Source organism: Trematomus bernacchii, unplaced genomic scaffold, assembly GCF_902827165.1.
Source record: "Trematomus bernacchii unplaced genomic scaffold, fTreBer1.1, whole genome shotgun sequence".
In the NCBI taxonomy this organism is placed as follows: Eukaryota; Metazoa; Chordata; class Actinopteri; order Perciformes; family Nototheniidae; genus Trematomus; species Trematomus bernacchii.
The window spans coordinates 3,975,565-4,119,743 of NW_022987910.1; the positions used below are offsets into that span (position 1 = coordinate 3,975,565).

The 144,179-nt window shown below is 39.1% G+C and overlaps 5 protein-coding genes across 7 annotated transcripts in view; 3 read left to right on the top strand and 2 right to left on the bottom strand.

Annotated features, from left to right (window-relative positions):
- The first annotated feature begins 765 nt into the window (after positions 1-765).
- On the top strand, positions 766-8,283 carry LOC117470490. The gene is made up of 18 exons (XM_034115284.1): positions 766-923; positions 1,034-1,183; positions 1,295-1,421; positions 1,518-1,729; positions 1,827-1,989; positions 2,171-2,259; positions 2,871-3,031; positions 3,155-3,269; positions 3,760-3,956; positions 4,036-4,090; positions 4,160-4,288; positions 4,391-4,723; positions 4,880-4,977; positions 5,063-5,169; positions 5,259-5,338; positions 6,719-6,747; positions 6,843-6,974; positions 7,401-8,283. The coding sequence occupies exons 1-18, from the start codon at positions 797-799 to the stop codon at positions 7,845-7,847; spliced, it is 2,751 nt and encodes a 916-aa protein (XP_033971175.1). The 5' UTR covers positions 766-796; the 3' UTR covers positions 7,848-8,283.
- A 4,278-nt stretch (positions 8,284-12,561) lies between these two features.
- On the top strand, positions 12,562-22,678 carry scn3b (sodium channel, voltage-gated, type III, beta). 2 transcript variants are annotated; one of them, XM_034115285.1, is made up of 6 exons: positions 12,562-13,249; positions 14,880-15,058; positions 15,176-15,404; positions 18,254-18,392; positions 21,201-21,284; positions 21,823-22,678. In XM_034115285.1, exons 1-5 carry the CDS (start codon positions 13,195-13,197, stop codon positions 21,262-21,264), a joined length of 666 nt encoding a protein of 221 aa, XP_033971176.1. In that variant the 5' UTR covers positions 12,562-13,194; the 3' UTR covers positions 21,265-21,284; positions 21,823-22,678. The 2 variants fall into 2 exon arrangements, with proteins under 2 accessions (XP_033971176.1, XP_033971177.1); XM_034115286.1 differs by lacking the exon at positions 21,201-21,284.
- Positions 22,679-47,590: 24,912 nt separating this feature from the next.
- Positions 47,591-86,213, top strand: drd2a (dopamine receptor D2a). Its single transcript, XM_034115148.1, has 8 exons — positions 47,591-47,932; positions 66,732-67,042; positions 71,177-71,286; positions 80,070-80,206; positions 82,283-82,491; positions 83,491-83,577; positions 83,890-84,277; positions 84,750-86,213. The coding sequence occupies exons 2-8, from the start codon at positions 66,764-66,766 to the stop codon at positions 84,944-84,946; spliced, it is 1,407 nt and encodes a 468-aa protein (XP_033971039.1). The 5' UTR covers positions 47,591-47,932; positions 66,732-66,763; the 3' UTR covers positions 84,947-86,213.
- An 11,461-nt stretch (positions 86,214-97,674) lies between these two features.
- On the bottom strand, positions 97,675-106,643 carry ankk1 (ankyrin repeat and kinase domain containing 1). Of its 2 annotated transcripts, XM_034115269.1 has the most exons (9): positions 106,276-106,643; positions 105,753-106,035; positions 105,480-105,631; positions 105,125-105,174; positions 103,867-104,022; positions 102,686-102,810; positions 100,611-100,644; positions 99,884-100,115; positions 97,675-99,585 (listed from the first exon to the last, which is right to left on the bottom strand). In XM_034115269.1, the coding sequence occupies exons 1-9, from the start codon at positions 106,458-106,460 to the stop codon at positions 98,553-98,555; spliced, it is 2,250 nt and encodes a 749-aa protein (XP_033971160.1). In that variant the 5' UTR covers positions 106,461-106,643; the 3' UTR covers positions 97,675-98,552. The 2 variants fall into 2 exon arrangements, with proteins under 2 accessions (XP_033971160.1, XP_033971161.1); XM_034115270.1 differs by lacking the exon at positions 103,867-104,022.
- A 22,224-nt stretch (positions 106,644-128,867) lies between these two features.
- ttc12 (tetratricopeptide repeat domain 12) overlaps positions 128,868-144,179 on the bottom strand; it is a 16,441-nt gene continuing 1,129 nt past the window's right edge. Inside the window, exons 3-21 of the mRNA XM_034114986.1 lie at positions 143,569-143,590; positions 142,296-142,373; positions 142,061-142,182; positions 141,706-141,765; positions 140,979-141,050; positions 140,535-140,595; positions 139,735-139,923; positions 137,232-137,301; positions 135,851-135,939; positions 135,301-135,469; positions 134,688-134,780; positions 133,288-133,351; positions 133,024-133,158; positions 132,739-132,831; positions 132,395-132,463; positions 131,180-131,281; positions 130,827-130,926; positions 130,403-130,631; positions 128,868-129,405 (exon numbers count right to left, since the gene is read on the bottom strand). Of these exons, the coding sequence (XP_033970877.1) occupies positions 129,336-129,405; positions 130,403-130,631; positions 130,827-130,926; positions 131,180-131,281; positions 132,395-132,463; positions 132,739-132,831; positions 133,024-133,158; positions 133,288-133,351; positions 134,688-134,780; positions 135,301-135,469; positions 135,851-135,939; positions 137,232-137,301; positions 139,735-139,923; positions 140,535-140,595; positions 140,979-141,050; positions 141,706-141,765; positions 142,061-142,182; positions 142,296-142,373; positions 143,569-143,590 (1,887 nt within the window). The 3' untranslated portion in view covers positions 128,868-129,335. The remainder of the gene's footprint in view (positions 129,406-130,402; positions 130,632-130,826; positions 130,927-131,179; positions 131,282-132,394; positions 132,464-132,738; positions 132,832-133,023; positions 133,159-133,287; positions 133,352-134,687; positions 134,781-135,300; positions 135,470-135,850; positions 135,940-137,231; positions 137,302-139,734; positions 139,924-140,534; positions 140,596-140,978; positions 141,051-141,705; positions 141,766-142,060; positions 142,183-142,295; positions 142,374-143,568; positions 143,591-144,179) is intronic.

A 144,179-nucleotide genomic window follows, 5' to 3' on the forward strand; every position in this document is an offset into this window, starting at 1 on the left:
TCCCCAAACTCTTTTTTCATTTTCATTTCAATCTTTATTTCGAACAGATTAAAAAATAAACAAATACAAAATAACAAATGTGAAAAACAGAATACCGTATTGTTAAAATACAGTATTTATCCACATTCATGATAATATTTATATATTCAACAAAAAAAGTCTTCATATTAATAATAATAATTAAAAAAAATCATATGTGTCCGAAAGGGAGTAGGAAGAAGCAAATGCTTATTAATTCCCACCCCTTACTTGATCAATGATTGTCCTTTAAATCATTATGCAAGTTATTCCTATTTACATTTACATTTATACATACATATACAATAATTTCTCATCTTCAATCATCTCTCTTCATTCTCATAGTTTTCCAAAAAAGTGTTTCTGTACATCCTTTTAAACTGAATTATGCTTGTGCTTTGTTTAAACTCCTGCTCCAATCTCTTTATCTGTGCAATATCATAACAAAAGTATTTCTCTCTAGTACAGGACATTTAACTACACTTATATACACACCACACCATTTTGTTTTAGATGTAACAACCATTTTACTATCATTTACATGTTTAACAATGAAAAAAACACTTTTAAATATGAATATTCCCAATTATTTAAAACAGACATCAAAGCATACAATAAAAAGAGCCACTTACTCCACTTTCTAGACTAGATTTAATAATCAGAAATATGGAGAAAGTGTCACAGTTGTAATGTTAATGGGACCCAGTGTATTTCCTGTTGCACTGTATGTCACATAAGCTGAAAGATTAAGCTTGTTTTTGTTTACTTCCAGACTGTAATGAATGTTTTAGGACCAGATTTCCACGCAACCAATATTGGTAAAATCCATTTGGTCCAGTTCGACCCTGAAGGCGTGTTTGGTTGGATTCCTACACAAAGAGAGCTCATCAATCAGTTCCTGTCGGGTGACTGCTCTTAACTTGTCATGATGATTTCATGTTATTGTTCCGATGTATAGGAAAAAGTTGAAAACGCAACTTTAGTGTCTAAACCCTGAGCATGTACCTTTACTCAGAACCAATAGAAGTCCTAAGTACAAGACCCAGACAAAGGAGGGAGACAAAAGATGATTATGATGCTGTCGTCTTTCCTCGTATCCCCAACCCCATCGCCTGTCTGTCCTCTGGTGACATGCTCATATTCCACCTCACCATCAACCACACTGGTACAGCATATTTTATTTTCCTTCATTTTGTTTTCATTATGACAGTTTGATTTATTATAGTTCTAAACATGGTAATCTTGCTCTCACTGTCACTGTCTTTATTACCCCAAGACCGCCGTCACAGCCACTTCCCAGTATATCAGAAAGACCACTTATTTAACAGTAACCCCAGCTGGGACTTTGGTGCCTTCAGGCGTCTACAGATTCTCATGAAGCAGACAAACTTCAACTCTACAAGGTAGTGTGAAGCGTGAAGTATAGATTATTTGAGTTCCCATTTTGTGACATCTCCCCCCTTTATCTAAAACATCTCCTTTTCCCCTCCTTTTATCAGGTTTGCCCATGTGTTTTTGGAAACAGGGAAGTATGTGTTTGTTGACAGCGCTGTGCCAGAGTGGAGTTTGGTGGTGGTGGTCAGTGAGGAGGGGACAGAGTGTGACCCCCGGGCCTCCGTCTTCCAGCCCATGACCCCGGCACAGCTGGTCAAGCACGGGATTGTAAAACAGCACAGACTCAACCTTCTACCTGACTGGGGAGTGATAACAGGTGTGTATCATACTGTTCCCTTATAATGTCTATTTATACATGTGCATGGTTGTAACAAGCTATTTTATTCTGCCACAATGCTAATACCTGTGTGTAGGGATCCTGAGTCTGCTGCTGGTTGTAGTTGTGGTTTTGACCACCACAGTTTTAGTTCTGCGACCTGGAAAAGCAAAACTTGTCTCCCAGTGGAGGGCTAAGCCGAAGTGGCGCAGCCTTGGGGAGCCCTTCAGTCCGGTGGATTGTGTTTGCAGTGGAGACAGGTTGGTTGGCTTTAAATCAATACTGATGGTTTGTTTTAGCCATGTGTCAGGAGACTGGTGTTGGGTATATATATACTGTAACTATCCATGTACTCTCTCTTTTTTTTCATGTCAACTTAGTTATGTCAATTATGTAAAATGCTGTCAAATATAAATATGTGGCTTTTTATTTGTGTTTCAGCATAGCAGTCCCAAGCCAAGGTGGTTACTTAGGTAGGAGGGGTGTAGGAGAGGGAGCAGAGGCTGAGGAGTCCGCTGTTTCAAAAGGAGGTGAGCTTGTTATACTGCAGTAAAGATTACAAATCAAATATATATTAAGTAATTGGTAAGTTTAGATATTAGTAATAGTAAGTGGTAATACAAATTCTAGTGATCAGTTTTTTTGCTCAGGTGCAGATTGTGGAAAATATTTGCAGAAAGGTCTAGAAATCTATAAGTAGAGTTGGCTTTAATGTTTCTCACTTATTGCTTATTGCATTATTCATGCTGCTTGATAGGGCGTTTACCGTTTAAGCATCTATTGGCCCGAGTCATTATGAAACCATCACGCATGACTAGGTAGCAGTTAACAGCCTATTCCACCATTTGATTGAAGAAAATAATGGCTAATATCCTTCTCTAATTGCTTGTGCTGTTATCTCTGGCTCTGAAGTACTTGTCAACCATCGCATGGAAGCATGCTGCATCCGGACGGTCTGTAAAAGCTACAGACGCTTCTGAATTGTTATTGAGCTCAGTCAAACAAGCTTTTGATTTCATGGTGCAGCAATTCATCAGAATAAGTATCTCATTAGTTCTTTGGGATGGGCTGATCAGACTTTCCCCCATATTTCAGCCCATTTCTAACTTGCATATTATTGACATCTACTCTTCCGATTTAGGAAGTGTGTCAGGGTTCTTCGATTTGGAGGAGTTAAATGTGAAGACTCTGTACGACAAACTAGAGGATCAGAACCTGCACATAGCCTCACAGCTGGCCCGGCACCGCAAAGACACACAGGAGTTTTATAGAAACATTTGTCAACAGACTGAAACACTCAAGGTGAGTTTTTTTTTATAGCAAAGGCATAAATTACTAAATTCAACACTTGTCCGTTAGATATGTTATATTTAGGACTTTTGGTTTTCTCAGGTTTCAGATTTCGTTTTACATTTTGTCTTTCAGAATGTCTTTGACAATATGGATCATAAAAAACTGAATCTTCTTAAGGAGCTTATAGTCCACAATGCAATGAGGGATAAACCATCTAACAGCATGGCAGGAGAGAGGGATACACAAGGTAAAGCTGAATGATGGTCATATCAGATTTCATCAAAGAATACTTTTTTCAAGAGCAATGGGCAGAACAAAAACAATTAAAGGACTGGATTGGCATTTGGGGAAGTACACTTAATTTCTTTCATGTCCAAAGTTAGAGGAGAAGATTTTATACCACCTACACTATCTGAGAAAAATATAAATATATGTCATGGTGCAGTGATTACTGAAACAGGGATAGCACTCAAATACATACTGTAAAAGAGGGAGAAATGTTGTCAGAGTCCAAAGAATGCATAGGGAATAGGAAACAGTGGGTGGTTGGGTTATGCAGATGAGGACGTCGGTGGAGAAGTCAGGCTGAGGGAATGAAGGAAGTGGAAGCAAGTGTGTGTGGGTGTGAAAGTTAGAAGATGGGGAAAGGAGGCATAAGACATCTGGTTAAAGGCAAATGTTAATTCATATTTTCTCTACTATTTTGTGCATGGGACTAAACATCCTGATCACTTCAGCTGAAGCATCTGTAGCGTTACTGGGAGCTGTTCTCAGGTCAGTGGAAGCCCTCTTATGCAGGCTCACAGGAGAAGCTTGGCAGAACCAGGAGTTGCCTGCTCCTCCATACTGTCATACTAGTGCTCATGATGCCAGGGAGTGTGAGCCGCAAGCTGGATACACACAGCCTGGTGACACCAACATGTGTTATACACAGGTAAGGTGGTGTTTTGTTTGATATTCCTGGATATGCTATAAAGTGGATCATAATATCAATGATCATATTACTTCAACAGTTTTCTTCAATGAATATGACCAAAGCAGAGCAAGGTAAGGAACAAATATGCAAAGGTGTGTTGAATTTCCAAGAGAACCATGATGTTATGTCCTCCAAATCTCATGATTCTGTCCTCTGCACAGCTCCTTGTCTAAGTGACCATGACCTGTCCAAGCTTGTCAGCATATCTCCTCTATTCAAGACCCTGCAGGAGATACAACAGTCTTTACAGAACCTTACAACAACTGGCTCGGATCAGCATCTTCATAATGGTACAAAATAAGCATCGAAGAAAAATGTAACTTTTAATGAATTACTCAACAAATTACAAATGCCTAATGAAGCATTTTTTCATATATTTGTATCCGCTACAGAGCATTGTGTCGTTGATGCCCAGAACCACGACAGGCCACTAGTCCCGACTGCCCTGGACAACCTCTCCCATCAACACTCGGCCGTGTTCCTGTTTGGTTGCCAGGTGATGCAGTTGCTCGCAGACTGCCCCCTGTTTCCCTCCGTGCTCCTGCTACTGGCCAAGTCGATCCCTGTTTCCTCATCTTCCTCTAATGAGGCTTTACTGGCGCATTGTTCAGGGGACTTTTATTTTGATGCAACCAATCAAATCCTTTATCTGTCAGAGGCAAAGCTTCAGCATGTGGGACATTTCATCGCTACTATTCTGCAGTCTATGGCCTACATAGCATCAGGTAATAAGATCGTTATTGAAGAGAGACTTGAGACCCAGTCATTGTTTGGCAACAGCCATGTAATACAGTTCAACAGCTTTGGCAATCATCTTTGAAATCACAAAGTATGTAAGCCTCTTTGGAAACAATATATGTATTTATTGTCTGTACAACTAGGATCCAAACCTCAGGGCTTTATGAAAGCTCTCCATGAGGCAATTTCAGCTGTAAGCCTTCAGCTGTTCAACATTTCTTTCAAATGGAACACAGCAGAAGTAAGTATGAGCTTTTAAGGTCTCACACATCATTCTCTTACTGCATGGGTTAGGGAAGATAACTTTGTATGCTTTCTTTTTACAGTCTGAATTTGATGCTTCAGAGGGGCGGCACGGTGCATTTGTTGAGGAATTTCTTAACATAAGAGTTCCCACTGAAGGGCTGTTCACTGAGCACCTGTTAGCTAGCAGGTTGGTGAGAAACATTCAAAGCCCCCAGCAAAGTGAAGTATTCCATTAGATAAATAATTTAAAAACTTGCTACCTTTGTTCCAATTTAGACTTCAAAAATATAAATATTTCAAGTTAGAGCAGCTCGTCACAAACCTGAAACGGAGTTCAACTGACAGCACGGACACAGGTAAGACCATTGTTGATTTATAGTAAGAACAAAGAAAATACTTTACAATATGCAAAATGATAACATGATCATTTCTCTGACTTAACCATTCACAGGATAGACAAAATATGTATACATAATAAACAAGTACTTTCCTAAACCTTAGCAGTTGTGCAATAACATTACATTTGACATTATGCATCTGTCACTGCAAAGTAAGTATTTTAATATGGCAATGGTACCAGATAGATTCTATGGTTAAATGAGTTAATTTATGCAAGCTTGATATGGCATATAGTCAATATAGCGCCATTTAAAAACCTGATGTCAGGAGAACAAACACATGAACCTTGACCAATATAAAAACCTAGGAAGGTCTGACTAGCAGTCCACTTATTTCTTATGCTTTCACACTGCAGCCATTGATCCATAACAGATTTGTCAGGCTATCTTGTGAAACCCATGAAGTTCCTATATTTTCCAAATGTAATATACTTTTATTCCCCACAAAAAGACACACATACAAACCAATAAAGACTTTTAATTGTGATTTCAAATTAAAGTCAGATGTTTTTCCCTTACTCCCCAGTCACAATATCTAGGCATCATTAAACCGTTAATGGCAGTTCTGTGGCGGAAAAGAGGGAAGCAGATTTTTACCTCCTTCGTCAACTTAAGAGAAATGTCCAATATCCCAATATACTGTACACACAGTTCAGGACTTCAATGACAGCATGCCAATCAGCAATGAAGTTGTTCAAGCATTAAGGGGTTGTGTTGCTAGGTACACAATAATCATATATTATTGGAGGATTTACTTATTGTGGGGGAAACTTCTGTGTAGCAATGCATTGGGAGTCACCGACTCAGGAAGGAGACACGGTGAGAGTTGGAGCTTTTGATGTCAAACACTGATGGGTTTATTCAGAGTATCGGCCGGAGGATTCACATCACAAGTCAAAGAGTCAGAGGTTCTGACTCCACGGTAGAGTTGCCACGTCAATTCTGAAGAGCCTCTCTCTATGCTAGACCTTTTAACTGGTTCACAGAGAGTAATCAACATCTCTGAAGGAGTAGACTAAACAGCTGGGAACACTGAACCACTTGCGTCCGACACTTATGGCCTCAAAGATTTCACACCTTCGAGTCCACAAACACCGATACAGAAGTGCCTCAGCGTTCTCACAACAATTACCATTCGTGCCAGACAAGTTGACCGGTCACAAACTGGTAACAACAACACATATGGCACCAATGCCTTTCCTTAAAGGAGATAACAGACGTCAGAGTAGATCATAAAACGTCACAGAGCAAAAGGTTAGATATCTAGAAGTATTATTCCTTAACACTTATTGTGTCTCTTAATTTTTCAGAATCTAAAGTCTTGTTTGATTTCTGTAGGTTTACCACCAAAAGGGACACCAATGCAGGTATCAATCAATTAGAAATCATAATCTTAATTTAGGGTATAGTCACTATCCTCATACCCCCCCGTGTTATGTCATCATCTCCTCCTCCTCCACAGATGTCCTGCATAGAGGAAGAAATTGACCGCATGACTGAGTCTTTTCTGCAGCTGAGTGTGCAGCAACAGAAGAGAGCTCAAATGAGCTCATGGCTGAAGGAGAGAGAGAGGAGTGCTGACAACCATTCTGCGGTAATTTGCCGAATATTTCATATTTTATTACATAATCCAAATAATTGATCGGGTTGGTAATTTGTGCTGGGAATATTTTAGAAAGTATCTTTTATAATTGAATTGCCTACAAATGTCAACATGCTCAAATGAACCCTGATGCTTATTTTATTTTCTCACTTCTCTATATTTTATAGCATTTCATAAATATGAATGATATATTACATTAAAACCTTTAGTGGATTTCAATCATTCAAGCATCATGCTGATATTCATGTGCTCCCATTCAGCCCTGACTAAAGGGGGACATGTGTGAATCACTATTAATAAATTCAATGCCTGCATATTTGCATTTTTGTGTTATTTCTTGACACAGTGTATGGATTCCCTTATAGATTTTTACCACACGCCATCTATAATGCATTCTCTAATAATGTCCTTATGCAGAACGCAACACCAACCAGCATGCCAAGCCTGAGTCGTAGTGGAACAATCCTGCTGGAACTGAAGAGGCGCTATGTATCACAGCGCCTCAATGAGCTCCAAATCACATTAGGCCAGATCAGACAGAGCCAGCAGCATGACAGCAAGTCAAAAGACGTGACAAGAAGCAGCTCACAAACAGACAGCATCACCACTCAGCAGGGGAACGGGGATCTTTACCCTGGCATAGAAGGATGCAGTCCTGCTGGCGGCCAGCGGAAGGATAGTATTCCAGCTAGCGAGGATCACAGCCAACAAAAGAAAAGAGCAGAGGTCTTGATAACTCTAAACTGGAGAGTCATATTTCCGACCAGCAGACCATCGACTCTGTTCAAAGACACAACCCTGACACATTACTGGACTGCCAGATGCTGGAGAGTCAAGATCAGCTGCATCTTAATGAAAGCATGAGATAAACAGTCGGATCACACAAGACAACACAACGGGACAAACAGATATTGATGACATGTGGGAGCCCAATGATCAGTAACTGGATCTGAATGTAAATCAATCCTGAGAAATGTGTTTCTCTTGCTTTTGTGTGCCTTGTTGTTGTTCTTTAAATAGCTTTACTATCTATGTACAGTTTGATATTCTGTCTTGTTTGTTGAAGGATGACTTCAAAGTGACCTCCACTCTGAACAACTATTCTGTTGTGTTCTTTTTAATTATCTGTGATCCAGAACAGAAATAATTTCTGGCAACAAGCGGTGTGACACAATCTGTCATCTTGTCCAAACAGTTTCTCAGGCAGGATGTAATACCGGCCCTTCCGACAGGCTCTGTTCATTACCATATTATAATTAAGACGATAAACTTCAGCTTAATAAACACAAGGTGACACTTATGCTTCTGTGTTGGTTCTTGTTCACAACAACCTCCCCCTGAAGACCCACATGTCCTCATGAATATTTAATATTTAACTCAAACAATTTTGTTATCTTTTCGCTGTTTCGCACACATATAGGTCCTCTGACCTTTCTTCCCGAAGCAGTCGGGTTCAACATTTAATTCAATAGCAGATACTAGACATACAATCTTGTAAGAGAAGTCTTTGCTGCACGAATGCTGACTTCTTCTGCTTTGGTGGTTTATCTGACACACTAAGTTCTGGGTCTTATAATAGAAAGTAAGTATTCCTAAACAGGGCCATGAGCCAACTCAGAAGGTCAGAGGGAACAAGTCTTCACTTACTATCAGTGTTATCTCAGAGCTCTTTGCCAAGTCCCTGGGGTTGAATCTGGCAGTGCCCTGTAGCTGTGTGTGTGTGTGTATGAGGGGTGTGGTTCAGTGGCTGCCTGAGAATATCTGCCTTATCAATTAGATTAGCTGCTATGTGCCGCTGACGTGGCCTGTGTGTGTGTGTCTGCCTCACAGCAGCACATGCCATCATAAAACTCCAAGCTGAGATTCTCCGGAGCCGTGTGTGCATCTTTGTGTGGGAACATGCAGTGGTACAACATTATGCTTGCTCTAGTTGTTTAGATCAACACAAATGCTATTTTTAGGAAGGCTGCCTTTGTGTGATGTTTGTGTGATATGTATACGCATATAAAGTATATGAATTGCAGACAAAATATCTGACAAGAAGTATTCCTCTGATAATAAATAGTTGTATACAAATAGAAGCTGCTTAGGTGAGGGGAAGTGGTTTGTCAAAATCACAGCAGGCTATATGCTTGCATGCATCTGTTCGTTGCTATTTTGTCGTGGGAGAACAGAACAATGTTTACCTGTTTTTCCCGTCTTTCTTTTTTGTTTTGTAACATATCATTTTTATCATTGTATATACGTGTGAAAATCACCACACATGGTTTGCAAGCAATTCATATCATTTATTATAGCAACACCCATTGCTAGATGTACATCTGCAAATGGAATCTGTATGAACACCAGTGATGATGGATGTTTAGATAGCATTAAGAGGTTTTTTTATAGCAAGCTGCAGAAGATTTACATCTCAATTACCAGCATGTTTCATCCATGACTTTCAGCTGTAATCATGGTCTAATCTGAAATCCTTCCAAATCCCTAGAAATCTGCTCTATGCAGTGCATCCTCGAGGAGCACACGCACACACACAGGCATTTGTTTACTGCCTTACAGTATGTGATATGCTGGTAAATGCTGTTGGTTTTGTTTTAGGGGGTAAAGTTTACCCTCAAGTACTCAGAAAGTGCTGTATTCAACACCTGCTGTGAAAGCCCTTACAGCTGAACACACAGCAACACTCGAAGAGTAAAAAAACACATTAATTATTCATCTGTTTCTTTGAAATGCTTTTCTTTTTGTTGAAAGTAAGTCAAACACATTGGATGCCTGTAAGGCTTTGAGGCTTCCTGTTGTTCCTGAGTCTGTGGCTTGTCACTAAGCAGGCCTCCTCTAGTCACCATGGTACTGCATTACTGTTGCTATGGTTTCCTTATCTGCAGGATGTGGTTCAACCAGGCCTACCATATTTAGTCTTTTCCTCCGAGTGCCGGCCTACCGCTGATGCTGACAGAAACACAAGAGTGCACTCAGATGTCTCTTTGCTTTTCTTTTTACATTAAAAGCTGCTCCCTCTAAGCATTACAACTAAAACATGTTTATTTACTCGGTCACAGTTCTCAGAATTGTAAAGCTCCAACACAGCGTGTCCTCATTTTCATGTTGATGTTTTACAGATAGATACAAACTAATTCAAACAGAAATGTGCAGGGTATTTCCCCAACATGTGGTATTTAAAAAAACTAAAAAGCCTGAAATTCACAAACCATTCATTTCTATGCGTCGTGAGAGTAATCCTTTCATAATAACAAAGACAATGACTCCGAGATTAAATATGTGATCACGTGTGATGTAACTGTGAGATTATTGTGGATCGTTCAGGCTTGAGGATGACGTATCAAGGGTTAATCTTGGCATGTTGACAAATAACATTAAACAATGCAGTAATCCAGTTGTTTCGATCAGTGATAAAAAGCAGACCAAAGCCAAAGAAATGGGCAAATATAATTTAAAAAAGCAAACATCATTGTTAAATGTGTTTCTATACATTATAATAATACATTTACACTTGAAATACTGATCAGGACTTTATATTGCCTCAAATTGAAAGGCCAAATATAGGTCCATATCATTATTGACATTTAAGAGGTTTTCTTTGTAAAGAAGCAGTTCTCTCTCTAGTGTTTCATACAGAAGCATATTTATTAAAGATGGTTGAAGATCATTATAGTGTCTATAATAAACTGCAAGTAGATTAATATCGCTTAAAGGGGACCTATCATGCAAAATGCACTTTTGTACGTCTTTTAAACATGAATATGTGTCCCCGGTGTTCCAGGGAACTCACCAAGTGTCAGAAAACACAACCCTCTCTATTTTCCTCCATACCCAAATCTCTAAAAAAGGGGCTGCAACGGATCTGATAAAAACTGATCCAGATTTGAACACTGTCCTGACGTCAGGACGGTGGTGCTACGGCTATTGGGCCAACTCCACCAATCAGGAGGAGACAGCCACGCCATTGCCGTTCGAAAGCGCTGGATACGTTGCAGTACATATGCCAGGCCAGTAGATGGTGCTGTTCTCACAGAATCTGCCCAGAGCTAGTAATTGTCAAATTGAGCAAAATGAGGCATGGCTAAAATGCATGATCTGTTTGGTATTTTGAAAAAGAAAAAGTATAAATATGCCTTATATAGGTATGGTCCTACACTATATTATTCAAATATAGCATGATAGGTCCACTTTAAGATGTTCTGCAGGTCTACAGAACAGGTCTACGAGTACCCCGTAATTTCAATCTGTTGACATTTGTATGGCAGCCTTATCACATCGTTTAGCCTTTACAAGAGAGGCGAATCACTGCAGTTTCAGCAAGACACAAAAAATAGCATATAATTAAACTGTTCGGCAGTCACGTCTCTCCTCTACTGTGTTGGCGTGATGGGCAGGAACATGTATTAACCTTTTTCAAATGAGCTTGTGACTCATTGTAACTACATTTTGTAAAAGTAATACTTTTTTGGAATTAGGTTTATCCTTCAAGAGATTAAAGAAAAAGAAAAGGACATTTTGCTTGAGCTCCATCATGTATCATCGAAGAGTTTGTACCCGAAATATACTCAATGATATAGATTAAATATCATAGAAAAGGTCAGGCCCTTTCAAAGCTAAACTCCCAGATGATACAAGATCATTTGATTAGTGGGTTGTGCACAGTATTTTATCAGCTGCAGTGAGCCAAAGATCTGTCACGGTTGGTCACACAAGACAACAGGGTTTCGGATCCAAGTGCTTACAACGAGCAGCAGGGAGGGTTTATCGATGTATTCCAGATCAAGCCTTCACGCTACAAGAATCAGTAGATTCGATGATGGCAAGTTGGCCAGGAACAAAGATGCTGGGCTGCTACTTGTAGAGCTCTAATCAGAGGTAAAGGGGAGCAGGTTCATAATAAAGTAAAGTTTATTAAGAATAAAAAAGCTTATAAATAAGACGGTACAGAACTATAAGATAAAAATAGTCTACCCTAAAAAAAATGCATACTTACAAAGGGGGACCAATTGACTGAATCTGACTAAATGTGTCTGTGTAATCCAGGGTAGAAATCCTTGCATGTTTTATTCTAATTGACATGTGTGTGTTGATGCATGTAAATGAAAAGTATGTATGCTTTGTATACCTGCAGCCAGACTATTCTGGCTACAATATATGACTTAAATACTTCAATAGAGCTGTAGGCCTAACACTTATATATTAGATATTGCACTTGATTCAGTATGATTAATGATGCTTAGCAAATTCATATTCTGAATTGATTGAAAGAGCTCTGCTATTATCTGCTCAACACGATTATATTACACAGGGCCAAGCGAGTGTCCTGTGTTCTTCTAAAGATTTCATAAAACTAATTTGAATTTGGTTTACATGTTATATAATAAAACCCTGTGTTTGTTTAGCTCCAGCAGTCAAAAGAAAGGCAAATGCAAACAGGCTTGCATAATGAATTGGTTAGGCCATCGCTAATGACAGTAACATGGTCATCATGCACATTGTAGTGTAGGAGGGAGTGACTCACGCATGCGTATCATAGCCTCTGCTCAGCTACCGCTAAGTGACTGCTGAAAAACAAAGGCAGCGAGTCGAGGCTGCGAAATGTCATCAGTCATTTTTAAAAGAGGAAATGGACTTCAAACAATCAATGGTGTGGTTCTTTGAAGGGTGAAATAAGCGAAGTCTTATCACTGCTCTTGCTGTTTCTTTGAAGACTCTCGCAAGTGACTAAATCGGCTTTTGAGGATCCACAGGTTCCTCCTCGTTGCTTGTTTTCTGTTTTTCTTCTGTGTTTCTGGATGGATCTGGACTGAATGACAGCGGCACGGGGACTGTTGTATCGCCAGTAGCCGTCTCGCATCACGGACTTGTTTATTGCACCCAGTGGAGTGAATAATGAAGTTAGTGCTTTCTAGATAGATGATGAATTGCGAGTCAGGGGGTTATATGAAGACTTTATATCGAATGAGCATGTAGGGATTTCAGAGCCATTTTTCAACAACTTTTGTCGTTTTAAATCCTGCCTTTGAACAGACAGTTGGGTTTGGATTTTCCGTCTCGAAGAGGGAAGTTTCCTGCGCGCTCGCCTGCCGAGGAGAGGCGCTGTCCGTGGTCCTGAAGTCATTTCAACAACTCCTGTTATCTTGGCTCGTGTGACGACAACTGAACAGTTAAAGGTGACACTGTCCACCAGCAGCATCAACAAGAGTTTAATATGGTAACTCAAACCAAAGTTCATCTGCACACGTTGGCACTTTTGTTGTTTGTTGGTAAGTATAACTCTCCCCAATGTTCCAATAACTTTTTGAAATGTGACATTGCATGCCCTATTGCATCATATTTTCACTTACACAGATGCGTAGGATAATAATCCTGGGCCTGGTTGATGGTTTGTGAACTCTCCAACTGACCCTGAACTCTAAACCCACTTCCAAAGCAGTCCCACTGCCGCCTGCACAGTGCAACACGTCAGCACACGCGAAGTAAACCGATGCATTTAACACAAGGGTTAACCTTTTTCCCTTGTCTTTTTCCTCTCTCTAGTCTCCTCCCCATCTGTCTTGATGTTTATTTGCCCTCTTTTCATGTGTTTGCGTGAGCCCTCACTGAAAAAAGAGAAAAAAAATATGAGATGGAATCGATGTTGTCACTGTCCGCCCGGGGGGGCTTTAGGTTATATAAGAGCACGGGACCCAGCACGGCATCAGTCACACAACCATGTGGCGAGATCACTCAGATTACTGCTTCACTTCACTTAACAGCAAATGTTTATGTTTATTATCCTCTCAATTATGTCCTTCCCTTTTATCCTCCACTTCCTGCCTCCCTCTAGTTATTATTTCTCATGTAATGCATTTATTCATCAACCATTTATTTCCATTATCCCTGCTTGCACACAACACTGTCCTCCTTCTACACTGCCCAGTGTTCTTCATCCAACACTCCCTCCCTCCATGTACTCCTTCTGCTAGATAATACTAATGGGCAGAGGCCATCATTAGTGCTTACTGGTCTGGATGATCTTGGATTTTCCATCAGTATTGTGACTCAGGTCTCTCCAGTGCTCAGGGAGCTGTATAATTAAATGTGTTGCTTTTTAACGCTTACTGAGTTTTCACAGCTTGCCAAAGGTTGGATTTGTTGTAAGCACAGAGTTCAAGTGCTGATAATCTCAAGAAAGAGGCCAAATCTATACAGTTAGAAATGTGCCTGTCAGTGTGCATGGTTGTATTTTCACAGTCATTAAATTAAGCCAATTTCACTGGCAGTTTGTTATATAACAACATGTTTTAATCCTACCAAGAAGGGACATGGGGACTTATAGCTTTGTCTCTAGCACACTTTGAAATTCTCTTGTATTTACAACATGCCCACTCTGAGGCGGCCAGTTTGGTTTAGTGAGTAATGAAAGCTCAACAGGAAAACTACTTAAATAAGTTGTTTATACTTTTTATTTTCCATTTGTATTTACTGAAAAACTAAACCTTCCTTTTAAAGCTTCCCTCCAGAGACCCATAAACATACACTGACTCGCTTTTCGTAAGGTTTTATCTACAAAAACGTTATGTTAACTTGTTAAAAATGGTGGCATGCATTGCTTTCCCCACACTGATACATCTTTGAATATGTAAATATTTGTTTTATCTCCAGGATTCCAAGTTTATTAGGATGGCTCCTATCTCACATTTAGTTTGAGAACAGATACACTTCTCCCTTCAGCAAACAAGTGTGCAAACATCCTCTAGTGTCAGACACCATAAATACATCTTTCTGCACAGTAAAGCTGAAACATAAAGTAACAATAAGCAAAACAGTTAAGAGGCACTTACATTTTTTGACTGAGCTTTCCTCAGAGTCGCGACTGAGTTTAACATGTGTGATATTTTGATGCTCCATCAGTCCATCTGAGCCAGCCAGTATGTGTCGACATCCCGTCGGAGACTAATGCAGTCCTGGGGAAACCCATGAAGTTGACTTGCATCTACTGTTTAACGAGGGACGAGCTAAAGTCGAAGACATGGGTAAATTGGTACTACAAGCCATATGAAGAAAATGACATCCCTCCTGAGAAGACTCATGTAAGTTGCTGCTACATTATTTTTTATAATGTGATGTAATGTATATGTTTATACTAGTATGTCATATCATTTTCGATGTATTTATTGCATGACTGCTTGTCTTTCCTCTCTCCTAAGATATTCAAGTTTGATATTGACAGTCCAGTAGATTTGGATGGACCATATAAGGGCCGTCTGAGATGGGATGGGACCCAGGACTTGCAAGATCTCTCCATTTCCATCATCAACGTCACCTTTAATGACAGTGGCGTCTTTGAGTGCAACGTAATACGAGAGTTTGTGTTTGACTCCTTCAATCCCTCGGTCTCAATCACCAAGGAAATCAAGCTGACAGTGAAAGCAGAAGGTGCGGCTAACAGTTTCCTACTTTTTCCCACATTCTTCCGCCCTGTTCTGTGCTCAGGTTTAGCCTTATGCTTGTTTGCCATTTCAGTACAACTGAGTGTTCGGTCTAGCTGGGGTTCTGTGTCGAGACATATCAGTTCAGCAGGGTTATTTCAGAGCTGCACGTGATGTTTTTCAGACCTCAGACTTGTGTTTGCCGTTTAGTGATTCTCAGTCAGTGGCATGCCCCCGTGGTGATACTAAAAATACACATTTGTCCCAAGTGATGTACAAGATAAATCTGACACACAAGTTGTGTTTTTTTAAAGTGTTTTCCCCCAATGTACTGCATCACAAATAAGTCTTATTTCAACATTTTAAAATAAAAAATGCAAGATACTTACCAACAGCCTTCAAGTAAATGTATAATTCATATTTGGCCTTAAAATAAACCCAAATCAGAGGAGGTCCAGCAGTGTTTCAGTAGTTGTACTGGGAAATGTGTAATTCATCTGGGTACAAAATATAGATATTTTAACAGATTTTTTTCTCAGAATTTAGATGCATTTCATTAAATTAGTTTTCTTTGCAGATGCAAGACTGTTTTAGTCATTATTTCCCAGCAGTACAGCCTCACCCAGTATACTGTATGCTGGAGAGGTTCGGCTCAAGCGTGTTGATTCCAAATCCCTCCTGGGAGAAACTCAAATGTACTGAGTGTTCTCTTTATGATGTACACGCCCCTCCTTTGAGGTTACATAGTTGTTTTTCTGACTTTTCATTATATATTTACAACTCATTGTTTTCACTAAGTGATGCATTAATGTGAGGCAACTAACAACACCACCTCTCTATACCCTTTGTTGCCGCTGTAGTTAAAAAGGAATAATTGTGTGTCTTGTTTTGTCTGCCTTCATTGATCATGAAAGCTTTCTTCTGTTGTCAGTGAAGGGGTTAATTCAAAGCCAACTACTTTGCTATCTATTATAAGGGGTAATGTATTCTGCTTCCCGAATGCTTGGCTTGCTGAATGTTTCATTTACCACATTGATTAAATATACAATACAACATGTATATTTGGAACTACTTTTCGAAAATGATACCTTCTTGCATGTGGTATATAGTTCACTATCAGAGGCATTGGAATATAGGCCGACTAGTTATCCCAGTGTTTGCTTTAAACTGGAAAAAAAGATGGGTGCAAATTTGATGTGCTTATCCTCTGAAGTGCAACTTTCCAAAATATACTTATATGTGGTCTTTTATACATATCAAAAAGCCTCTCCTTCACATCTCAAACAACTGTAGCACCACATTTCACAAAGCCTTGAGCCAGTGTACTGTACATTAAAGCTTGGGAATCATATTACTCTAATGATGTAGTGGTAGAATGGATTAGCTTACGGAAAACGTATCGGCGCTTTCCCATCTACATTACACTTAAAAGGATTATATTACACTAATAGCCTCTATTTGCAGAGACTGCAGAATCAAATCAGTGAAAGCTGTAAACAGTCAGGTCAGCAGGCTTTCTGGAATTTGGTGCACGCACTGGCATAGTGGTTCACAGTGAAATATAATGATCGAGAAATGAAAGATTTTGAAGGATAGGTTACATTTTTTCAAAGTCATGCTCACATTGTTTTATTGAAACATTGTTTTGGCTTACTGTTTTCATTCCTCTTGCACGTACGGGCCATTTAAAATAATAGTGATCGAAAGAATCCACAGCCTTCTTTTGCAAAAAAACATTTAAAAGTTTATACAAAGTAAGAAAGCTTAAGCCTTCTTCTAAAATTGGTCTTTAATTCCCTCTTATACTATTTTTGCACTACATCTTTGTGGAACCAAAAAACGTATTTAGTACTAAAAAGAGTGTAAAAAAGTGGATTTTTCCCCCCGTCCTCTGCACTGAAAGCACTGTTTCAATGTTTATAAAGCGATATGAGCATTGTTCGAAGACACAATTGAAATAATGTGGACTAATTGAATACAATGTAAAGGAATTTTTTAATAAGTCATACATTTGTTTACATAAAACCAAATGATGAGCTTTAATATGAAATGTGTAATGCACTGAGAACCATTCTGACTTGACATATCAATCGTAGTTCATATGTAAGGGTGCCCTGTGGAGTTTTGACTATCGGCAGCTCTTTGGGGCAATGCCTTTACGAGTGGGTCCCTTTTTTGTTTGTGCACGTGCATAATGATGCTACTGCACCCTGATGTTAGTTTCACGCCATTCTACTGACTGACAGTTGGTGAATCCAATCGTAAGAAATACAGCAACAACAGCAGTAAATAGCTGCTAACAATCAGACAAAGGCGGAAACATCGCATGATTTAAAGCATTTTTATAAATTGGCTCCTCAAAGTTAACAGGGAAACAAACAAAAAACGATCTGGTACAACTTAAGGAAACACACAATGTATTCCGATAAGAAACACACAATGTAAACATACATTTAGTTGTTTACTAGAAAACTCCACAGGGCAGCTTTATCCCCCCCCAGACTCTATTGTCATTGTGGTACAGGTATGGTCATAATGTTCTGTATGCAACATAGATTCTCTTCAAACAGGATGCACCCCAGAAAACCCGACCTTGCTTTGCTTAAAGGTCAGATGCAAAGTAGGAACTTTTGCACGTATTGAGTTGGAATTTGACTGTTATAAATATGGCCTTTTCTTTTATAATTGACAGTGGGGGGCCTGCAGTGTTGCAAATACACAAACAAGCTTAGCACTTTCCCAAACCAGTAAATGCATAATCATCTCCCCTGCTACCTTTAACACAAAGACATTCATAGGAATGATGCGCCCTGTATAATACATCTTACTTTCTCGTATTGTTTGTGCTCCCCACAGCCCTTAGAGACTCCGCAGCGATCTACTCTGAGATCATGATGTATTTGCTGCTTGTTTTCTTGACCTGCTGGCTGCTGGTAGAGATGGTCTACTGTTACAGGAAGATCTCCAAGTCTGATGAGCAGGCACAGGACACAGCGTGAGTCTCACACAGACACAAAAGCATTCAAGGTTCAAGGTTCAAGGCTTTTATTGGTCATACGTACATAGCTACTGTTTAGTTATGACGATGAAAATCTTAGGTCACAGGCTCCTCCAACAGTGCAACACAATAAAACAGAAAAAATACAAAAAGAAAAACAGTAAAAAAGTGAAATAGTGAAATAGGTAAGTGATAGGAATATGATGTATTAGATCAATAATTTCTAAATTGCAGCCAGATGAATTTTATGGATGTTGTTTCAAAATTGGAGGTGTTTAGCAGTCTTATGGCCTGTGGGATGAAACTGTCCCTCAGTCTGGTGGTTTTAGTCCTGATGCTGCGGTACCGCCTGCCAGACGGCAACAGACAGAACAGTTTGTGGCTGGGGTGATGGGGGTCTTTTGTAATCCTGAGGGCTTTCTTCCTGAGCCGCTGGGAGTAAAGATCCTCCATGGATGGCTGCTCCGTCCTGGTGATGTTCTGTGCAGTTTTCACCACCCTCTGTAAAGCCTTACGATTGAGGGCGGTGCAGCTGCCGTACCAGGCCGTGATGCAGCCAGTCAGTAAAGTGTAAGTCGGGGTACCACTGAAAGCAGCTAATTGAAAGACTGCATGTCCTTAAAAGCAAACCTATTGTAAAAATGTCCAGATAAATATCTGTACCAAGTTCTCAATGACGCTCAGCACAGCTAGGCAGTGAGTTCACATGATGTGTCACCAAGACAGTGTGTGACAAATAAGTGTCTGGGTGTTACATAACGTTACGTAATTTATAAAAAATATCTGAATGAGTGATTTGTGAGGCAACTACCAGGCAGAGAGTGTAGAACAGAGGAAAGATACAAGTCAGACAATCAGGAAAATAAATCAGTTTATAACCCTCCTGTACAGTAATCTGACTTGTGTCAGTGTGAATAAGTGTAAGAACTGCTGACTGCTGTTTCTAACAACCTTTTTACATCAGCGGTGGATTTGTAGCTCCATCGGAAAGCCACTTTCTGTGTCACCTTGAATGTACTGAGAAAGACCCGAATGCGCCTGTGAAGTCATCTCCCACTGGACTGCCTTGTGGTTGATGAGGGCAGTCAATCCACGTTGACAACTTTTAAACAGGCAATTTATGTCCCAAACAAAACCAATCAAGGATAACACAGAGCACATGTGCTGACGCAGTTATTATGGTTATATGAGTCCTGCAGTGATTGATTCAATCCCATAATACAGGCGAGGACAAAAAACAACACAATTGAAAACATTTGTGTATAGTCCTTTATTTTACTGCTCCATAATATAATACAACATTTCCAGGAACATTTCCAAAAAACTGATTTTTGGTTAGAATTCTTGAAAGAAAATCGATTATCCTGGAAAGAAAACCTTAATTTATGCATTTATTATTTGTAAAATAATTATTTGAATAATTGAGTAACTGATAAAAAAACAAAAACACGTGTCCACTATTTGATAATTGAATGAAATATAATAATAATTGAAAATATTTAACTTTTTGGTCATCAGTCAAAATAAGTGTTTTCCCCACGGCTCTGTGGTGAGCATGTTTCAGTCATTTTTGACATTTAAAGACAAAGCCAATGATCATTAAAGAAAAACCAATAAATGTATCAATGATAATATCTAAGTTGCAGCACTAGTTAAGACCTGAATCAATGAAACTGAAGAATTAACTGAACCAGCTTTTCTTGTAGATTGGGTCTTACTGCGTTTTTCATTAATGTGTAAGCGGTATGGATTAATTTGTCCCAATATTATGTTAAACAACAGTAGTTTTGTGAATTATTGTAATAATTCCTCAAGCAGCATCAAAAATATATTTGCATTTTGTTTATAAAAACAAGTTTGTATAGAGCAAGTTGAAATGAAGTTAAGCCGAAAAAATAAATGCGAGTTTTTAAATAATAAATAAAAGCCTTGGAAGGTAATCATTTTGTGGCAGATCAAGTCCGTGAGGGGCTGCTGAGTGAATGTATTTTAAAGTATAATTCAGCCCTCAGTATTTATTGATCCGAAAACAGATCAGGATTGAACATTATTTTAAGCATTAAATAAACGAATGTTCGTAAATCTATATCATTCCTCAGTTCCTGCATTGAAAGGGTTAATGGGATGTGTCCGGCTCACAGCTGTTATTGACCTGCATCACAGCACATCCCACAGTGAGAGCTGCAGCACACCCACTCAAAGAGGGTGTTTTGTTGTTGGCCTCTCAGCCGTCCCTGCTTAATGGATACGTACCATAGCTAGACCATTTTTAGGGTTACATTTTGTGATAAATGAGTGACTCAGATCATATAAGTCATGTTACCAAGGGATCTGTCCCTTGGTAACATGACTTATATGATCTGAGTCACTCACAAGATATAAAACGAGGCTCTGTTTGAAATGTGCATGATTTCACTTTTATGAATTGTGCTTCCTCTACACAGTTCTGTTGAATAGGGTGCATATTTGGTGATGGTGTTGTGGTTTTCAACAATATGAAAGTTGCTGTTAATACTAAATGAGGCCGTCAGTCTTCCTGATGCACAACCCGCACAATAGCTCCCACTGCTCACATCACACTGATGGTTTTTATCTTTTACAATTCATTTCCTCTGGGAGTGTACATTGTTATTGCATCATGAATAAGGTACAATATGAATGAACAAAAGCCCAACACTCTCAAAATGAAGGGTCATGTTGTTCCCAGTCAATGCTGTTTAAACCTAAATTCACACTATTATTTTGCATAAGGCCCTACCACCAGGTCTTAGACACTCCTCTGTTTTTCTACCAATTTGCCTGCAGGACAAACTACCTAGCCATTCCCTCTGAGCAGAAAGACAACCCAGGCGCTCCTGTTACCAAATAAAAGCAGTTGTCAATGACACGGTATTTTACATGTGACTCTCTCAACCTGATCCCGATCAGTGAAACCATCCCCCTCTCTTTCAACCCATTGTGTGTGCCTTTAGTCCTCATAACTGTGCCGATCTGTAGTGGAGTCCTGTTGCTTTAACACCCCCTCTTGCTTGTTCCATTCAAAAGGGCTTTCATTTTTGACATTTTTAGAAATGTCACCTGATCACAAGCCCTCCATTCGCATTCAATCTCCATTCAATGTACAGTGTTTCATTTAACAATTCTATATGAGCATGACCATTTCAAATACAGGCAATTCAAACACAGTCCCCTCGGGCGCTGACCTGCATAGTGAAGATAGTAAATTATAGCAATCTAAAGTGTATGGCATTTGCATGTTTATGAAATAGACTGCTGAATTACAATAATCCGGATGGACCTAGTTGTTGATTTGAATTTGATTATGGTGAGTTTCTATACTGTTTATTATTTCAGACAGGACAGGTTATTTAGCATATAAATCATTCTATGTTGAATAAGATTGAACCTGTTCTCTGCTCTTTTCCAGGTATTAATCATGATGGGCTTCGGTGTCATGTGACAGAAAATATATACCACAACCTCATCTTTGCCACTATGAAAGTACGACTTTCTCAGACACAGGAATCCTGCCAGCCGACCGCCCCTGTGTATCGACTGTGTTATGCTAAGAGTGAATAATGTCCAAGTGCTTCATTTGTCTCCTTCTGTTCCACTTTTTTTTGGTTTACCTTCTTGCCAGGTTTCTGAAAATAAGTGCTTTCACAAAAACAGAAGGTTAAGGAACAAAAATGTAAGGGTCCTGCACTTATCATCAAATAAATATCAGCCAGTGCGTAGAATTAGGGAATTGTCTTAGTAGTTAGCCTCTGTGATTTCTAACCTATAACAGAAAAGATCCAGTGAAGAAACTGTCCTACTGGTCGAAAGTTTATAGACCACGCTTAGGTTTTAAGTAGTATTTTGATTGGCCAATATCTTTCTCATGTTTTTTTATGAAAATGGTTTGCATAGCTTTTATACTGTATGGCTGTGCATCTTCCCTGTTTTGCTGAGTACATCAGTGTAATGGAAAAAATGAAAGGCGTTGAATTGACTCTTATTTGAGTTCATTTGAATTAATCAGGAGATCTTTCCTGTAGTTTTCTTCCTCTGAATAGATCTTGTTCAGCACAAGTTATTGCAAGCAATTTCTCTAAAAGCTTTGACTGTTGCTGGTGGTCTACAAATCATTGCTATTGAGACTGAATGTGTGCCTATTTTATAGTACAACACTGAAGAAGTGTTTTAAAATGTTTTTGATTCAATCATACCACGCTGTTCTTTGTCCATTACAGATATGTGTGTATGAGCTGCTATTGAACGATTAAATTCAATGCATTCCACATCCTGTGTTCAATCTCTTATGTTTATTGACAAGTTTGTACTTCTGTTTATGTGCCGATGCCTTTTGAAATTGTAGAACTGGATGAGTCAATTTTGATGTTGAGAAGAAAATGCAGTATTGACTTGCTCTGTATTGTTTGTGACTGCGGTATACTGTTGAAAGGAAAGCGTGGGCTTTAATTAACCACAGTATGGATCACTGTTGTTTAGCTCTCATTAACAGCACAGAAAAGCAGCTAACGAAAAAATACTTTTGATTAGTTTGTACTGAAAGTAAAAGTCAGTATTACTGATCTGAGATCAAGTATTGTATAGCTGAGAGTTATATTCAGTGTGAGCAGAGCAGGTCCTGATAAGCAAAGCCAGAAAGGCTGTAGACGACAAAGAAAGATGACAAAAGGTGAAATCAAGAAGAGATAAAGGGGGAAAAGACTGGCAGTTATCGGGAGATGTGATGTATGTTGCTATTCCATTCCTAGCCGTGACCCACAGCAGTGACAGATATAGCAGCAGCTGTTGTTATAGCAACCCAGGCTTGCCTGTAGCAAGGCAGAATGCCTGGCAGAGATATTTCCCTGTGATAGTTTAGACGCATTCATTTATTCACAGCCATAAAAAAAATGTACAGCTTTATTTCTTACTTTGGACAAAACATAAAGTAGCCACCAGTCCCCCAGCATGCTTTATACACCAGGCTGGATGTCATAGAAATGCCTCCACAAACCCACTGAGGAATGGTATTTTGTCTGACTAGCAAATAAGTAATGTAAAAAGTGCAACCTTTATCCATCCATCAACTTCACATAGATTGGTTATTGATTGTGAGACACATCCCATAAACTCTGCAACAATATGGCATTATTGCTCTGAAGTGCCATTCCGTAACCCTCCCCCTCCTCTCGCTCTCGCTCTCGCTCTCTTTCCTTCCTCTCTCTCTCTATTGTTACAATGTGCCTCCCAGAGGATACAACCCAGTAAAATGGCCCACATTCTACTAATGTAGGTTTCAATTAAGCCACCAGGCCCAACTGCCTCTGTGGTCTGGTAAGCATGTAAAGTAACACCCCTCAAAAGGCTTGGATTAGACATGACTGCAAACACTCTTTATTTAAAGCTTATTTTTCATGGTCATAATTGGCTTATCACATAGTGTCACCAATGACAGAAGGGGATTTAGTAGCTCTATATCCCCCCCCCTGAAACATCTTTTTGCACACACAGCACTTTTTCTGTTTGTTTTTAGTACACGTTGGCCTGTATTCGTGAAGCCTCCAATTTCCCACCTTTTACCTGAGAATGACTTCAAGAGTTGCAGCTATTTCTCATTCTGCTCTCATAAAATATGACATTAAATCATCACTCATGTCATCTTCAGTGCACAGTGCTTGTCCATCTATTAAGGGTCTTTGTCTCCCCCTAGTGTAAAGCATTTCCTGTCATCAAACGTTGACATGAAATCAAAGACAACCATAAATGTCAAGCCCCTGGTCAAGCAAGTCACTCAAACCCAAAATAAAAGCATGCTGTCGTACATTTATTCGATGAGGAGAGCAATTTCTGACTTGCAACAAACTGATGATGCTATTAATTTAAAAAAGAGACTGATATTTATGTTATTGATTCATGGACGCCATCTGTTGGATCGGGGGGTTGATCAGTGACGCTTGGCTGTGTCCAAAGCAGTGATAATGCAATATGCAGTTTGCTGCCAGACGCGGCAGTCACCCAGAAACACAGGTCATCGATTTGTGTTGATCAATACTCACTATATGCTAGAGCTGAGTTCTATCTGTGTGAACATTAAAGAGTTATGATTGATGGGGATATATTGATGAAATACAATAATTGAGTCATTATTATGCTTTGGTTTTGCAGCTATGATACAATAGTATGTAACCCTACCCTCCCCTCCTCTCCACTTCCCTCCTCCCCTCTCCCAGGTCCACTGTGGCATGGCTCTCTAAAGGATTATTCAAAGCATTGTACTAGACCACGCTGAAGATGAGAAGGTGTTTCCAGAGTTATTCCCTTGCCTGCAAATTTCCATTTCCTTTGGTGGCTGAGGACGAATGCAGACATTTCAAACGAGGAACCGAAATTGAATTATTTCTTCCAAGGCAGCTTTTCTGAGATAACCATAGCCACTCATAATTCTCTAATATGTCTCCCACCATTTTGTGCTGAATACTTCTGGACCGTGTCAGGGCTGTTGACTTAGACATTAAAAAGGCACAAGTGTTTATCTTAAAAAAGTCTATAAATATTTTCTCATCCTAAAAAGAATAAAATCCAATGAACAAAGGAAATCCACAAAAAGTAAACATTTAATTGGTTAATTAGTAAACTTCAATTAAACCGCTAGGCCCATCTGCCTCTGGGGTCTGCCATTTTAACTTACATCACACCAACTTGGATTAGCCATGGCAGTAAACAGGCTTATTTTTTACATTCATAATTGGCTTATCACATTTAGTGTCACCACTAGCTAGCTGATTTCGCCTGATTCCAGTCTTTATTCCAAGACAAGTTAATTGCCAGCATTCTTATGCCTTAAAAAGCATCAGAGAGGAATCCCTTCTTTGAAGAGAATACAAATAGACAATGGAAATGAGGCTATACACACATTGAAATGTATTCGCTGCATTAAACTCTATGAGCAGCAGAAAGTGTATTTCTCAAAATGTTAAAGAATTCCTTAAATATATAACTACATTTCCCAACAACTTCTGTAAGGTCATGAAGGGACACGACTCGAGCTTAAGACTGCTCTCTAATAATGAAAATAAATCATCTGATCACGTTTTGATTTCCAGCCCAGTTCGACTGAGGCCAGGCTGTGTTTTTAATTGTCAACAGCACACTATTAATAAGTCAATATTTGATTAGAGATTTACCTTTCCCCTCTGACTCATATATTCTTCAAAGTCAATGCTTATTATGGAACTAGAAACCTGCTGCCACAACACATCCCTCAAGTGTTTGTAGTGTCTTTGTCAGCTATTAAATTGCATCCGAAACAACTTTAAAGAACCTCTAGAGAACATTTCCATTTAAATTGAGCATACTCTGGCAGGGCACAATGTACAGTCCCTTTGAATTATTCCTGAGTGTCTTCGTAATTATATCAACCTTCGTGTTACAGAGCTGTTATCATCACCCTGTGGTGTCATTGGCATAAAGAAGAGCAAAGAGGTACTGTAGGTGTGTTTGATATATTCAAAACATCCCCTGACTACTAAACGAGAATATGTTATCTGGAATATTCATTTACTGTCATGCCATCCATCAAAGCTCCTTTTGAACAGAATTGGTCTATTGGGTATTTCACTTTCTGTCTCCAGCAGTACCTTTTTATTGTGGACATGTCTCACTTAAATACGCTTGCTATTACACACAGATGGGGGATATTTGTTGTGCAATTTCCTCAAACCTGCCATGACCTTTTTATTCTGGTTATTCTTTTCCTCAAATAGACAGAAAGGTTGCTTGTTTATTTGATTTGAATCCGATGCAAACTTACATTCAGCAACAGATGCAGCGAACCTTTTCATGAATATAGAATCAAAAATAATATACAATTGAACATATGGATAGTATTTCGGCTCTCCCGCTGTGCATATGGGATGTTTCCTTCATCTGTTGTGCATTTTTCCCAACAAATGACTGAACTCAAGCCTCTTTCTTTGTCTTTATTTTTACCACTTAGGTCTAACCCTCAGATGGAAACAAAAGAAAGAAAACATATCCAAACCCCCAGCTGTTTATACGCCTAATCAAAACTGAATTCATGAATTAAACAGGACCCCTTTCACAGTATACCTTCACCTTTCCTCTCTCCCATCCATTTCTCCCATCCATCATCCCATCCTCCATTTCATTCACCCGCATTTCAAACAAAGGAGGCATCTTTGATTAGCGAGACAAAGAGGGTGCCTTAAATAAAAACACCATTTACAAGTCAGACTCGGAAGCGAGGCAGTAACTGGGCCCTGTTTTCTAATTTGTGATGAGAGGATGGAGCTGGCCCGTCGCACAATGACGTCGCAGCTCTATTGTTAGTGAAATGAACACCTGGCTGCCAGAGAAGTGTTAAATCATGGCTGTGTGTTCAGCAACACCTGAGGCGCTCGACATAAAATTACACAAAGCAGAACATTACAACGCAGGCTGGCTTGTTTCAAAGGTAACTGTGCCTGAGATATTAATATAATCAATAAACAACTAGTCAATCAATTAGAGCATAACATTAACTGTGTGATGGATTAGAACATAACATTTACTGCTTGTTACTTGTTTTTCTCCAGGGAAAAGAAGCACTGAAAATGTGACATTGCCAAACATTATCCAACAAAAACGTTTTAATTGTGCTGTGTGCTCTAACATTTGGAATAGGAGAATGAAAGTCTTTAAAACATTGCCAGACTTCTTAGCTTGATGTTTAATACCTTTGTGCTGTAGCCAAGCAGCAGTTGGCTGTTGTGCTTCTTGACAGCATTAGTGAGAGACAGCCCCACTATGCCTTGTTTCCTCCAGAAACAGGATTTTAAATGCACTCTCTTCCCCCAAGTACGCTCACATACATGCCTTAGTCTTGGGTAATCATTACGAATCTTAACTTATCAGTATTCCTGGAGAAAGCCCATTAATTAAACTCTTCAATTCCCCCTCACAGCAGCAGTTTCAGGCTGTGCAAGACACAGTATTGATGAGCAAATAACAGTTGCTAATTTTTGCTGCTTCCTCATGTAAGGTGGGAGACCCTTATTTCAACATGAATCTCAGCTCTAGGAAGATACTTAAAGCCCCTTTCCACATTGATCTGGGATCAATTAACACAGGGTACACAGTACATGGGACAAATTGTCCACAGCTATAAGTTCTTTTAAATGGCAGATTATTTTCTGTGAGATTTAGAATAACTCTCTCTATTCACAGCATGGCTCTGTACTTTGATCAAGCCTTCAAGCGTATCTGGCAGAGATGAATGTGAGCATCCTCTGTGACTTAACTTATAATTTGGAGCAGAAACTAATGAACACATAGGATCAATAGCAAAACCACACAGCATGGCCTATTACTGGATCATTCCTTTCCCCTCCACACAGCAGTTGACTTCCAGTGGGAACAGCTGACCTTATCTAAAACGACTTTGTCAAAATCCTGAATACTTAAAAAACTATACTGGGACGTGGCACATAGAAGAGAATTTTAAACCGAAGTTCCAACACCTTTTTGTTACATTGAGATAACATCCTAAAATAAATTCTCACAGGGCTGCAAAGTGAGAATACACTATTTTGGTGTGAGGTGGCAATGGAATTGAGTTTTCTTCATACTTTTGATTTTTGTTTTTTAATGAGGTACGTTCTCTGTTTATTTTGCTGTAGACAAATGGTGCAATCACTGGCTCCTTAGAAGGCTCCCATTGTCTGAGTTAGAAAATGGTTCTTCTGATGGTGTGATCATCAGTGTTATAGTTTATTGCAAAAGAACATGTTGATAGCTGTTTCCCAGTTTTCCCAGTCAGTATTTCCTTGTTTTGTGCCCAGTCAAATCCTGAAAGTAACTGTGTTAATTATAGGCATATTCTGTTGTACAATGAAATGACCAGAATTGTATTTGTCTGTCTACAATTATACCGCCTAAAGTCACAACATGAATGGGCTTAATGCTAAAATGAGCATGTAGAATTGCTTATATGCTACCCTTTATCAGGTAAAATGTTTACCATGTTAACCACCTTAGCCAACATTGTTCTAATTAGCATTATACACAAAATGCAGGTGACCATGAAGGGAATGTCATTCATTTTGATTACAAATGTTATTCAAATGAGGGAAACATTAACAACTGTACCAAATGTCTTTACAATCCATCGCTCAAGACCTCTCCGTCAAAACAAAAGTCAATTACAGCGAGACTAAATGTAGAGATTTAAAGAAAGTAGAACATGCCAGATTCAATATAAAAGACTTTGGGGGGAAAGAGACAACAGACAGCATCATTACCACGGACCCTCCTCACAACAAACAGTTTGCCTTGCAGCACGTTCCAGTCGCACTTTACAGCAGTGTAGATCAAATGTACTTCACCTTAGTACATTTGACCTACCCTGCACCATAAAAATCCCTTAACCAAGTGAATTTGATCTAGGTTGAATTGGATTGGGTTACGTGTTGTGGAACTGTGGAAACCAACAAAGAAAAGGTGTGATTGTGTGCTAGAATAGACCTTGACTGAGCCGAGGCTTTTCCGATAATAGTGGACAAATTGCTTCTCGGCAGCTGTCCAGAACCAATTAACCTGTAGACACTTCAGGCATGAATTTTACACTAAAATTGACTATTTAAATTGATTACATGAAAGTAATGCCTGCATATTTACCCATAAGGCAAACATGAATACATATTTTAAAAAATGTAAATACTAACTGTATAGCCAATTGTGAAATCTGGGATCAGGACTTTCGGTCGGGATAGATGGGATCACATGGAAGCACTTGCTTCTTTTGACTTCAAGTTGTTTTTTTAACAAATAAAGAATATTGCTCATATTGATTCAGCTTGGTGATTAGGAAAATAAAATAGATTTAGCTGATTTTTCACTTGACCCTAGATTGGGAAATATCAGTACAGAAGAGAGAGAGATAAAGAAAGTAGAAGATAGACGAGGCACTTAAATGCGTGTTCAACGTATTACATGTATAGTTGTTTCTTTGGTTACTTACTACATTTTTCTTCAAATAAAACGGGTCCTTGTAAAAGCCTGTCTTGATTAAGGCTGATGGAAACATGCAAGCACACAGACATTTAACACACACACACACACACACACACACACACACACACACACACACACACACACACACACACACACACACACACACACATACACACACACACACACACACAGACACACACACACACAGTCAATTCACTTCCTGAGAAAAAAATGAGTTATGTGGAAGCTTTTCTTGTTTCAACCTGCTCGTTTCATGCATACTGAATATTTTAGTCTGTGTTCTTTTCTCTTTTTACTGGGGGAGCAACAGGATACATTTAAAAAATCCAAGCAAAACTGAAGAAGTAGATGTCACTGATCTTAATGAAATACCTTTCAGGGGCGTCATTTATAAAGCCTTGCGTAGGATTGACGTGGGAAGGTTGCTTATGTAGCAATTTCTTGCTCATCAGGAGTAGGTATTGACACCACAGAATCACTTTCCAATAAAACTGTGTCGGTTCTGTGTGCTTACCACTTGGCATTTCACTCTTATTTATATTCAAAAAGCAAGGTGGGGGGGGTCAATCAAGAGTGTGGCTGCTCTTTAAAATCTCACACAGCCTGCTGTGAGTGTGTACATCTATTTTTCAATTCACACTTGAAACATTTTCACATTTGCTGAACCATTTATTTTCTAAATATGGTGTTTAAATCCGTTTTGAAGATGAACAGCTTCCAGGGAAATGTATCTTCTAATAGTTTGTGCAAATTAATACAAATGCTGAATTGAAAAGCAGGTTCAGTATGGAAATTGTAGGATGCTTGAAATGAGATGGCAAAAATACCAATATGACTATCAGGGTCCAGACAGTATGTAGCCCTGATGTTTTCAGATAAACCTTCAGGAATGGCTGGATTTAAAGCTGGTAAAGCTTGGTGAGAAACCTCTAGGCTTATCGAGGGGGATCTTAATAGATCTGTCTGATTGCTAACAGCTCGGTAGAAACAACTGTGGGGGTTGGTGGTAGCCTCAATGTTGGAAAAGGAAGCAGAGAAGCAGTGCATGGGTTCAAAATCCCTGATGCTTGAGAGGAAATGGGTTGGGAGGGGGTCAGGTGATGCATACCATTCTGCAGTCGCCAAGCAACCAATGTGCCCTTGAGCAAAGCATCTCACATCCAAATCCAGCTGCTTAATTGGACTCATTCATCAGTCAAACTGCAGTTTGGCACAGCAGAAACATTTTCTTCAACCTGCCTCCCCACAGGGAAAAGACATGTCACCTGCAATTGTTGTGCTCTCTATTATTTTTTCCTTTCATCTGCTAAGGATAGATCTCACCCGCACTGTATTTCCCTGATCAGACAACACAATCTACACACCCGTAACTGGGTTGGCACACACTAGACTAAATCCAGCTGTGTTGGCTTATTAGCTCAAAGAGACTTCCTTCAGCTGGTCAATTACAGTGTTAGCTAAATGAAACTTCTGTTGAGGTCAGTGTTTTGGCTTGTAACAAGTGAAGGGTATCAATTGGATATAATAGATCAGAATGTGTCATGAATGACAAACCTGGAGAAAGCTAAATAAAATAACTCAACATGAACTGCTGATTTTGCAAAGCAAGTTTGAAGTAAATAGTTATGTTAGCAGTAAGGTTTTGCTAGCTTAACAGTGTATATTCTTCCAGTTCTCAGGACCCCCTTAAAAACGAGATGGTGCATCTCAAAGGGTTTATCCCAATAAATAACATTTCTATATATATTCTTCCAGTTCATGATCTATTCTGATTCAAATAAAAAACGTGTGCATGTGGGAGTGCTCTCTTCTCCTGTGGTCCACTGTCATGAAACATTTCATAGTGTAAGGTTTCAGCGTTAGTGTCCTGTTAGTTGTTGTATTGTGTTCCTAGTGTTTGTCTAAATCTGTCTTATTTTGGTAATGACTCTACCCTCTCGTTTCAGGTGTCTGCACTTCCTGTCCTTGTGTGTCACCTGTCACACTGGGGGTGTTTCTCAATCGCGAGTAAAGCTGCTGCAGAGCCACTATTTCAAGCATACTACGTCATCGAGTGCCGCCGAAGGACTGTTCCAATCTCCAGCATACTTGGAAATCTACCGAGCCCGGCGTACTTCGTTTGGAGAAATATCGAGGCTGCACATGAGTAGACTCCGCGGTCTTAAAATCCCCACAATGCTTTGCGCACGGACCAATTTCCCCAAATCTGTGGCGGAAGATGTAAGGCGGGGCCTCTCATATGACGCACACCTGCACACTTGCTAGCCTGTTCCACTCTTCGTTTTCCGAATGGCAGGAAGTATTCTTGACTCGCTTCTGAAGCAAGATGCTCGGCAGACATGTGCTACCAAGCAAGCGTACTCGCGATTGAGAAACACCCTGATTGTTGTCCCCGCCCCTGATTGTGTCCACCTGTGCCCCATTACCTAATGTGTGTGTGTATATAAATGGGGCATTCTACCAAATTAGTGCAAAGTGAGGTCCCACAACAAGAAAAACTATTTAACAAAACAATTAAGTATTCAGACATAGATATTTACTAAGAATATGTTATGGTCTATTTAAACATAAGGCATTCAATTAGATAGTGATAAGCTTAATATATACATATTAAAACATAATTTATAGGGTACTTTCTATTGGGAAGTAGCTGTCCCCAACCCTGACATAAATTTCAATTTCTGTAAGTAACACTTAAAACATTTTATTTTATTTTGTTCAATGGTGTATTTAGAATATCTTTATGATTACATTCAAACAGAAGTTGGAATATTTAGATTTATTGTGGGTATCATTTTTTAATAAAAAAACTATACTCAAAAAATCATGTCCCCAGTTTTCATGTCACTACCGAAACACAAGGGGTTTTAGTCCAATGGCTGAGCCTGGTTTTTAGCAACAGCCCTGCATTTTTGACTAGGCAGTGACATTGCATCCCTGTCCCTCATGGCTGAATGGCAAGTAGCTATATCCCATACTTTTGATGTCGGTAGTGACAAAATGGAATGGTAAGCAGGTAAATCCCACCATTTTGAAATAAATGTGTTTTAAAGTCTGAAAATCAGTGTGTTACTTTAACCTTATCATACTATTGTTAGGCATATATTATAGGTCTCTATATATATATAAAAAACATGTCTATTAAGTGTTTTGCTCAAAATACCAAACAGATCACCCATTCTAGCCTCATTCCCCTCTATTTCAGCCCGTTACTAAAGTGCTGATTCTGGGTCAGTAGCTTCAAACATTCACACTTCAACATAAGGCATGTTATGAGTTAAGATTAAGCAATAAGGTTGAGGGAATATGATACAACCTTGAGAACAAAATACTGTGGTTACTACCGAAACAGTGGATGTTTTGTAAAAAATAAAGTATATTGAGTTATCAACTAAAATGATATGATACTGATTGGTTTAATGTATGTTCAATTTCAACAATCATCAACTCTGGAATCAATATGATCAGTATTATGCATTTTACAAAGAAAGTTTGCATTATGATTTTTATGAATTGTATAAATTGAACTTTGAAATTTGATTAAAAATTCACTTATATTAATTTAATTGTGAAAACCCTCAAGAATTATTTGTTAAAATACTATTTAGAGAAGGGAAGGTAAAACAATCTTAACAGGTTAATATAATACTTTTTTAGTACAGTGTATGTACTATGTTTCGGTAGTGACCATTTTTGGTAGAGGAAGAACATTCCAATACAGTCTGAAAATACGATATCAAAATGTACGGTTCTTTTACTAGATATTTATAATTTAGATATGGTACAAAATATATATGGACAAAGTTTTGGGAAAAAAACATACAAAATTTCAAAACATTTCCAACCTGACTTTGGTCCAATTCGGTAGAATGGCCCATTATAGCCCTTCTCTCCCTTTGTCTTGTGTTGGTTCATCTTGTCTCTTCATCGTGTCCATGCCTGTATACCAGAGACCTGTATGTAAAACCTAGTCGAACCTAGAGATTCTATTGAGAGTCCTAGTTGATCCTAGTGATCATTCTTGAACACTTTGTAGTCTTTTCTAATAAAGAACATTACAAAGACAACGGAATCGTGCATCTGAGTTCCTATGAGCCCATCGTGTCACATAGAAGCCTTTAAGCTATAAATGATTCAGATACGCCAGTCTGGGTCAGGACCTTGTTGTTTTTTTTAACATCCCATTACATTTTTTTTTACAGTTTTATCAAAAGTGACTCACAAAAAGTTCATTCAACCATGTGGATGGAATCAGTAGACTGTATCAAATATGGATGTAGTCTCTGTGACTACACCCATAGTTTTTTAAAGGGTAGTTGTGAAGCTCAAAGTTATGGGCTCCAGCCGTTACCATCTTTTCAGTTCCGCCTAAAGTTGTCTTCATATGATAAGGCGCAGAGCATTGCAGAAGTAAGGTCAGTTTTGTTTCAATGGTTACCTCCCCTGTTTGTTTAGGTTGCTTCTGGCTTTGTCCAGTACAGCTGTCATCTCATTGGTTGTGCTTTGAAAGTGGAGGAGATGCAGCAGAGCAGACCTCAAACGACTAACAGCATGTTCACTCAAAGTGAACATGCACCAAATAATGCCTAACTTTATGCCTTAATATAATAAATAATACAAATAGAGACTGAACTGTATTTGCACCATGCAGTTTCATTTTTTGTAAAGTTGGGCTTTTTTTAAATGGGAGTCTAGTGAGAATACCTCCTTTTGGAACTTGTCTCAAGTGGCCAAAAACTGAATTTGTATTACCTTACTGCTCATCCCCGGACGTTGCCACTTGAAACAACACCCATATGCAAGAAGGATGCAAGTAACTTCAACATCAAATATGCTGATCTACTTTTAGCGCTAAATATTTACATCTTATTTAATCTAAAATATAGATTAGCTCCAACAAGCTGTTTAGGACAGAGAGTGAATACACATACTATACAGAGATGCTGTATGAGAAACCAATGTGAGTTTGGAAAATTGCACAGTATAAATATATTCTAGTAGACCTCAACAATGGAATTATGATCAGTAGAAATGGCCATGACATGGGACCTTTAAACCAAACCTATGTAAAGAGTACTGCAGTAAGAGAAAATAAAGCAATTTAGTAGCTCAGCATTTTAAATATATAAGTATTATTTTCAAGAGAGCATCTCAGATCTAAAAGTTAACTTTGCAGTCAAGCACATGCAGTACAGCTCTTTACTGAAACTCCCTCAAAGTCCTTTATAATAATTTCCCCTCGCACAGAGTTTTAAAAATATGTTTGCAGAGAAAACTACAAAGAGAGAGATTTATCACTAACACTTCTTATCTAATTCAGTGTAACTTTATATTTGGCCAGCACCTTGCTGACATCTAAACTCATTAGTTGGAGAACTTGGAGGCATGAGAAGAGAAGCATATAGTCCTAATGAGCATTCATTATGGAAGGTACTTCGATGTATACACTGTCTTACTGTTCAATGTCCTCAATTCTGTTTGTGAATTAGGTCCCTGTTACTCTCTCTCTCTGAATCTGTACCACACATGCTCTGTATATAAAATACTGGATGTTGAAACTGATTATTTCTGCTGCTCAGGTTGGCTGTTGCACTTGATTATATGATCGTACTATATTTTTGCAGCAATATTTATACTTCCACCTTCGGGTCTCCCATATTTGCTTCTTATTCTGATCAGTCACCCAAAAAATCTGTTAACTGGATCTGGATATGCTCACACACACACACACACACACACACACACACACACACACACACACACACACACACACACACACACACCACACACACACACACACACACACACACACACACACACACACACACACACACACACACACACACACACTACATGCACACTCCCCTGTCCACTTCTTGGCTATATGATAAGACATTAATTGATTGTGATGGGTGTGAAGGTCCCACTGAGTGACAGTCAATAACACATTAAATGCAGAGGACTGCTGTCACCAGTCATTTTCAGCAGATGTAGACCTGCATACGCACAGATACAGCTCACTCTCATACATTTATAAACATGGCCACAGACACACATGCACACACATGTGCGGATCAAATGGCAGCATCACAGAGAGTTTGAAAACCAGGCGATGCAACAAACAAAGTCCAAATCCCATTGCGCCCTGCAGGGCTGCGAGGCTGTGGTACTCTGCATGCATACTCCCTTTGGACTGCATCACTAAATATTTCAAAGGCACTGGTTGTCCAAATGTACTTATTTTACCTGCCACAAAAAACACAAAACAAACGTGGTATAATGTTTTGGATCCGCAATGCTTATAAAATCTCTGTGGAGTGTCATGGTGGTTGATTACAACTGAATAAAAAATGCATGTTTAAATCCAAAGTAATTTAAAAAGAAAACTGTATTCCCAGTAGCTCTTGAGACAGCGGGGTACTTCAGATCTTTCCTTTCTGGTGCCATATCATATTATTCATGGATTCCCCCATCCTCCATATGTGGTTCTTTTCATTCCTCCCTTGGCCCCTTGCCCATCCCAGCTTCTTATCTCTCCATTCTCTTCTCCTCCTATCTCTTTGACTCCACTTTCTGCATCGTTCCCCATCTTCTCCTGCCTCACATCGTTCATATGGCAGCGGTAGGGCAGTGATAGTTCAATGCTTTGTACAGCAATCAAACAAGACACTTAGGACTCATTAACACCACGCTCTTGATAGGATACTACTCTGAAATCTCCCAATGGACGTGTTTACTCGATGGTGCAACGTTAAACTTCACAAACAGTATCAGCGTATCTGAGAAGACACACTGTTATAGACTCAATATGAAAAGATAGTGCAGTGCTGTAGAGATGGCACAGAAAGGAACACAGAAGAGTGCAAGGGAGATAAAGACAAGACACAAAAAGACACCAAACAGTGACAGTGGAGGTAGCACATGGTGATGTGAGAGAGGGGAAAGAGAGATCAAAAAAGAAAAGAGAGAGACGTAGAGTGAGAAAGAGATAGACGGTGTGACAGTTTTGAAAATGACAGGCTCCATTGACGAAAACAAGCAGTACATAGGCTGCCTGAGGATGCGTATGTAGAGTCTGAGGAGACAGTGCTTGGGAACACCAACACACCCTCGGCAAGGAGACCATTTGCCTGGTTCAGACTCCTTATGTAAATGCAGATCACAGCATCTCAGTATTTTAGGGTGATGAATAACACACAAAAATGCAGATGAGGAGGGCGATTGCACCGTACATTCTTGCTGCTGAAAGGCGGCAAATTAACGGTCTCAAGCCAGCACATGAACGGGCCGAGGCTGAGAAGATCAACATTGTAATGTAAGCAGGTAAGTCTAAACCAGCATGTGCAGCCATTACCCTATCATGGAAATCAATGTGTGGCCTTTGACACCGACTGTGCATGCTTCAGTTACACTGCCAGTAATGGAGGTGGAATGGGCTGCTGTGTTTTAGACACGGATCATTTGTCCATTTCTCATGTGCTTGTTGTTTGCTGACACATTCACAGAGGTCTGTGCTCCCAGAAATTCTCTCCATTAGTTTTCCTTGAGTAATGCAGAATTATATATATTTTGGTCACAGTGCCTGGCTTTGATAATTGCAGGCATAAATTAAAAACATTTTCTGAAATAACATCCTATTCGAAGCTCGACTGACCTTTACTTCCGAATAAAATATTTAGCTGGAGCGGTGGATCTACTTGTAGCTAATTAAAGAAGGCCATGTGGTCAGGGGGTAAGATCTGACAGTCTGGGACTCTGCCCAGCGGTTAAGGGCAAAGGCTTTTCCTTTGAGCAATAGATGGCAACAAATCCAGTAGATTAAGAGAAGAAATGCTAAAACTTTGTTCTGACTGTTGTGCTTTAGTATCACATATTTAGTGTTGGGCAAGTACCTTCTTTTTACCATATAAAATCTAAAGAATTGATGACTAGTCTTTTTATTAATCAATTAAAAAACGTTTTTAATTACTCAAAAGAAAAATAAACATGTTACTGGCTCTGTGAAAGGGGCTTTTAAATAACCTCAAAGCCTCTACTTACATGTGAAATCTTCTGTGTTTAACATGTGCGGATAGAAAATGAGTCTACATTAAGAGGTTTTTACTAACATCAACAGAAGAACAGTAGAAACTCCCAGCAAATCAAAAAGTCTCAATTTCTACAGTACCTTTCTCTGTATCCACAGCCACGCTGATGTCTGTTCCATCAAGAACCAAGGCAAACCTGTTTTCAGACAGTAATTACTGTTTCAGACGTCTGCTTGAGAGTGCCGTGCCGCATGCCGATTCCCCATGAGAAAAAGGTATTTAATTCAACAAGCGGTAATTGAGACTGCGATTGGCGGTGGTTTTGGTCTTTTGTTTTGGTGTCAAAGCCGATACCACTCATCCAACAAATGAAGTTGGCACACCGTGAAAGCACATCCCTTTGATCTACACTCGAGCATCCATCTCTCAAACTGTATCCAGTCGCTGCCTTCACCAATCTGCGGCCAGCAGGTATAGCAACGAAGCACCGATGGCCCCATTTCTCATTTTGCCATACAATCCTTCAGAAGGAGCACCATATGCTCCCAACAGCGCTTTCTGACATAGATGAATGGTGGTACTCTATCTTTTCTCCTCACAGTGTAGTGGATGGAGTCAGTAGGTGTCCTGGATGAATCCGATTAGTCTTGGGTATTTCCTATCTCTGTCAAGTCTGACCGTTATCTTCCTTCTTCCTCCACCTCTCCACTTGTGATTTTGCACTTTGGTAACTTTATGTTGATCTAAAATAGTCTCTCCCTCTTGACCATACTTGTCTTTCCATCTCTGCTCATTGTTCTTTCTCCTCCTCTCTCCTCTCTCTTACTCAGGAGAGAAACCTCCCCACTTGGGCTAATGATCACATCTGAGACTCACTTCTCTGCACTCACTATCTCCCAATTATAGTCAAGAGTTGGCTTCTTTAAAATAGAGATCCTCATCCTGCTTCTGAGGGTACTTCAACTCCTGCTGCCTTCATTACCAGAGGTTATCTGTTTGTCTGTTCGTCCTCCAGTCTTTCCGCGCCATCAGGCTCTCATCCATCGGTTCGTCTTTTGCTTTCCTTCCTTTATTGTTTTTTGTTTGTTTCTCCTTTTCTTTTATGGACCAAAGTTTTCCCAAAAGTAGAAAAGTTCAAACCTTGGCTTCTTCATTAAGTGATGCCAAGCACAGGAATTGCTCATGCTGAACAGAAGAAAAATTACTACCTTTAAAAATGCTTTTGCTTTTCACCACGTACGGTTTATAATGGAACAGGACTTACTGACAACATTTGATGAAAAACATGGCCACAGCTGGAAACTAAGGAATTTGGAAAAAAGTAACACCCTTTTTTAATTGATGCTTTTTAGTTTAATCATTGTTGTCATGTTTGCTGAAGTGCATCATTCTGTGTAGACTGTTGCAAAAGACTCACCAGCTAATTGTCTTCATCCACTGCAGCTGAAGTAACATTTAACTTGTTCAGAAAGAGGTACAAAATAGTGAATCTGGGCAGTTGCATGCAGCACAGTACTGGGGGCAAAATACGTTCGGATCAAAGATTCAGCCAAAACATTTATGTGATTTATTTTAACAAAATGTAAGGACTGACTGAAACATACAATTGTAAACACATAGATGATAATATTTTGGACAATAAGCTTTCTAACTTTCCCCCCTTGCGCATAAACCTCCAAGAGACCTCAGCAATAGAATGTGAAACACACATCTTCATTGAAGACTAAACTAAATTTCACTTGAGATTTATGGAAACTGAATGCAGAAGCCATGTTTTTGCAGCCTCAGTGATGCAACAAAGCTTAGAGAAAAACAAAAGGGAATTTCGAAAAAATCTCCCCATTTTTAGCTTTTCCTTTCACATGGTATTTTTTCTCTTTTGTCCCACACCCCTGCCTGAAGACCAGGGGGCACACGCTGTGACTCTGTGAGAAACAAAAAGGTTGGCTGTTTCTTATTTCAACAGACAAGGGTAAGTGTTCAAAACAAAGTCTCAGCATAAAGGTTGGACAATAGATGATGTTTTGTTTTGCTTCTTGGGTAGAAGAAGACTCAAGCAACAGCAGAGGAAGTTTAGAGGGTTTAAGTGCTCAAAATGTAGCCCTGTGCACTGTGTTTGATTCAAAACTACGGCTGTCAACATTAACTATACAATCTCAATTAATCTAGAACCCTCAGAGCGTTAAATCCAGCAAATCCTGTAAATCCAGCGCAGATGTTCACGATGAATTGCATTGCACTAAAAGGCAAAGAAAGTCACATAAATTCACATTGTTTTATATACTAACTGAACAAGTAAGAACAGGCAATTCTCTAACATGTTACAGATTTTAACGACATTACCTACATTGTTTAGTTTAGTCAATAGTATGTATGTAAAGTATGATCTTTTAAACCCTATTTTATCCTCATAACAGTGCATGTACTATTTGTTGCAACTAGGAGCATACTTTGAGTGTATTATCTTTACCCTGCCACATATGCTGGTATATATCCCAATTTGACTACATTAGCATGTTTACCTGAAGTTAAATGAATAGTTCGACATTTTTGGAAAGAAACATAATTTCCTTCAGAGTTCGATGAGAGGATCAATGCTCCTCCACATCTGTTCTTTACAGATAAGCGGACACAGTTAGCTGAGCTTGTCATACAGACTGAAAACATTGACCCTTTCCAAAGGTAACAAAATCCACCTTCCAACTCATCTCAAGCTCACTAATTAACATGTTGTATCTTGTATGTCTAATTGTTCAATTATTGAGTCTTGTTGTCACTGTGAGGTTGCCAGGCAACCATCTGAGTTTAAAGGTGTCCTATCATGCTAAATGCACTTTTTTATGTATTTTATACATAAATATGTGTCCCCGGTGTGCCAGGGAACTCACAAAGTGTCAGAAAATAAAACCCTCTCTCTTTTCCTCTGTACCCACATCTCTAAAAATGGGGGTACAACGGAGCTGAACCAGATTTGCGTCCGATATGACGTAATATCGTAAATGTGGGCTAGCTTTACACCTTTTTAATTTTTTTCTTGATTTTATTTTTTATTTTATTAATCTGTGTGAATCTTTGCTGTCCTGTTTTTTCACGCTTACCCTGTTGCTGCTTTGTACAACTGAATTTCCCCACGGGGATTAATAAAGGTCCATCTTATCTTATCTTATCTTATCTTATCTTATCTTATCTTACGCACAGCCCTATCAGAAACGTCGCTATCAGGAACAATGCGTGACGTGTTTTGGACGTAATTTGGTCTTTGTTTACATTAGCAAGCATCACTAACACTCAGAGCTAACCTGTACTGGAGAGAGCATGTGTAAAAAAGCAGGAAATAAAAAAAGGAATTCACCTTGTGGTAAACCCGCAAGAAAAGAAGCATTTAAGCTCCATACTGTTTCTGAAATAATCCTTGAAGTGGTTTTGAACATGATATGGCGTTTAATCACGGCAGCATCTAGCTGCATCTGAGCAGATCAGACAGCCTGCTCTCACAGAACTCACAGTGTGCCTGCGTGCTCAAAAGGGGGCGGGGCCAGCAGAGAATCAGCCATTCTCTAACAGGGCTGAAATAGAGGGATATGGGGGATGTCTAAAATGCAGGATCTGTTTGGTATTTTGAGCAAAACACATCATAGCAGAGGTGGCGCTAGACTTTTTCGCTGCCCGTCATTTTGACGGACAGGATCGTAACATTTCCGTCAAAATCCATTATTACCCGTCGGCCTGTACACAACTCTGCCCGGGGGGTGGGGGAGGGGTGGAGAGAGCATGCTCGTGAATTGTCAACGGGGGGTTATGCATGCCCACTGAACCTCGCGGGAGCGCGCACAGCGTAAAGCAAATATTCACAGACATTTCAATGATTTGTTCGGCAAAGTTAGGTTTGGAAACTATATAATTTCCTTTTGGGCGGGCATGCATAACAACACGGCATAATACCGGAGCCTCGCTGCGGGGAAACTTTGGCGCTGTTCTGAGTTTGTTCTAATCTGTCAAAATGACGGACGGCTTTCAGATTTTTCCGTCATTGTTAAAAAAAAATCGTCATATTCGGTTAACGCGACCTCTGCATCATAGATATGTTTTTTAAATATTTTTTTTATATCTGATACCCATAACATATGCCTAAAAATAGCATGATCGGCGATCTTTAAGTGAAACACATAACCGATGTAAAATCACTTGTTTTTTACACTTCGGCTTTTGAATGTATTGATCAAACCAGATGTGACTTTTTAATTAGTAAACTTTGGAGATACTGGAAGGAGGATTTTGTTACCTTGGGAACGAGCCACGTTAACTGTTTCCAGTCTCTCAAGGCCTTTCAGGCCTACCAGCTGCTGGCTGAGATTTTGTGTTTTACTCATGAGTACGGTATGAATTTAAGAACAATTTGAGAAAGAAAGCAAATAATCATAGTTTTGAAAATACAAACAATTCCTTAAAATGCATTTTTTTTTTTTTTTTTTTTTATTTAACCTTTATTTAACCAGATAAAAACATTGAGATAAAATCTCATAAACACATACACTACCATCATTACTTTTGGAATGTTATTTACATCATGACATGTGCCTGACAGTGGTGTTTTTGTCAACTCTGTTAGTCATAGTCATTTGTTTCAATATATTGCATGTGTTTGTGTATTTATTTAGAATGTGAAAGAATCCACATAACCAACCATGGTTCATCTCCCTGCCTCGCGTTAAGTTGAATGAGCTGACAGAGGTGACAAAGGGATGATAACTAAAAGTCCTGTTACATGATGTGAGACCCAGTATTGGTCTCTGAAGGGCGGAAGGTCTTCAATCTACAGCACAATCTAGCCAGTAAAGTCACATGCAACACTGTGGCTGCCATCAACAACAACATGGCACATCAAGTTGGCTTGTTTATGTTCTGCAGGACTGTAATAGTTTTATTTGTATCTGCTGTTAATCTCGAGAATAGGCTGTCTGCTCTATCTCGAAGTTCAACTATATGATTAAATCTTCCCTTGTATCAGCCAGGATACCGCCATATCTCTCTGGGTGTTCCATCTATGACCCTTTTTTTTTTTTTAGAACAGGGAAACAGATAGTTATATCAAATATGCAACACTTTATTTGAGCAAAAATGTAATAAAAAGCAATCCAACAAAGGGCAAGTACAAAAAAAGAGCGTAAACAAGAATTGATTTTAGATTCAATCAAACTGTAAACAGCTACTTCTCCATTTGGCCTCTGCATTGTGTGTAATCACTCCAACACACCAAAGGAAAAGCTTTTTAAATTTAAATCAGTCTGCAATCATTTCCAAACACAGGGAACGGGATAAATGAAAACTTCTAAAAGAATGAATTGCAGACAAACACTCTTTGTACTCAGCCATGAGCGGCCATAATGCTAACAAGCTTGTTTGAGAATGCACAGGCAGCTCCACAGTGCCCCGTCATACTGTCAACATGCTGCTCGGCTTGGCAGCTCCAGCAATGGGTGACCTTGAGCTTCACAATTCCCAGACTGCTTTCTGTTCTCTCAGTCTTAACTCCTCTCTAGCTCCCGGTTCTCACAAAGCCTCGCATGAGATCCTTTTCATTAAGGAAGTATCTGCGAAGAAACTGGAAATGATAAAATTATACATTTCCGGAACAAATTATGTATCTTACATCTCTTCCTCCTCCTATATTCAGAACATCTTGACCTCACGCTTCGTTCTTCCTCCCCAAAACTGCTGTACTGTACCATCTGATTAAAATGTGACAATTAAAATAGATGGAAGGTTGCCATGAATGCTGTAAATCCTAACTCAACTGTAATGAGCAAAATGCAATCACTCATTGCACAGGAAGATGTACAATTAAACAGGCCTATGAAATAAATATGAATCCTGCAGCTAATTTCTTGTGTGGACATTGGATACCACTTTCCTCTATAACCGCAACAAAAAATGCATAATTACTTTGCCTGAGTGTACAAGCAAAACAAGTATCTGTGAAAGTAATGAAAAAGTTAAGCTTCTCTCGTCTCTCAGGCTCGCAGTGGTTTTCCTTTTAATTAATTTAGATTTTTACTTCCACATTAGCATCACACTTCTTTTTCTCTGACACGATACACATCTTGATTTTTTTGTTACGCAGCTTGCCCTTAATCTCCTGTGCTTTTTCTTGAATAAATCTATGTAATAATAATAATCAATTTGTCATTTATATTCTAATAAATGACCTATCAACATGTTATAGTTTAGTTTAATTGTATTATTCTCTCTTTGCTCTCACTTTGTGATTCTCTTAACCACCCGCAGTATATCTTTTGTTTATGTTTTTCTAGGCCAAGAAGCTTCTACAACTAATGAAGGATTGTGGTAAGTCTTCCAGTTGTAGCAAAGCACTAAAAGCCTACTAAAAGGAACAAGTGAGAAAAGGCAGCAGTTTTACACTATGATGATAATGCTGGTGTCACTTTATATTTATTTTACTGTCAACAAATTCCCATGATAACACCAGAATGACAATTGATTAGACTGCCTTTCAGTGCTTTACAACGTCCCCACGGATCTGTGGCACTTAAATAAAAACCCACTTGTTTTAAATAATGCCAATTGCTCTTCTTTGATGATACGGTAGTGAAACCTGACAATGGTGCTAGATAAAACGTCTGGGGATCTCAGCTTTCATAGCAAATAATTGTTTAGGAATCATGATTGTCTGTATAAAATGTAATGACAATTTGTTTTTCATATTAACAACCTACTTTGGGCCAAAACATGTAAATGTACTGAAGGACTAAGAACTACAATCTTTTTACTGGGAAGAAAAATGTATGGTTTTTTTTCTCCCCCTAATCCATTTAATAGACCGCAAGATAAACTAAATAGGAAATTATGACGTCTGCTCAATTTCTTTTGGCAGTCCATCGACTAGTTATTGAGAGTCTGGCCCAGAGTTGTTAGGTGACTGAGTGGGAAAAATGAAAATGACATCTGAGTCAAGCCACTGGCTAGACATAAAGTACACTTTTCTAAAACCCCTGGGAACTGTAGCATTTTGCACATGTGTTTACTGTATTTCTTTTGTGGACCGATTTTAGTTGGGGAAGAATATATATTCTGTGCAGTAGTCAGTGGGACAGGCTCTATATAAACTACATGACTAATGCGTATGTTACAATACCCAGTGCAATGATGTTGCTCACTGTTTCGTAGTGTTTTTGGACAACAATAGAGCTATTATGGCACAGAGAAATAAGCACTATCAGACCTTGGCTGCACATTCTTTGCTAATAGCATCAATCCATTGTTGGTTTTTACTTATTTTTATGCTTATGTGCTTTCAATAACAAAAAGTTTCGAGTTTTTGCAGACTTGTCTTTTTAAATACTCCACGCTCCCTGGAGGAAAGCTGCTAGTGCATCTCTCATATCTAAAAATCTCTCCCTCGTCTTCATCTCTCTCCCTCTCTCCCTCTCTTCCTCATCACTCCTTAACTCATCTCTGTGGTACCTGTGCTGTCAATGTCGTTGTCCAAACTGGCAGCTGGGCCAAAACTTCAACACAGTACGTCTGGAGCGAGTGCCAGCCAGGGAATGAGCCTCAGTGTTATGAGTGGAGGATGTCAACCTTATAGAGTGCTAACCAGTAATAACATCATCAATTCTTTATAGGGTGAGGTGAACTTTAAAGTGATGATGCCTGGTGCATAACATATAATTCACTTTCAGGATTAGTCAATGTTAGGCACAGGCTGTGTGTGCTGTGTGTGAGTGTAAGAGGGAGCGAGAACCCTTTATGTCACAGTCGTGTCCTCCTTCTTGCCAGGTTTGTGCCTTCCCCGGCTTACCTCAAGTCGGCATCCGCTCACCAGTGGAGGCTCTGTGTCTGGGCCAGGCTGAGAGAGGAGCGTATGTGTCTAGAATCTAATCTGTCTCTACAAGTACTGCTCGACATAAGGATGAAAAAGAATTCCATCGCTGAAGTGAATTTACCCTCTGACATTCAGATTATACGCAATATTGTGGATCTCTCCTTGGTGGATTTCAACAGTTATTGGCATGACACAAGGGTGAAGCCTTAGTGTGAAATAGCATGAACTGAACACCATCATCTAAGTTGCTGTGATTTATTTAGCATGCTGCCAAGATGCACTCATCAACTGAAGTTGATAGAGGCCATATCAGGCAGCACCAGGCTGCAATGTTGCCTTATGGCAGTCAGCAGTTATATGTGTTTGTGCCTCCCACAACAAGCCCAGGGACGGTGCAAGTTTGTATGTGTACTGTATCAGCGTATGAATCCTAGTGTGTATATGTTCATCTGCGAATCAGAAGTCTAAACTGTGATATTGCTATCTGCTTGAGAGCAGATGTCACCACAAGAGCACAGAATTGAGGAAATCCATCCTTTGCAAAGCTTCACACAGGAATATGCCACAGTCAGGTAGTATCACTAGTGTCTAATATTTCATTAATTGTGAGGATTTTGGGGGGTTGTAATTTATCTTTTTGCTATCTATGATGCCTGTGGCTGTCTTAATTAATCATGCTATAATTACTTTGTTTCCTTTCTCAAAATGCCTTTGGTTTTGATTGTTTGCAGTAAATGAAGACAATATATTCAAACACAATGAATCTGTACCTGAGTTAATACACTTAACAGTTCTGCCAGTGGTTCTACATCAATGTTTCATCACTCAGCAATGGTTTTCTTACATTTGCTATACAATTTATGATCACATTTGTGTTTCAATCAAAATTCTGTAAAATTGATATACAGTTGAAAGGTATGGTATGCAAATCTCACTAAGAGGCACTGACCGTGATTGCCCACTTTTGTCTTCCTGTAATGAACAAGGTTCTCTATTGATCTTTGTGTGTTGTTTTAACATATATTAGCTTGGTTGTGCTTTAACATAAATCCTTGTTTAAGTCTCACCTGAATGAGAAAGAACGGTGAGGTGAAATCACTTCAATTTTCAAATGTTTATTAAAGTTAGCACACAGGTCAAGTATAACTCTAATGATATTTGGAATAAGAAACATCACTACAGTATAAATACACGGCTTTCAGATGCAGACAAAACTAACAACATTTGACACAGAGAGAAATCCCAAGCTTCAACATGTGAGAAATGTGTGCTGTTATTGAAAATGCTCTTGTGCTACTTCTGACATACTACATACATAAACAATTCTGCATCATATGTTCTTGTATCTGTTCTCAAACACCTGGGCTGTAGTGTGGAGAGCAATCATATTGACACTCAGATTACCTTTTTGATCGGGAACAAAGTCAAGAGTGTGTCCTGACACAAGAGTATTGCATTTAAAATCAAACTCTTCTCCACTTGTACGGTATAGAGTATGTGCAGAGACTGAGGACTGAGAATATTGTTCCGATTGGCACCTACAGTACCTTTATTCTATTTTAAACAATTAGTTAATTGCATTTAAAAATGACCACATGTAAACTAAATACAAAACCCAAGCAGAGTTCTGGGTACTGAGAGGCCAGTTATTAAATAATGACAAGGGTTTTTAAATGATTACTGGTATACGAGTATATCATATTATTATTATTAATAATTAATAATTATAATGATGATTATTATTATTATTATTATTATTATCATCATCATTATAATATGTATTATTCTTATAACGAGAGAGAGAGAGAGAGAGAGAGAGAGAGAGGAGAGAGAGAGAGAGAGAGAGAGAGAGAGAGAGAGAGAGAGAGAGAGAGAGAGAGAGAGAGAGAGAGATGTGTTAATATGTGTATATGGGTACAAATGTAGTGTTATTCCCACTCCATTGGCATTTTCCACGTCATGCACGTCATGCACTAAGTTTATCACGATTCACCGCCTAAAATGAATGTGTACTAAATTAGTAGCAAACTATTTATTTCTCAAATCTCGTCCACTCTCGTCCACCAGTGGATGGAATCCTTTGGATCCAGCTTGTGGCGTAAATTGGCACGCAGTACTGAAAATGTCAGGCAAACATAAGGTGACAAGGTCTGCCCCCAATGACGGTGACCGTAAAGGAAATATACGTCCCTTCCAGGGTTTAAACAGATGTAACCCCGCCTTTATTTTCCACAGTCTCTGCGTCTTCGCCTTCCTCAGTCAGTACCGAAGGTAACTCCGTGCGTAAAGCTCCTGGACATCATACGGACACCGTACAGTTTCAGCGTGCTTCTCTCGAGATCGAGAGGGAAGAAACGCTTTCCTCGAGGTTTTTGCCAAATAACCGGGAAACAGTTAAAGATTTAAAGCAGTTTTATGTATTTATGTTTTGTATGCATCCTATGTTTAGGCTCTCATCGCCAGTGTAGTTGTCCCCCAACAGCCTGTACTAATGCCTCGGACCCAAACCGCCGCACCGATTCGTTTCAATTTCAAAGAGTAAACCATGTGTAAAGCAAATGACGGATACAGTAGGAGCTAACTGGGGTGCGCTTGGATTTAACCCGTAAAAACAAAGATTCAGTCAAACTTATGGCGTGAAGGTAAGACACATTTGTTTCCCTGTGTAATGCGCCAAACTTGCAAAAATAAGATTTTCTTGCTTGGATCTGTGAATATATGTGAAGCATTTTCTATCCAGCAGGGTTCGGTGGTCCAGTCAAACCTATACCTACTGAGACATATGGGGTGATATAAAGTGATTTATTGGGTGTGATTCCCTAAAATATTAACTTTCAAGATGAATTTGCTGTTGTGAGACTACTTTAAGATTAATCCAAACTCGAAATATTTGTCTATTTGCAAATTAACACTTTAAGACCGTTTCTGTGAATGAGCGAGTGTGAGCGCGTAAGCACATCAACAGTGTTTGTGTCACACAGACGCATTATCGTGAAGATTTATTTGTATAGCAGGTATGTTGTTGTCAGTATTGATCCGGGTTGGTCTCCGGTGTAAAACAACTGAAAGCAAACATTTGCTCTCCGCCGTATTAGGAGCCCAGCAAAAGTGCTCTAAGTGAGTTGTCATTTAATTATTGAGATGTGACAATGTGATTGTGTCAAGCTCTCCGTCCTTTCCAACCCACGGAGCTGATTTGAGATCTTTTTGTGCCTTCCAGTTTGTAATTAGTGCTAGGTTCTCCAGGGGCAGCGCGTCCTCGACACAGGGCTCGGTGCAGGGCAGGTGTGTGCTGTTCTGGCTGAACAACCCGTCATGTATCCTATCAACCCTCGCTGAGCAGCTTTCACAAGTTAACAGGCAATATAAATTAGGTGAACAGACCAGTTTATCTGCAGCTGTCTGAAACCTGTGGGCTAACAACCTATCAGTCATACTGTCACAGAGTTGATAGTGGCCTTTAAGTAATTTATGTATTTAATTGCATGTATAAAACATGTAGCATGATGGTGTTGCATTGTTTTATTTTTGTTGAAATATGCTTAGTTTGCCATTTCCCAAACAGATGGAAGAGAATGGTGATAATGATGATGCAGATATTGATATTCAGTCGGTAACTGAAGTCAACATTTGAAAAAAGGAAAAATGTGATTGGGAACAAGATAGCTCATGTCAAACTGTTTTGGCATGTGGTCACCAACTAAGGTATGGTCCTTTGGATAGCTCAATTCTGTTAACCGAATTTGTGCTGTCACCAAAAAGGACCACCAGTGGACAGGGACAGTTGGGTTTGTTAGCTCACAATTAACAATTGGAATGGTTTCTTAAAGGAGAAATGTGAAATGCTTGCTCCAAGTGTTTGCATCTTTCAAATACCAAGGGAACTCCTGAGACTGAATGTAGTGTCAATTTGCTGTCTGTCCAGTGACAGTTTTCCAGACGCATTGTTCATTCATATGGATTATACGTCTTCCTGACTCTGATGTGTCACACCTTGTGAAGTAAACAGCAACGAAAGGGCAGCCTGATGCAGTGCTTGTCAAGTCCAGCTGTTTAAGCCAGACAGCTACATTGAATCAAATCTCCTGATTGCCTCCAGACAACTATTCATTTAAAAAACTGATATTTATCTCGCCATGATTTACATGGATTAGTATCAGGAAAAGACAACACCCATTAGGACTTTGCTATAGCTTTACGTTGTGAGAGATAAGCCTACGTGAGTATATTTACATCATGGTGGTACACAGATTTAAAGCCAAATCACTTGATGCAGCTGGTCAGTCAATAGTGATATTTCAATTCAGCACACTGCTCCCAAGAGAGATGACATGTATTCAACAAAAACAACACCGTGCTTCAGCCTGGGCCCGTGATTACATTTAATTACAAACCTGTTTGTTTACAGGCTTTTATCGCCCAAATTTGATCAAGTCTCTGAAAATCAAAACCTCATTTAATAAACAGATACTCACAAAAAAAGCCATTCTCCATATGTGCTACAGGGGTCAAGCCATTAGAATAAAGTAACAAATAGCTTCAAATTGAAGCATTAGTTTATGTTTACAAGATGCTACAAAAAGCTCTGCAATGTCAAACGTAACATATTTTTAGTTTAATAATAAAGTCCTCTATGCCATGATACAAGTTAATTGGCATCTTGCATACTTTGATGCTTTATGATTTGAGATGATTATATGTGGTGCTTTCAGAAATGTCAGGGTCCACTAAACCCCGGAAAGCCCTGCTCTTACAGCAGTCTCAGAGTTTTAAAAGCAGTAGATGTTAACCGTAATTATGTCAATGTAAGCTGAAGAGGAATACAAAAAACTAAGAGGGAACATTGTTTGGACCATGATAAACAAAAAAAGGCTAAGAAATGGTGGACAAGAGAGCTTTGGTGACCTTTTTGTTCGGTTTGTCTAGAACATAAGTGAGTTAACATGAAATATAAATAGTTTACATTTACATTTACATTTACACTAAAACTCAAAATGACCTCAAAATAACAACCAGTGTAACCGCACAGCAGACTCCTCAGACTAGCGGCGGTTTCACAATAATCTGGCATAATGCACACGTAGCACCAAAACACCAGTGCATCTCCTCCTGTATTTTGATGTGGCTCAGCAGCCCCATTGTGTTTTGACCAGTTAATCATTTAATTGTATTGGATCTATGTGAATGTATCTGACTGGCCTACATTCTCTTCTCTCCTGAAACCCATTCCCCAGCATGTCAAATACGTCCACACTCTAGGGACTGGCAACATCACTGAAAGGATGGAGGAGTCAATTAGGTCCTAAAGCCAACAAGAAATCCATCAGGATCTGATAATGCTCCATGTTACAGTTATATTCTCAAAGTTATGGTGGCAGGTTGGTCTGTGTGTGCATTAATGATGCGTCCATGATATCAACACATTACTACAGATTGTGTATATAAACAGTATGTTGCATTGTGTTTGAGTTACGATTGTAACCTAAATGAGGGGTTTGTATTATGTTGCCATAAGTGTGCTCTCTTTGTGTGTGTGTTTCATAGAAAATTCTCTCTCTCACAGCACTGTATTATTTGCCTTTATGGTGCAGTTACACTTGACAATAACTAACACCTTAACAAATGCATCATCACATTTATAATTAGATTGCCGTAAAAAGCAGACAAAAATAAGTTTTACACACATAACGCTCTGCTGGAGAGAACCGCTCCATCACACATTTTTAATTAGAAAAATAGCCCATTTGTCTTGTTCTTTTGAGGCAAGAGCAACAGTTAGTTAAATATGTGAGTGATCAGTAAGAACAGTGAACCTTTCCATGGCTCTCTATCTCACTGATCCCCTGTTGAGCTAGACACACACAATATATATGCACTGAGAGGTGTGAAAGTGCTTTAGCTACAGTAAGGCTGCATTGTCAGAGGATATCAATTGGACATTTCTTCATTAGTTATGGCTCCTGTAGAGCTTGATATAACATCAAAGGTAAAATGTTTGAAATAACTATGTGCAGCAATTGTAAGGGTGTCTATTAGAGGAGAGGGGAAGCAATGAGGATTATTAGCAAAAGTAGAAAGAAGGAACAGCTTGTCCCTAGAGAAAGGAAATGTCCTCCCAATTATTTCAATATAGAGTGTGTTTGGTCTGAATACGCTGAAATTGGAATGTGTGGTCCATTTAAGAGTTTCTCCCTGTGGACTTTAATTTAGTGGCACTAAGACCAGATCATTTGAACTCCACCAGATGGTGCCTGAAACACTAAGACCACCGTGGTGTACAAAGAAAACATATTTACACAGCTCACTCAAACACTCTGAAAATCAGTCTTTAAAAGGACAAACATTAAAAAGGTGAAAGTGAGATGGAGTGGGGTGATGTGTAAGATACAAGCTAGCCGTGACACGAATCACGTATCACTTTGAACTATATTTTTCAAGCTCTTGTGTCAAGTGCCAAATGAAAGCTGGGTTTTACTAAACAGCCCCTCAGTGGCAGCTTCCTTGACATTTTCCTCAAGAGTCTTGGAGTGTTTTGTTGGGTGAACAAAGCAAGCATAGATTCTCCTGTCTGTATGACCTTTTGGTCGTAGCTTTGATAAATTATTGTCCAATACAAGACTTTCCGAGGAACTGCTAATCTCTGAAAATAGCAAAGCCTACAGGCACCCCATATTTGGAAAAACTGACAGTAAGGTTTTTCAAAAGATGAATGGGTCATACTTAATAGGTGATAAGTCATTTCCGATTTAATATGTTGACTGTTTTTATAATACTGTGCTCACAGTGTATAGGATACATATAATTGAAGTATACAGCATCTTATCTTTCTCAGAAGGAGGCGCACTGGCAGTATAAGGGACTCTCTCATTTAAATGTTAGGGCCACCAATTGAATGTTGTGATAAACCAATCAAACCTTTTTATTTACACGTTGTATACATGAGTGTAAGTGAGCAGGATAGTTCTTAAAGGTGTCAGACAACAGCAGGTTTGACTCAAACATTGCTCTATAAACTTTGTACTTCTTAATGTAACAAAATCAATATATAGATATAAATGTGCTTAAGGGTTTTATATTAAAATAATTGAGTCTGATAGCTTGTTGGCTCATTGTCAACAATACATCCAGATGTTTGAGTCAGCATGGGATTGATATTAAATCAGTATCAACAGTTTCTAGTGTGGGCCGTTTGGAAGGGACGTTTGCCTAGCTCCCTGTATTGCTGCTTGGAGTGTTGTGTGGGGGGGTGCCTGTTAGGATTGCGTGCCTGTTCGGGACGGCCGGTTGCTTGACTCCTAAAAGTATGTGTTGAACGTTGAAATTTGAACAGCTTGAACACTGCTCGTCTTTCGGTTCCAAGCATTACCTGCCATGTGTGAAGTCCATTGAAAGGAGGAGATACATACACACACACAGACAGACAGACAGACAGACAGACAGACAGACAGACAGACAGACAGACAGACAGACAGACAGACAGACATTTCTTGCTTCATAGTTAGGTAGATTACAATTTTCAATACCAATCATTTGAGCATTTTAGTGAAAGCTTCCACTTACAGTAATAGACCCTACACAACCACCACTTCTTACTGCTTTTTTACTGGGAGCAGTGATTGAATACATTCTTTTATATTCCATCATCTCTTAAATCACCAATGTAATATTTTTTTTTTTCCAATTGTAGATAGATTTCCCGTCTTGACCACCTCTCAGCGATCACAGAGCAGCTTGAAAGCAAATGAGAAAAAACGAATTCCTTTCAATTGCCTGGTAAAAGTGACAACCACAAGATACCATTGCGGTTTATTTTGTCACTACCAATCCATCAGGCCTTGTGACCTTTTTCCAGGCTTACTTGTTGCATCCTATCCTACTGTGGTCCGTTTCTTTATGGTTGCAGAACTGGTGGAAGCAGCTCAAAATCAGATTTGAAAGTTTAGTAATATGTGTCAAATCTCTTGTGTCAATAATACATTTTCACCAGTCTCATTCGCTTGTAGCATGCTATAACAGGCCCCTTCATCTGCATGTTCAAATAGTGATACCGATGCAGAAACTGATGAGGGCTTTTCTATTTTCACGAAAGGAGGAGATTTGTTTACATGAAGTAAATGATCAGTGCAATTTAGGTGTGTCGTTATTACAGGCAGCCACTAATAACCCCTCTATCAATATGTTTGGGTCATACTGTTCCTCTTCCGATTAATGTTCCCTTGCATGGCCATTAATTAAAGTAAATGGCTCTGCTTCACATTTTTAAGCTGACAACGGTTTTATTAAAGGTCAAAATTATGCAACATTTTCACCTGGCAACGGATAATATCCCATTTCACAGTGGGTGATAACAATGCTGTTATGTAGCCTCAAACTGAGAATGAGAAAAAACCGACTGTATCTCTGTGCCAAACACAGAGGGAGGAGGGAGAAATACAAAAAGACACATGTTGGCACGGTTTCACATTGATCTGCTAATCACAAGTGCAAAGAATCTGCCTGCTTCAGTGCATCTTTGTTCACTCCACAGCCAACAGCACCTTCCAGGATAGTGTGGGGATATGCAGGATTATGGACTGCCTGAGATGACTGCAATAAGCTCAGACAAGCATCGAACATGAAACACCCAGTTTTATTAACCTCACCTTTTATCTTTACTATAAACAGCACCGTTGTTGCAGACGGGTACAGTGGGGCTCACAGAAGCACTTGATTTACTCGGGGCTTACAAGCCTCTGTCGAGGGAAGCTGTGTATGGATGTCTGTGTACACCTGCATGCGTTCCTACATGTTCGTTGGCCTGTAATGGAAAAGCAGCTAGGTGTATGTGTGTTATTTTTGTATGTGTGTGTACATACACGTATGTGTGTGCATGTGTGGGTGTCTCACAAGAGACAACACCGGTTGTTAGGTTAGAGCTTCCCTACGACCTAATGAGGACAATGGAGGCTTGTTACCAACCTACCTCTCCTCTCTTTCCAGTGGGCGGATGCTCTACCATTTTTACCCTTATGGCATGATTTAAGAAGGTAATGGCTGGAATTGCCACTACAATAACCTTTATGTCGTACTGTATCAATAACATTGATGTATAGGTGGAATTTGTGCCCAGAGGGATTTGGTCTCAGTGCCTTTTATTTAGCCCTTTATATCTTCCTTCCTTTCTCTCAATGTGACTTGTAACTTCCTGTATGGTTCCTCATATTAGATTAGTTTTCTCCTCTTTCTGACAGGATCTCCATAGTAAAAAGTCCCTTGTCAGAGTTAAAATGTCTGCTCTGAATGCCATTTTCAGTGATACAGGTTATTGCATATGTGTCAAGTGCCGTAGCTCAGCATCCTGAAAGAAGAAACTGCTGTCTCTTCTTCTTTTCCCCCCTCTTCTTTAAGCAGATGCACACTGCCTGAAAAATAGAATTGATTTATCATCTTTACAAACACTGTCTTTGAAACTGTAACTCTTCAACTACTATAGCTGTTTGATGAAAATATCGGTGTACCACTAAGGGCACAACAGTGAGGCTGCAAGAGTGCCTTTTTATGTTTCATATAGAAAGGAAAAATACTTATTCAGTATATGTCTTTTGAATCATTCACCATCTTATCAATTTTGTATTGCCCCATCTCAAAAGGGTGCCAAACAAAACTGATTGAAAGTGTACGTAAGAAGGATTTTACCAGAAAATATTTCGTAATGGTAAGTGCAGAGAAAAAGGAGGGATAATTGGAACTCCAGGATAATGACACTGTAATTGCTACTCTGAATGAGCAGGTTTATTTTCAGCACACTTAAAGACAGCTTCCACCTACACAGCAAGCCTGTAGAAAGAGGCTTGGAAATTGTTAGGAGTTGCCTATTCACTCAAACAGTAACAAAAGCTATTTTACGAGAAAGGGAATTCACAAGATAGCCATTGACTTATTCAGCATCGATGATTCTGACCCCCTTCTAAGAGGGGATGTGGTAGATAGAAAACGAATTAGGTTGAAGGCTATCGCAGGGTGGAATCAAACACTTTGACAGTATTGACCAAGAGGTATCAGCTTGAGGTTTTACTTCCCCTTTACTGGGATTTGTAAAGGATTAAATGATGCATGTGGACAGGGTTGGCAAAATCTAAATGTCCTATCTGTACCATTAGAACTGGATGTCCGTTTAACCGTGTCACACAAACAAATCTATAAGAATTCAGGTATACATAACTGGCAAGAATTTAGAAATTAAAAGAGAACATTAGCGACGCCATATTATCCACACAAATTATATTTATTAATAGATTATTTGGTTCCAGTTGGAATAATTTATCTTCAATTGCCCTTAAAACAGGTGTTAAATGAAAATGTCTCGCATTCCAAACCCAGAAAACATTGTTAACGGAGCATTTCAAACAATGCCCAATTATGCAAAAAGACACGGAAAAAAGAGAGCAAAAAAACCAAGGCAGGAAGTGAAATTTGTAGTGTGGTATTCAAGGCACTTGTGTGTGTGTGTGTGTGTGTGTGTGTGTGTGTGTGTGTGTGTGTGTGTGTGTGTGTGTGTGTGTGTGTGTGGTGTGTGTGTGTGTGTGTGTGTGTGTGTGTGTGTGTGTGGGTGTGTGTGTGTGTGGTGTGTGTGTGTGTGGTGTGTGTGTGTGTGTGTGTGTGTGTGTGTGTGTGTGTGTGTGTGTGTGTGTGTGTGTGTGTGTGTGTGTGTGTGTGTGTGTGTGTGTGTGTGTGTGTGTGTGTGTGTGTGTGTGTGTGTGTGTGTGTGTGTGGTGTGTGTGTGTGTGTGTGTGTGTGTGTGTGTGTGTGTGTGTGTGTGTGTGTGTGTGTGTGTGTGAATCATATTTCAGGGCTCTAGAATAGCAGTGACTCAACACAACCAAATTGTTGATTAAATGGGGCTTATTGTAAGATTAACAGTGCGGTTTACTGTCAGGTTTAATAAACTGATGACTGAATCGCTGCTGATTGGAGGAGATTAGCACTCAACAGCAATGAGGAACAGGTTTATTCGTTTTTCACAGACTGATGCCAGTTCAGAGACCTTCAACATTTTATAGGAGATTCAATTATAATTTCAAAACAGTTGCTCTGTACGAAGCAGCCTAATGTTGCTTACCATGAATAATGCTAGAAGTACTATTATTTTAGGGTACAATAATATAGACAACAATGGGTGTATTTATGGGGGAATTAAAAAGGCATTATGGTTGGATTTTTATAAGAAACTGTCATGACCATTTTGCTCCCCAATGATATCATAATTGTACCTTCTTATTATTTTATAATTGCCCCATTATTACAAAAATAATTACACCATAATGTGTTGGCTGCAATCTCCAACAATAACATGGTATAAAGTAAACTATGAAACACACTAGAACCAACATCACTCATATATTCATACTGTTAAAGATAAAATAAGTTATAATCTTATAATATAAAAATAGAAACATTAATATCTATGTTTACAAATGAAAACATTTAATCTCTTTATTTATTCAAACCTGCCTCTGCTTTTGTCAATCTTTTTGTAAATAACATTTGCTATTTCGTCTTGGAATGTAATTGTACACTTTATCTGATGAAAGAGAGAAAAAAGACATATCCTACATTGCATCTGTGTAACAAGAACAAAGCAAACACCCTCACTTGTGCTTTTTATCTGTTTTTTCGGGCAGTTGAAGCCGGGGTCCTCGCCTGTCTGCAGAGAAAAGCCTTGTCACTACTGTGGAAATCCAGGATAGCCAGATAATGCCTCCTGCTTTCATAGATCAGTGATGGGGTCACATGGGAATAAGAGGATGCGGTTGGATGTGAGACTGAGGGATTGTGGGTAGAATGTGAGGTTATTTAAGGATTGTATCCAAGACAGGTCAACTGTTCACAATTAAGAGGTCACTTGGTAGGCTCAAGCACTATACAACCTGTTTAATGATGATGGAAACACTGTAGCTGCTGCTCGTAATCCAGCTGTTTGCAATAAAACCTTCACGTTAATACTGTAGAATAATGTGGGAGATACTCCTTTGTAGCTAAAATTACTCACAGTTTACTTGTTATATCTCTGTGTGTATTTGATCTGTGTTGTAAGAGAAAGCATTCTCAGTTATAGAGCTCCCAGCTTACACAATGATTGAATTAACTCCCAATTCTTAAATCATTGGAGGGTTGGAATTCCTTTATGCCTTGTGATCAATCATTTTAAGGACCAGCTGTGCACAGTGATTGCATGCAGTCTCTCATTGATGTTAGCCTCATGATACAGTAGCTTTTTTATCTTTTACCACAAATAATTCTGGTGGTATAATTAATAATAACTGTTGCGATGACTGTCAAGCTTCCATTCTGCAACTGGACATATGTGGTTTACAATCATCACAATGTCCACCTGAGTTTTTGTGTATTCTTTTTCTGCCTCTCTGTCCCTCTCTCCAGCCACATCAACGCTTTCCTAGACCCAATCAGCGTTATTCTTTACCAGATTCCCTCAGACATTCCTCCATTCATCCCAGGAGTAGTCTCTACCATCTGCCCTGCAATCACCTCATCCCCCTCACCTGAGCTTCCTCGTCCATTTCCCCACCCATTTGCACACCATTTCCTTATGAGCCATGCAGGTCGTTTTGTCTCAATTCCATTCTAAATTGTGCCTCATGCATTGTTTTCTGAACGTATAGCCTGCTGGACATATAATAGGGCTGCTCGATTATGGCAAAAATCATAACCTCGATTATTTGGGTCAATAATTGTAATTGCGATTTTTAAATGCGATTACTCATTGACTTTGAAAACATCCATTTATTGTACTTTAAAACTAATACAAATAATAATTTGAACTTTTTAACTGTTGAATTATACGTTCAGGGTAATCAACTGAAAAACCAATACAAAATAAAATAAAATAAATTATACATTCATGTCTACATTTAAATAAATAATATCAAAATAATAAATACCAATAAACAAGATCAACAAACATGTTGCAGTGCACTGTCACAACCTGAAAACTCCTTAACATATAGCCAACATTTTGGTAAAACATATTCCACTCAGTTAAACATTAAAGGCTGGCCCACCGTCATGGTCCAGAAGTAACAGGAAATAAATGTTGAACTACAATTTAAGACCAAATAAAAATGTTTTGGCCACCATGGCAAATGCTGGTAGGGCTGCTCATCTCATCTCTTAAAGATTTTTTGCTAGAAACACCAGCCTGTTTACATGGTCTGGTTTGAGCGCAGGCAGGTGCAGGCAGGTGACAATATTGCCACCAGTACTGAAATATAGTTTGTTTGTTTGTTTGTAGCCTTTATTTAACCAGGTTAAAAAATCCCATTGAGATCAACGATCTCTTTTTCAAGGGAGACCTGCGGTACATTTAGTTACACATATAAAAACAAACAGAAAACAAAAGGACATCACAACATAATTACAGGGGTATACATTAGCAACCTATTTACATTTACAGGTATCCAATAACATTTCATCCAGCCGTGTTTTAAAACGATGCAAGGGAATCAAAATGCTCAGTTTCAATATTTTTTGCATGGTGTTCCAAGCCAGAGGAGCAGCGCACATAAAAGCTTTAGTACCTAAAACAGTCCTAGCACTTGGCACATGTAATAAAAACACATCCTGGGATCTCAGGCAATAGCTACTTGCCACTCTCCGTGAGATCAAAGAGCATATATAAGTCGGTAGTTTACCCAGCATGGCTTTATATATGAATATGTACCAATGACTGAGCCTCCGACCAGTAAGTGAAGGCAAACCTGCCTTGGCATACAGGGTACAGTGATGAGTAAGTACTTTACAGTTAGTAACAAATCTCAGAGCACTGTGATAGGCGGCATCTAACCTTTCCAGGCAATGGGCAGGTGCATTCATATGGATCAAATCACCATAGTATAGGTATAGATGACCTGTTTGAATTGCCTTTCTGGTTTTGACCAGCCTTTCTTGTGACTAAGTTGTGGTAGTAGTTCTGAAGCTCATGCTGTTTGGTTCTGTTTGAGTAATCTTTGTTGTTGGGGCATGCTTTCACTTTGTTGATTTAGTTCTCTGGTGAAGCTTTGTTTAGGAAGCACTCTTGGGGTATGCTAAATGTGTTAGTATTTGCCTTCTCATTCCAGCTCTGTCTAATGGTACTTAGAAGTGTTAATATTTAGCTTTAAGGTTGCTTTGCGTGACTGCAGGCCTTATGGTGACTTAGAGGATCAACATTTTGATGTCTGTGATTAAGGTCAGAGGTTATATCTCATTCACTGATGACCAAAATGTTATCTTCAAGAGTATACAAGAATTAAGAAAACTTCACCCTTCACCTTCTCTGTGGCTGTAGAGCCAATTTCATTGCAGGGTAAATACAGGCGTAACAACACTCATGAGCAGGTAACATATTGGTGGGCTAGGGTCCCGGTATGGCTGTGGCACAATAAATGAAACCATAATCACATTTATTAATAAAACTTGTGTTAACGCTATAATGAATTGCGTTAAATTGACTGTGTATTTACGACACTAGGCCTTCTTACAGCATGTCATCACGTTAATATACTGGTAAACTGTCATTATTCAAATGTAAAATAAATGAAGTCGATTCAACCCAAGTGTAATTTCATCATAAAACTGCAACTCCTGTTCCCACAGCAAAACGATATCGAAACATATGTTTACTAACTGGCTGATGAATATCCCAGTGCTCGTGTCACAGCCACCGAAGCATTAAGGAAATGTTCTATTTAATGCACCTTTCATCAGTTTTTATCCTCCACAGTGTAATTTCCAATCAATCAGGCATAACTCAGTTTGACACATAGTCTATAGAGTATTGTGAGTTTCCCTGTAGCAGTTTCAGAGAGTTTATCTGCAATGTTTGAAAATGCTTGTACTGTAGCCCAGATTGTCATTTGTTATGACCACAAACCCTTCAACTTCATCATTCTAAATATTCACAAGGCATTTTATTACAGCAGGGTTTGTTGTGTCTTTCCCATACTTTATTAGACTCTGGGCTGCAGTCTTGCTTTTTATGCTATTCGGCCACATCTTTGCAACCTTTCCATCAGTCATTTTGACTAAAAACAAATAAATTATGGAAAATAAGGTGCCATTTTAATTCAAATTGGATTTGATAATAAGTGCATTACACAGCATACTGCATGCACAGATACAGATATTTGTTTTTTAATGTTTAGTAGGTACATATTTTCATATGCTTCTCTGTGTTTTCTTCCATATGCACATATATGTTGGTAAACAAAGTTAAACTGTTCAATAAGCTAACTGTATTGTATTTACGTCAGATGGTGTTTTTACATTTTACGGCTTTACAGTTCTTCAGTACACTGGCAGAAGTGATCTCCTACACACAAACACACACGCACGGAAAAAAGCTCCAACAGCTGGAGCCAAAATAATAACACACTCACAATTGTATCAACATCAAATAACTGATGCAACTGGTGCAACAGTTTTCAAATAATTTCAGTTATAATAGTCCATAAGTGTATAGCATTGCTATCACATTTTGTAGACTTTGCAGATTTATTTCAATAGGACATGAAGAGGAAGAACACCCACTTTGCTTCTATCTGTGATTTTGCACTCCACTTTGAAATTAAAGCTCCCATTTGAATTCTGGGTTTGTGTGTCAGAGCTTTCCTACCAGCGGTCTATTAACTGTTTTGCTATTATAGACGACACATGCAGCTTCTTAGATTCCAGGATGGAGGTGTCTGGCCTTAAAAAAAAAGAGGGAATGATGGCTTGTTACTGGGAGCTTCAAAGAACAATACACATCAAGAGACTCCAAAAAGAATGTCTTGTGACACAGTTCACTTGTCTTTCGCCCCATCTTCTTTGTTTCAGAAGTGCATGCTTGTTCTAAAGCCGGGAGGGAAAGGTGTCTTTTCACAGCAGGAAATTGCAGCACCTAGAAAAATAATTAGATAAACTGCTATTGATCAACAACACATAAACCTTCTCGAAGTAAAAGACAATTTGTACTCTGAGAGTAAACTTTCTATTAATTGCACCTGACTATTTTATCAAAATCACTACATTGTTCACTGTTATTGTTGCTTTATAATTGGTGTATCATTTACATTTCACCTAGGTTAACCTTACAATTTTATTTTATCTTTAAGTCAAATGTAAAACATTAAAGTACTACTAAGAAGTGTGAATAGTGGTTAAGCCAATTATGTTGATCCTAAAGCCAGAGTTTCCGATATTACGAAGGAGGCGCTCTTTGAACCTGGGTGAATCACCATGGTAACTGTAGCTGTTTGCTGTAATAATATTTTTTTAATGCTGGATTGGCTGAAAAAGTGTTTATGGCAAAACACTATCAGACTGTGTTAAGGCTTTACATTTCGTCACACGGTTATTTCCGATTACTTCCTCTCTTGCTAACATCACATTTTGGCAGATTGGTGGCTGTTTACCTCTAAACCTAGTTTGTTTGTTGTTCCACAAGCACACAAGCATCCGATCTGTGTGCTCTCTGTCGCGCTCCATAGTTTCTCCACTTTGTTCTGTTTCTAAACCTCTCTGAACTGGACCGTCTGTTGTCCTGGGACCTCTCTTTCTCTCCTGGCTGTCTGTGTTTCTTCAGAATTTTTTTATCCAAATCTTTTTCATCTAGTAGATCAAGCATCTCCTGTGCCCTGTACTACGAAGCCGGATTGTCGGTTAGCGAGTTAACTTCAGGGTTAACTCTGGGTTTCCGGTCCTATGACGCTGGTTCACTTCTTACCGGGGTAGATCTCCATGGTAACTTATGCTGAACACTAAACCTGCTCCGGAGCAGTTTGGTGAGAGATCAACTCAGTGAAAGCACTGCCTGCTGACCAATCAGAGCTCAGTGTGCGGAGTTTAAAGCTATCAAGTCATATTACAGGATAAAGGAAATACAGAAAAACTGCCGTTGCAGGAAAGAGGTCCGGCAAAAAATGTGTGAACATGAAAATTAATAGAATATCACCTCCCATCTTCAAAGCAATCTGACTAATATAACATTAGCGTGAAGAAAGCTTACTTAAATATCTGCCACAACATAAGTAACCGGATCAAAGTAACATTACGTACAGTCCGCGACACTGAGTGCAGACATCGATGTGTCCCATTATCATTCATATCACATCATCAATCATATCATAATATCATATATTTCCTTATCTGAGACAGCTTCTTGAGCCGTATCTGGGCGTGCAACACTTACATTGTCACATACTGTATGCCAAAGTATTATTTTAAGCAACACGTTAAGTTGAAGAAACACTCAAATGCAATTAAAGTCAGATCCACTCGTGTCATAGCCTTAAACTAGATAACCCTAACCCTTACTTTTTCCTTGAGAGATCTGATTATTTCTATATAATTGTTCTGAAGAAAGAGACTGAACATAATTGCACACCCAGTTGGTTATCATTGTGGATCATTTGGAACAAAATGTGTGCTAACATTCCTCACAACGTGATACATTTGTTTTTATCAGGGACTATAATCAACAGCACTGTGGTATAAACACAGGCTGGCTTGGCAATCATTTGGGTTGGACCAAATCATTTATGTATATTTGCATAAGCACTGTCAGTATTGCAGTGCAGCCCGCAATGCAGTGGGTTGTCTGCTTGCTTCAAATATCAAAATATGGATGACACCAAGAAAAAAGAAAAAAAGGCATTCATGGGGCGCCAAGGTCACAAGAAAAGTGTATCCTGTGGCTTGGCCAGGTGCCCTCAACATTAGCTGCTCCTAATGAATGGTATGACCGTGGGTTTGATCTTCGTTGGTGTTAGACTCTTTAAATGTCCAGTTGCCTATTACAATAGCGACACTTCATTTAAATACGGTTCAGGTTCAGGTTTTAGCATTCAGCAAGTATGGGCTCGGTTGGGGATTCCAAAGACACTGAATCTGTTTAGGGGGATGCACCCTGACCTCTATCTGACCTCACCTGAGGAGGACATTGTTATTATGATAATCATGTGCAGGTCACAGAGGAGTCATTTAAATAATGGAAGATATTGAAGGCAGCAGGGAGAGAGCAGAGGTTGCTTTATAAAAGCTAGCATGCGCTGTCAGGACAGCAATGAGAACAGTCTCATGTACTGTAAGTGAGGAAGTAGAGCGTGCAAATAAATGAGATTAGACAGCACAGGGCATCTGCAGGGTACACACAGAGACTGCTGCCCCAGAGCAATGCTTATGAGTCCCAACAGGAGATCTCTCTGCTCACCCGCACCCTCTATTTCTTCTTTCACTTTTACTCTCTGAATCCTTCTCTCTGCACTGAGGCTCTCCTCTGCCCTCCTTTTGTAACGTTTGTAATGAATTCAGCCGTGTTCTGGGCTCAATAGTAGATGTATTTAGTGTTGTAATGTATTGTATGTATTTATTTGTGTATTTCCCTCTATTAGTCACTTTTTTGTATCGATTCTCTAAAATGAAAATTCACATTCAATGTTAGAACTAGTGTGCAAACCTTTTTGAAAGTCAAAGATAATTTAATCAGTGTAGTGACATTCACATGTATTGTAAGTTGCACGTACCTGACCCTATTAAAAAACAGATAGCTAAGTGTCCGTCCTTCACCAGTAAAACGTGACCTGAACATTTACACACGAGGTCCTTCAAATTCAAGATTGTCATATACCTCTGGACAAAGACACATCATGCTTATGTAATGATGGAAAGGGCACAAAAGCATTTTGAAAAAACGAAGCCTTATAAATTTCACAGTTACTGCGAAGCGATTCATGTTAAAAATGATAATAAATGTCGCTACGACATTCAGTTAAAGAGTTCCATATTAAGATAAAGGATGTGAAACAAAGCCGAAGGGCAGAGTGTGTTTCTAAACATCTACAATATAACAAAAACCCTGAGGGATATATATGTTCTTCATTGAGGTCACCATGGAGAAATCCCCTGCCTGAAAGACCAAAACGTGGCTTAAAATGTCATGTGTTCTTAAAAAAAAAAACATTTACATTAAAACAGTTTTTTCTGTTATTTTTCCTGATCTTAATGGTAAAGAAGATAGAAAACCAATGATATCTCCCAAAGTTGCAACTTTATTTAAAAAATGTCCTCTTCTTTTTGACTGTACTTTGTTGTTCTGTTTTGTGGTTGAGCTAATAAATAATAACACTAACAACTAAAAAAGGTTGAACTAAAAGATTCTGTCTTTGGAATAAAACCTCTTGACTTGCCTCACTCTGTGTGATGAAGACTAAGAAGTTGAGGAAAGGATTGATTGATTTTTCTATCTGCCACATACGCTGCCCGTATGAAGAGGAGGAACTATGATAGCAGCCAAAAGCAGTGTGTATTTTAGTGTCATTTATTTATCTTTTGAAAGTCAACAATTAAGGGCCTTAATTGAAGATAATTAGCTAAATGGGAGAACTGAAAGTGTTGTCAAAGGTACCAGGACTTAATAGCTTTACAGGCCACCTTCTGTGTGAAAACCTATTTTAGTGGAGACATTGCTGCAGCTTGGAGTACCAATGGAGAACAAAAATGTATTTGGGAAAGTGGAGGATTACATAAACATGAATCTATACAGTTATGAGGGAAGGGCACTGCCAATAGTTTCCAAAATAGAATGTGTTTTTCTGATGTACACAGACATGATACGTACAGCTTTATTAAGTTGCTTTCATTTTAGCTTCACAGTATCGTGGCAAAAAGAGAGCAGGATCATATTTAATGAACTATATACTTTGTGAGGTTGACACACAATTTAAATAAATTTCATTTTGATGACACTGACAAATGATTAAATAAACAAACTTCAAATATCCAGGACGCAGGAATATCCAGGCTGTAATCACATTCCTCACATTGTATTTGATGTTGAAAGCGAAATGCAGTTTGATGGCTGCAGAAGCTCAGTAAATATGTTAATCAGAATCTCTTGTCGCAATGACGCATTGTTTTACTGACTGTCACAAGGTCCTCCGAGTGTTTACAGTAATGGTGCATATTGATGCAATATGGCTGTTTTGTAACATATTGGCTAAGCAGAAGTTCTTATTGTTGGGGAAATATTTTCCAAGGTCCATAACTTTGACCCAGTTTATCAGTTCATACTGTCCTGACTGAGCACACACACCTGTAACCTTGGCTGCTGTGCTCTCAGGGTTTTGTCTCCCTGTTCCTGCCTGTTGGCGTCAGCTGATAGGTGTTATGATTCTATCTTGTTATGCACAATGTTGATTATTCTCTCTGAACTAGCTAAATACATGGGTCTGGGGGAGAGCTCTTCAGAATTGACGTGGCAACTCTCCCGTGAAGTCAGAACCTCTGGCTCTTGGACTAGTTTTGTGAATTCCCCGGCCGAAACTCGTAATAAACCCATCAGTGTTTGACGTCAAAGCTCCAGCTCTACCCCGTGTCTCCTTCCTGAGTCGGTGACTCCCACTGCATTGCTACACAGAAGTTTTGCCCCACACTTATAATGGTATTCCTGTCTGAAAATGCAAGTCATAAGATTAGAATTGAAGAAAAGTAACTGCCGTTACAAAGTCATGCTTTTCTAGTCATTTCAAATGGATGTATATCACGGGTGCGCTGACTATGATTCCTTTGATAACACAGAAGCTCTTGTGTTGTGTTTTTCCGGACCAATTCTGCTAATGAGGGTTTCCGATATTCGGGTGATCTGTCTGTCATGGGGAGACAACTCCACATCTTTCCCCTTGTTTGTGGTTTATATGTGTTTGTTTGTTTGTTTTAAAGACCGAACACTTTGGGAGCACTAATTGCTGTTTTTGGATACAAACCTGTTCCTGATATTCAACTGATGTCCTAACACTATCACTTTTTGTAGTGCTATGGAACATTTCCCCATATTGTTGTACTGTATCTCAAAAAATATGAAATATAACCAAAAAGTACAAATAACTGTAGCAACTGTATTTGTATACAAGAAAACTCTATAGTGTACCTTTTCTAAAATGTTCTGAAATCTCTTTTTGAGCATCATTCCTTTTGCAGCCCCTCTTTCCTTACAAAAAGAAGGAAAAGCACATTTACCAGCACATTAATATTCAGCATTGGTGCTACGTTATGCACTGGGGAAATATACCCATTGGAAATCACAATACGTTTTTCTCTAAAGGCCACAGAAACTACAGGATGTATTTAAAATTCTACCAGTTCACTTAATGCTTTTCTTGAAGTCAGGGCTTTTTCAGGGCTGTAGTTTTATTATATGGAAATATGGTAAATACCTTCTACTTCGTGTTGTACACATTTGGATTATCCCGAATATTCTAAAATGAACTTGGTCCATCGGGGTTTTAGAGATTAAGACACAAATACTGCAGGAATACAGATTGTCCCAACAAGTTTGTGCTTTCTTCATAAACTGTTACTGCGAACATTCACATGATTGTAGCTACATTTAAATGCTGTTTTCTCTCTGTGTTTCTGCATGTTTTGCAGGGCCCGTTCTTGGCCTTCGTCACTCACAGCTAATGGATGTCTTAACCCAGTATGCCTACAATGACAGTTTCAATGATAATGGAACATGGAGCTTCAACGAAACAGATCAAGAGCACAAGCACCCTTACAACTACTATGCCATGCTGCTTACTCTGCTCATCTTCGTCATCGTCTTCGGCAACGTGCTGGTATGCATTGCTGTGTCCAGAGAGAAGGCCCTTCAGACCACCACCAACTACCTGATCGTCAGCCTGGCGGTCGCCGACCTTCTGGTGGCCACGCTGGTTATGCCATGGGTCGTCTACTTGGAGGTAGGATACCAGATACACACACCCACACAACATTTACACAAGTATACTGTGTACATACTATACCAAAGACAAAGCAAAGTGGTGTGCAGACTTGTTGTATAATAAGCAGTTCTTGTTTCTATACTATCTCCTATATAACAGATGTGAATACTGTCAACAAAACAACAGAGAGGCTCCTTTGATACCAAGAAACACTTTACTTTTCCAAAGAAAATTATCATCCTTAAGACAGATTTCAGTTTGGAATATTGTGGTTAGAAAATAAAAGCAAATTATGCATACAGCATGGATTTATATGAAATCTAGTGCAAGTAAAAAACTCCTGAAAAGGGTTTGAGCCAAGCAAGTCGCCTGCAGTTATCAGCAGGTCGAAGGGCCAAGGTGAAACAAGGGGGACAGCTCTTATGTTCACATCAGCATTGTAAATATCAGTCCTGCAGTGGTTAAAGGCCTTTATTGTTGCAACAATATGTGACAACATCAAAATGTCAGACCGGTCTATTCAGCTAGAGGTCAGACATTTATGAATAATTCTTCCTAATTCTGGGATATATCAGTTTGCATTCACTGCTGTGTGATATAATGCAGTTTTCAAAGCAGTTTAGACACATCAATGCTGCTAACCAGAGCAACCTCAAACAGAACAGTCTCGGGTCCAGCATCAATTCATCTCCAATCCACTAAATCAATAGCAAGCAGGATGTGGGCTATCTTTCAGAAAAGACTCTCTCTATCTCTTGGTCATTGCTCATTTCTTCTGTCTATCTTCTCGGCCCCGGGGTTATTTCTGACCGTCAGGCTTGAGGTCACGCTGTCTGATGTAGAGAAAGGCAATCTAAGACTAAAGGGACTCTAATCCTCTTGTGCCTCTCAGTGAGTCAGGATGATTATCACTCTGATCAGGTTACACTGTATTAATCCATAAAATGTCATGGTCACTCCATGTATGTTTGTTACAGCACAGTGGAAAGTGGAAATGTGTCACTCTTTAACAGTAATCTTTCAGAGATATTATTACTTTTTTAAGTGTAATAAGTCACCTTTTCATTGCTTTTATGTTTGTGATCATTGGGACCAATTATTAGCCTAAAGCTTGTTAATCCATAAAGTAAGAAACTTGCTGTGTTTGTTTTGTATCACTAACATTTACACACTCTCTCTTTTGATGTGGGCAGATGGTCACACTAGTAGGGTGCCTACATTAGAGTATTTCGTAGCAATGAAATTGCAATGTCTCAGTGCAGCATCGTATCAAAGCTCCACAATTCTACCATAAAACCTTTTTAATTAAATATTAATATTATAGCAAAAAAAAGCGTGTCCCTGAAAGCATAAGTGTTTTAATGGCATTGGGTGGACTTTCAATTTGAGTGAGTCTTGGAATTCCTCTGACACAGCATGTTTTCAGACAGTAATTTAAAACTTCTACATCCTGTAACTTTATATTGCTGATTTGTGATCTGTTTGTGTTTTGTGGAAACCCAATGTTTTTTTATTTCCTTCTTCATAACCAGGGCAGGAGCAAGCATCACAAATTGTGGATTAAAGAAGTGGTTCAGGGATTTAGTTCATAAGGCTAGAGGCATCACGAGAGTCAGAAAAAAATCAAAGTAACAGAGACTGCAATATGTTGAAATGTAATCCAGCTCAAGAATCCTACATTTACCACCATGGAAATCAAAATGATCATTTACTTTGACCCTTTGTAAAAGCTCACGTCATTCAAACTCCATTGTACAACATTTTAGGTTCAGGTTTATTTTCTCAGACTTTAGAGAGCGGCCTACATTAGTCAACCCCTTTTGACAGGCTGAGCTGCTCATAATGACAGTTCACTGTTAATTATGTGTACAAATTGTGCAGAGCTCAAGACAGCATGAATGTAGCCTCTGACAGAGTTCATACTGTATATTCTTCTTCCATCAGAGTGATGTGCATCTTCAAATAATAACAAACAAACAATTTAGTGTTCAGCGTGGGATAAAAATGTGTGGCGTGTCTATGGTTTGTCTCCCTACTACAAATAACACACTCCATTTCTAACTGCATACAGAAAAACTGTTTTCTTCTATATCCATGTGCAGATATTTCACTTCCTTAATCTTAGCCTTGTTGACTTTGGCAATGACTTAGTTTCATCTTGAAAGTATCATAATGAACTTTAGTTAGAGCTTAGTCACACAGTGTGGAAAAGGGCATTTAACTTGCCCTTTATTATCAAAAGCTGACTTAGCATTAATTATTGCAGCTTTTGCTTTCTGCCAAGTGGGAGAAGAGAGAGCATATTGAAGGAACATAAGCCAGGCTAAAAAACTGAATTATTACAAATAATTACGAGTCTTTTAAACATCAGACAGTAAATCCAGTTTAAGTGCAGTCATTGTATTAAAACATGAGTAGTGTATACCCAAATGGTAATCTGAGATGTGGATATAAATAACATGATATTATTATTTATTCTTGCCAGTAAGGATGTCCATTCAACATTGTAATACAGAGATAAATAATTAGTTGTATGTATAATTTGAAATGTGCTATATGCAAATGATGTAAGCGATGTGCTTTTTTTTACTGCAGTTTGAGTTGTTTACTTGTCTTCACCGTACATAATAAATTGTTTATGAATGCTCCTGCATTTTAGATATAAAAGGTCCTGTAGTTATAGAGTTTGGCATTTATTGTTTTTATTATGAATGCCATAAAGACAGCTGAGTCTTAGATGAAACGGCAGAGTAAGTTACTTTCATTTCACCCAAATTTCATCTGACATCTCAAACTGCACTTTCCTACCACTCACTGAGTTCCCCAGCCCCCATCACTGGATTTTCAATTTCCTCAAACCTTTGAAAAATTAAGCGATTTGCGATGCACATATACACAGTATCAATTTATAAATGACGTTGGAGTTGTGGGTTTTTGCGGGCTGTACAACAACCCACAGTAAACATTTCATAATAATTATCCTATTTTAGCATATATTTGTTGTGTTTTTATTGCCTGAGACAAGCAAGTTAATATCCACTGAATGCTTTTCCATGCTGATAGAAAACGAGTGGTGTTTCAACTGTGAGGGGCTGAAATGATTTTCATCTCTTATGAGGCATTTAAATTGTTATGGGTTGCAGCACTGATGAGGTTAAAAAGTATGGTTGTTTTCATGTAGCTGATGAGAGGAGGAACCGGCAGATCGTCCTATAAAGATCAAGAACAAGAAATTGAGTGATGGCAGGGGCAGCTAGAAATAGAAGGTAGTGTAGAGATACTAAGAAGACAAATGTCAGGAGCAAAAGGTCAGGAAGAATGCAAAAAGAGACGAGAGGAGAGGTTGCGACAGGGAGAAGGGCGCTCATTAGGCTGTCAGATATTTCTGCTATCACCACTTGTGTTGTAGACACCAGCAACGACATAGGAAATGTTTAATTTCATGAACACATGGCCTAGTGACAAAGATGAATCTGTCACATGAGGTCGGGGTCGTTCCCCCGACACATTCATCTCTCTTACCCTTTTAGGAGGAAACAGGTGTGATGTAGTGCAGAGTGGGCTTAGACCTTTCAAAGCATCACTCATTATGTTGGTTTATATTGGGGTTTGATCCTGGATCCGAGTGAAACCAAGATACGAACACGAACAAGTCAAAATAAAAGCCACCTGGTGTCATTGAAAACATGTCAGTAAGTCACTGCACAGTCAAATCAGATAAGCAGTCAATATCCAGGATGTCAGGATTCTTTTGATAAAATAAACGTAACAGAACGTTTGGAGTCTGTATCTGCCAGCTGTTTTTCTCCTGCAGTTTATCAGATCAGATGAGATGGCTTATGTCTGTTTAATCTGTTTTCCCATCAGATGCCACTCACAACTCGGTGCATTCAGATCTTTTTTTATGCTTTTTCATTTTAACCTCATTTATTCTTTCTTCCTATGATTCAGTTTTGCCCTTTATTCCCTCTATTTCTTATGTTACCGGTGAGGAAATAATACGGAAAAAAATACAAGAAGGCTTGACTGTCAGGATTGCTTTTTGTTGGAGAAGTATAACGCATCATCACAGGTGCTGCCTCTTACGGTGCAGTGGCTTTGTTCTGTGGACTGTATTTGTAAACTGCTATTTGTTGATGTTTTTTCTTACAGGTAGTGGGAGAGTGGCGCTTTAGCAAGATCCACTGCGACATCTTTGTCACTCTGGATGTGATGATGTGTACAGCCAGCATCTTCAATCTCTGTGCCATCAGCATTGATCGGTGAGTTCACCGCTGCACTGATTATTAAGGCCTGTCTGTCATGCTTTCTGTATGGAGCTTCAATGGAAATCTTTAAGCACATCAGCGCCCACACAGCTATAATCTGACAAAGGCCTCAATTGTGCACAATGCACAACACCCTAATGTCATCTATTGAGTTATATAAAAGAGCACACATGTCGTAATTGATAGCATCTAGATGTTCCAGAATTATAAATGTGAATATACTACCTCTAAGAAATATGCTTAAAGGAATTAAATCTATTGGCAAAATCGTTGACTACTGCATGATATACAAACATATACAAACATAAGTATAAACCCTAATGAAAAAACCTTTGTTTATTATAAGACAAACAGCCCACAAAGCATAATACAGACTTAAAAAAACAATCAGAATAAATACTTACTTACAAGGCCAATGAACACATCTTGTTGAAACACAATGATATCCTCAGATGAGGAACAGAGGAGGAAAGGCAACACAAAGTAAAACTAAGTGAAAGGGGGGATTAAATGGGGGGGGGGGGGGGGATTCATTTTCTGACGTCTACCCACAACAATATGTAATCTATGCTGCTCGAATAAGAACAAAAACATAAAGACCATCAAAATGTCAAAGGACATCCTTTGGTTAAGATACGGATAGGTTAACATCAACAAAATGAAATGCAACTTGATGAAACCCATCAGCTGTGGCAACACATGGCCCCTTCCTTACTTCCTCCCAATCTTCTTTCAGCTCTAATCCTCCATCCACGACCATCTTCATCTCAGCCTGTATTTTGATCTCAAAGGCAGATCTAACTAATGTGCTGTGACTAGCACAGTTGCAACTTGCAACAAAGCAGTAGAAACACCTGACTAAGTTCTGCAAACCTCAGTGTGAGTTCCCTCTACATTGAGTGAATTTAGGAGCACATTTCACCATGATGACAAACACACAGACTCACAAGGCGAAAACAATAGCAGCGTTACATCATGGCTGGTAATGAAGTGCCATTTAGAAAACCTATCACTGAAACATCTTCACTTTGAATCATTAAAAGTCACCCATTGTGCAAAATCCACTTATCATGTATTTTATACATAAACATGTGTCCCCTTAGTAAAGAGATTCTGACATTTTCAGGAAAAAAGATTCGCTCACTTTTCGTCCTGATCCATTTATATAAAAACCTGTCTGAAAATGAGCTGATCAGATTTTGGCCACTTTATGATGTCATAACGACTTTTTAGCTTGTGTAACCATTAGCCAATCACAAACCAAGATAACCCCCGCCCACCTTACCACCTGAATCTCCTCCTAGAGCACCATTAGCCGCGTTCACACCGGAGTACTTTTCACCGTACTTTTCGCGTTTAGTTCCGTTAGTACCCCTTATGTCGCGTTCACACCAAAAAGAGTACTTAATCTCGGGAACTTTTACCCCCATTTTTAGTGCCCACTGAGAGATCGTACTTTCCTGTGGGAAAAAAGTGCCCCAGTGCTGATTGGCTGGGCGAATTGCAAACCACGCCCCGTACAACTGTGAAAATGTTGTGTAGAGCCGCAATTGTTTTTCCTCGCTACAAAAACCCAGCACACCGACGGAGAGTAGTTTGTTTTTTAAAGCAGTTATGGCAAGCATCAAGAAATCATCGGAGCGGTGGAGTGATGAGGAGGTGTCGGCGCTTCTGGAGATCTACGCCGAGGACGCGACCCAGGGAATGCTACTGAAGCCAGTTCAGTAGCTTTCACTCGACCTGGGAATCGTGCACAGCCCCACGGCATAAACCGGCTAAAAATAAAGAAACTCAGGCAGGACTACAAACAAATTAAAGACTATTATAACAAGAGTGGTAACGACCGGAAGACCAGTAAATGGTACGAGCGCTTGGATGCTCTGCTAGGCCACAGACCTTTTCTCCCGGACAGCATAGACCGATGGTGTGGGAGGCCGCTCAAACGGCGGATTCAGTGGCCAACGATGACGACCACGACGAAGGTAAAATCAACTACATGCACTGGGGTTTTAATCTGCACAATAATGGTCTCAGATGTACTTTTATTTGCTCAGTAGATCAAGCTAGCCATGCTAGGCTGAACTGGCTAACACCGGCCCCGAGCTAGCTACATCTAGCTAGCTAGATATTCTCGGCCGCTATGAAAACGTTTTGACTTGTGAATAACTGTGCAGTGTTTCTGTAATTTGCTTCACTAACTCATGGCACTAATCGTCTGTTTCAGGCGAGGATGGACAACTCTCGGGATTGGAAACAAGCGAGCTTTGCATTCTAGATCACAGCGCTTGGTCGTCCCCCTTACCAGCAACCAAACGCAAAGGTACACACACTGTAACTTTGTCTTGAAAGAACGTTACGCATCGAACTGATGTTCACAATCATGTTTATTTCCTTCTTGGTGCAATTATGAAACAGCGTGAAAACGTATTCGCCTAGACCGGCATTTACAAATGTTCGCGCCTTTTTACTCTCTCACAAACATTGTAAACATCCGGGCTAGAGGTCACATGACTTCCGGTAAGAAAACTTGCCTCAACAACATTAAACAAAGTTCAAGCATACATGAAGCACTCTTCAAAAATACAAAACAATAAAGAAGGGCACTTTGAGCGGCAGCTACACACACACACACTAGTATGTTGTAAAACTACATGGAGACTAAACAGATCTTGTATCTTGCTTATTTTCCCCTCTTAGGAAAGCGGACACGGGATGCGAATTTCTTTGACACCGTCCAGGCGTTGGACGACCGGCGTGCCGTGGTGAAAGAGTCGATGCACGGGGATCAGATGGTGCTGTTCACCAAGGCCCAGGAAACAGAGGACAAGATGCTCACCAGTTCATTTTATATTATTGTTATTACTGTTATTATATAGTCTTGATACAACTGACACTTTATTTTATATTGATAATGTCAATTTACATGTACAACTTCTATTTTATTTACATTAAAAATGTGAACTTCTATTTACTGTTAAACAGATCCTGTATCTTGCTTATTTCTCCTGACACTTTATCTTTAGTGACCTGTGTAGCATCCTATACATCACATGTAAGTGATTATTCTGATACCATCATGTTTCATCGGTTATAAACTGGCAAAGCTTTATTTGTCATTTATTTATCATCAATGTTGCAACCTTGTGGAGGAATGGCAGGGGCACATACACAAATATGATAATTTATATCATTTTAAATATTATTTGACCTAAAACTAAATGTTTTTATGATTGTCCTCTGAGGAGGACATGGGGATTTGCAAACTTTTAATTCCCCCCCAATTTTACACAACACAAAATGGAGTCCACTATGGGCCGAAACTAACATGTAGGTTTCCATAGTGTTTATGGCAGACGGATGCAGTGGGTCTCAGGAAGATATATAATAAATAATAAAGGTGGGTTTGCTGCTGAGCCTATTTACTGTGCATACAACACACCTGGCACAGTTTATTGTTATTATATTTCCACACTGTACACTATTGTAATGTTGCCTGTCTTGACTGGAAAATAAAAGAGAGAAACAAAAGCACTGTACAAAAGATCAGCTTTATTGTCAAAATGTTTACAATGTACAATTTACACGCTGTTCAGATGCCTCATAAGGGCTGTGCGCGTGTCTTGCCCCCCAGCCTCGGCAATGGCTGGCCCATCAAGCTGGGTCGCCGGTAAGGCAGTCCATTCGTCCCTGTACTCATCATTACTTTCACAAAGGTTATGTAATATGCAACATGCTGCCACCTGGATTTTGATCTTGTCCATCTTGCAGTCGTTTCTTTTCATCAAGCACCGCCACCTGCCCTTCAGTCTGCCAAAAGCGTTCTCCACCACCACTAGGGTGACCAGATGTCCCGCTTTGCGCGGGACTGCACAGTATTTTCACGACTTTTGGTGCGTCCCGCAAATTGAGACGATGTCCCGCATATTTCATTTTGATTGGCTAAAACGCTTTTCTAAAATCAGATTTATCCAATGGCTGTTGAGAAAGCAGGGAAGGCTATCATCACGGAGCTGTGTTTGCTGTCAATCATACTGTAAGACATGGCGGGTGCTGGTCAAGTGTTAACCAATGAGAGTAACTCACTCACACACACACCGCTGCGGCCCCGCCAAACAACAACAATAAAAGTCAATAACGCAGGCGACGCAGCAGGTTATGGAAAATGGAGGAAACTGAAACTACAGCTAAGAAAAGAAGAAGATGCAGATACCCGTGGGCAGCGGCGGACTGGGACTACAAATCAGCCCGGGACTCGACCGGCCCACCTCGGTACCGCAAATAATCACCGCTAGTACATTTTCAACGGGGGGGGGGGGGGGGGGGGGGGTGTTGAGAGGGTGTCCCACATTGTCCCACACAAACCTACTCCTTGTCCCACATTTGGTTTGTTGGGACCTGGTCACCCTAACCACCACTCGTGCTCGGCTTGTTTTGTTATTGTACGCAAGTTGCTCAGGCTGCATTAACTCAGCTGTATAACATGAGCACAAACAGCACAACTTCAGTCGACTCCATCTCCATCATGTCTGAGGTCGGAAGGTAAACAACAGACGCCTAATGTACAGCGAGTGGGTGGGCGTCGCAGTATACGCGGGAAGTTTTTCTTCTTCTTCTTCTCTTGTTTTGTAGCGGATTGCAAACAACTTTAAGGTGCATACCGCCACCTACTGTACTCGCCGTGAAGTGGTTTGTGGCCTGCCAGTAAAGCCAAAGCAGAAGAAGAAGAAGTGACGTCAGTGGCTCATTTGCGTAATCTTCCCTCAGGGAAAAGTACTCCGGTGTGAACGCGATCTGTACTAAGTGCCCTGGGGTAAAAAGCGCCGGGGCTCTGAGTGCCGGAACTAAGTACAGGAAAGTACTTGGTGTGAACGCGGCTTTTGTGTTCTTTTTAACCAAATATCTCTCAGAGGGCTGTTTCAGAGGGGTTTATGGGATGCTACAATGCACGATCTGTTTGGTCTTTCAAGCCAAACACTTCAGAGACATGTTTTGTATATATCTGAGAACTATTATATATTGATGAAAAACAGTATAATAGGGGACCTTTAAAGCCTTGTCCAAAAGGAAATGCACTTTTTTAGTTGTGTAGCTGACACACAACTAAAAACTAAGATTCATTCATTTTTAACTGGACCTCTATTAGAGTATATCTCAAACTGCTGAGGAAGCAGAGTTACACAAGAAAGCTGTTCATGTGAAGAGTATGTAAATCTCAAGCTGTCAATAAAAATCCATAGGAAGTAATCGTGTGATGTTGATAACCAAAAATATGTATTCAAAGTCTTAGTGCTTAGTTTGCTGACATCTGACGATTACCAAGGGCGTTCTGTTTCTCATTACATTACATTGCATTCTCATATTTTCATTTCATAGAATCCTGCCAGGTTTAATTTTACATGATTTTATGCTTGGTTGCCTTTTTCACCTTAAATCTATATGCAAAATGTGCACTCACCATGGTCGCACAAACACAATTTCAATTCTTACTGGCCTGAATGTATAAGAATGCAAAGGACTCTCACATGTGGAGAAAAGCTTAAGATTCCTTGAATAAACACCTGGTATCTCAAGATAATCATTGTTTGCATGTAATTGAAATGAGTGTTACAAGCATGGGAATTACATTAAAATTAACATTTAGATATTACTAATCTGACTTGTGCCTGCTTGCTGTGTACATGTGAATACTAATCACTGGTGTCCACCCTTATGATGCTGATTTGTAAAAGTTCATCAAGGAGTCACTGAAGAATTTGTTATCTTTTATCAATTCAGCAGCTTAAGGGAGCATCATATTTTATACATCAGAGGGTTTTTTTTTGCTCCAAACTTTTTTCCGCACTAATGAGTGTGTCGACAACTTACTTTTAAATGTGTGGCCACAGGATATAAAACCGTTTTCTGTGTTACTATATAGTTTAAGGGGCGAATAAATGAACAGACGGTAGAGCCAATCAAATCTGCTACTCACTCCCTCTTTAAAGGCAGTAGCCATAACACATATCTGAATTTGTGTAGGTGATATGAACATAACGTAATTCAAATGATGTTCTCTGGGCTACATTTCAGATTTAGAGCATATTATCTAGGGCAGCGGTTTTCAAAGTGTGAGGCGCGCCTCCCCTGGGGGGCGCCAGAGAGCTTCAGGGGAGGCGCAGCGTGAGAAAAAAAATAACGAGAAAAGATGAGAAAAGTGACACTTGCCCACTTTTGGCTGTCTGTGGAGACCGAGTTCCCCCACTTCGCCAAAAAGGCTGTAAAAGTGCTCATTCCCTTCATCTCCACCTACCTGTGTGAGTGCGGGTTTTCCGCATGGACTTTGATCAAAATCAAGTGCCGAGTATGATCTGCGTTTATTCCTGTGTGCATCAAAGACGCAGACTCATTGTTCCCACTAAAGTAGGGATGAGTGTAATAAGGAGGCAAAATTGACGTTCAGTGTGTTGCCGGGAACATATAAGGATTTATCCACGATGTTGAAAATGTTAAAAATGTTTTAAAAATATGTGTTGAGAACACGGCGTGCGAAAATATACGGGTCGTGCTGCAGCTAGATTTGCCAGGGATTGCCTAATGGCAAAGAGACAGCATTTAGCACTCTTCTTGTTGACCATTCAAAATGCTTTAAAACACAAAGCAAATATTTGATTGCTGTTATACATATGTCCTGAATGTTGTATCACATTTAAACCACAAGAAACTTCCCCATCATTACGCTCTCAGTGAGTCATCATGTGCCCTAAAATACCATCTCCAATGATTCCAGGTGTATAACCTGTGAATCTTTGCAGGATATTCTTCACATTTGGTGTGCACAAAACATCTGTCTCCTTCTTTTGATAGAGCTTGGTAGCATGTCACAGGATTAAAGACCCAATATGTAATTTAAAAAACAAAATAGGTGTATTTATGTGATTTATTGGCCACCCTTCATTGGATTTGATTATAGAATAAAACAGGTGCAGGAAATGTATGTAGCACGCAACATTGCACACCCCTTTAGAAAGAAACTGCAGCTGTACTGCAGATATCATTCTTACTGCTATACTGTGTCTTAACTATCTGGGAGGAAATACCTTTATACACGTTTAAACAATTGGTAACAATCCACTTATCAGGCCTAATCAGCTCTTAATGTAAACATGGTATATAAATAAATTGTTGTTGGAACTGTTAAAAAGTACATTGAAAGCAACTTGAAACTATGTGTTTATACCGAGGGTACTTCCTCGTATGTTCACGAACATGGCCTGTCTCTGCGGTCCTGCCTGGCTCTCGTCATGCTGCTTCCCTGATGGCTCCCATAGGATTGTTGTTGACATCCTCGTGGATTCATCTTCTTATTATAGACACATGCATTTCCTAACATTCGGTCTACCTACCTACGCTGTAAAACGTATTATCTCTTCGATTTACACACATCATCTATTGCACGTCTGTCCGTCCTGGGAGAGGGATCCTCTGTTGCTCTCCCTGAGGTTTCTCCCATTTTTTCCCTTTAAACTGTGGGTTTTTTCTCCGGAAGTTTTTCCTTGTACGATGTGAGGGTCTAAGGACAGAGGGTGTCGTTTTTTCTCATACTGATATTCTGAACAAACTGTGCTGTTGTATTAGCTGTAAAATGTCTTTACTGTAGTTTTTTTTTACTATATATACAGCACTTTGGCTCGACCAAAAATCGTTTATAAATGTGCTATATAAATAAAACTTGATTTGATTTGATTTGATGGCCAATAAAGCTAATTCAGATTTTCTTTTAACTGATCTTCTTTGTTGACAAATTAGTGTAAAATTGCCTAAAGGAATGTGTATTGCAATGCCCGAATGCCTTTGGGTGTGATTCCTGGTACGTGTGCATAAATAAACAAACACTACTAGTATTTAACTTACTTCATAGGGTTTCTTTAAAAAATGTATGTAAATATTATAATTGAAAGACAGAAGGCTCAACTATGTGATCTATCTGATGTAACAGCGGGATTTGTGTACATCCCATAAAGAAAGCAATGAAAACACATAGACCTAAGTTTCCCTCTCTGAGTTGCAGGCTGAATTTCTTTTCAAAATGGATAACATTTGCCTATGTCTAATCTTTTCTAAACCCAGCTGCTATCTCTGCGCAGCCATGTGAATATCCATCTTGTATCACCATCCACCTTGGTAAAATGTGTTAAACAATCCATGATCTATAACACAATCACCTTAAATGTATTACTTCCCTTGTGTTTCAATAAAAGAAATCCAAGCAGCAAAATAGTCTCTGTAAAGCTTTACCCACTCGGCTTTACATCCAAATTGCACAGAAATCAATGCATGAGTAAAAGGCTGTCCGTTTCCTGGTGATTACAGCAGCTCACTAATAAGGTCAGTCGATGTACCGAGGTTAAATGATAATGTATTTCCTTGGAGGGAAAAAGCCAGCCTACTTTAAAGTTCCTCCTCTACATGTAAACTGAGGCCACACATTTCCTAAGCGCCCATCCAACATCAAAAAGGATCTGATCAAAGATGACAGGCAAGATCTTTTGGTTATACCACTTGTAGGCCTCATGTTCTGTGTCCCCTTTTGAGCTATAAATCCATTGATGAAGAAAGAGAACTAGGAACATGAAGGGGATAAAATAAGCGGCAGATCATTGAATAAATTCAAACGATACAAGTGCATGACAAAGATTTTTTTCTGTCTATTTCATTTCCTGTCATTTGTGAAAATGGTTTTTTTTTACATGGTTTTTTTTATGCACTTAACTAAGTGTTTTTTTCTTAATTCCTTACAGTTACACAGCAGTTGCAATGCCAATGCTGTACAATACTCGCTACAGTTCCAGGAGACGGGTCACAGTCATGATATCCGTGGTGTGGGTACTGTCTTTCGCCATATCATGTCCCCTATTGTTTGGCCTAAATAACACGGGTAAGAAAGGATGCCATTAATATTTTTCTCATGATGTTTGTTGAAACAATAGTTTGAATGCATTATATTATTCATGTGTATTGTACATCCCCTGCACAGCAGTACAGCATGTAAACTGTATACACATACGTTTTGAAGATATAGCTGATGTCATTTTTTAATTCTTGCCCCTCTTTGCATTAATATTGCATTAAAGCAGAATGCCAACGTCAGTGCTCATTTGCAGCATTGCACATTGAGAAGCATTGTGTTCTAAAAGTGAATATATTAAACTTATACCACTTAACTTCATACTGACACTGAACTACTTTAGCGAGCCATAGCCCGTTAGGTTGCTCACTCCACAGAACGAGGGCTTTACAGAGGATTACAGCGAAAGCAGGTTGCGATTAAGAGCTCCTTAGATGTTGATTCTACCATAACCCTTTTCATACAGTATAAGCAGTTGCTGCAGATAACGCCAGTGTGGGCTTCAGGAAACATGAAAGCTGAGATCATCAGCAGGAACCACTGTAACGGAAGCAATTCGCTATAGAATCTCATATTTAAAATATTTATATGTTCTTTTAAATGGATTGAAAGACTGTAAAACTGTGGAGGGAAAGCAAGTACGTATGAGGTGTATGTGGATGATTTCATACACAGATGATCACAACCTGGTTTGTGTTGTAAATGAACTGTGTTGTGTATAGTTCTTTTGCCAAAAGTGCTTTCCAAAGTGACTCTTATTCACCATGCATCATCCACGCAATTTGTAAAATTGAAGGGCTTGCAGAGTATGATTATAGAAATAAAGGTAAACAATTAAACAGCAGAGGCTGAGGTATTCAGTATTAGTATGAGTCAAAAGTCCAAAACAGAGGATCTTACATTTCCCATAGATTAAGATTTATTTAAGTTACTATTTATATATTTTATTTGAACTTTGTATTCCTACCAAAGCTAGAAGAAGTGTGCTGTTATTACTGACAGCGAAATGGGAGTCCCCCTGACAAGCAAAGATAATTTTACATGTCAAATCGGACTGCCACTTTAATGGACCACCCACTCTACCCCTGTGCTGCAGCAACGCTGAAGTGTGAAGACAAGTTGTTAACATGAACTACACAATTACTGTTACATCTACAGTATCCATGACAACTCAGCTGTTTTCTAAGCCTTAGGGTCTGAAGTTTACTGGGTCCATTTTGGTATTGAGTCCAGTAGGACAGCTATGTCGTAACACTGTGATCACTGTGTGTGTGTGTGTGTGTGTGTGTGTGTGTGTGTGTGTGTGTGTGTGTGTGTGTGTGTGTGTGTGTGTGTGTGTGTGTGTGTGTGTGTGTGTGTGTGTGTGTGTGTGTGTGTGTGTGTGTGTGTGTGTGTGTGTGTGTGTGTGTGTGTGTGTGTGTGTGTGTGTGTGTGTGTGTGTGTGTGTGTGTGTGTGTGTGTGTGTGTGTGTGTGTGTGGTGTGTGTGTGTGTGTGTGTGTGTGTGTGTGTGTGTGTGTGTGTGTGTGTGTGTGTGTGTGTGTGTGTGTGTGTGTGTGTGTGTGTGTGTGTGTGTGTGTGTGTGTGTGTGTGTGTGTGTGTGTGTGTGTGTGTGTGTTGTTTTTAATAAAACCCAGTGCAGGACAAAATTGGATGGCTTTAAAAATATTATCAGTAAAATCTAAAATTAACTAGCAATCAGTGCAGGGAATCTAGACTTGAGTTGATATGATCTCTACATTCTCCACCTGAGTAGAGCCCTGTGGCAGGTTCCTGGATCAGCTATAAGGCACTTTTGAGTGAGGTCTGTTGTAATAAAAAAGGAGAGAAAATGTTTGAATGACCTCTATGTGATGGTGGTATTATAAATGGTTACATTTTTGGATGTGCTTCCCAGAGATCAAAATCAAAGAGCAATCTATCATCTATCAACCCTTGGTTCTTTGCAAGAAAACTAAATTCATAAAAAGTTTCCACATTGTATTTCAGAAAGTTTTTCAAGAGTCACATTGACAATGACACGACAAAACTGTATTTAAAAAAGCAATTTTGGATGGAGCATAAGATGCAGTCTGAGGTCTTTATTCACCCTGTGTTTATCTCCACAGCTACCCGTGATGAGTCTCAATGTGTGATCGCCAATCCGGCCTTCGTGGTATACTCTTCCATCGTGTCCTTCTATGTTCCCTTCATCATCACTCTGCTGGTTTATGTGCAAATTTATGTGGTGCTGAGGAAGCGCAGAAAACGTGTAAACACCAAACCGAAGCAGCGTGTCTGTCAGGCGGCCGACCCTGATATGCCTACTTCGCTGAAGGTGAGCTTGCAATATGGCTGCTATTTACTACTAAATATTTTACTACTTCGATGTGGATCTGTGAGTGATTTACGCTTGTATTACCCCAGAGATCTGTATCGTTCTGTTTCCAGATGTTGTAGAATGATGTCTTTTTCAACCGTTGTGTAAATACAGCATGCCCTTTAAGGTTCATTTGTGTATTTATGAAACAACAATCAATAATTCTCTCAACCCAATTATACTTGATGGTTTTATGTATAGGCATTGCATTACATAACAACATAATGTAAAGGGGAAACCCAGACAAGGAGAGAATTGATTTTTTGGGAAAGAACAGTGGACAACATTCAATGCAAGATATTGAAAGGTCAAGCCTCAGTTACACCTAAGGCATTTCAAGTGTCCACCACCCTACTCTATTAGTGTTTTCATCTGGGAGACCAATTTTAATCTTAATGTCACATTAACTGGCAGGTTTTCAGTGTTGAAAGCTGTCTCTTTTCTTTAATTGTGATGGCCCTAAAGTGACCTTTTGCTTTTCTTTCTATTGATTCTACTGACCTAAACACTCAATGGGCTCTGCACAGGAAGCCAAGTAATGGTTTTGATCTGAACACTACATTATTCATGTTCATGCATGGCTTCACCATGCGGTTTCTGCGTCTTTACAGGAATTGAATGACCGGTGAAGTCTTGTATGGCAGTATATTGTATAGATTATGTACATAATCTTTAAGGAGCAAAATCATTTAATAAAGGTTCACTTGTACTTTGACATATATCAGATCTCAGATATTTACATGAAAAACTGTATGTCCTAAACTGTCAGAAAAAAAGGACTCAGAGCTGCTTGAAGCTGCAGATCAGATTCTTACTAAACAGCCTTTCTGCATCATAGCTCAATGTAGCCTCATTTTACCTCGTAGGCTGTGGGACCTGTGCTTAGACATCCCTTTTGTCAGTTGTTCTTTGATATTGTACCCTCTGCGTGCCTGACACAGCTGTTTTTTATTTCAGGATAAGTGCACTCATCCAGAGGATGTGAGGTTGTGCACCATGATTGTTAAATCTAATGGAAGTTTTCCTGTCAACAAGAAGAAAGTGGTGTGTGCTCTTTTTTGTTCTTTTGGTTGCTGCTCTTTTCTCAAAAAGTTTAATTGTAGGAACCATGTTTGTTTTTCCCGTAAAAGATTTATCAAGGTGTCACCTTGAAGTTCTACTCCATTTCTCAAGAGAAATTACAGCTTAAAACACAACCTTTTCTGCTTCTGTGAACACAGCAAATGGAAATTCAACATTTAAAGCGTGATTATTTGTTATCCGTTTGTTATCTGTTATTTTAAATGCCAACCATGTCTTAATACAAAACATGACCATCTGAATCCATGTTTTTGTGCTCATCCTGACCTTGCTCAGATATTCATCAAAGAAGTAGTCCATGAGGGGGAGGATCTGGAGCTGGATGAGCTGAACAACAGTGGCAGCAGCCAGAAACAGAAGCAGCCGCCACAGTGTGCTCTGGGAGACACTCCGGCCACCAGCCACCAGCTACTGATGCCCAACAAGGCCAACGCTAGCCCCACCTCCTCACCCCCCACACCCCCTGTGCAGGGCCAGAAAGCAGAGAAGAATGGAGATCCTACCAAGGAGGTCCTCCGGGATCCAGCACCCCTTGTGGCTAAAGCCTTCCAGACGCAGGCCTTACCTAATGGCAAGACTCAGACCTCTGTGAAGACCATGAGCAAGAGGAAGATCTCCCAGCAGAAGGAGAAGAAGGCCACTCAGATGTTAGCCATCGTCCTTGGTAAGATATTTGACAACTGATTTTTTAAAGTAACATTTAACATAAATAATTTACAATGATTGACATTAAAGCTTATTAAATGCTGTTTAATGTGAATATACTCTCCAAAGCGGAGCTGTTGGTAATGAAGCGTTTCCACAACCAAATAACTATGTTTTGGTTGTCAATTGCAAAACAACATGCAGTGATTACAACATCAAACCAGCAGGGGACTCTGTTGAAACTCAAGATTAAATATGTGTATCTCTTCTAACTTATTCTTATTGTACAATTAAAAAAAACTGTTTCTCTTTTGCACAAGCCACAACATTTTCTTTGGCTTAAAGATAAGACAAGCTGATGCAATGACAGGAAATGATTCTATTGCTTTGATTTTAAAGTCAACCATATTTGAGTGTCGAAAAAAGCTTGCTTCCTTTTCATTTTTGTGACTCTTTTTCTAATATTCCCATTTTTTCTCGTATCTCCACAGGTGTATTCATCATATGCTGGTTGCCATTTTTCATTACGCATATCTTGAACACCCATTGCACAAAATGCAAGGTCCCCGCTGAGATGTATAATGCTTTCACTTGGCTGGGCTACGTGAATAGTGCTATTAATCCCATCATATACACCACCTTTAATGTTGAGTTCAGAAAGGCATTTATTAAGATCTTGCACTGCTAAACTGCAGCATCACTTTCTGATCAGACTGAAGGAAGAGCGATACATAAAAGCATCTCTTCTGGCAAATACCTCATCCTGTCAAGGGAAACGCACCATAGGGGGGAACTGCAATCTGTTTTTTAAAACGTATGGAGCTGAGTGACTGAAAAACTGATAGTGTCTTATTAAAAGGCACGTTGGCTCTATATGTGCATTGTTTGTGGGGTTCCATTCTCCAAATCACTGAATGTAAAACAAGAAATGTCTGTAACAATGAGCTGTTTCATTGAGAAAATAAAATGTAACATTGTTCTCTAAATCATTGTATTTGTCACGTGGGTAGCCATCTGTGTATACCACACACATACAAGTTGCAAACTGCTATTTATTGTGTATGTACTTTACTTTTGAATGATGGAAATCTTCTGCAATTCTTAGTCAGTGTTCATTGCAGTGTTAAAACTGATACAAAAGCTCTTAATCGTTAAGCGTATCACTGGTTGGAAAGTGTGTCCAAGACAAGATACATTTTACCTGCTGTATAATGTGGCTATGCCAATATCCACATATTTGCAATTTTATAAATTGAAAAATTTATATTATTATTATTATTAAAAATATCATTATTATTGTTATTATTATTATTTATATTTGCTGTACATAGTTTTTCTTAAAACATTAACTGTGATTATATGCCTGCTATGGAAATGTGATGCATGCTAAATGGCTCCTTTACTTGATTATTCATGAAATGTATGTTTAACAAAAGATGTCCAATAAATGAAGTTATGAGACACTGTAAAGGGCCACATGAATATCAGTGTTTGCCGTGTATAAAAAGATACACCCATAAATGATTTGACAGCAGTCAGCAGCTTCTGTGTTGTTCCCGGGACTGTTTTGCCATTTGAGAAATGTTGTTTTCTGGAAGTTACTCTGAGCACTGCTGCAGTGGAGTTGTTCCATGGCAAACTAATGACCTGTATGTGGACTTTGCCGCTTCCGGGTATACTCATGTGGATTTGTGCTACCCTGAAACAGCTCCCCGGGGCTTTTGCTGAGTAAGAATGAGGCAAACTTGGCAAAAAACTGAAATAACAGATACAGCACTACAGCTATATCTGTGTCTTACAAAGCCTACGTTTTATTTCAGTTCAACAATAAAGACATTATCAATTAAGATATGTTAGTGTTTTGACGGATATTAGCCAGAGATTGCTGTACAGGGAATTCACAGAAATAATGTTTTTTGTCGAGTGCTTTATTTCAATCAAGAAAATAAACTCTGAAAAAGGTGATTTTTGTTTTTTTATATTTGTGGAAATCAGTGGCTAAAACATGCAAAATGTTCTTGTCCAGGCCCTCGACCAACCATTCTATAAGGAACAACATTTCTAGCCTGAATAGGATCTAGGAGGGTACAGAGGTATCAGAATCAATCAGATTCCTGGCATTCAATAGATGTCTTCAGTCCATCCCATGGAAAGGGTTGTGGCTTATAGTAAAAGAGAAAATGAAGTGGACAGTTCCAACTTAGAAGCTCATGTGTATAACCTTTGATTGATCTGACTTTTTACAGACACTGTACCTCAAGAACAACCAATTTCGGCTCAAAACGTTGTACTTTTCGTGAATGGTAAAATGATTTTAGAGTAAACATTTGACCCTGACAGCGATTGTGGGAAAAGGTAACTTTGTTGCGATTGAGAAAACGAATCCAAACTAATAAACATTTGCAAATATACTACTGTAACACTCCATGTGGCCTGATGTAGACAGCGTGCAATTAAGGATACCCTGTCAGTGTATGGTTATCTCTATTTCTTGGATTGTAAGGACGGCGTAGTGCTTTTATTATCAGTGATTGTTGCTGTCTTACAGAAGTACTTTACATCACTGGCACTTTATAGACTAACAGCAGTCTTTTTGATGACCAAAGACAGACCAAAGACAGTCCAGCATTGCATCATTTATAAGGGGGAAACAAATCATTATTACAGCAAGCTAACATGCAGGGCAAGAGCCGACAACAACCACAAGAGTCACATGATCTATAATGCTGTTAGCAATCATTGAGTGCAACCCCAGTTACAAAGGTAACAAAATGAGAAGTTTTCCTTTGTCAAAGCAATTCATCACTCGTGGTGAGTGCTGCTGCTGCTGCTGCTGCTAGCAGGGTTCTCGGGAAAAACAGAGTTGACCTCTTTCTGTTGTGATGTTGTGGTTGTATCGGAATAAATTGTTTAAAGTTGAAAAATGAAGGTCAGAAGACCGTTTTTTCTCCAATCTAACAGCAGGTAATGACTACAGAGTTGTGGTGGCAGTAGTAGTTAAAGTACTCAGACAGTGAACTTAAAGGAATGTAGCAACACCAAAGAGTACAGTACAAATCCTCTGTGAAAAGTCATGCATTCAAATGTTACCTTAAGTGGTAAACAAGGTTTGGCAACAAAAGTACTACAGGTGAAGGTATTTCTTATGATGAATTGCCCATTAATTTCAGAATAATGTTTATAGGTTATAAATATTGATACATCAGTGTGTCCAACACTTTTAATATTGAAGCTGGTAAAGGTGGAGATTATTAAAACTTTTTAATGTAAAGTAAAACTTAATTACATATTTAAAGCAATATCCTAGCATTTCTAAAAAAATAGCTTAATTCTATTTGCATGGAGTTAAATGGGAAAATAAATCTGAAGTTGGATCTAGTAATTGTTAGAATTGCTTTGAATATTCAACGGTGGGAAAAAGTTTAATGTTGGAACAAAATATTCCACCAATTTGTGGGAATTATGTTGATTTTGTAGTTGTAAAAAAGATTACATTTTGTAACCCTAGGGATTCAAAAGCAGTTGCATGTTCTACACTGGTGTACCACACCATAATGCACCACGCTGCTCGTAGTGAATAATCTCTCTTAATTTCCTTTTTTTTTTGTTGAACAGGAGCAGAATCAGATCAGTAGAGAGGATGTTTTGTCGTATAGTCCCTTCAGGCAGCGGCTGACTGATGTGGTGTACTTGGCGACACGGCATAATGAACTAGCACCATATCCGAGGACATTTCAATTATATTGGCCCCCGGCAGACACTATCAGAGAAAAGTTGTTACGGAAGAGCCAGGACACAGGTATTTTGATGACAAAGAAAAAAAACATAATTTCTATTAACACAGAAGCAATACAATGTTATTTTGTGCCTTGTGTTTCAGTGAAGGTGCTCCCACTGGGACACTCAGAGGTTTAAAAGTAACTTGTCTGAAATATTAATGCGTGCCCTATTGTTCTATTCAGTCACATGCAATCATATTACAGAGTAGCTTTTGTCTTTGCTTTACTGGCACAGATCCAAAAGATCCATTTGTATTAACGCTGCTATTTATGGATGTCTCATAGACCTCTGTGACACATGTTTATATGGTATTTCCATAATAAAACCCCCAGGGGGCATTTCCTAGAGCAACGTGTACTGGATCAGCACCAATCATGTCTGGCACATACTGTATGCTGGAACCATCTTTATTAAAGCTTCTGAATGATTTTAATTAGCAGCTGTACTGGTTAACATTTTGTAAGTGCTATTATTTATGAATGGCTCGGCTTGTCAGTTAGCCTTATGTATGCATAAAGAAATTGTTTAGCCTTAAAGGACTCAATTATATATGTTTACGCTTTTGGAGGCTGTTGCTATGTCTGTCTTTGAAATTGGAATTGGTGCGGTGTTTCGTGGGTTTGTAAATAATTCATACAGAACTGTGATTGACATGTATCTAAATTTAGTATAAGGGAGGATTCACTTGAGATTAAACCCGAGAATCTCATCTTAATTTAAAAAAAGGTAAAAACCTTCACAGTAAATGCAAAAATGACACACTATTATTCACAGGCAAGGAGATCAATGACACATTGTCACACATATAGAAACATGTTAAGTGGTTATACTCCACAATCCACAAGAGATTTAAATGTTAATGCAATAACTCTGTAACCCACTGCGGCTTTGATCCCTCTTTTTATTATTGCTTCAAATAATCACCACTTATTTACACAAGCTCGATTTCCCTTTAGTGTTTCCTACAACACAGACACACACTCTGAGATCAACACAGCAACATTAACCTCCAAGGCTAGGACCACCTCTGGCTTGTCTTTTAATACCACATCTGAAATGACATGTGTCTGAGCAGGGGTCTTCAGTGATTTATAATGTTACACAATCTATCATTGATTCTGCTGTAAGGAATATCAAAGGCGATGTTGACAGCGAAAAATACCTCGGCATTCACTTCTGTAAGGTAGATTCTGCATCATGAACCTCAGTGTCTCATAAGGGAGCCTTTCGTCTATCTGTTTTCCCTTCAGTATGTATTTTCTCCGAACACAAACTCAGTAACATGTGGAGGCATGTCCAATTGTTGGAGAAGGAGAGTTCAAACTCAGGTGGGACAACTTCACTGCTGTTTAAGCAATAAGAAAACTGGGTATTAACTGAAACCCTATAGCTTTCCTGAATAATTTAAATCTTCTTTCACCAAGGAATTGATTCCTGAAGTCTGAATACTGCTGGACCATCAACCAGCAGCTTTTTCATTCTGCAGGCTATGTGCATAGTGAGATAAAGCTGTCTAATATGGTAATAGCTTTTCAAAAGTTATCCTTCAAAGTTAAAGAGGTGCATTACATTGTTCTGCCTGCTCAAGAGACAAAGGTGAAAGACGAAATGTAGTATCCATTTCAAAGCTTGTTTGCTTACATTTTTGTAATTGTTTGTACATAATAGGCTTGTTAAAAAAGAAATCACTTAACGCTCACTCGTTTGGACTGAATTAGCTGTAGTTTAACGCTTTTTTCCCCAATTCCCTTTTGCAGCTTTTGGCCAATGGAGTGGGGTATAACATTATACTTACTATAATTGTTTTGGGCAATGGCTATAAAGATGTAGCATCTTATTGTGTGTACTCTACAAAATAAGAAAACCAAGATTATATGATATCATATATGGTGCTCTGTTCTGTGGATTTTTTCGTTTCATTATTCAAGTCAAGTCATAAAAGCTGAGAAGGCACGGTCCTTTCAGCAGCAAGCGGAGAAAGCTGTCAGATTTGAATGATCTCTGAGGGGAATTACTGTTGATGACAGATACTGACCTTCACTGTTGGGTTCACCTGTGGTGACAGAACGCCTTTATCCTGTTTCAGATGTATACCCAAGGCTGAACAGAAATATCCTGACTGTGTAGCTTAAGCATTGTAATCATATTGGTTGTCTTCTTGTGTGTTTGTCACTGTGACCTTTTAGAAAAATTGGTTTGCTGCAGTAGCTATCCAACAGCTTGAGCAATCCAGATATTGGTAATATTTAAATTATGTATTCATTTGTATATTGAATGAGACGCCTTTTAACAGTAGGAATATTCTCCCCCTTGGTAAAACTATTGACTATTGCAGATATTGCTTCGGATGTGGCATCCCCCATGATTCTCACAAATTCATTTTGTTTTAATTCCTCACTAAGCAATGATTAAACCAATTTTAAATAGGGAATGAAAAAGGTTAAACTAACAAAAAAAGCTGAAATGTGATATTGATACAAAATGAGGAATAATAAAAGGATAGAAAAGCACACTAATGTTTTATCTTGACTTCATCCAAGTCTGAATGCTTAGACTTTAATTAAAATCATTTTCTTGATGGATTTGTCTGCATTGAACATTTTCTGCTTGATGTAAGATACACTTTTCAAATTATTCAGAAGGTGTTCGTCAAGATGAATAGTAATTGTGGTTTATTTGTTCATCTGCATTCACAGTGAGACTTTAGACGAGATAAAGCAGTGTCGATTGTGATGCCATTAGGGAGGAGGCAGTACCTCTTCAGCAGCAGCAAATCAATTGCATGGTGAAGGCAAGTTAAAAGTGTCAAACAAGAACAAAGTGAAGCTTCAAAATGTGGAAGTCATTTCATCGCAAAGTGTGCCTGCGGGAAGAAATTCTAAGACAAAGCAAAATATGGCGATGGATATGATTGGATCAATTAGATATGCTTCACACCTTGTTTCGTCTCCGATCTCGCAAACATGGTTTTATATGCGTAGAGGACAATGTGGTGTTGGAAGAAGATAAGTTCAGCAAGCTGAGCTTTTCAACCCAATCCCTTGGCCCCTCTCTCTAACTAACTGATTCCACCTGGCTCTTGCCTGCTTTAGAGGAGGTCTGTGAAGTAATTTGTTCATCTACCCCCCTATGCAGGGTATTAATCTAAATCTCAAATCAGATCAGCAGCCTGAGATTGGTATAGGAGCAGTGCGATGTGTTGTTAATTGTGATGGGCACATCATGGGGATGAAAGTGAGAGATTGGAGAGCTCTCTTGGCGCTGATAGTCATAATAACATGCTTGGCCCTTAAGATCAAATAAGTGTGTCTCCACTATAGCTCTGTTTCAAGTGTTCCACTTTCTACTTTAAAACACTGTTACGGCCCACCTCCAGTCCTTTCCTGATCTCAGCAGGACTGTAGCAAGCACACTGAGATCAATGTCTTTGGTATTTTTAATGGGGATTTCTTTACTTTGTACTATCAAATAAGAAGAAGTTAACAGCTCCCTCAAAACATTTGGGAAAGAAACATGCATCACAAGATTAACCTTCTGTCACGTACTGTACACCACTAATTGCTCACTGGAGATTCAGGTTATGCTGTTGGGGAAACTGATTTCACAGAGTGTATATCAGTGCATTTTTTACTTATTGGAGTTTCTTGGGGATGTGATGTTTCTTCCTCAAAAGAAGTTTTGGAACAAATGTAACTTTTATCTGATGATGGTGCTTCATTTAAAGCCAGAAGCTATTCAAGGTTGTTATATTTTACCTGGTGCTGAAATCCATATCCATCCATATGTTTGTTTAATATATGTAACCTAAAATAAAATATATTCCCTAAAGTAAAAGTCAGGGGATAACCACATTGCTATTCAATGTCTGCACACAATGTCATGGCAAAACATCCAAATAGTTGTTGTGTATGGACTACAGAAGTGTGTATTTTACAGGCTGAATACATTGATTAAGTCTTGATTTAATATATTAAACTAATTTCAACGTCCTTTTAACCGTTGCTTGTCCGCCAAGCAATTTCTGGTCCATTAACGGTCTTAACCATTAGGTATGAGAGCCTTGGTTTCTATGTTAGCTGTTGCCCCAAGAGACATCAACATCTTAGCCGCTGAAGCATCACCTACAGCATGATATAAAGCAGGACGAGTTTACTGGGACATTGGTTTTATCTTGTGAGTGACAACCTGATACAGAATATAAGAGAGAGGTTTACATACACTATCTAATTAAAGGTTTATCAGATTTCCAATTGTCTAAAAACACCATTTCGCCCTCAATACATTCAATGCACTTGTATTGAATGTATTGATTTATTTAGATCCTGGCTTAGCGACTGGTATGAGGGAGACCGAAAGACTTATAACAGACAACATATAGTCAAAATATATTTTCTACCTTGCTGCAAATAATATCAAGAGGATTACACCAATGGATTTAAAAGGGATTTACCACAAATTCAATGGACATTTTAACAAGTATGACATATGACCTTTACGAGGATTATAGATTACGTAGAATATGATTTCACAGTGTTATCAACAAAGCTAAAATAAGCCATCATGTGCCATTAAATGTTTATTTTGATTAGAAAGTAAAGGTTACATATTCTCAGAGTCTAAAACGGCACCCTCAAACAACCAAAAGATAAGGCATGGTGCAATGGGGCTAAAAATGTAAAACTGCTGTTCTTCAACTTCTTTAACAAGAAACACAAACAGGTGTTAAGATGTTATCACGACTTTCGAGCTGCAAGGAGTGAACGTGCACTTTCATAATCTACTGGAGGCCTACAGTATTTGTATTATATAAGCTAGCTATTAATTTCCTATCCCAAATGTAAACAATTATGTATGAAATATTAAGGGCTGCAGGAAATTATTATGAAGAAGCTTTTCATGTTTGTGTCGGAGGTGCAAAGACAAACCTGTTGTCTAAGTATAAACTGACCGTTGTATTAAGCTGATTAATAACAGGAAATATTGGGCAGACATTAGCGCATAGAACAACCTTTTATATATTACATTTCATTTAAATTACACAAAGAGGGAAAAGACGTCTTCAACGCCAATTTGGACATGACTTTGGAGCGTGATTTGGCGCTTAGTAGCTTAATTTAGCGCTTTACGGCATTATGTGGGGGAGAGGGGAATGTGGGTTTGTGGCGGGGTGGGTGTAAATAGCCGAATAACTGTTGTGTAGCTTTTTTCACCCGGGTGCCAAGAGACACTCTGGAAAAATTGAGGTTCATGGTTAAATCCTACACCCAATGTATGCTTAGTGCAACATTTTAGATTTGCTGTAAATTGCTCTCTATTTAAGGATTGAATACATGCTCAGCTTGTGACTTTTTTGTCAGAATCTGAACCCTAGCTGAATAATGCCGCTTTGAGGAAGTTTTGAGAACATAACCAACCTCTTACTTTGACGACACGGTGTGTGTGTGTGTTGTTTATATGGTTTACTAACTAGAAGCTCAACCAGAAAAACATTGGAAACAGTTACTCTTAACATTCCATGTTTCCATAGTAACACAAATACACTGGCCAACTGTGAAGGAAAAATATGAAAGAAAAGGCACATCATTTGATTGCTAGTGTTTAACCACAGACGGTGGTGAATTATGTCCTTACAGTCCACCACAGAGTCACCATTTGTTGTTGTTTTGAGTCCTGTCCTATCTCCTGCAGCACAGTCAATGTGCTCGCCTGTCTGCATTCTGTCCTCCATGTCATTCATACTCAATAATGCATTCTGTAAGCTAAGTGACTGAGGTGCCTGGGTAGAGTGACAGGAAGAGAGCAGCAGCATTAACTGGAGCTTTGAGGTGTGCCATGTAAGGAAAAGAGAGGCTTGTGATGAAAAATGTTTTGGGCATCTTTGAAAGGTTGGATGATCTTCGCTGAAGCCTGAAGGACAAGAGGTGTAGGCAGGAGGAAATGAAACATACATATATGAGTGCTGTTTGATATACTGGCACTTCCTTCATCATGGGAGCTTATCCAAGGAGAGAGGTGTTTGGACGTTTGAATGATATCCAATGCATCCCTCTACACTCGCAATACATGCTTTTGTGATTTTTCTACAGCATAAAAGTGCACCTCATGACTTTTCTTGCTCTCTTTGTTTATTCGTGGAGAAAAAGGAACACATTTAAAATGGCTCTTAAGTCACGAGCACATGAAGTGAGTCTTGTATAATTAAGCGAGTCTATAATATCCTTCCACATGCAGTCTTGGGAAAGAATACTTGCATATATCAAAATTCTACACACACCATTCATTTTATTTAGTAATAATTGACTTACATCTGCATTGATTGTTGTCCGCCAGTTGGACTTTTGGATCTCAGTACACTTCAAGTCTGTGGTGTATAATTGTTCCTTGAAGCAAAACATATTAAAACAATAAACAGTAAAGTAAAGTTTAAAGCCTAATATGACTGCAGACTACAGACCACAAGTCAAACTCATTCCAGTGCATCAGAGTTGTACAGACTATTATCTTAGCTGCAATGCCCAAAACATTTAAAACAAAATCCCTAACTAATCAATTTATCCAGAGAACACATATTTTATAGTCAACAATTCTCTTCTAATTATTTATGCTACGTCTTTGTATAACCTATCCATTACATTTAATTATAATCTTTGAGACAGAAAACAATCAACTCAGGCAATCGGCTGTGTGAAAATGCAAAGGGTTGATGCATAAAAGCATCATCCAATCTATTGCTTTGTCTGACAGGAAACAAAAACACACAATTATAGACGACTACAAAACATCAAAAACAATTGCTTTGTGCAGATGACACTTTAAAAACACTGAAGAGATTGAACGTCCTTATGGCTGCTAATGTGGTGCTGGCCCAAAAACGATATTATATAGGGTGAAGATGAAAACGAAAATGTGTTTTTCTTCACCTAAATCATCAGGGACTTAACTTTTCATTTCACAAATTACATTGACAGAGAAAAAAAGCGCACAAAAGCCTAATCCATGTCTTTGATTCATGAAAACATACTCATTATAAAAAACCTAAATGAATGAAATCAACACCGACTATTTCTCTAACAAACTGTCTTAGTAGTGATGGTACAAAAAGTCCAGAGTGTGTGATGCTGCTGAAGTATGCAAAGTGAGGGTTATCAAAAAGTGTTGGGTTTACTTAGGAAGATGGGAGTGAGAAGATCCTTCATTAATCATTTTACAGGAACTAAATGACACCAAGCAAGGGATCTGAGGGCATGAAGAAAACAAGGCCTTTCAATTGCAAAAAGGGTCAATTGCTTTGAAAGTGCACTCTGCAGTAAAGGAATATATTATAATTTAAAATCATCCAGTCAATAGTTAAAGAAAATCTTTTGTAAGGCGGTTACTTTATGAGAGAATAAAAGCTTCAACCCAGTATCCTGAATAGAACTTCACCAAGGTGAAAAATAGCACTTGTCCCTTGCAGCAGGCAACGACCTTGGGGAATTGTAAAAGACCGACCTGGGTGTTTTTCCACTGTCATCTTCCAGAGTGAAAGGTCGCTAAGAGAGGACAAGGGCAACAAAATGTTTTCCATATCATCACTGTGAGAAAAAACTCCTCCCTCAGGAGAGATGATAGATCACTCAATCAATTACCATGGCATGAGTCCTGGCCCTGCTGAGGTGGCACACCTGGATTAAAAGACACAGCTGCATCAGTCATGATTGTAGCTGCTTAACACCGCAGGATACCACTCAATGGCTAGATTAACCCTGCCAGTTAAGAGGGGCTCTGGAGAAAGCATGTAATGGCTCTCCTCAGAGAAGCTAAATATACTGATAAGAAGCCAGATTACATCCTACGATTAAGATAAAAGCTGTGTGTGTCAGGCAACCCTTTTACCACTGCAACAAAATAACATTTTAAAGTCTTTATGCAAACATAACACTGGTCTCTTAAACTCTTAGACAGGCGGAAGATTGTATAGTGATTTATGTCAGAAAAGAAGATCTAACATTTCATCTGTAGCATGCCGATATCCAATTAAATTGATTGTGTAAGTTGTTGAGAACCCTATTATGTATTTCCATTGCTAGAGATGAGCTTTACAACAAGGTCTTTATAGCTTTTTAATGCAGCAGAACTTTAATATGTGTGGGTAAAAATAAGCTATGGTGAGCTGCATTTATACTCATTATGAACCTGTCAGTTAAATCAATTACTGTGCCATTCAAAACAATTATACAAGTTGGTGTGATTGCGTTGCACTAGCAATAAGCAAGAGCACATAACAAAGGATAAGGTGGGGAAAAAAACATATTTAAGGTGTTGTTGTAATTCTGTGTGAATTTATAGGTTTCATAAACCCAGTTATTAAAGAAAAAGGAACAACTCTTCTTCCTTTCTTTAGGTGGTGTTTTTGGAACTAGCAACTTACATTACATTATCTTCTTCCTGTTTGTCCCCCTATTAGAAAATATAATTAGTTTAGTGCCTGCAAACACAATTACTGGCTGATAGAAGGCATCCGATGTGTCACCGTATGTGTGAAAAGGTTGGGGCAGCACCATTGATTTAGTTAGGGCCTGATTAGATGTTGTTGGAAAAGTGAGTTACATTTTTCAGGAACTGTCAGTAGAACGATAGTGTAGTTGAACACAAATGTTTGTTTTCGTTTAAATGATAGAAGGACAAAAATGCTGTTAGTCAGGTTAGACAATGACACAGCTCCGTGGATTCCGCAGATGTGTGTCATTCCCATCTGTTAAACTGTCTCCAGACGGTTTACTGTTGATAACAATCACACACATGTGCTTTGCTTCCAATTTGTGAGATACGAAAGGCCTCATAAATTTCAAATGGGAGTTGATGCAGTAAAAAGCACACTTTAGACTATAAATCATGGCACCCAATCTGAAATCCACGGCCCTCTCCAGGGAGTCTGCTCTCGTAATGTGATAGCTGCTTTTCAAACTCTGGTGGATAAAATACAGCGAGAGCAGGGTCAGCAGTTACTTTACCTCGTCAGGCTCTGATATAAGGCATGTGACATTGTAAATCAGGATTTTGCTTATCTAACTCCGCACGCGAGTAGGAAATGATTGTGGCCAGAAAATGAAGCTAGAGAGAACTAGAAGGGCACTCACACAAAAAGAGCTCCAACAAGCTGAGAAACAGGAAAACAAACCAACAAACCTAAACAAAAACACAAGTGCTATTGAGAAAAATCTTTGACTTTGTGTTTTTAGTTCCTTCAATAAATAGCATTTATATTACGAAGTAGCCATTTCCAGTTTAGTCTCAGTTAGTTAGGTTTTATTACAGGTTATAAATTGGTATGCGTCTGTATTTGTACACTATTGTGCAGTGATTTGTTTTTCACTGTGCACTGGTCTGCTGGGCAGCAATAGGCAAGGGACATTTTAGTGAGCCTTAAACCCTCAAACATGCACAGTACGCCTTGTCCAATTCATCTAATCTTTGGACTAGAAGTGGACCGATAGATGGTTTAGTGTTGCCATACAAAGATTTTAAAAAATGGCTTACACTGGGAGACGAACCAAGCAAGCTAGCAGGCATTATTCAGGGGCAAACAGCATGGAAAAAAGTATACGTTTTTAAACAATTTAATCCTTTAAAAGAAAAAGAGCAGACAATCACTTCGAAAGCAAAAGTAAAATAAGTACTTGTTTATTTACTGTAATTCGATTTCAGCTCACCCACCACCCTTTCATCTGAGTCAGTCTCTTGTGGTCTCAGTGAAAACCCTGTGAAGGCACAGGTCAATACTGCTCCTTAATCCATGCATTTCATTTCAATGTAATAAGGTGTCACTGTGGTAAATGAGAGGGGCATACACTGGGCAGAGCTTTCGTTCAGCCTGCAGGGAATGTCTCATAACCCACGTTACCTTGCCTTCAGCATACATGTATTATACAGATGGCAGAGTTTAATGATGTATAGTTATGTTGCATGTCTCAGTCACGGTGATCTACTACTGTAGTTAGTAATGTTGTTATTAGACACATTGAGTCAGGTTTAATTAAATAATTACCTCAATACAGTAAGTCATTACAAACTCGGCTCTTTTATAATCTCATTTCATCCATATGGAGCAGCAGCTTTAATTGCATCCACAGGGAAGCATAAGCAGGCAAGGTGTTTCAGAGAGGAATAATCAATGTGTTGCCTTTACTGGGTGCACTTCACCTAATGATGACCCCATGTTCCACTTAAGTGTTCCTACATTTGATGTGTTATTAATTTGTATATAAAAAATGAATTGGGCATCAGAACATTTTAAGAACTTGCGTGGTATGCAGTTGTAACAAAATGCAATTTGTTTGTAGAGCAAAAGGTGGATTATTTTTTGGTTTTTTATTATAAAATACTTGAAGAACATCTATTATTAGTCTTTGTGTATCTATTCTAAAAATGATAAAACAACAATGTTAATCTACCTAAAGCCAAAAAGGAAGACAATACTCCACATGTGCCATTATTGTTTCATTCCAATTCCATTCATAATGCTTTCACCGGAACTACTTCATCAGTAGTTGTACTATTTCCAACTTTTCACACCTCTGAGCCACATTCAGAGCTGTGGATCCAGAAGAGTCCAGAAGAGTCCTGTCGGCTGAATTAAGCAGCAGAGCATTTACAATAGGTTTACAGTCATGCTGTGCAGCGAGGTGTAAAGGTGTTGCCTTTCCTGAGTTTAACGCATTGATATCTGCATGATGTGATATCAAGTGGAGGACACTTTGTAAACTGGCACTGGTACAAGCTACATGTAGTGGTGTCCATCCTTTACTGTCCTCGGACACGTTTGGGTCGGCTTTGGCTTCCAGGAGCTTTGCCACCACTTCCGGCCCACCCTGATAGCATGCAAGGTGGAGTGGGGTCCAGCCGTTCTCCCCTCCAGCGTTCACACAACCACCCTGACTCTCCAGCTGCACCACTGTGGCTTCGTGTCCCCTAAAGGCAGCCAGGTGCAGGGGAGTCCAGCCTTGGAGGGACCTGGAGTTTGGGCATGTCCCATTTGACAACAGCTGCCTGCAAATGCCTGTGTGACCCTTCAGAGCAGCCAGGTGAAGTGGAGTGTATCCTCTGCTGTCTGCACTGTCTATATTCGCCCCACTCTTCATCAACTGTCTCACTACTCTGTTGTGGCCTTCCTCAGCTGATAAGTGAAGAGCGGTGGAGAGAGAGCAGTCCGTAGCGTTGGGATCTGCTCCCTTAGAGAGGAGAAGCTTGGCAATATTAAGATGCCCATAGGCGGAGGCTAGGTGGAGCGGAGTCCTCCCTTGTGCCTCCCGTTCTCTGACTGCCTTCTCTGGCAGCCGTGAAAGCAGCAGGCGCACCACTGTCTCATGGCCATTCTGGGAGGCCAGGTGGAGGGGCATCCAACCAGCTTTTTCCCGGGCATCCGCCACAGCTCCTTTGTCCAACAGAAGACGGACAGTCTTGTCATCGCCATTCTGAGCAGCGAAATGGAGTGCTGTCCAATCATCCTCAGCCCCTTGGGTGGCAGATGCACCATGTTCCAGCAACAAAGAGATGACGTCATGAAGCCTGTAGAAAAAGTTGCATTTAAAGGGTTTCATTTTACTGACGCTTGTCATCCCTGTGAGCAGAGACTCCAGTATCTACATTATTCTAAACATCTAATTTCTCTCTGTGAAAAAGCAAATATGAGGGTTTTTTGTGTGTGACATTCCCAAAATGTTAACCTATTCCTTTAACTTTAATAGAGTTGTTTTAGGTTATCCTTAGAACTGCCAACCTGTTCAGAAAACCCAGTTGCTAGCACACATTACTTTTCATTGAGTCGCTTATAAACTGTATTTTTTAAAGTATATTTCATACAGACCTGTGCAGAACAGCAACGATGAGAGGAGTGTAACCTCTGGCAGTCGTACAGTTGACTTCAGCCCCCAGACTCAGGACATGCTCGACACTCTCTGCATCTCCGCTGGCTACGGTGTAGTGGAGGAGGCTCTTTTCACCTGAGAACTGTGTCTTCACATGCTCTCTTTTCACAGACTGGTTAAAACTACCGAAGTCCTTTTTGCACAGAAAAGAGAGAATGCTGCTCTTATGATCTGTGAAATAAAAGCAAAGAGCAATATATGAGGGGGAAAAAAGCTGCAAAAATCGTGATGGCAGTGTGTCAGAGGAACATTTTCTTTTAATGAATAAAAAAACATTGACTTTATATTGTGTACACAGCAGTGTGCTTGTGTACATCTCAATGAAGTTATATGGAATCTATGGAGTTCAGTCAATACCGTGTACATTAGCATTTATCATGTGCCTATAGATTAATAGGTAATGGAGAGTGGTAATGAACAGATCGATAGAAATTATTGTTATGGTTATCTATTCAATAATATAGTCAACATTTCATAGGAAAATGATCAAGGTTACATACATATTTGTTGTATTCTCCTTTCCATTAACAGTTGACTCATAGTATTACATGTTAGAATGAAATTGTACAGCACTGTAAATAGTACTTTTTAAATGTCAGCCCTCCAGGCTTTGTACTGCATTGAACATGAGTTGTCACCCTACTCACTAACTGACTACGTGTTTACCTGTGGGAAGGTCAGGCATCATAGGCAAATCAATCTTAAATGGGAAAAGAAAGAACATAAGCAGGACAGGTTATTTACCGTGACATCAACCATTATAAGAGGTTGATGAGCACAAACTGTACATTTATCTATTTTGGCAGAGGTGTTCAAGGCTAATAATTTATCAACAGCTATAAAATAAATAACTAAATGTATTATATACACCTTCTGTACAAAATATTTAGTATTTATGTGTATCTTTTCTTTTCCACTGTTACGCCGATGATACACAGGTCTACATTTCCAGCAAACCCAACACTGCCCTCCCCCCAACCTCTCTCACCAACTGCCTCCAGGACATCAGGAACTGGATGAGCAGGAACTTCCTAAAGCTCAACGGCAGCAAAACCGAAGCCCTGCTGGTTGGCACCAAAACCACCCTCTCCAAAACCTCATCCTCCCCTGCCTCCAACCTCATCATTGATGGCTACTCCATCCCCTTCTCTGGCCAAGTTAAGAGCCTTGGTGTCATCCTGGACAGCTCCCTCTCATTTTCACCTCACATAAATAACATCACCCGGACTGCCTTCTTCCACATACGCAACATCTCCAGACTCCGCCCATCCCTTTCTCAATCAAACACTGAAATCCTGGTCAATGCCTTTGTCACCTCCTGCATCGACTACTGTAACGCCATCCTCTCAGGCATCCCCACCAAGCTCATCAACAAACTACAAATCATACAGAACTCTGCAGCCCGGATCATCACCGGCACCAAGGCCTCAGAACACATCACCCCCATCCTCATCCAACTCCACTGGCTCCCCGTTCAATCACGCATCAACTTCAAAAACCTACTGCTCACTTACAAAGCCCTACATAACCTGGCCCCCCCCTATCTGGCTGACCTTCTTCAGGAGTACACCCCGTCTCGCTCCCTCCGCTCCTCCTCTGCTGGTCTGCTAACCGTCCCCACCCCACGCCTCGTCACCATGGGTGCTCGGGCTTTTAGCTGCACTGCTCCCAGACTCTGGAACTCCCTCCCCCCGCACATCCGACAGTCAGACACAATCACCATATACAAATCCCAATTAAAAACCCACCTGTTCAAATCTGCCTACTCACTGTAGTCCTCCCTATTATATGTTTCATTTGTGTCCACTTGACTGTCTCCTCCATGATTTCCTGTTTGTGTTTTTATCATGTTTTGTTGCCTATTAGCGTTTTATTTATTTATTTTTTAACAAATTGTACGGTGTCCTTGGGTGTCATGAAAGGCGCCTAAAAATAAAATGTATTATTATTATTATTATTATTATAACCACACGAGCCGATAAACATGCCATTCATGGTACACAAAGCCTTCTGATATAGATGATCACCTAAATTCTGCTATCATTTCATAACCCTAACATAAAAACCATCCTTATTCAACCCATACCGTGATGCTTTACTAAACCTAACCAAGTCGTTTTTTTGCCTAATAAAGAAAAATATTTTCCTATTTCTTCTTCGTTATCTATAAAGTTAACAACGTGTTTAAAGCTGCAACAGTTATACTTTTTCAACATGAAGGTAGGAGTTTGGTCCATTTTGAAGAATTTCAATGGTATTGAAATAACAGCCAGAAAATGGGATGAAAACTTTCAAATTACAAGAACAGATACAATTAAAACTAGAGGATAATCAAACGGAGATATTAAGCAGATAAAACGTTTTCTCAGGAGTTGATAGAGAACAAAAATAGTGCCTTTCATCAAATGAATGCTAATGCACTGTACTCCTGAATGTGTATTAAAAAGCAACAGTTGCAGACTAGTTAGACATTTCAAGTTCAAATATGTGTGTGTCATTAATGTGTAAATAATTATCTTGTTTCAAGTGCTTTAAAGTGATAACAAAATAAAATATTTAGAGCATCACTGTGACCAAAAACATCCTTACCATGCTGATAAAATCCACAATGTCGTGTAAACTGCGTTATCTTTTTCTCTACTTTTCCTTATGATAAGATAAACCTGCTTATTATGCCAAAGATGGATTATATACAGTAGACACTACAGTTGAATTTAAGCAGAGTATCAAGTAGTACTTACTTTGTGTATCGGGGAAAAGAGCCAAGGATAATCTGACTTCTGGCTCTTGTCGTCGTTTTGGTGGCTTTGGATTAGTCCTGGGATCTTCAGGATGTCACTCAGGGCCTCTGTCTCCCTCACAGTGTCTGCAATCAAAGCATGAGTCAAGGAAAATACAGTGATTAAATTGTCCAGTCGAAAAAATGTGTTTCTAAACGCAACTCTAAAACTCAAGGGGATCCACCACTGAGAATGAACAGTCATGCATGAATTAAATTATATTCTATAGCGTCTGTTTATGAATATTCATGACACTTATTTGTATTCATAAACACAACCCCTCAAGCCATAAGTGCTTGTCTATCAGAGGTGACCCACTTCAATGTATGCATTTCAATCACGCATTACACGCAGGAGAATGTGTTCTCTATGAGCAATTTGATTACCTATTGTTGACTTGATAATTAGATGCAATGCCAAAAGGCACGACATGGTTGCTTTGTTAATTTTTTCAGAGAATGTGGATCAAAAAACTGACAAGTGCCAGATGCTTTTGATCGCGTCAGATTAAAACACTCATGTCTCAACATGATGTATACTGTAAATGACTGTTTTTAATCATTTGGAACCTTTCCAACCTTTTGCATGTGAGAGTGTGCATGCAGTGCGTTTGATAGCGTTTTCATCTTTTATGTTGATAATCAAATTAAGAGAAAGCAAATTTGCATGATTTTACACTTCAATATGGCTTTTACGCAGCATTAAAATGCCAAAAGCAATGACACACATCATCAGAATTTGACAAATCACACATCATCTTTCTATGGATGCACCCAAGATATTGTGTGTGCTGTGATCCTTTCCAAGATGTATTTTGTAACATACAGTACTGTATGGATGGCACACTGGCGATGAACTAGTCTTAATGGGGCTTCCAGGATCCCTCTCTGTTACCGCATTTGTTCAATCTCATCTTCCATAAGAAGACGTGTTCTTTTTCATCAATGCATTAGGGAAATCAGCATTTTATGTAAAAGTGGTTCCGTAGCTTTCACAACTGAAGGGAAGTGATGCATTAACAGCTGCAGTTCCATCTTGAGCTTTAAATCCAAAGTACAAAGTTGTCTGGAAACCAATACAGAATTATATATCTATTATGTATTATTATTTGTATCTCATTTTTTGCTTTTAAGCTTCTGCACCTGAGAACTGTGGCCTCTTCCTGAGATCCTGGTCCCAGCAATGCCTCATGATGCCGATCATCTGATCACACTCAGGGGGCTTTGATTCGGGCATCAACTCCACACTGGGTCTCTTACCCTGAGACACATGTAAGAGCACTGTGGTCATACTGCACCCTGTAGATCAACACAACCATAGGACAGTATGAGGCATTGATTTGACACCTTCTGTTTGTTAAAGGCCAAGATTTAAATTGGGGTTTTTAATAACCCAAATTATCATAAGTACACTTAGTGGTGCTGTTGGATCGTTTGTGTTATCTTTAGACAGAGCCAGGTTAGCTTATTCCTCCTGATTCCATTCTTTATGCATAAATAAGCTAATACTTCCCTATCCGCTGCTTAATGTTTATTAGAAGGACATGAGAGTGGAATTGATTTCATATAACTCTTGGCAAGAAAGCCAATAAGCCATTTCCTAAAATGTCAAACTATTTATTTAAAAGGATTACTAACTGTTTTGTTCAAGTCAAAAAGAAATATATAGGATTGCTGAGGTTTAGATCATTAACACTCACATTACATTCAAATAAAGAAAAGTACATTTAAGATACAGATTCCAGTCATTGTTAATTAAACCCTGATTCATGAGTAACGGGACATTTTAAAATGTTGACTTTACATCAATGGGAAAGTATACTTACGGGGTAATGATAATGAATGAATAAATTAAACATTTTAACATTCTCAAAAGACCAAAAAACCTGAAAATAGCTTTCACCTTCATGCTGTCTAAATGGGGCGAAGCCTGCGAGCTAGTTCAGGCAGTCAACTCGAGCACTTATGCTGCATTCATACATAACGCCCCTTGCCACTCTACAACCAACCAAACAGAGTCTCCTTAATATGCCGCTCTATTTAACCTGCCAGATATCTCTCCATGCATTGCTTGCTGCTGCTATTGCTGCAGCTACTTCCACGTCGCTGCTGCTTGCCTGCCCCACCACCACCCCAGCTTCCACCCCAGCTTCCACCTGTAGGCTCGGGGGGTTAGTTATTTAATCATCACTCATCGTGCTATGTATATCTATGGAGTGATGATGCCCGAGCCTAGTCGTCAAACTCAACTTTATGCTGCTTCTAATAAACATGTTAAAGAAACACGTGAGTTGTCTGACTGAATTGATTGTATTGAGCATAACATGACACTGAAGTAACACCTAGAAATGTACATGTTTGATTCGAAGATAGGATGCATTTCAAATGAACTCATCCCTACCTGCATATGGTTTCTGCTGCGTCAGAATCTCCCACATCACTATTCCAAAGCTGTAGATCAAAGCAGAAAGAGGCACTTCAGCACTCACTCTCACATTTTTGCACATCCTGCATTCGGTGAACTTTCTGTCAGTGCCTATTTTATATAAAAATAGCTATATGAAATGCTTTTTAAAGTCAAGTAAAACCAATGAAACCTAAAAGTCTAACAAAGAGTGAATGAATCCAATGTGCAGAGTAAGTAGTGACTTTGGGTATATTGAAATGAACACAATAAAAGAGCGAGGTTACACAGAGTTAAGGGGAAAAGCAGTGACTCTGATTGTACAATTTCAGATATGCCCTTAGTAAGTCACCTGTAAACATCAAAGGACGTTCCTGGAGGATCGGGGGACTGAGTGAAGGTCTCTGGAGGAATGTAACTTATGTTCCCTCTGACTGTCAGCTGCTCCATAAACAACTTCTTGCTCATGCCTTCTTTCCAGTGGATTAAACCAAAATCGGATATCTTGGTAAAAAGAATTTGGATTTTGAGAATTTGCATTCATTGATCTGCATACTGTAAATCAGAAATTTCAAAAATGACTAAAAACAGTCTCATAAATGTGTTGTCACTGAGCGTCATTGACCTTGACATGGAGATGATCATCTAGTAGGATGTTGGATGTCTTGAGGTTTAGATGGAGTAGTGGAGGGTTCAAGCTGTGAAGGAAATTCATTCCCATCGAGACCTCGTGAATCATCTGAAACTTCTTTGGCCACATCAAAGTGTGACTGGCTAGGAGATTGTTCAGCGATCCATTACTCATGTGCTCCATCACCACAGCAGTCGCCTCACTGCACAGTCCATAGACGGAGACAATATACCTGGATTTCACTTTTGCCAGGTTGGGCGCCTCCTCTATTATTCTCCTGTAATGTAAAAATGTGAAGGTTGCTTTAGACATTAAATAGGCCTTTGAGCTAGAGGAACCATTATTTTCTTTGTCAGACTTTGTAGAGGTGCAAACATTTATTATACCTCAAGAACTTTGTAAAGTCTATTTCAATTCAAAGCAACCAACTAATCAAATATGCTAAGAAGTTGCTGTAAATGCAGACAGTTTCTTGTACCTGATGATACGTAAGTGTTTTTAATGATTGAAATCTCACCTGTAAAAGTTTGTTGCACATAAGGGTGTGTCAAAGCTCTTCAAGGCACATTTTTCCCCCTTTAGCTTCAGCTTGACCTGGTACAGCTGACCGAATCGACATTCTGCCACCTTAATCCAGTCAGCCTCAAAGTCGTCCTTCTTGAAGTTCCTGAACTGCCCGGGGGATCTGTCAAGGCAATCCATGAGCGCAGAGATCTACTCTGTCACACTGTCTGTCTAATCCTACACATAAACAGGAGTTATCCTTCAGATCAACATCGATCAGTGGCACCGCGGGAGCTTGAGTCTCATGCAGGGAACAAGAAAGTCGCAGACTATGGATACACATTGAGATTAGTGTCAGCTGGCTGTGTAAAATGCATGAGTATTCACATACACTCTAGACTGCAGTGCTGATCCGTGGGAGGAGCTGAGGCGTGGAACTTACTACAATGCTGCAAAGCCGGTTTTTGGCTACTCTACACTGAGTCAGTCTTCCAGAGAAACATGACAAACTCATTTCTGAGAAACGTGTAGTTTCTGGACCAACAAAGGATCAGTTATGGGTTGATATGACCTCATTATTATGATTACCCATTGTAATTTGGATTTGTATATACAGTACAGTAAATTATCTGCCTAATGAACCACCTACTTTTATTAAACTGCACTTTAACAAGACACTTAACCCCCAGCAGCTTTACTTGAACGGCTCACTGGTCGGCAATACTGGCAGTAGTTCTCTGAAGCACCAGTGTGTGTGTGTGTGTGTGTGTGTGTGTGTGTGTGTGTGTGTGTGTGTGTGTGTGTGTGTGTGTGTGTGTGTGTGTGTGTGTGTGTGTGTGTGTGTGCGCGCGCGCGCGCGTGTGTGTGTGTGTGTGTGTGTGTGTGTGTGTGTGTGTGTGTGTGTGTGTGTGTGTGGTGTGTGTGTGTGTGTGTGTGTGTGTGTGTGTGTATGTGTGTGTGTGTTTGTGTTAAGGTAATGCAAAATCTGTTTCTTAGCTGCACCGTTAGTTTCCTGGGGAACCATCAGAGATCCCAGGAAGCCACTGTTTCCTGGCCAAGCAGAGTTATCAGTTACGTGCCCTAAACGGCTTGGTGAGTTGCCTTAAATTCGACTGTAATACTCTGCTGGCAAAAAATTATCCGTAATAAAAGAAGCCCAGTAAAGATTTTTGGGGTTTTCCTATAGTGTGTCATTGAGGTTTGTGTGCAAATAAATTGTCTCCAAAGCTCAAAATCCCAAAATGTATTTCAGAGGGACATAGTCTCCCCCTCCTGCATGAAACCCCTCGATTGTAGTCCTTTGTTTACATGATGACATCACCACATAACACTCACGCTTGTATTGGCTAACTCTCTCACATATTATAAGTGATAGGCTAAGGGGCCGGACTTCTGTAAGGGGTTGACCAATAACAACACAGCCGGCCAGCGTCCAATCAGAGCAGTGATTGCTCTGGGTGAAAAGAGGCGCTGCATCATAGAAAGTATCAGAAAAATAAAGCAATTTTTGAAAATGTAAGTATGTAAACGTGTCAAGGTAGAGGAATAAAATAATATTATGAAACCTGAAATGAGCATTATAGTGTCTCTTCAAGGAATTTACCGTGACATTAGCCATCCCAGAGCCCTATTTCTCACATTAATCCCTTACAGTCTGGCTGTTTTTCTCTGCTCTGTTTCAGACAACAAAATACAATTAACAACATTTGAGCATATGTGTGTGTGAGGAGGTTTATTGTTTTCAAAGAAAATAAGAAGGGGATTATTTCATTTGTCTCCATGTTCGAAAGAAACTGTTTCCAATTTCCAAAAAAGATAATGTGTTCTTCCCTGGAGCTTTTCATGAATACATAACACATGTTGTAATTATTACAAAACTTATTGAAGATGAATTGTAAATGTTAATCGCTGCAAGCTTATTACTGGTGGTGTAGGGACTTTGATGTGTGTCTGCCTTTTTTAGGTCCAAATGTGTCAAGACATTTGTAATTATTTCTACATTGACTCTTCGAAATGGTGGATTTCATCTTCCTGCATCATTCAGCGGGGTGTCGTTTGATAAAAAAGATTTAAACTCCCTGGCTTATGAGAGGATTACCATAGTAGTAAGCTGATTGGCAAATATAAAGAAACAAAGATGTCCTCTCACACCTTTCCTTTTATTCCCACTTTTCTGTTTTTATTGGCTCTTATATTTTACCACCACTCAACACTCTTTATGGCTGAATTTATCTGGGGACATGAGGTGTTGCCATGTTAAAAAAAAGAAAATAACTCAGATAAGTACATTCAGGGACAAACACACACACATATTTAAATAAAGTGTTCCTTTGGGCAGTCATATACATATTTGAGCCATCTCCTTTGGGTTTCTTCATTTTTAGCAAATATCACATTTCAATTTAAAGTGGACCTATCATGCTATATTATAATAATATAGTGTAGGACCATACCTATATAAGGCATATTTATACTTTTTTTTTTTCAAAATACCAAACAGATCATGCATTTTAGCCATGCCTCATTTCGCTCAATTTGCACTATTTTACCCCTGTTTTTGCAAGGGCTGATTCTGTGAGAACAGCACCACCTACAGGCCTGGCATATGTACTACAGCGTCTCCAGCGCTTTCGAACGGCAATGGCCGTGGCTGTCTCCTCCTGATTGGTGGAGTTGGCTCAATAGCCGTAGCGCCATTGTCCTGACGTCAGGACAGTGTTCAAATCTGGATCAGTTTTTATCAGATCCGTTGCAGCCCCTTTTTTTAGAGATTTGGGTATGGAGGAAAATAGAGAGGGTTGTGTTTTCTGACACTTGGTGACAGTGGCGAGCCGTCAGGGCCCTCTAGGCCCTCTGTGAGGGCCTAAGATATTCCAAAAAATAATATTTAAAAACATTAAAAAAAAATAATATTTTTTTTAAATATATATTTTTTTAATATTATTTTTGTTATCTTTTTCATTAGTTTTACCGAAAAAAAACTTGATTTAATTGTATTTAAAATAACATTTCCAAAGAAATAAATCCTTCGAATCTGCCTGTTCATTCTCTGTTTGAATGTAGGGGTTACATGAAAGAAGCTGTCTGGCCCTCTCTGCGATTCACAGAGGGCCCGCTATAGTAACTGAACGAGAGAGTAATGTCAAATGACAGTACAATTGACCAATCATATCTTCCCTCTAAATGGGTGGGTTTTATTATCGCGGACATTATGACAAGTTCCGCCCGCTGTGAAACTTTTCTTGTTTCCATAGCAACAACAACTTCCTGTCAACAGCTTGAACTCGCCTTCAAAATAAAAGCATGCCAAATTACACTTAAGACATACAACGGCAACGAAAGTAAGAAACACAATGCAATATCATTTTCAATGTCAAAGAACACAAATTGGGTTCACAGGTGTTGTTTTGTGTGGTAGAGGGTCGCTGTCATTGATGCGTTTTGCACCCTGGGCCGTTGTTTTGATATTCCGCTGAAGTATACGCTGTGACGTAATAACTTTTTTTTTTTCTTTTTTCGAGGGTGGGGTGGGGATCAGAGGGCCTAGGTATAAAGCTCACGGCTCGCCACTGCTTGGTGAGTTCCCTGGAACACCGGGGACACATATTCATGTATAAAAGACGTACAAAAGTGCATTTTGCATGATAGGTCCCCTTTAAATATGGTCTCTCTCTGCTGAGAGCATGATGCACATCTCCACCATTATCTCAACATTCTGTGTAACTCCCACCAGGCAGTTGTCCATCTTTTATTGTTTCAGTCTTTCTCTAGTTTTTAGAAACTGTAAAAGAAAATGTCATTCATTCACTTGTAATGTATGTCTCATGAGAGAGAAGCTGCAGATCAATCTTCTCTTTTTTAGATGCTCCAAGGCGGCTTTTTGTTCAGGCTTTCAAGAGATGGTTTGTAGTTTTTATTAATTTCACTTCAATGGGATTTCCCCCATCCATGTTCCTTTTAAATCTGCTGGCTCACAGTGTAGGGCTGTCACAGGTAGAAGAAGCACATCTGTGGGATGATTTGCAGTTAAATGGCCTATGTTGTGTTGTCATCACACGGCAGACAGCCTGAATGTAAAATGCTGAAAACACATCATTTTTATAGTGATTTATATTTGATTGTTTCTACACAAAATCTGCCCTGTGTTTGTTGTTTCTATTAGGTAATACTCTTTAGATTTATTTAGTTGAAGCATCAACTCCTTGCACCACAAACTTATTGTAAACACCTAAACCCTTTAAGTCTCTCTCTCGCTCTATGTATGCAGGAGTGGTAAGAGATGAATTTAACGTTCACTGACAGCCATAGTTTCATGCTTCGCTAACTAACACTATTATTTAAGACAGACTCTTGGATTGATGTTCCAATGAAAACCAGGCGCTCGTGATCAGATTCCTGATAGGTTACCTGGGGGGAGAAGTCTGTCATCCACATCTCACAGCCAATGGCATTAGCAGGCTCCACCACGCTGTGAAGCTGACTGGCTGGAGCCACAGGCTTTTCCGTTGCCCCTCATGTCCTCTATAACTAACAGGCTTTACTCCAGTGTCTCTGATCCATATTCTGTGAGCATAGAAGGTGCTAAACCTAACCAAACAAAATTAAAGAGTGAAGGGCACTGAAGTGAATAGGCTGTCTATTCTCTATGTACTATGGTTAACGCTGGTGTATAAGCTGTGTGTTTCAGACAAGAACGTTAATTAGATCCTGTGTATCTCTCAGGAGCGTTGAATGCGTTTTAATCAAATCCTTATCTTGGGCAGATATTTCGATACTTGTAATTCCAATGAATTATAAACATGCATGGTACTTGTTGAGAGAGAGAGCAGTAACATTGTGAATCTATAGGCAGCCAAGGAACCGGATGTTTAGGATTTGCTTGTGAGAGTAACATAAACATCACTTAATATTCAACAGTATCTGTCTGGATTTCCCGAGATATACAGTATATATTCCTTCTGGAAAGGGATTACCACTTTATCATGGCAGGGCAGTTTGCGAGTCACCATGACAAGTAAAGCTGTGTCGGCTTAAGTCTTGTGTTGGGACTCCCATGCCAAAACAGGTCAAAGGCTAGAGGCTAGAGGCTGATAACTAGTACATTATTAGAGGTACCAGAAGCGAAAAACAGCTGTGTTGACATTGATTTTAAGGGGGAAAACTGCGACAAATCTCAGGTTTATACTTGTATTTTGGGTTTCTACCTTACAGTCTATGGTTTCTACTAGAACATTTTTATATGCTTTCATTTTCCAAAAATGGCAGTGTTTCCCACAGAATTTGATTCTATTTGTGGGGGCACCGCACCCCCCTGCACAGCCTTCAAAAAACTGACTGGATTGTTTTATCTCACAGTCTGTGTGGTCGGTAGGCACTCCAGATACCCACATGTTATAGCACATGCAATAAAAAAGTGATTTTATTTGTGCCCTAATATATTTATGAAATTCTAAGGTGATGATGCAAAAATATTGCTGAATCATAACAACCTGTATTACGTTCAGGTTCAACTTTCTGCAACCCCTTTTGGTGGAGTGTGTCATATACAAAGCATTCGGACAGATCTGTGACCATTGCTAAAACAAAATCAACTGTTGAATTAAAGTTGGTCTTACAGTTGTGACCAATGACCAATAAAAAGTTACCAATATACATTGAATCTCTTTTTCTCATTACATTTCCAATAACTCTTGTGAATTTTTTTGTCCAAATCTTTTTTTACAATTTTACAACCTCTATAGGAAAATGTGTTTACGCTCTGCACCAATTCATTGTTATAGGTAAACAAAAACGTCTGTTCACTGATTACAAAATAAATCTACAAAGCTTTAGAGAAATAATAGAAGAAGACGGCTTTTCCCATTATATGTAATTGAATTGTAATGAGTAAAGATACAATAGACAAAAATGTATTGCATGAATTAAATTCAAATCAATGATCATCAGAAAGAGAGAAACTAGCGATAAAAAAACATTTCTTTCTCCAAGGAACAGATAATATTGTAAATGTTGATTAATGATTAAACATTTGTATATTATTTGCCATATAACATTATATATTGATGTAATATGTCATTTTGATTGGACATATAAAATGAAAACCAGCATTTCAGAGGGTTTGTGTACGTTTGATTACAACTACTTTTTGTATTACTTTTGTATTACTTTTACAATCTGTATTATTATGTTGCATTGTTGGAGAAGCCTGTGACATAATATTTTCAACGACATAATTACACTGTAGCTATGTTAGTTTGACAATAAAGAACCTTGAACCTTGAACCTTGAACTACAAATGAGCTTGGAGTTGTTCGTAACCCAATGAGTGATATTTTCTCTTAACAGTTGATCACAGAGGCTCAATATAACTGTCAAATCACAAATGAATACATTATGTAAAACTGGTTTTAACGAGCAATCTATCTCAAAGTGGGATACAAAGACTATTGATTTGTTGCCTCTGAGGGAAAATGAAGGGATCAGAGCAGCTTTTCTATTTGGGGAAGTTGTTTATTTTCAGCGAATGATAATAGACTGCTCATTGTTAAGTGTGATATTCGACTGCAACAGCTGTGTCACCTTCGAGAGGAGGTGTGAATTGGATTGCTTCTCATCTTCTAGTCTGGCCTGTACCGGCTGATACAAGTGGCCGCCTCTGCTCTACGGTTAATATGATTGACTGCTCCACTGTCTGTTGAATAATGTAATTGTCGGCAGCTATTTTGGTGAGGACATGATCAGTGTAATTGGCAGTGGTGCATCCTTGGTCACGGTAGGATCAAGTCACCTCCAGCGTGCACACACCCACAGCAGGCTCGTCGTGGAGATGCTGAGTGGAGCAGCCAGATTGCCGGGCGATGGTAGGCCAGCCACACCAGCAGCAGCATCACCGTGACGATGGTGAAGCCAACCAACAGGCTGACGATGACCAGAACCAGGTCAAGCTCTGACGGGTCTGAAAACAAATAGAGACTCTGACATGTCATGACTTATTAGCACTATCCTAATGTTGGGGGGTGGGGGGGGTCTCCAATTAATTGCAAATGTCTTTGATGGTGTTGATTATTACCAAATTCTGTTTTACACAATTCAAGATTTGCAACACTCTTTGAATAAGTGCAACATGTTGGCCCAAAAGGCAGAGGCATTCCAGTCCTTTTGTGGCGTAATACTCTTGTAGTCTTTCTACTCTTCTCCTTCCAGTATTGTGCGTCCTTGTGGAACAGAACGTATCCACAACTTTTTGATTTACTAAGCACCTTGGTGCATATGTTTTGCACATGGATAAACCCATGGAGAGCTACATATACAGTATATCTGCACATAAAGAGCCACTTATACGTATGTCTCATCTCCTAACATGCTATAGATAAATGGCATGGTCATTGCCCATTTCCTGCCCTGCGGCAGCTCTCGTGTGCTGTTATCTCAGATTGATCGTTTTTGTTTTAAGGCACAGCTAATAATTACCTATCTCCCCAGGGAAGGTAGAATTCTTCACTTCTCTCAACATAGGACCAAAGGATATGCGATTCCTGAGATTGGTCTCAGCAGCCTTTGAACCCTCTAAGGAAAATGTACTCCTCTGCTGAAGGCACTGCTATAAAAAGACAAAATAAATATGTAGCATACATGTAAGAAAAATAAGAGTAGGTTACAGGTAATTAACCTGGAAGAAGGATGGTGTTCTTGTTTATCATCCAAAATAACAGAAACAATGCACAGAAATAGCAATTGAGATAATACAGGTGCACCTTTCAGATAAGTATTTCTAAAACCGGTTTTACTTTATGGTATTTTGTATACTGATAAAAGGACAGCAGCATAAACATCTATTTCAAATAGAGATGTAGGAATAGGATTTTAGCTTGAAAGCAACATATGTTCTTTTAATCTAAGCAGCCCACTCTGAGTTGGAGCACTGGAAATGTTTGTTATACCAATTCATTACAAAACACTGTAGAAACCAACTGGGTTTAAACGTATCATTACGCACAGCAAAAAAGCACGTTGCAATTATAGAAAACATGAGGAAAAACTAGTAACCTCATCCGAGTGGTGTTGAAGTGCACTACAAAAGGCAGACGTCAAAACGAGTGTGCGCAGTTTATCTTCTGTTTCACCTCTGCCCTGACGTACTTGTCGGATGAGTCACTTTTTCCCATTAAATCAGAGACCTCGTTGCCACAACAGCCCAAGACAGACATTTGTATCAGCGTCCTTTGATGCTCTGCAAGTGTGTTCTGCAACTTTGCAAAGACCTTAGTGTATAATAAAAACAAGGATAATTGTGTGTTATTGTTGAGTAAATAACAGTGTGTTATTTAGAAAAGGATAACAAATTCGAAGGAAAAAAAGATTAAAAAAAAATACAGACTTCAGTATTCTGAGGCTCTGAGCCCCATTTATTTTCCTCACGGACGGCAAAAAAAGTCCGACATTATACGATTTAAAATGAAATCAATAATCGTGGCTTGATATTGAGTAATAACATGTTTTTATGGACCACACAGCTTCCGGTCTTCTCAGACCCGACCGTATCCATTTGCGTCTCATATGCACGCAAAACTCAGACTCAGAACTCAATGGGAATAGTTGGCGTATGATAGGCACGCAAAATCGGACATTAGCGTATCTATTGCACGCATTTCCAATGAGTAAAGTCGTGTCATTTGTACGCAGACTGAAGAGAGTGGGTTGGTATAATGACAGCACAGAGGTTTTACGCTGTGTGTCTTTAGCTGTCAGCCTTCGTCTTGACTTCTTACTTTAGTCACATTCAGACTGCCGTTCCTACAGCTATGGCAGGATATTTTAAACACAGTAAACCCTCCCCTTAGCAATTCTAATTCGGGAAATTATTTATAACTCCAAGCTCTTCTATCATTCTTGGTCATGCATTCATTTACCTTCTCTCCATTTTCTCAGTCACCTTGGTTTCCCTTCTTACTTGTCACCCCAGCCATTTACATCAGCCTGTTAGCTCCTCGTCTGTCTCCCTGTTTTCACAGTGTCACACCCCGTGTCACTAAATTTAAATCACTCTCAACCACTCGTTCTTTCGTCCTCTCGATTCATTACACAGTGCAGCCGCTGCAGTCTTACCCTTTCACAGAAAGAGCGGTTCCTCAGGCAGACACTGAGATCACAGTGTAGGTAGACCACTGAGTAATTAATCATTTGGAAGAGACTAATGGTGAAGCTGGAACTGGTTGACAGGGTACTGGGCAGCAGTGTGATCCACGCAGGCTCTGCTGCTAACCTGAAGCACCAACACAAACACAAAGGATAATGTTAGCAGAGTCATTTTTGCCTTGAAAGAAAAAGTCAAATGTCTGAGCAAGAATGAGGATATTCTCCAGACAAGGTCTCCATACAGCTGTCACAAGCAATTCAAGTTGTATTGATGAATAACCACGGCAGGCAGAAAGGCAGCTTGCCATCAATATGTTGTATTGAATTGAGTTGAAATCTTAAGAGAAAAGAAACCATGTTAAGTAAAGGTCAGTTTAGACTTAATGTTCCTGTCAGATTAGAGTCATAACTCATGATGTGAATAAGTTACGTGTTTATATATTACCCATTATCATTAAGAATGTATTCATCAGTATGCTGATGGCGGGTTTACTTTTATAAATTTGGGCGGATGTTAAATATTTTACTGTTTTCTTTTCATTTTACATGAAAGGATTTGTCCCAGTGTGCACACTTTTTGAAAAGTGTTCTGTTCAGGTACACGGTAAAAGTCAAAGAAAGCCTATTCAAAGTTTGACATATTTAAGAGGTTGTGCATTTATATTGCTGCCTCTCTGAGTCTGCAGGTGCACACTGAATTTCTATCTGCGTGATGCTGGCTCTGAGAGATAACAACCGACAGCAGTCCTCTGTTTACTAAGCAGAAAATATTCAGCTTTTTAAAATGAACCTGCAACTCCCTGGTTTAATCTGAAATCCAATAACCTGGTTTCTCTAATAAATGTGTTTGTAAGCACTGGCAGTCTGTCCATGTTGTATGAAGGCTGTTATAGAGGTTAGAAACGTTGCATTATTCATGGTCACATATCTATTATACGTTTATAGAAACCAAGAGTCCGATTTTCACCATTTATTTTGAAAGCCTTAGTCCATTTTCTGCTACATAAGGCAGCATATTAAATACAAAAGGCAGACAGTGCTTGTTTTCCTTTTCATGAAATGCAGTCCAGATGGCCACACATACAACGGTAAATGTACTGTACATTTTACACTGCGTACATCCTGTAGACTGTATTTTCCCCAATTTCCTTGAAATAAAAACAAAGCAAACCCTACCCCTCTTAAAATAAACAACAAAACTTCTTCCCAGAAACTTTATTCAGTACTTTCCGGTGTACCTGGAGAAAAGGCAGCAGGTGGAGTTGGTGGTGTCTGGCTGAATAGTTGGGGACAGACAACAGGAGGTGACCTTAAGGTTAATCTGACTGTTGTTTGTCTTCAAGTTGATAACCACTCTGAGGTTCCCCAGGGCAGGCACAGCATCACCAGGCTCCACATCGCTCCCCATGTTCAGACTCATCTCTGCGGTGTAGTTCCCACTGCCACACAGGTCATCTGAAACCTCTGTTACACTGGCAAAAGATTCGTTTTATTTTAATTTGCAAAAGGAAACATTGTACTGTTTTTCCATTTTCCAACACACATCTTAAATTAAGGACCATACATTGAATGTACTTGTTTCAGGCCATACAAATCGGACATGTTCTATTACTGCTTACAATTGAAGAAATATGTTTTAGTAGTTTTTAAAGATTCATCGCAGGCAGCAATTTATTTCCACAAAAGCAATGTCAACTCCATAGAATTTAAACTTGCTCGAGATATCTAATCCATCACAATGACTGATTTCACTGCTTGTATATTTTGTCAAAGTTGAACAGGTACTGTTTCCAACAAGATGAATTTAAGGATGCTCTGACATCCTATTTAACAAAACAAAATGTCAGCATGCTTACATACTCACAGTGACAATGCTAACATACTGATGTTTGGCAGGTAGTCTAAAGTATTTACCATGTTAACCTTCTTAGTTAAGCACATCAATGATTACTTAACTATGGTGATGTATGAAAAGTTAACGAATAGATTCCAAGAGTGGCTAAAACATGACCGAATTATCATATTTTTTCATAACACCCACGTTTGATTCGTGTTTTTCCCATACTTTTGATCCTCTTAAAGCTCACAACAGCCTTGCTTTCAAGCAGCATACTCACGCATGTTGGATTCATGAGTGGTCTAAATGAATCATCAGGCATTTGCAAAACTGTACCTACTCATAACTGCATTACCATGTGATGACAATATTAATTTAGGGAACATTTAAAGCAGATGGCTGCAATAGATTATCTATGTAATTGCATAACTGGAAGACAGAAGATCACACATTTTTCTTCTCCCATTTGTTGACACATGATTAATAGATAATGCTAAAATAATAGGGTTACAAAAAAAGATTACCCAGAGAGGTAAAGATGAGGTGAGGTCCGTCTGCTGTGCTTCTGCATTAAAGGCTCTGACTCTGACTCTGCCAATAACAGCCTGGGCTCAGACTCTTGTACTGCTGACTCTTCTGTAGCCACAGCATGCTCTGACCTGGTGGCATTTTGTGGCTTAAATATCTCAGCTTTGGCAGCTACTCTATTTAATCTAGCTTCTTGTTTTTTATCAGTGACCTGTGTCCACTCAGTAGTCTTAACAGTGGTCTGTGCAGTAGTTGTTTCAGGTTCAGATAAAGTGACCTCTGTTGCAGCAGTATCTTGAGTGTTAGAGGTCTGACTGTGAGAGTGTCTTTGTGTTGTTTTCTCAGCAGAACGAGGCTGCTCAAGTTCCCCAAGTCCTTCCAAACGATCACTTTCAACAAGGACTCTCAATGGTGTTGTTAGAGCTTCATCGGTCACTCTCTTGGCATTTATGGTAGTGGTTTTATCAACAGTGGCTTGGTCATGATCAGATTTACCGGTGTATGGTGAAAGTGCTGCATAGTGGAGGTTGGTGGCCAGGGGTTTAGCCTTTCCAAGTACAGGATTATGATTGGCATTGCTGTCATATTTAGCTTTTGTATCAGGGAGGTGCACTGCATTCAAATGATCTTCTTCTGTGTTTGCAACCTGTATTTTATACATTTTCTCTTGACCCGTTTGATCAATATCACCTGCTCCGATTGTTCCAGTCGTGACACTTGACTTGCAGCCAATTCTCCTACAGCTGGTTTTATTAATACTCTCGATCCCTGTAGGTGGAAGGGATTCAGTCACAGCTCTGAGTACCACTTGACTTATTGAGTTCTTTGCAGGTAATCCTGGCTTCTTATGTTGGTCTGCTCCCTCCAGTGTATGTACTCCAGGAGTCATCTCATGAACAGGATGTTTGGCTTCAAACGTCCTCTTTGTTCCCAAGGTTGTTTTGATATTTTCAAATAAAAAATGATCAATCCTTTCGTCATGTGGCCCTCGGGCTCTGTTGGCAGCTTTTAACAAACCTTCTCTGAGACTATTGAGGTCATTGAAACCTTGTGTTACTGCAATTATACCAGGTGGGGCATGCTGGTTTTGTTTTCTGACGTGGTCAGAAATGTCATGCTCAGACTGTTTTACACTCTGTGTTTCTGTTGTGTTTCTTCTTTTCACAGCAGGGGGGAGTTGGCCGGTAGTGTCGTTTGTGGGAGGCTCTCTCAGTGACGAAGGCTCAATACGGCTATTGGACTGTAACATACGCTCAGCATGTGCAGCCTGCTGAGATGACTTTTCAGTAACAACTTGCAGACCCTCGCTGGCAGTCAGCGCTGATTCATGAACTTCTGCTGAGACAATAAGATTGCTTGTGCTAGCAGTTGGTGCCAGAAACACAAAATCATTGGTTTTTAAAGTGGTTATTTGAAATTCAGAATTAACTCTCAGTAAGTGGCCAGCAATTTGGACACTTCCAAAACGAGGAACCAGGGGAGCACCTCGTGGTGTAGAGGGACCATGCTGCTTTAAAGTAGTTTTTGCTGCATGGCCCTCTACATCAGGTAAAGCATCAGCCTGTATTTGGGGTATTTCTGACAGACTATCTGACTCAACGTATGGAGTAGTGTGAGTTCCATCCTTTGTGCCAAGCAAGGTTACAGAAAAATTATCTGTAACTAAATCTTCATTTATTGCCGGCTCAATCTTATAGGTGATTTGAATTGCAGGCATGATGGACTGAGTGATTGTTTCATTATAACCTCCTAGCGGGGAGACATCATTTTTCGCGACATTAGTTTTCACTGTTTTGTTTGTGTCATCTTTGCCATCTACTCTTAATAGTTCATTGTGGCTGTGGTTGTTTTTTCCTCCTAGGTTCTCATTCTGCAGTAGAGATGAAATGTTGAATTTCTCAGTGTTACTGGCATGGTATTTACTCCTGCTAGTGGTCAGTTCTATAAAAGGAGAACTGTTCTTTTCATCTCTGCTCTCATTGTCATTCTCCTCAGTCTGAATTGTATCAGCCATCCCTAACAAGGACTCAGCATTGCCACTTACAATATATGCATATTCTGTGCCGGCATTGGCCCTCAATATTTCTTTTCCTGCGGCTGATCTTGTTAGCCCTGTCAGACTAAAGATGCCAGGTAAACTGTCATCTCCAAACAGCCGGAGATTTGGCAGCGATGACATGCTGCTGAGAGGAAATTGATCGTCCTTTGCTTTAGGGCTCATCAATGCCATTAAGGTTTGCACAGATCTCTGCTTGTTATCGTCAACCGGAGCATGCAAAGCATCTGAATGGGCTGTCTTTTCTGTTCGTTTAAATGAGCATGGCTGGTCTGAAGTCATTTCAAAAGAGGAGGAGGCGGACTGAATTGTCTCTGTGGCAAATTCCCTTTGGTGAGGTTGGCCTATGGAGGTGTGTTCCACAGATGACAAGGCCGCGGCAGTAGGTGGCCTACTAGATGAGTCATTAAACATCAGCTTAGTCCGAGCAGGATTCACTGAAGTAGATGTTTTAACTTTCTCAGTGATATTAGATATTAAAGGGTCCTTGACACTGGAATCTATTATATGAGCTGGTATAATGTGTTCTGCTTGAAATGTTGCTTTCGTAGTCTCTAAAAGTGAATTTGCCTTCGAAACCAAACTACTTAATTTATGCTTATGATCTGAGATGCTGTAAATAATTGATACACTGCGAGTAGAGCTATTTCCTGTGAATTGGGTCTGAGCTCTCAGGACCTCTGCTGGGGTTGCCAATCGTGGGGTGGTGAGTGACAGCATATTACTCACACTTGTTAGTACTGCGTGAGCTGATCTAGTTAAACTGCTTTGCGGAGAAATTGTTGGCTTCAATGCATTGCTAAATTTCAAAGTGCTAACTCCAAATGCTTGAGAAAGTTTTGGCACCATTTGTGTAGCCTCAACAACTTTTTTCGGAGTACTTTCTTTAGTTAGTGAAGACGCAGCTCCATACTGTGTAAGCATAGCCCTGTGGGTGGACGGATGGGATTTTTTCTCTATGTATGGCTCAGTGGGAAAATATGTAATTATTGATAGTTTAGGGCTCCGGGATCTCAGAGTTGAGTGCAGTGGCCTCTGATTGATTGTCATTTTGTAGGGAAATTGATTACTTTTCATTTCCGCAATTTGTGCAATTTTTTCCCCCAGCTGAGTGCCCTTGTGCTCAGGGGCTCCCGACTGTTTAATCAAACTACAGCAGGAAGATACGTTTGTAACTGTGTGCCCTTTGTTAAATTCTCTAGAATGAGTAGTAGGTCCAAGGGTAACATATGTCATGTTTTCTCTAACAATTTCCCTGTTAAGCGTAATGTCTTCCTTGTTCACTGGTTCCTCTTTGCTAGCCTCTGCTCCTTCCCTTGTCAAAGACACTCTCTGATTTTCAGCTTCAGCTATGGAGGAATTATTTGTATTCATTTTAGTCGTAATTTTTTTCCCGGCCGTTTCTTCTCTTCCCTCCCCTTGTCTTAGATATTTGTCTTGTTTTACAGTTACATCCTGCTCTCTAATGGTCCCTGCACTGTCCTTTGAATTAGGCTTGGCTGAATGGTCTTTCATTTTATCCTCCTCCATGTCTGTGTTTTGATAAATGTCTACTCCACTATTATTGCTTTTTTCTTGTTTCCAGCTTTCTGTCTCTTCTGGTGTAAATAGCTCTCCTCTTTTGTTACCCAACTTTTCCTTTTCCCTACTCTCTTCTTCCTGCAACTCTTTTGTCTCATTAGTGTTTTCGCCATGATCGCCCTCTGCTTTCATTATCTCTTTGTCCTCGTCTTCTGCAAATACAGTTAACGCCTGCTTGTTTTTATCACCCTGCTTCAGATTGTAGGTTATTTGTGAATCTCGGATTAAATCATTATAATGATTTACAAAAGGTTGGCCTGTTGGTGCCAAATTGTTATCACTGCTTACACCAGAAGTCCTCTCCTGAGTAACTTCTGATTGAGTCCCTAAAAGTCTGCTCATTGTCAGTCTCTCAGAGAATGACCTGCTAAATGGCATTGTGGGAGTCGACACTCCATCATCAAGGTCTTTTTGAGATACGGCAAGAAACAAATTCAGAGGCACAACAACTTTTCTTGTTGTCAAAGTTGGAGTTTGTATTTTTTTCAAAAGCGGTTCATATAATGGCCCTGAGGGACCAACAAAATAAGGTTTAACAATGCTGTTAAAAGTGTTAAATGTTTCAGAATCCAGTTTCTCTGTCATGTGTCTCTTTGTGGTTACAGATGTTAACTTGATGGCAGAATTATTTGGTGATAAAGTCCATATTAGTTCTTCGAGCTTAGAGCTTGCTATTGTCAGATGTTGGTTTCTCAACACAGATATCAAAGGATCGGCTCCTCCTGTCTGAGGGTAAAACTTGGGGTTTTTTAGTCTTAAAGAGGTTGGCTTACCATGGCCAAATGGTGCTATTGTGCTATAATCTTCAATCAACCTCATTCCTGCAGTTGGATGTGATGCAGTGCTCTGATCATTACCTTCTGGTAAAACACTTTTCTGATTGCTGTGGGGAGCTTCAGAGATGTCGGCTGTATTGCTTGGTAACCCACTGCTGAAGTCCAAAGGTTGGTTTTGGAAAAATACATTTTTGAAGTTTGTGGAGAGACTGTGGGAAGCATTTTTGTTATGCTCACTGAAATATATCGATTTCGACAGTGGGTCCCTGATGCTCACTTTTTTTTCAATCGTTTCATGTTTCCTTGGAGAATAGAATGACTTTGATGAGCGATAAAACGCTGTTGTTGTGGAAATCAGATCACTAAGAAAGGTGTGCCCCCGCTGTTTCGTGGTGTCGATGTGTGTTGCTGATAACAGCTCAACAGGAGGTCGTGTGTCAAATGCAACCGGTTTTGTTTCTGAGAGAAAAGATTTGATTTGGGAATTGTTCAAAATGCTTCGACTATGATTCACAGTTTTATTGAGGTTTAAATTAGAAAGTGTTATTTTAACCAGTTGTTCCCTTACTCCAAAACTAGAATGCTTGGTAATGATTGGCGGACTGATGTCTTTGTTGAGCATTTCATGTTGTTGTTCCACTGACTTTTGATGTGAACTGGGTAATGAGCTTGTAAATTGAGTGAAATCTAAAGCAAGTCCATCTATACTAAAAGAGTCTGAGGAGCCATCAGGTGACAGTGCAGGCAGAGCCAGAGATTTCTCAGTGGACGCCGCTCTTCGATCTTTCTGGCAGGTCAAACACAAGTTTGTCAGGGTGTTTGCTCTCACTGAATCTTCTGCTTTATCACTGCGGAAGATGGATTGTACAGTACCTAACGGATATTCATTTCGTCCCAGGTTTGAAATCCCCTTGTCATCCTCGCCTTGGGATCGTTTGTCATTATTGCCATTACGCAGCACAGCCAGGTTATCAATTACACGAGGATGAGATGCAGATAGAATTGGAACTCCCGGCCCTCTGTCAACAGATGTGGGAATAATAGAGTCAGTGTTTCTCTGATTCCTGTTATCAAGTATAGTGTGAAGCCAAAGAGAGGCTTTCACTGCATCTGTGGGGAAATGGACCCCTGGCTCAGAGGCCTCATTCATCATTGATTCAAATGCAGCTTTTGTAGTAGGGAAAACGATCTTGTGATCATTAGAAATCAATGGGGTTTCTAATGTAGTGTTAATCCTCATGGCTGATGTATTGTCACTTGTTGATTTGTAGGATTTTTGCCCATTTCTGGGAACAAATCCAGTCTTTGACTCAATAATAGCCAATGCTTTTGTGATTTGTGCTCTCTCATACAATTGCGTTGGTCTGATGTCAAGCAAGACCACCTCTGGAAGGTTGGCAGTCACTGTCACCTCAGTGTGATGATGTGTATTCTCTGTCGGTATTGCCTCTGTGCCATGACCAATTGTGTTCTCGTTTTTTAAAAGCAGATCTTTTGTGACAGTTGTGCCTTTTGTTCGTTTTGTGTGGTAACCTTGGAAATCTTCGTTTTCTGCCGAGACTACAAAAGAAAAGAATTACACGTCACTCAAATTTCTTCCCCGAAAGCTGTCCTTGCTTAAAGTATTATGCAGCAATAAACTAAATTGAGATTCACTTATGCATTGTTTTGACCTTGTGAGTCTTTGTGTTGTTTCATTGTGGGAAAATGTGCTCCTTGAGAAATACTGCAGCATCAACTACACTGAGGCCTTTTGTAGTACTCTGCCATGAATCTATACAGTATTTATGTGTATCCGTCTGTCTGTGGAGCGACCTTGTCACTGCAATAGCATCACAGGTGTGCTAGATGCAGTCCAGGATGTTTACAGATGTGTGGATAAGATCAAAATAAAGGCTGAGTTCATAGGTGTGGACCGAGCAAGTGCACTGGAAGAAGGAAGGGGGGAAGAGGACATTGGCACGCCCCTACTTTACGCCCCTGCCACGATTTGGCGTTGCTCCTGGTATTGCATGATGCATGTATATAACATGTAATACATTTAAGGACTTTATTCAAATGAATAGTAGTATTTTATAATATTTTAGACACAAGCCTTTACTCGCATCAGTCCCAGTAATGTTAAAGGGTTGCAGAACTGAGTTGTGTCATTTATTCATGAGACAGATATAGTGATGTTTTTATGTTGATGAGTGCAAGTAAATGGGGGGGGGGGGGTATGTGAAAAAAGTGCACATTTACAGTATATCAGTAGATCTATTGATATAAAACACAAATGATGGTAAGGGTACAAACTGCTAGCTCATCTTGAATAGATCGGATGCGTTCCTAACACTGTTTTAATGATTGAAGAGAGCAGTCTCGCTTTCTCTTAATCTGTGCTCCCTCAGTGGTTGTGAACACTTGGAAAGAGTGTTAGCTGATAAATGATGGTGCTTCCTAATTAGGAAGTATTTTCAGAAGACGACAGCAGTGTCAAGCATTATAGCGACAGTAGAAAAAGTACAAGCGGCTTGTAAAACAAAGAGTCACAATAAGATAAAAATAGAGATAGCATTGGTTAGTGGTATCTGTGAAACAATATAATGCGTCTACACATTGTGCAAAAAAAAGGTTATGCAAATAGCAGGGAATTTGCAAACATTTGTTTGACATAAAAGGATGCAGAAAAACTGATGGTTTACATTTAAACCTCGACAGGGCACCTCTTATAAATGCGACTAACATGCAAATATGAAGTCAGCAGAAAAAGGTATTGAAAATCACATCCCTTAGGTTGTGACTAATGACTAAGATATTAAATGAGATGTTTTTACTGTTTATTCAGCCTTAACATAGGGCAGATTTCCTATTAAATGAATTTGTGTAGGGTATTGCAACACCTCAGAAACATAGAAGATAATTATTAGAGACAGAGAGCGGCAAACATAAACTAATGGTAACAATGTCTGTAAAGGCCACAGCTATGATGCATAATGAAGGCATTGTTGTTCAATTATAATACATTTGCACATTTATGCTAATACTAACATTGCTACACATTTATAAAAAAAACATTATGCTTTCTGATTAACTATGTGTTAATGTGTTTTAAAAAATAATAAATAATAAATTATGAGCGTCTAATGGATGTACTCGACTAGTTAGAAACTAGAAACTTACAAAACATTATGAGTACCTATACGTTCCTATACACACATCGACAATCAATTGTACGACTCTTAGCATACTATAATGTTCCATAAGGTATAACAAGGAAGTTTGTGAATGTAAAGTGAAGTACAAATGTTCTTTATAACATGTCCTTGTTGGTGGTGAGTAAGGTGAAATGCATTTGTATGGAATGAATATAATTCATGCTTCATCATAAGTGATACATATTCATGTAGAGGCTTTTTAGAAAGTAGAAGTCTTCCAGGCAGATTTACTTATAAAATATTTAACTTGGTGTATTTGTTGATTTATTTTGGTTCTTTCAGCTTTCGATTTAATTAGTTCAAAAAATGTTTTTGCATTCCTAAAAGTGAAAGTACAACTATTTAGCTATTTGCTACTTTAGTTTGTTTTTTGGGGGGGGATATGTAGAAATAAAATAAAACAATCTTTCAAAGCTGAGAATAAAAGTACTCCAAAACATTAAACATGAAAAAGCTATATTATCTTAATGTTTATCAGCAAGTGCACAAAAAGGTGCAACAAAATAAAAGGTACTACTGTTCTGTACCGTAGCTAAATAAATAGATACATACCTGTAAGTAGGAAAAATCCTAGGGTGAAAAAGGAAAGCCTCCTCATTTCTGTTCAGTCCTGTTTACAATCTCTCACGCCTCAGTGAATAATCGCCCTTATTGCTGTTTAATACCAACTGAGCAGAAGGTATCAGTTGTTTGCACACATACACAGATGGTGTCATCCCTTACAGGGAGCTCCTGTCCTCTGCAGAGAGATTAGATTTCTGTTAACCGCTCCTTTTACAGTCACTGCGGGTACTCAAGTCAAAAGGTTAAAAAATGTCAGAAAAGACGCCATAACTAGATTTTTTCATTTGCAATACAGTTTATGGTGTTAATAACCTATCAATATTGGAACACGTTGGTCTTACTCTTACTGACTGACATACACTCCTTAAAAATAGGTGTTCACATTCTCATAACTCTTTAACTCTAAAGTGTTTCTAAGGGTCACTTAAAGGGAACTGCAACTTAGTAAGATGAATCCGAGACAGGTTTTCTTCTCAAAGGGATTTGCGATGAAATACAGAAATATTTGCACCTTTATGCATGAAACTAATAAAGAATATGTATTTAACAATGCTGTTAACCTGTTAGGCCCCGAGCCTGTTTTCCACGTCTCAGGCTCGAAAATGACATTCCCAGAACAAATGACTATAACTTCACTTCTAAAAGGGGTAAATTAATAATCTTTTATCTCAAAGCAATGATAAACCTGTGAGTTGGATGTAGAAAAGTCAGAATCAATATAGATGTTTTTATTTTAAAGTAAATTCAGATTGAACATAGTAAAAAAACGTAAATTATAGTGTCCGTCCAAAAAAAAACACATTACTTATAGTGAAAACCACCCTTGAATGGTGGGATAGTAGACTAAACGCTTTAGGAATCCAAACTATAACATATAATAAGTACCCTGTATCAAGATCAGTGGCGAGCCGTCAGGTCCCTCTAGGCCCTCTGTGAGGGCCTAAGATATTCTAAAAAATAATATTTAAAAACATTTAAAAAATATATATTTTCTTTAAATATATATTTTTTTAATATTATTTTTGTTATATTTTTCATTAGTTTTACCGAAAAAAAACTTGATTTAATTGTATTTAAAATAACATTTCCAAATAAATAAATCCTTCGAATCTGCCTGTTCAGTCTCTGTTGAATGTGAAGGGTTACATGAAAGAAGCTCGCCTGGCCCTCTCTGCGATTCACAGAGGGCCCGCTATAGTAACTGAACGAGAGAGTAATGTCAAATGACAGTACAATTGACCAATCATATCTTCCCTCTAAATGGGTGGGTTTTATTATCGCGGACTTTATGACAAGTTCCGCCCGCTGTGAAACTTTTCTTGTTTCCATAACAACAACAACTTCCTGTCAACAACGTTAATTCGCCTTCAAAATAAAAGCATGCCAAATTACACTTAAGACATACAACTGCAACGAAAGTAACAAACACAATGCAATATCATTTTCAATGTCAAAGAACACAAATGGGGTTCCCAGGTGTTGTTTTGTGTGGTAGAGGGTCGCTGTCATTGATGCGTTGTGCACCCTGGGCCGTTGTTTTGATATTCCGCTGAAGTATACGCTGTGACGTAATAACTATTTTTTTTTCTTTTTTTCGAGGGAATTGGTGGGGGTCAGAGGGCCTAGGTATAAAGCTCACGGCTCGCCACTGATCAAGATTGATGCAAAACAAGTGACATTGACATTTTACCTTTTTAGAGAGGTTTAGCAAGTCAGAGCCAATAGAATCGAGGGGAAGTTCCTAAATCCACCTACACGTTACCAAATAAGGAGTGAGAGTGATGCGTAGCCAGAATATCCAAAACAGGTAGCTATCATAGCAGCTAATATGAAAACTCAGTTTTTGACATAAAAATTGAATGATGGATTATCAGTAATCATGTGACACAGTTCAATTAATGCCATTGAACACAACTTTTGATCAGAAATAGCAAAAAGTAAGACATTTCTCCCGTTTTTGCTCCATAAAGCTATGTGATGTCTGTGTTTGCTTCCCATGTCGCGAGTTCTGATCGCTCAGTGATGATACTAATACCCCTATTTAGCTTGCTAATATCTTGTTTGTGCAGATCCGATAAGTAATAATTATAAAGTATTTATACCTAGAGTTCTGTGCTAAGTGCGTTAGCATTTTTTCGCTCAGGGCTAATTTAGACACTTCTTGTGAGACTTGTGTTTTCGGCTTAACAGGTTAAGTATGTTAGCATGCATACATTTCCTCAGGGAACCATACATTTTGATTGCAAGTCATTCAATAGTTATGAGCTATTTTAGTCCGAACCAAAGTCCAGTTTTCAACGTAATGATATTGCCAACCCTAAAACGAAGCTGGTCGCTAAGAACTCCATAGCCTTTTATCTTCCCTCGCTAGGTGTTATATTGCCATCGCTATAAGGTGTGTGTATATTTGAACATATCCACAAACACACTGTAAGTCCCCTGAAACCACAACCTCACACTGTTAGACTTTTTCATTATATAGTGCAGCTTAGATAAAAGCAGACATAATTCCAGGTGCACTTGTCTACCCCATTGCAACTCCTCATCACAGTTGCTGTGCAAAAGTTATGCGAGCAGAGCTATAACTCTGACCTTCTCATATTGGCTGAACATCCAAGAAGCGAACGCAGCACCGAGTAACCTCACGTCGGCTAATCAACAGGTTAAAGCTGTCACACAGCAAGAAAAAGTCCCAAATTCAATTCCTGGGCACAGCTTTCTGTGAATTTACAAGTAATCCTCTTATTTCGAAGAACTACAAATTTGGAAGACCCCAAAGCTAAGTCAAACTGTAAACAGTCTTTAAAACGCAAATGTGTTTGTACACGATGAATTATCCTTCCAGTACATGCCATCCAGAGAATCCACACAGATGACGGAGGGTTTCTTCAGATTAATAATATATACAGGACTAAACTACTCCTTTTTGGAATGAAATTCAAAAGGAAATATACCAAAGGCAGGCACCGACATTGCAGAGGGACAAACACTCTATTATAAATGGTGTTTATTCTGTACAAGCAAGTATTGTACTCCATCATTTGCACACACTAGTTTTCTGTCAAACATTATACATTTTAATGGGCATGAAAAACAAAAAAGGGAAAGTATATTTGATTTTTTTTTTTTTTTTTTTTACAAAGAAATCAGAATCAGACAACGATTAGAATCAGAATTTTAAAAAGAGAGAGAAAATATACAACATATTTGAAAAATGATAGGTATTGTTTGGAATAGCAGTTAAGGATCAGTGTTTGGATAAGGAATTATAAAGAAGAGAAAACAAATCTTATGACTACCAGGCCTGGTGTTTTTAGAGATTAGTCATGTAAGCCTAACACTAAGATAAAAGGACAAGACTGATGAAAGCAAGGATATTATAAAAATGTGTTATGGGGTTCATGGGATGACCTTCATACAGGAGTGCAGGATCTCGAGGCCGTGAAGTTCCCGAAGTTTGTGGATATGTCTGGAATTGAAGAAAGGAGGATGTCAATTGAAAGCACATTTAAAGTATGTTCAGTGGGGTCAAATTCAACTGACAGCATTTCCTTGCTCCGATTTAGCTTATATGTTTATAAACCTTGATTGAAAACCCACTGAATACAATTAACTGCACATCATTTGGAGTCAATCATTGGGGTGGAAGGAACTGCCTCCAGAGCTTTTCTACAATACCTTTTTTTCCATTTGAACATTCAAATATTTGTCTCATTATACTGAGTTGAAACAATGGGTCACGTTTATGATTAGTTGATGGACAGAAAATTAATTAACTACTTTGACAACGATAACTAATTTGAAACATCCCATCTTCTTCCTATTTGAGAATCAGCTGTTTGTCTCTCTCATTTCATGTCTTTGGAGAAGCATTTCATGACAGCTTGGACTCTGGACAAATTCCTCTTGCCATTTTTCACAATTTTGTGACATTTACTGACAAAAATAAATTGAGAAATAGCTGGCAGACTAATGGATATTGAAAAAAACACATTAGTTTTAACCACAAACTGTATCCAACAGACAAGAAGCGTTGATCGACTAAATGAACACACATTTAAGCTATCAAACAAATGCAGCAAATTTAGCATTCAAAATAAGTGTAGATATTAATAAAAAAGTGGTCATGTTGTGGATATACTGTGCATTAGAGTAGTTATTCACACAATGACTGCAGAGTCAAAGTGGTGACAGTAACTTGAAAAATTAAATGAAAATACAGAATATAAACACTGCATAATAAACAATATTTAAATACTGACTTTGATATGCAAACGCCAATATAATAAATATTTCCAGCTGAGCCAGAACTCGTAAATGTGCCTAATGTGTGACGACTACCATAACATCACATACTGTAGTGTCATATCAGTGGGACTTTTTATCTTGTCCATCAATGCTCCTTCCGGCTAGTTTCTAGAATGTAATCAGCAGCATGTGGTTTATAGAATGAGGTGAGAGGGCACCTGGGCTCAAATCGACACAACTTCCCCAGAGCAATGGCAGCATTTTGCCGCACAGCTGTCCTCTTAGCGTCCCCCGCTGCGTGGCGCAGCAGCAGCCGCACAGTATCAGTGCCCAGCAGGCGGCTGGCAATTCCCTCCAACTCAAGGAGGTGGGCCAAGCACAAGGCTGCATTTCCTGACACCATCTCATCACAGCTGGAAGCCAGCAAACGACGTAAAACAGACAGTTCTGTGTAAAACAATAAATAAAAAGTAAATAAAAAGAGAATAGTGTTTTTCAAATGTAATAACAAACACACATGTATTGACATGAAAATCAACAAATATACTGCACACTGCAGAGAAGCAGAAACACACTCCATTTGCATATTAGGTCAACCCTAAAATGTTATTCATAAACTAATGAATGTCAATCATTCCTCACTTTTATCGGATTGCACCAGCTCCTCCCGGGCCGACTGACTGGCAGCAGTGCAGAGAGTCAGAGTCTTAATGGCATACTTAGTGGCAGTCTGCCCTGTTCCCTTGGTAGGAAGACAAAGAAATAACAATCTCATTAAACATGTTGAACGTAAGGCTGAAAACAACGTTATGTTGACACTTGTTACTAGTAGAAAATACCCAGTTACCCAGTTAAAAATAAATGATCAAGTACACTATCCATGTCAAATCTGGTTTTTTTCCTCATGTCTTCATGTAAATATCGTCATTCCACAACGTTAAACACGTGTTGCTGTATTAATAGATATTGGTTGTATGTACAGATACTGTATGCACCTTCAGCAGGGGGAGCATGAGCCGGACCACACCCCCCTGAACAACATGCTGAACGGCCTCAGGGGACTGAGGGAGGACAGTGCTCAGCACACCCGTGGCTCTCTGGAGGACAAAGAACATTGTTGGCATTAGAAATGGAGATTATATAAGAGGAAGAAAAATATAGGAAGAAAGACGGATAAAAAACACAGCAGAGAAATACACAGGGTAGCAGAGCATCAACAGAAAAGTGTTTTCAGCGAAAGATAGCTAGCAGACAAAAAAAAGACTTAAAGAATATTAGAGTCTAATAGAAGTGGAGAATAGGAAAAGACAATTATGAAATCAGAAGGTCTTCTGGAGTGTGTTAACAGCAGTTAAGTACAGAAAGTCCTATGTTAAAATAATGAAAACATGTTGGACTGATTATAAAATGTGTTTAATTAGATTCTCTCGAGTAACTTCTAACAATTCTTGCCTCCTGCTCACATGCTCCTCACACCTCCCTTTCAGAAAGCTTAACTTAAATCTATATACTCAAAGTGATAACAAAACAGCCCCAAACGCATTACTTTGGGCTTTAGGGCTTTGGTGTAGCCTTGAATATACAATAAAGAGCAAAGTCAAGTCAAGAAAAGACACAAACTGAGAAAAACATCAGGGACATTTTAAATAGAGGGTGTTGGGACCAGGTGACAATGACGGAAAAAGTTACAGGAACACAGTGTGTGAGCACTAAAATAGAGTAAAGAGGCAGATGGGTGGAAGTGTGTGACTCTGAGGGCATTGTGTAGGCAGTGTGAAACTGCTCTAACAGCCATTAGCACAGGCCCAGCACCTGGAGCTTGAGCTTTAATCAACTGTAATGACACATAGGACCCTCTGAACATTGTGGATGGCTGTTACCACCTTTCTGGCACATTGCCAATGACTTCACAAGCAGCAAAAGCCCCATTACTCAACGCCGATGTCTTCTATTCCGCCAAGTTTCCCTGAAAGGATGTTTTTTATCTTTTTAAGGATGTATGGACGTTAGGAAAACAAACTGAATGTTTTCAACATGCATCATTAGTAACGGTTAATAACGAGTATTAATACTTTTAAAACTTTTCTTGGTCCTAAGCCAAACATATAAATGTAATGGGAGTTATGGTACAGTAAAGCAACAAAATTAATGACATGTAAGGGTTAAAGTAAAGCTCTTGAGTACTGTTGTGTAGTGCCAAAGTAACTCACAGTTATTACTCCTCCGTCACTATCCCTCAGCAGGCCCAAGGTGCAGTCGCAGAGTGAGACAGCATGCTCCTACAAAGAACGGGAGAGAAATGTGACTAAACCAATTTTCAGATACGTTTTACCCCCTGATGTCACACATCATGGTTCACATAAGTATCCTTTTATTTAATATTGATGACATACATATTTTTAAAGTGGTGTACAGCGAATGTTCTTTAAAAACATGTAATTCTTTCATTCACGTTGAATGTCAGTTCAGCTTTACTTTATATTGGATACAGTGTCATGATGTCATCAGTTTTTAAAGTGCGGCAAGTAAATGTCTCACATGACTTTTTTCTTACCTTAATGGTTGGAGAGGTGATAGTTGAAAGGTTGATGATCAACCCAAGCATAGGGTAAAGGATTTCTTTGTAATCACTCGCACTGCATTGCCTCTACAAAAACAGCCAACACATTCTACACTTAATCAAATCAATACAGAAAGTTTAAAAACTAAAGGTAATATTTTAACATATCCAGGCTACAAAGTGTCTCACTGTGTCATTCAGAGCACACTGTGGTGTTTCAACTCAATGAACAAGGGATTTTAACTTTACTATAAGAAGCAAAAAAGTCATTGTACTTACGATGGCGACCACAAAAGCCTTCCAACATTCTGGATCATGGGCTAAATTGTGACGAATGACATCATCTCGAGCAAGACAGCCAACAGCTGATATCAGTGATGGAAGGACCTGCCGATTGGACTCGCTGATATTTGCCTATAAAATGAAGAAAACATATTTGTTCATTTGCTCACACACACACACACACATGCACACCTGAATATATTGAGTGTATATATCAATATGAAAACTACTTTGTATCTACACATAGAGTACATAGCTTACCAGTAATGTTGTAAATGGCACAATGACAGAGTCTTTCAACACGCCTCTTAACTGAAGGCAAAATCTGTAAGACAAGATGAAACATCGCTACCATACTTAACATACGATAGGTACAGAGTATGTGTATTAGAGTACATAATGGTTCCACTATTTAACAGAACTAACCAATATATAACTCATTGTTGTATTCAAATGAACAAGGACACTTTGGAGAGGAGGAGGTGAGTAGAGAGTAAAGTTGAATCTTCCATTTAAGTTACACAATCATCCAATTGACAATATGGATTAACTGTAACACATCACAATCCAGTTGCTTTGACTAATGACTGAAACAAAAATACAGTGTGCTCTGTGTCATGTGGGGGGGAGGAGGCTGCTGCAGATGTTCTACCAGTCTGTGGTAGCCAGTGTGCTCCTCTTTGCTGAGGAGTGCTGGGGTGGAAACACCAACACAAATGATGCTGACAGGCTAAACAAATTTGTGAGGAAGGCTAGCTCCGTTGTTGAAGTAAAACGGGACTGAATCTGGGGTAGGTGGCTGAGGAGAGGACGAGGACGAAGCTGGACATTATCCTTGAGAACACCCCCCTCCATGCAGAGCTAGTGAAGATGAGCAGTACATTCAGCCACGGACTAATCCCTTTTACCTTGTTGTGATATCTAATTTTAACAGTTACTTATATAATGTAATTTTAAATGTTATTATCCTCATGTGAATCTGTACTGTCCTGTTTTCATTCTCACTCTGTTGCTGCTTTAAAATCCTGAATTTCCCCACAGGGATAAATAAAGGTCCTATAAAGATCTTGTCTTATCTTATATAGTATTATATTATCTTATGTAGTGTTATATGCATTGAAACATGTTTGCAAATGTATATGTAATATGTAAATGTTTCACAATATAGATTTTATTTTATTTGGATCCAATATGGAATTTGGATTGGTTGTATATTATTATCCTCAAAAAGTGAAGTGAAAAACCTCAGTAGCACATAATACATTTGTGTTGGGTAACTCTCTTTGAGCTACAGACAGGGAAATTGATCTTCCCCTTTCACTGCTTGACACCTCGACTTATTTCCTGCTGTGTTGGAGCCTGGGTTTCCCTTTCATGTCTTGTTTTCATGAGGCGCCAGAGAGGAAGACAGGTTGAGAACGGCCTTTTGCCTTTTCAAGTGACCTTAACCCTTGGATAGCACATGTTGAAATATTAAAGATGCCACACCATTTGTCAGAGGAGCCCTCCTGCATGATGAATACATGGATTTTAGAGTGCTTTAAATATATATGGATATATTCGAGGATAATAGAGCGGTGAGTCATATCCTGAGTATCTGAAACTATGAATTTCCTTGTTCAGTAACAAAGTTTTTTTGTGAGGCTGTGTATCAGTTATACTTGTTTTCTGCCGCAAAGTTCTCCAGAATCTTGACAGCTGTGTTCTGCTGCTTCGTTGGCTTTAAGATGCACGCCATGAGGTTCCTCACAAACCTTGAGATTCAAAGGGGTAGAGAGTAGAGACAGAAAAAGAGAGGAAATAAGAATAGAAGAAGGAGAGAGTGATGGAAAGGAAAAATCATATAAGTGCGATAATAATGCTAATCAGGAGCAACAATATAATTCATTCCTAATTTTCTGAAAACCAAAAGCTGCAGCTCCGATAATATCAGACACAGGATAAGAAATCACTTAGGCCCCTTTTTAATCTATGGAAACTATGTCCCAGACCGATGATTTCTAACAATTCTTGAAATCTCATTAAATGGACCAGGACTGAACTATTGTCTTTCCACTAATTTCATTAAGGGAAACAATGTAACATGTAAGATCATTTAAATACTTCGAGATGGGACTACCTAAATGAGAAAAACATTGAATAGTTTAGTTTATAGGAAACATGCAGAAAACCTACTACATCTGAACATGGAAACATTACTCCAGCTATCTTGTCGCTCTTGTCTGTTGCATGTGATGTAAATGTGCATAAAGTGAAAGTAAATGAATGTCTTACTTGTGCCCATTCAGGTTGTCAATAACCAAACGTCTGCCATGTGGCGTCTGTGAGTACAAACTTAGTAATGCCAGGCATTCTTCCCGCACTGCAACATGCTCGGCTGTTACCAAGTCAACGATGGACCGTCTGATGAATGGGCACGTTATCAACATTTTCTGGTTTTCATCTGAAAACAAAAGGAAAACATGTTATGTACAAAATATGAGCTCAGTGGACACCACCTAATCTGTTAACACAATTATAGGAATATTAGGCTGAAGAAACACTTTGTTGTTAATAGGGTATTAATAAACACACACACACTGAGTATCACAGTTGGCACAGAGGGTGGATTTGTTGAAGCCCACACAGCTTGTTTGATTCAAAGTGGAAATAAAGGCTTGACAAAAGAAAGGCTTACTATAACAGTGACAAGCTGTGCAGTAATGACACAATGCAGAATAATAATTCATTTTGTACCTCTATTCCCTGTTAACTTACATGTAATGAGAGCATCTGGCTACATAAACAAGACAGAACTTGAAATGTAACTCAATGTAATACATACTGTTTCCACAACAGATAACCCTCCATAACTTCAGAGCAGACACACACAACTCCTGGCATCCTGGATCCTTTGTTTCCTGCAAAAGGCAACTGCAGAGAAGATGAAGCTCAGTGATCAGTGTTTCATTGTTCTCTTCTAATTGACATAATACAAATCAAATTTAAATATTACTCTGAAATAATTTAAATGTAATTTATATGCAAGTATGCCTCCACGCAAAACAAAGGATGAAATAAAAAAATGAAAAACAGAACGTAACACATGGCCAAGTTTAAAACACCAGACACATGTAGCAATTACACAGTTCACTAGATGCCATCTCATCTCAGATAAATACGATGCATTCATGGGTAAACAGCAAAGCCCTTATTTTTGACGTACAAAATGTAAGGCGACTATCAAACACTAATAATAAATAACAATGAATAAAATGTTTTTCAGTATAGCTATATAAAGGAAATAGTGCAATAAGAATAGACAAACACTTTTTTGTGAGCATGCAGTATGAACTCGGGCTAATAATGGCTTAGTCATCATAAGGCACTTTGCCCTTCAATTTATCTACATCTCTTGTAGGAACCTTATGTGTGTTAGCAACTTGGCCATCGCTCAGATGCTACTTGACAAGTCATCAGTTATCCCACTAAGGGGTTTGAACTTGACGTCACTTTTGTGTCTGCCCTGAGGAAGATGGAATGTATTGGCTCAATCTTACAGGATGATCTATAATCCTTATATTTGTTACATGCTTTTTAGAAGATATTCTGTGAGCAATTGCCCCAACACTTTTTTTTTCTTTAATGTAATTTGTTCTTAATTTCTTTTTGGATTTCTGTGGGTTTAACACCACACAAACCCTTGAATTTCCTTTAGCTCTTAAATTCTAAACCAGACAACAATGCACCGGCTGACTTCATTGTGTGTGACATGGTTCACAAAGGTTTCAGTTAGTTGCATCTGGCTCCCAGCAGTATTCTTTATGGCTATTTTATTGTAATATCAATGCACTCTCTATCTCTCGAAACACAGTAACTATAATATAATGTCAGTGATAACAATGAAAAAAACTGAAAAATGTGTGACTAGTTAACAATAACCTTACTGATCTGAACTGAGGGACTTATAATTGATATCATGTGCAAAACACCCCCTTTTTCAGGGACAAAACACAGGGCTCATATTAGCGCTCATCTCAATCTTCAATGTGATCGCCTTTTCCTATTTGGCTGAAAGCACAAAAACCAAAGAGAGGGCGGGAGAGGATGGAAAATGATCTCTCAAGTTTAGGCCACCATTGTGTCTGTATGCGCCGGTCTCTGGGTCCATCTGTCATAGCGCCACTGAAAACTGACAGCTACCTCTCTCCCTCTGGTCTCCTTACCTCCTCACTGTGTCATTGCTGCCAATGATACTGAAGCCATTGTTCAGTCTGAAAAGGGTCTGGCCTGTACCTGATAACGAGAACAGTAGATAGTGTGAGAGAATACAAAAAACTACATATCAGCACCAGGTAGCCAGCTACAGCTCTCGGATTTAGAGACATGGGTTGGAGAGAAAAGAATGAATAAAATATGTTGAAAGAGTAAGGTATAATGAGGAATGGTCTATCTTCCACTTACAATGATTTGTAGTCTACTAAAGTACAGCAGGACAGTTAGGGAGCAGTTTAGGGGTGAAAGCCTGTAATGTCAGCCCTGCTGAGTTCCTTTCAGTTCTGAGTTATGTAAGGTTGCCCTTTCCCGTTGAATGGTACTGTGAGACAGGCATTATATCTTTGGAGGTACACTTTGATTCATCTAAATCAAGAAGAGCGATCGGATAAGAAATGTTTGCTATTCTGCAGTGGACAGCCAGTGAAAAGGAATAAGGCATTTTAAGGTCAAAGCAAAAATAGAGGGTTAGCAATACACAATGATGTGGGTTTTATACAGTTTTATGGTTTACTGAGTGTCAAGCTTCAAGCTTCACTTGGTCAATTCCATCAGTCTTGGCTGTGTGGTCAAATTACCTGAAGATGTACACAACCTGTTCAAGAGCAGTAATGGGGTGGAGCATTGCAGAGTCACTTTTTTACAATTTCTTTCGTAATTGAAATATAATCAAAATGAAATCTCCGGAGAGGGCGGTGGTGGCGAAGTCCATAGGGACTGGCAACTGGTCACCAGTTCAAGTCCCGGCGAGACCAAGTGCTACCGAGGTGTCCCTGAGCAAGGCACTGTTCCCTACACTGCTTCCCGGGCGCAGTTCATAATGGCAGCCCACTGCTCCTAACACTAGGATGGGTCAAATGCAGAGAAACTATTTTGTTACATAGTACCTGTACTGTGTAATGACAATAAAAGTGAGGGCTTTTGACCTTGAGGAACTGTACTCCTTGGTTGTTTTACAAATGCTGCAATTTTAGTTGCTAAGTCATATCTTAGGTCAAAAACATTTAAAGAAATGTCAGCGGCAATCAGAGGAGTGAACAACCTGGTGGAGAGCAGCTGCTGCCAATGGCCCTCTTTATAGTAGAGTACTTTAAACAGATATCCTGGAATATATTGTGCCCAACACATTTACCACAATCACAATATATCAATTTGGTTTTCCATGCTGAGAAAAAGCTGTGAGGGCATTTTCTGATGCAGCACTGTGCTAGTTCTAAGCCAATGCTTGATATGATTTGCCATCTGCAACCATTTCCACACATTATGTTGCAGCATGGAATTTGTTTTCTCTCCTTTTAGTGTTACTTTGATAAACAGTTGCAGTGTGGACAAATAATCTTTTTCAACTACGTTTTAGAAGCTGTTTCTGAGAATTGTGCAAGAAATTCTGGTACTTATTTTGACAACTCTTTTGACATCCTGTAAAATATATATAAGCATTGATAATTCCACGGAATTTGACAGGACTCCGTCAAATTCCACCTAGAGGTCCTTAGTCTAGAGTCTAGACTGTCAAAAATCCACAAAGCCAACGAAACAGGAACCATCACTCTCTAGCTACCTACTCTAATTCTGACAGGGTTATGTGCAGGTAATGCCACTGAGGTTAAGGAATGGACAACTGCTATCACATGTGTTCCATTAAATTGCACCCACGACAGCCACAGAAGGCTTAATAGTGTTTGCTGTCACCTTGTAACAACCCCCCTCTGTACCTGCTGTGAACACAGAATACAACGAAAAATCGCCTACACAATCCTGTCCTTACACTATGTCGATATCTTAATGCTGGGCATTTCCTTTTTTAATGTTCATTATGTTTTACAACACCACTTAACTGGTGGAACTGCTTACCTTGCTAGCTCAGAATGGCCCACTCAGCAGTTCAGCAACTAAACTATATTATCATATGTACACCAGAGGGAGGTCTAATTCTGCTAGTTAAGATACTCAGAAAAAGACCACGAAACGAATCCTATCAGCAGAAATATTTTTCTACAGTTATTGCCAGAAAGTAGGCACATTGTTCTTCCTGCTCTGATAATGGAATACATATACAAATAGAGTTGTTTTGCACAGGAATATGTATGCAGCTGTTTAAGTGTCATGTTATAGTGTTACATGTTGTCGTGGCTCACCACACTAGCTAGCTCTGGGGTTTTGCTCTTTCGGTGTGGCTTTATAGTCTTTATTGGAAATGTGCGCAGTGTGACAAGCAAATGGAGTGTGAAGAGAATCAGTGATGGACAGTGTTAAGTCTCACCCTCTCTTCCATTGCAGTAGTAATAATAATAATCAGTTGCTGCAGCCCTGTTTGACCTGATGACATGCCCTAGAACGTTTGCTGTGAGAGCTTGAGTACAAACTGGTGACCCAGTGAAGGAAGATTAAAGAGAACGAAGATTAAAAGAGAAGGCTAAATATAATGCGCAAAACTCTCCAAATAATACTCACAGTCAGTAACTGCTAGTGACAGAGTCTCCAATCCTCCACAGTAGAACATGGGAAGCTGGCCAGGCCGAGACAACTTCTCCAGCAGCACGGGCACTCTTATGGCATTCGTCTCGCCCATGGCAAAATCTTGCATTGCATTTATCTCCTGACTCTGTCTCTCCTCTTCCAAATCAACCTGGTCCAGGTATTCTGCACGGAGAAAATGTATTCAATAGCAGACACTGAACTTTGACTGTCACAGAAAAGAGAGAAGGGGAAGCCTCATTGTATCGCAAAAGCATATCCGGAGGCAACCACCCCACCTGCCTATTGCCATAAACTATAAATGAGGACTTAAGTGGGTCTGTAGTATTGAAAATGTAATGCTCGCTACATATGGCAATAGAAAAGAGACTGAGATACAGTGCATATTTGTGTGATAGCCATAAAGTAGCAGCGTTTATTCTCAGCAACATTTTGTAGAAAAGAGTGCTGGACCTTAAAAGGTCAAACTAAGGAAAGCTCAATATGTCTTTGTTGGCTTGGCAGTAGTGGCGTATTAATCTTAAGGATGTGTCAAAACCTTCCAAATAATAGATCTGCAGTCAGTGAGACCACAACAATAGCATCCAACTCACCAACAAGGCCATTCTCAACTAAGTATTGTATAAATAAAACTATGGAATAATAATAAAACTGAATCATGGGATACAAAAAACGTTTAATGGGTAGTCATGTTACATAGCCAAAGAAGGCAGATATCACAAAGGACTTGAATATGTTAAAGATGTCCTTAACTGACCCCTGAAACCCCCCTTTACCTTTCACCATTTTCTCCCTCGCAGGTTCAATTTCCGTCATCTTTTCAAAGCATTTTCTGGACTGAAAAGAGAAGAATTTAGTTCATCACTGCTGTGTGCTTCACTTCTAAAGCTATGGAAATCAATATCATTCTGGTGACTACATAGAAAACGATGATGCAATTTAATATTTTTTTACCAGATATCAATATTAAAGTCAAGGCTTGCCTCTAAACGGATCGAAATGCCTACAAAAAAAAATATTTTACAGAGGATTGCTTTGAGGCTAGGCTGTGTGTGTGCAACATATTTAATTTAAAATTCCTATTAACCTGCTTTATACCAGGCAAACCGCTTTCATTATGTACCCATGTTCCTGCTAGTTAGAGGAGATTTGATCTGTATACAAGAGCAATGTGTAAGAAGCAGTGGTGATTAGATGCAGTGACATATAATCATACTCACCTCATTATATTTCTTTAATGCCAGATATGCTTTGCCCATGTGGAGGTGAGCCTTAATGCACCCCTCATTACACTGACAGAGATACAATGATGATGGGAAGAGATTAGTTGAAGCACTTCATCAGCAACACATCTACAAGTACATAATGGTGATCTAATGCGTCTCCGTTGATACCACTAACACAAGAAGAGGTTAATGTTCAATATGACCTTCAGAAATACTCTCTACAGTAGAAATGTGTTGCAATGATAGTTTCTTGAGTCAAGATAGATGTATTACATTTAAGACTGTTAAATGCCAGAGGGAATTGAATATAAGACTTTTTTTTGCCCGAATGCCTAGATCTACGTGATTTAAATGTTAAAGGCATTTGGTAAATTGTCTAAAAAAAATAGATGTTACCAATTATTTTGAGATGTTGTTGCATTTAAGACTTAAGATTGATTGTGAATATCATAATTAATAACCAAATTAGGTATAATAACTTTTCAAGGATGATCAAATCAAGTTGCTTTTTAGAGCATACATCCAAAACTAGAGAAATAATTGTTCATTGTCAAATTGCGTTTAGCTCGAGTGAACTCAAGAGAACAAAACTCCATGCCAATCGACTATTCCGTTTTTTTTTCTCACAAATATCTACTTTGAGCTCCAAGCATGACAAAGAATGCACGTCAGGTGACACTTTGACGAATGAGGCAGCGATTGACTGACCCCAGTTCCTTACCTTCAGGGCCCATTCACAGTCACTGATGGCCTCCTTGTACTTCCCCAGCTTGATGTACGCCTAAGTAGATATTTGAAATTGGACAAGGCAGTCCAGCAGTGTAATTATAGAGTAGACTTTTAAATGCTGGGTCTTTGGAACTAAGCGTATTGTTTGCACAAGGCCATTATCATATCCAAAAGGAAATACCTTCAGTGAACCAAAAGGATTTATCAATATGGTATAATGCTAGGCGCACAAAGGCAGACTCTTTCTGATTTCTTCTTCTTTTAACTAATTGAAATACAAAAAAACAACAATTTGTGTTGTTTTTGTAGCAAAACATATGAAAGATTAAATGGATATTGATATTCACTTGTGCTCTGTTGGTGTACAATGGCTGAATGTCCCGTAGTTCAGCCAAGCCATCACTGTAATACTTCACAGCAGTTTCATAGTCTTCTTGAGCGTAAGCTTCGTTCCCCTTGTCTTTGAGTGCTGCAGTGACATTAACGGTAAAATATTTCAACTGATGTATTTCTAGTCAAACAGAGCAGCAGATTCTACAAAAATGTCATTTCCAACAGCATCTTTAACAGAGAATCACTTACCATGTGCCTTATTTGCTTTTGCAATTCTCCGTAAGCTCCTGTCTTCAACATCTCTCTCCATAATCCTCATGAAATTGTCTGGGGAAAAAGAAGGAAAACACGAGTGCCAGAACAGAGAAAGAGTAAACATTAAATACACACTATTTGTCATCAATTTCAACCTTAAGCTTTCCCTAGTCAGAGTTTTGCTACACATTTTAAATAAGCAAAACCCGAACATCAATGAAAGTCAAATCAAAGATGTATCATAGACGAAAGAAAGTCATCACTCAACGTTGTTCACTTCATCACTCAGGGAACTTATGTGTGTGATTGTTCATGCTAAAATGTTCTCCCAATGACATATATTGCTCCAAAGTCCAAAGTAATGAATATTAGTTGAAGGTTAATGTTGTGCTTGTTTTGCATTTGCATCTTTAAGGCTATTGATGAGTCAATTAGATGTTTTTAGTAAATTCCTCAAAGGCAAATGAGAAAAATGAATTCTGGCCATCATTTTCCAATTCTGATCTAAATTGTTTTCTCTTGTCTGTTTAGAGTTCAGAAAAGGTGAAAACCTTTCGAGGTTTCTTATTTGTTTCCTATTTGTGAAATAAAGTGGTTTGTCGGTATAACTTTAATGTGTTCCTTATTTCTGCCTATAAAAACAGCTGGGAAATCATTTTGGCCACCAGAGTGCCCCCATTAGAAAAGAGATTACTAGATGTTTTTTTCAACCTTGTCTCTCAGGGCTTTTGTACATGCTATATGGAATACCACATTAGAAAAGAGGCCTTGAAAAGGAAGAGTATACGAGTGACATATTGCGAAAAAAGTAATACCTGCTATTAAGATCATCACAGCAACTTCTCTGCACTACACGCTAACCTACAGCCGGCTCCTGTTTACATGGCTGCCCCCACATTTTCCAATACTTTTCTATAGTGTTTTGCCGTTGTGGCCTAAACAGTCAATACTACAAATCTCCTATCCACCAATCATTTTAAGAAGCGTCCACACAAAAATATCAATCATGTCCAATGAGTCCAATGATTAATTTCCTCTATTACATAGCAGTACCCTTCTCCCCATGAAAACTCAAACTACTTCATGTATAACGAACAACAATCAGAATAATGTTTGAAAATCCCAAACAGATACAGAGAGTTTACTGTATTTGTTGTCGTATTTTTTGGCTCAGCGAAACCATTCTTTCAATGCACGATGAGGACATAAACGTGAGCTTAAACATTGTTTAAATTCAATGCAAGGGACAAACATATAACCCGCTCACCTGGACTTCCATTCTGCAGACCCTGTAAAACAAGAGAAGAATGATGAAAAGAATGTTTTAAAAAGTATTTAAAAAGCTAAAAGTACTTTCAAAAAGTAAAACACGTAATGAAATATCTAATAAATAAATAAAATAACAATGACAAATAGAAAATGAAAAATACAAAGACATAAAAAAGAAAGGGCCAGGACGGTTTCACGAGGAATCAGCTCTGGATGTGCTGCATTGAAGGAGACAAGGTTTTATTGATAGGGATTATATTGTCCTTTCCGGTCGAAGACAGCTGTTCCAGGTTAGGGTGGTCTAATTCCAATTCCAGTTTTTCAATAAAATAAGAAAAGCAGCCAATATGCTGGATACGCTTTTTAAAATCCCACGGGCTTATGTACTGGCTACATGACACATCACTGTCAAGGGTATCATGCATGTTTGTCAAAATAGAAAAAAAGTGCAAAAGTCCAAGAAAAATGGAACAGGATTATAATATAGGTAGCCACTATCAGACCTATTATTGTGAAGAACTTTATTACAAGAACTTGCCAGGAAAGCTGATATAAGAGAAGATAAATGAAAAGTTTGAGGAAAAATCTGTTTTTTTAATAGATAGATAC

Bases quoted from the DNA above. Each gene is read 5' to 3' on its own strand.
- LOC117470490 (XM_034115284.1), top strand. From the start codon at position 797: ATGAATGTTTTAGGACCAGATTTCCACGCAACCAATATTGGTAAAATC. The intron at 3,270-3,759 runs GTAAAGCTGAAT...TGATCACTTCAG, and splicing joins AGGAGAGAGGGATACACAAG to CTGAAGCATCTGTAGCGTTA. The intron at 4,091-4,159 runs GTGTGTTGAATT...TCCTCTGCACAG, and splicing joins TAAGGAACAAATATGCAAAG to CTCCTTGTCTAAGTGACCAT.
- scn3b (XM_034115285.1), top strand. From the start codon at position 13,195: ATGGTAACTCAAACCAAAGTTCATCTGCACACGTTGGCACTTTTGTTG. The intron at 13,250-14,879 runs GTAAGTATAACT...ATGCTCCATCAG, and splicing joins GGCACTTTTGTTGTTTGTTG to TCCATCTGAGCCAGCCAGTA. The intron at 18,393-21,200 runs GTGAGTCTCACA...ATTTGCCTGCAG, and splicing joins GAGCAGGCACAGGACACAGC to GACAAACTACCTAGCCATTC.
- drd2a (XM_034115148.1), top strand. From the start codon at position 66,764: ATGGATGTCTTAACCCAGTATGCCTACAATGACAGTTTCAATGATAAT. The intron at 71,287-80,069 runs GTGAGTTCACCG...AATTCCTTACAG, and splicing joins TGTGCCATCAGCATTGATCG to TTACACAGCAGTTGCAATGC. The intron at 82,492-83,490 runs GTGAGCTTGCAA...TTTTTATTTCAG, and splicing joins ATATGCCTACTTCGCTGAAG to GATAAGTGCACTCATCCAGA.
- ankk1 (XM_034115269.1), bottom strand. From the start codon at position 106,460: ATGGATTGCCTTGACAGATCCCCCGGGCAGTTCAGGAACTTCAAGAAG. The intron at 100,645-102,685 runs GTAAGTACTACT...TTCCCATTTAAG, and splicing joins TCTTTTCCCCGATACACAAA to ATTGATTTGCCTATGATGCC. The intron at 100,116-100,610 runs GTAAACACGTAG...TTTATTTCACAG, and splicing joins GATGCCTGACCTTCCCACAG to ATCATAAGAGCAGCATTCTC.